The sequence below is a fragment of the Crocodylus siamensis genome, chromosome 1 (assembly GCF_052110815.1).
Source record: "Crocodylus siamensis isolate JL-2025a chromosome 1, ASM5211081v1, whole genome shotgun sequence".
Classification (NCBI taxonomy): domain Eukaryota; kingdom Metazoa; phylum Chordata; order Crocodylia; family Crocodylidae; genus Crocodylus; species Crocodylus siamensis.
In genome coordinates, this window is record NC_143395.1 from 404,376,395 (window position 1) to 404,486,484 (window position 110,090).

Here is a 110,090-nt window from a genome sequence, read left to right on the forward strand (position 1 = left end):
CAACCACACCAAAGGTAATAGATCTTGCCATATCTCGTCCATGTGCCTGCCATAGGGAATACTCTGGATGCTGAGATGACCTATTTTACTACTTCTGTTTGTGAATTTTCCAGTGCAGAAGGTTTTCTTGAGAAAAATCCTATTGTTTTGTAGAACTTTGCTTCAGTGAAAGTCCAATGAAACACTGCTTCTTGCTTTCCCACCTGACAGTTTGCTGAGAAACCCAGATATCCAGGATGTATGGCTTTATGGCACCATTGCCAAAAAGACTGTGTCAAGGCCAAGGGGACCCCAGTGCTTCCGAAGTGTGGGGCTCCGTTGCAGACCTGTTATCTGGATTGCCCTTGGCCCCAAGGTTTCTGGGTTCCTGCTGAAAAGCCAGGAGCTCGACGGCTGGGAATTCTGGCAGTTTGCAGACATCTTCCTTGCCAAAAAGCCCAAACCTTAGGAGTTCATTTCAGCCAAGACTTTAAGCATTTTGCACCCCGTTCATTCACTAGGGCTCCTGAGAGGCAGGTCTTATTCAGAGCCTTTCTCCTTGGGCTCCTAGACTCAAGCCTGAGTTGAAATTTTTGTGCCGTATCTTCTCGCATACCACATGCCCCAGAACATAATGCACACATTTATGAAAGGCAGAATGAAGTAAAATACGTGTTTCCAGAGTTATGGCCACATAGAGCGGGGACGAAGCCAAATCTTTAGCTGATTCACCCTCCCTTTCCTGCTTAACTAAGGCTGACACCTAGCTGTTGCTGAAGACTTGTCTCCATGGGCAGTACAACTATTAAGGGGTAGTGCCAGTACTGCAAGTCCATTTACAGGTAAAATTGGATGATCACTTTGGAATCAGAAAATCTAGGCCCCTGACATATGTTACATTTAAGACATGATTAACAGGTTAATCATGCCTTAAATAGTAACCCAGCCACAATGTCAAACCAATTTAAAGTATGACTATACAGTAAATGAACCACAAAATTATTCCACATATAATGTGTAACAACTTCCTGGCTTGTACCTACCAAGCCTTAAATTGAATGTGTGAACAGCTGGGGCTGGCCTATGCGGGATCCCGGCATCCAGCTGAGTGTCTCATGGGGCACCCCCAGGGTCTGCCATACAGTCCCTGGCAGAACCAATCCCTGGACCCCAGCTGGGCAGCACGCATGGTTTTATAGCTCCCAGCGTACGGAGACCTCAGGGTCAGGCTGCTGCAGCCCAATCCTAGGATCCCCATGTCCTGGGACCTGTAAAAACCATGTGTTCCCCATCTGGGATTTTGACAATCAGCTGACTGTTGACTGGGGCCAGGGACCAGATCGAGCCTAGTTCCAGATCCTGGTTTGATCGCCAGCCCCAGGGTGCATCCAGGGTGCAACTTGCTGATGGAGGGAGAGCCCAGGATCATAATCCCCAGTTCCTCCTGCACTGGCAAGTAAGGTACAATGGGCACATTTACAGAGATGCATTATTAAACACCTGTATTAGCAAGTACTAAATAAATGCACAGTAACTGGAGTTATTGTGCAGTCGCACTGGCAAACATCTTTTAGTTGATGCTACTGTGCAGTAGTGTTAGCACTGTCTGTGCTGTGACATGCTACTGCACAGTATTTTTTGGCTACTGTGCAGTCAGCATCTCACGTAGACATGGCCCACTTTGGATCTAATCCCTGATCCCAAAATTGTGCACGCTGCTATGCATGTGTTGCATGGCAGAAAGTGTGATTGTTGGGAATGAAAATTAGATTCTTCATGCCTTAAAATCAATGTCTTTTAGGGGCCCTAGTGAGATGAAATTTCAGACTAACTTGCAAGACCAGTTTGGAGAGTGACCGTATAAACTACTAATCTCCAGTGAAGACCAGGCTGAACATTGTGCTTATAAAATTTTAAAACAAACCACCTTATAAATGTGCATCCCATGTGGTTTGCTTTGTTTTACATTAATGCCTCGTACCAATAAAATAACCTGGGTTGAACAAAGTACATATTAAATAACCAATATAAGAATGTAAAATCTTATAACTCCGTTATTTTTCCCTCAAGGCAATCACTACAGGAACAGATTGCACAGATTTTTGCATGTATATTTTAATTTATTCCAAGGCCTCAAAACACATCCCTGTACTAGCATCTAGAATCAGCAGTAAGAGGCCCCAAAGAAAGGGAAATTTCTTCTTTATAGATTTAAGTCCTGAATTCAGGAAAACATCATGAACACTTTGAAGACAGTGTGTTAATGCTTTGCTGAACTGAGACATAGGGTGAAGTTACCTATTTTACTTAGATCATGCTAAGGGCACTTAAAATACAAGTGCTTGCACATTAAAGCTTGTTAACTCATAATAAGTGCCCTCTGAGTGTCTCAATATTATGCCACTTAATTTCATAGACATTAGGGGCTGGAAGGGACCTCGTGAGATCATTGAATCCAGCCCCCCCCCACCACCATAGGCAGGAAGTCAGGTGGGATTGAGTGATCCCAGAAAGAAAAATACCCAGATTTTTTTTTGAAAGATCCCAGAGTAGGTGCTTATACCACCTCTGGGGGAAGTTTGTTCCAGACCCTGGACATATACATTAAATAATGTTTTTCTCATGTCTAGGTCAAATCAGCCTTCCTGGAATTTATGGGCAGTATACCTTGTTATCCCTGGGGAGCTCTGGTCCTGATGTACCCCTCTTATATAACTGTAGGCTTCCACGAAGTCTCCTCTGAGCCTTCTCTTTTCCGGACTGAAGAGTCTGAAGTCTCTCAGCCTCTCCTCATATGGCCTGTCCTGCAGGCTTTGGATCATATGAGTGGCTCTCCTCTGGACTTTCTCAAGCTTTTCCACATCCCTCCTGAGGGGCGGGGGGGGGGGGGTGTCCAAAACTGGATGCAGTACTCCAGCTGCGGTCTCACCAGGCCTGAATAAAGCAGGAGGACAACATCCCTAGTTTTGCTTGAGATGCATCAGTAGATATACACCACAGTTTGGTTTGCTTTGCCAGCCACAGCATCACATTCATGACTCATATTCATCTTGTGGTCTATCAGGACTCCCAAGTCTCAGTTGCGGTGCTAGTGAGGGTAGCACTGCTAGCCATCGGACCATAAGATGATCAAGCCCACAGTTCCCCAGCTTAGCCGTCATGGGGAACTAGGTCAAAGGCTTTTTGGAAATCCAGATATATGACATCCACATCACCTCCCTTGTCCAGGGCTCATGTCACCTGGTCACAGAAGATGAGGCTGGTCAGGCAAGACCTGCCAGTCACAAAGCTGTGTGGGCTGGCATTCAGACGCTTGCCTTCTGTTAGCCTGGTGTTGATGGATCCCTTGACAATTTTCTCCAGGATTTTTTCAGGGATGGACATCAGGCGCAACTTCAAGTGAAGGTTTACTCTGGTCTGTGCCACCTAGCTTGTGTAGGGTAAATTCAGTCTCATAAAAGAAGAAATTTGCAGTCCTCCAGGCATTCAGCCTCCACCTGCCTGCTCTCCCCTGCTTGCTATATCTTCCCCACACCAGGGTGAGCTCAGTCCCCCCCCAGAGCCATTTGAGAGGGAAGTGGAGCAATAGGCCAGAGCAGAGCAAAGGAGCAGCCTCTCCTTACTCCCCCACCCCCCAATCCCCGGATTAGGGACCCAGGCCAGGGAGCTGCTGGGGGTTTGCCTTACTATTCCTGTCGCCTCCTGAAGGATCCAGGAGGGGATTAAAGAAGCCACTGCTGTTTTCTCTATATTCTCTTTTCTCTATATTCTTGTATTATCCTCTTTGGTGTCTAAGGATTTCACAGTCACTAATTATTTTGTTTTTTAGTATCTGTGTGATACCATGGTTCTCTATGTGCTGCCACCTGGGAGCTCAAACCTGGAACTTCCAGCACCAGGCAATGCTTATCCCCATTTGAGCTATAATTTCTACACAGCAGAATTTAAATTTGCTGGGACCAGCCACAATACGATGGTATTCTCTGGGCCAGTCTGACCCCAGCCAAGAAGCTGGGAAACAGTTTGGCTCCATATTTGATTGAGAATCAGGACTAACCCATGGGTAAATACGACCTGATGCTCCTAAATGGAGATGTGAATGGAACTATTAACAGCCAATTGGAAATCCTCACCTCCAAAGGTGGTGAAGATATTTTTTATTAGGTTTGTCATGTCAATAGATGTCTCATTTGGTGATATGTTGGTTATCTGTATGAAATATATATTTATCTTAATTTACAGGAGCAAGCTGAAATGGCCAGAGATAGAAAATCTGTAGAGCTCGGTCTTCTAAAAAACTCCAAAGCTCTAGTAAAAGGTTTAGTGGAATATTTTAAAGATGTGAAAAATGGTTTTGAAACATTATGTACATCCTGCTGTCACTGGAATCAAGCAAAGACAAATACTTTCTTATAGGAACCAAGGGGGAAAAAATCTTCCTTAAAACAGCAAAAACAAAAATCTGTCTGGCAGTTACTAGCTGTAATCACAGGAAAAGGGACAATTCTTTCATTAAATGAAAAGCATCAGAAAAACACAGGGTAAATGCATCACTCTTGCAATCAGATATGTATGCTCTTGCACCTAAGTGAACACTAGGAATTCCTTCCTGTGGTTTGAATGCAGGATCAGGCTCTAAATTTATAACAAGTACAAGCAAAATAGCAAATCGCCAAAACCAGGAGCCAAGAAGCTGGGAAACACTTTGGTTCCATCTTTAATTGAGAATAGGGAAATACAAGATATATTCTTAGGGTGCACAATAACATACACTTGGTGTTCGGAGATATTCTATGACAGGCTGATAATACACTACAATACCATGTGTTACAAGTATGATGAACAGCACATCCCACACCTCTTACACAGTGCACCACAGCAAGATATTCTGTAAACTTGTACCAAATAATGCATACGTGCTTTAGGGTTAGCACTTGTCATTCTTGCTGGATTACTGGTGGCCTTTACAAATTGGACTGATAAGACACACTTTGATAATCCTCACTTTCCAAAAGTAGCGGTTGTGTCTCTTCAGAGGTTCTCCTTTTCTTACTACATCCCCGAATAATCAGTCCTGTGATCAGGGCAGCAATTATACCACCCACCACAGCTGCTCCAACTAGCCATGCCCAGATCTGACGGGCTTGCTCGAGGTAGGGCATCAAATAGTCCTGGAAGAAGTTAACTGCAAAAAAAAAAAAAAGAAAGAGAGAAAAGAAAAACACCAAAAAAACCCCAAAAGAAATACTCGTTTTATATTAGGTAATTCCCAGTGTCAGTGTGTAGAGACCAGCAGTTCTATAGTGTTTGCTACTGGAAGTCTCTGACTAATGGAAGACCTTATGTCAGTACAATTTGCTGTTATCTGAAGATCACAAAGAGTATCAGACTGCAGTGGCATGCACAAATACCTGTGCTAGCTTTGAGTGAACTGGTATATCTGCACTGATACTCACTTGGGCTCTAGACCAAGGATAGCTCTGTTTGTGTGGTACTTGAGCTAATTAACACTCCATCTCATTAGCTTGGGCAGAGCACTGCATTGACACAGGTATGCTGTTTTGGGTGTTGGAGTTAGCTTGGGAAATGCTATATAGCGCGGCATTGCTCTGGGTAGATACAGCTGAAGCATTTTAAATTTTTTAATAAATTGGATCCTCCATCATACCTTTGAGGAAGATAAATATGGTCTGTAATATGTAAACAAGAACAGAGGCTACCAGGAAGATTTTCAAGGAGGAGCCACTGGGGAGCCAGCATTTTATTTTTATAATTTTTTTTTTAGTTGATTTCATAGACAATCCTGGATTTCCCGATTTCTGTGAAATCTGCAAAATTGTGAATTGAGTAGACCCCTGCTCATGATGTGTTCTTTATTTTCTGGGTGGCCCAACATGATAATCTTAGCCTCAAAGTTCTGAGCATTCAACATTTCAAATTAGGTCACCAAACATGTAAAATTGACTATATCGTCGTGACAGAGTGGCCTGTGCCCTTAGAAGGAAGCAGCCAGCCTGGCAGAGGATCTGCAACCTGGGTTAAGTTCATGAGGAAGTGGCTCAATGAGAGTTAAAAACCCCAGTAAGAAGGACCAGGAAGGGAGGTGTGGGAAACTGCTGGCCATGGGGAGGGCAAGACTGCTGTGGGAAAGCTGAAGCCACAAGGGGCCCCTCCCCATATCCAGGACAACAAGGTTTCTGTTTTATGTGCTTTATGTCTTTAAAAGTTGTGTTTGTTACTGGGGCTGTCTCAGGAATGGCTTGGGGACCAAAAGTCTAGCTGAGGAAGCAACAACCTACTATAATCATGCCACAGAAAGAAAACACAGGTCACAATTGTGTCTTAAACTGTGCACCCACAATGAATGGACCTAGGTATATCTTTGTGCCTCAACAGCCCATCAGGAAAATGGGCCACTCTCTCACAGGCATGTTTTGAATGCTAATTAATGTCTAGGAAGCACTCCAATTGTTGAGCATTATAGAAAAGCGAGTGGGGACAATGAATAATTTCATATTTAGAGGAGAATTTTACTAATCTACAGTAAATAAGGCATGGGACCAGACAGTGAATAATGAGAAGAAAATGAAACAATGAATAGCTGTTGAATTGCTTATTCTGTGAATGGGGAGGGGTCCTATGGAAAAAGAAATAAGTGTGACCGTACTATTAATGACCATATCATAATGCACATGTACAAGATGACTAAATTAAGATTGCCCAGACAATTTTAATTCTCACATTTACTAACTTGTGACCACTTGACTTTGCAATCTTAATAATGCTCTTTTAATGAAGCCTTTGTTTCTGCAAGTTATATATTACATGCATGGCAGAACTTCAGCTCCTTAAATCTGGAGGAGGAATTTTATCATGGAAACTCTGGTGCCACCTTAATGGCACTGAGAATGAACATTGTCACACATGAGCAGATGTAGGATTTTGAAAAGGGGGTGCACATGGTGAGGTGCATCATCCCCAGGTCCCCAAGTTTTCTGTTTCTCACAGAAGAATGGAAAAAAACATGGATTTTCCTTTCTGCCAGAGGAACCTGCAGATTTCTCATTTTGCTGGAGAAATCCATGGGTTTTGCACTTTTGCAAAGAGCTCTCGGCAGGCTGGCAGGGTTCCAGCCTGCAGGGGTTGGGAGGGAGCAGGCCGAGGGCAGTCAGGCAGGGGGTGCCACATGCATGTGCATGCTTACACATGCACAGGGCTGCCAGGCAGCCTGGAGAGCAGCTCCCACAGGTAAGTGGGAGGGGAAAGGGGAGCAGAGGGAGGGAGTCGGATGGGAGTGGGACTCCTGCCCAGCTGGGCAATACATGGGGCTTGGGGACCTGGGCCATAATGTGTGGCTGCAGGGCCCTGGCAAGGAGTGGGATGGACCCGCAAACAGTTCATCCAGGAGGTTGTGGGAGGTGGGACTGGCTCCCCACTGCTATGCACACTCCCAGAGGCCAGGGGGAACACGTGCCACTCAGGTCTGTGTGCGGGGTGGGGGCAGGCATGAGCATGGGCTGCCTACTGTGGGCTAGGTCTCCGACCCTGCTGCCCTCCCCGCAGGGCCGACGCAGCCAGTGGGTGCGACCTCCGACGCAGCCAGTGGGTGCGACCTGGAACAGCAGGGCAGAGCGGGGCTGCATAGGAAACCTACTTGCCGTTGCAAGCTCCATGCTGCCCTGGCGATGTGTCCCCAGTGCACATAGCAGCAGTGAGAGGCACAACTCTGCACTGCAGCTCCTGCTGCTGCCACGCAGACAGCGGACCCCATGCCAGGGCAGCACAGAGCTCACAGCATCAAGGAGATACCTGCGTGGTCTTGCTGTTCCCTGCAGTACCAGGTTGCACCTGCTGGTCTCCAGAGACCCTGATAGATGGCAGCAGGGCAGGGTGCCCAAGCCTGCAATGGGCAGTTCGCCCTGTCCCCACCCCACGCAGATTAGGGGGCACTGGTGCCTCCTGCCCCACCAGGAGTGTGTGCAGCGGTGGGGAGCCACCCCTGCTCACCTAAGCCTGCAGCAGGGGAGCTGGGCTTTGATATGCTGCCTCCTACTAGGGGCAGGGGGTTGTGCATCCAGGTCCCTGATCCTGTAGCCCCTGACACTGGGGCTGCCTTTCAGCAGGGTTGGAAGGGGGGCAGGGGATGGGGGGGGCGGTAATGGGCTTGAGCGCGGCCAGGAGGCTGTGGGGGCCGGGGAAATGAGGGGCACCAGTAGGCCCAGGGGGCTATGGGAGGGAGTGAGGGGCCTCCCATTTTAATCATGGATTTTGGGGGTATTATCAGGGAATTTACAATTTTTTTTTATCAGGGAAAACCAGGATCCATGCTCATCACATGTAACGCAACACAGTTTTCTCCAAGTGGAAATAAACTAGAAGCTTTACTCACATCCTAGGAGCCTAGGGCTGTATTATTCAGTTTAAGATTGATTCTAAAACAAATATAATTGTATTGGAATGAATTACAAACAGTCTGAAAAGCTGTGAAATAGGAGCTACATGACCGGGGCAGCTAACAGACCGCAGAATTGCAGAACAAAGAAAGTCCTGATTGGTGGAACATCAAGACCATTCAAAAGGAAAGAAGGTCATTAATACCCGTGGCATGAAGAGTTTAGATGGCATCAGGAAGATTTTAAAGAGCCATGAAGTCAGGTGACTCCCTCACTGTTGCCTGAATAGAAATACTGCTGCCACTGTCAGACAGTTGGTTTTAAACTTTGGGGGGAGCAGAAATCAAGGAAGTGCGACTGCATCACACTGGCTCCCTCCCTTCTGCCCCCAGATTTGCCACTGTTGTGACAAAGGCTTCTTCTTTGCAGAATAAGATGGGTAATTTTTTAAGTCCATAAACTATGCTGCAACCATCCCTGCATCGTTCCATCCGGCAGAAAGCAGGGTAGAGCTGCACCTTGGAGATTTAACTGGACTGGAGATGCATCTCTGATTCAGTTTGCTTATAAGAGCCATCTCTACCCTGCCTTCTGCATGACTTTTGATTAACACAGCCAAATTAGTCTTTCCACATCCCATCGGTATTGCCTGGAGGAAAACTGGCAGATCAACATTACCCCTCGGTAAAATGCAATGCGACTTTGAGACCATTCAGTGACAGGTCCTTCTAGAAGGGATTGTGTTATGCATGCCTCTGCCTAGCCTCAACCTCAGCCTGCATGCTTTTTCTCTAATTAGCTAGAAGCCTACAGCCACCTCTTGGCATCTACTGCCGGTTTGCAATTTCTTCTGCTGTACAAAAGATGTTTGGCATCCCTACCACGAAGTTACCATGGCAACTCATGGGTGCCCAGGCACAGAGAACCCTAGGATGCTCTATCATCTGTGGTTCGCGGCAGTCAACCGATGACTGTTCCTGGCATTGTTAATCTGCCCGACTATTGGAACGCTGCGAACTAGAATTGCAAAGGACTAATTACAAGTTGTAATCCACAGCAGTGTGAGGCTGGTGAGTAGTACCGCTAGCTTCTCAAGGACTGTACAGCTGCTAATAATGGGGAAAGTAGCCATTTTCTGGAACCAGCTAGGGACATGCTGGGCTTCAAATTCATCTTGTTTTATTTGTGCATTTTGATTTAATACATATAACGCAATGCGACCTATGAGCTCATAGGTGTCATTGTCATCAATTAAAATGTTCTTCAGCGAGAAAACCAGGGCAAAACAAAACCAGTCAAGCCCTCCTCCTCACAACATGTAACAATTAGCAACAAACAGCAGCAAAGGATCTCAAAGGATCAGGTTTCTAGAGGCAAATGATACCCCCAGCACTGTCTTTGAATTCAGTTCCTAAACTGTCTCTACTGCATTCGTGGAACGATATAGACTCTCCCTGCTGGCTGCTGGTGGAAGAAGAAACACGGCAATACCCCATGGCTGAATTGGCAGTCTTCCTTGAAGTCTGCCCTTAGTGCTTTTATGTACAAAACACGTCAGGGTACTAATGGTACAACTGGCCACCAATAAGACCAGAACCACCTTTTGGCCTTTAAGAGGACTTCAGCACATAGACCTCTTTTAAAACATTCCTTCAATTCCATGCGAGTCTGGGATAAAACTGTTCCACAGTCAGTTCTGAACACTGCAGAAATGCAACTCTTTTGGATGGCAAAAAGAACAAAGAAAACCCTTTATTCATTCACCTACACCCCACTGACATACTGGCAATGACCTGCTATTTCCCATCACATGCTTTTCTATCCCCTAATCTAGTTAGGTATAGAGCACTGGCTTCCAAAGCAAGCTTTTAGACCACAAAAACGATATCCATCTAGCTCAGCCTTGCAGAAGTCTCCTCACCCTGGGCGACTCATTCTGTTTGTTTGTTTTTCTTGTTCTTGATGGACAAAGAGACTATCTCTCTGATTTTTATTATAATCTATTATAATAGGTAAGAGTGGGAAAGGAGATTTTTGGCCACATTTTTAGTATGCTCGGTCCACTATGGGTAGTGGCTGGAGATGGTCCTGCTGGGGACAGGGAATGGCAGAGCACACTGGGATTTCACTATGCCACAGCCCAGTGCTATAAATGACAGCTCTAACGTCCATGAAGGCCAGGTAAAAGAAGAGGTCATGGCTTGCTTCCTGGCATCCTGGTTTCACTGTGTCCAACTCTACTTAGAAACCATGAAAATCAGAATCCGCCCCTTTGTGCATGGGATAGTTAAAAATGTTCTGAGCACTCTTCAAGGCTGACAGTTAGGCTTTTATGCTTTGCTCCAATACCCTTGCAGTAGGCTCCCACCCACAGGCCTATAACTGATGGCACAAACATAAGCACAAAATGGATTGCCTTTGTGTTTAAATGAGCAAAAGTATTCCTCACTGCATCTGGAGTACCACAGAACACATTTTTATGGTTACCTATAATTAATGCCATCAGTGACATGACTGCTTTTTCTTTCTGAAGTTTTCTCATCTGTATTGCAAGAAAGAAGGTTGGATACAGCTATATAACATCTGAGATTCTCCCAGTATATGTTTCCTAATCTTTTTCTAGCTCCCCAATGGGTAGTTTATTACTGTAAAAGTGCTTGAAAGTATGAAGTGGGGGTAACTTTGAGAAACATGTAAGTATTGTTCTTTATTAAATAACTTCAGGGTGAGATTACACATTACAATTAGGCTTTGTTAAGAGCACTTAACATTTGAATGATCACACAGTAAGGCTTGTTAACAAGTGCTAAGTATCCTCTGGCCACCTTAAATTTACATAGCTTTGAGAAAGGATTACCTTTGAGCTGTGCTACTTAGCTTGAGTTAAATTAACTTCTGGGTGTTCATCTGAGATAAAACCACCAATTTGCAGTCCTCCATTTTCCCATGAGGTAATGCTCTCAGGTGGACTAGCTACCATCTAAGACTCCATGGCCCTGGACTGACAGCTGGGGATAGCTTGGCAACAGGTGGGTGGGGATGGGGTGAATGTGAAGAGAGGGAAAAGGGGTGAAGAGGGATGGGGGGCCATGGGGAAGAGGTAAAGGGAGGAGAAAGAGTGAATTGGGAGGGTGGTTGGGTGGGGAGCTGTTGGGCTGCTAACCCCTCTATACCTCTGACTACTGAATTGACCCTTTTACCCCAATTGCCCATTTACTCCCCATTGACTACTCCACCCCTGGATCAGGGCAGCAAGACTCACCCCTGATCAGCCTGAGAGTAGCAGAGGTGCCAATGGGAGAGGGTTCTCTCCCCTTGTCTCCTCCTGGGACCCCTGTAGACAACACTGACCCTGATCACCCAGTGCAGCCCCCACTGGGCCCCACGACTGAAGGCAGGGCAAGGAGGGAGGGTGCAGGGGGAGAAAGAGATACCAAGTAGCTGCAGGGCCCAGTGGGAACTGGATCTGGGTGTGTGGGGGTGGTGTGGGCAACAGAGAGCCCGGGAGCAGGCAGGGAGGGAAAGTCTCTTTACTGCACTTCCTGCCACTACCACTGCTGCTCTTGGGCTGATTGGGATAGCAGGACAGTGATCAGCGGGTGGTGGCCAACCCAGGGGCAGGATGGGGGCAGCAGGGTGGTTTTGGCAGTGGAGGGGGGTGTGCCCTTCCCCACTCCCTCTCCTCCCCAGCCTGTACTGTGGTGAGACAACTGGTGAGTGGGGTAAGCATGGAGCAGCTTTGCAGCCTCTAGCCCCGCAATGGCAGGTCTGAGCAGTGCTCATTAGAGCATTAACTCTGATAGTGTGACTGATCACTAGCACTTGTTAACCTTAACACAGACTAACTTTCCTTAGAATTAGCACCTGTTAACTAACATATAATCTTATCCTTGAGATTATTACAAGGGTGCCACAGGGTGCCATGCAATCTTAGCAGTGTTGGGTGTGCAAACAAGATTCACAAGATAAACACCAAGATTTCATATAGGAATTCATAGTGTGAAAAATATTCTGACCTGCTGTGGTCTTTCTGAGTTCTTTGAAACAAGAATTTCTCTATTATTTTTCTGCAGTCAAAAAATGAGGGGTGTCCTGAGTCTAATGCGGAGTATCCTGAGTCTAATAAGAGTAAAACACACTGCTTTATATAAATCAAATGTCAACTCGCCTGCAGAATTAAAGGAGCCACTGCTCAGGCCACTCCCTGAATTTGGTAGGTCCCTATATACAATCTATAATCTAAACCCTACATAAAACTGCTCTCAACCCTGACACAACACAGACCTAACACCCTAATCTGTCACAGGTAAAGAAGGGGAACCACAGCAGCCAATGTCCTTCTTCTCTGAAATGTTGTCAATATATGCCCAAGAGATCTTGGGTAGAAGTCCACGCTCCTCACTACAGAAGAGGCAAAAACCCCTACAGTCCATACCAATCTGATCATGGGGCAAAATTTCTCCCTCGCCCCAAATATGGCGATCAGTCTAACCCTGCCTTTAATCACAGATCTAGTTCTATTAGAATACATTGCATAGGTTGGGATAATTTAACCTACAATAGTTCTTGAGATCCCCAAGGAGGAAGACCATATGTTTTTCCCTTAATATGAATCTAACACTTCTAAATAAGAAAAAAACTGAGGTCAAAACACACTCAAAGCTTGGGATGTTCAAAATACAAATCTACATTTTGTGGCTCATGACCATTTTTCATTTTAAACCACTATTTCTTTCCAATACATGATGGAACAGACACCTGAGTGGCATATCCAGCTTATATAGATTTTCTGATCGGGAATTAATTCCACTCTTAGTGCTGCTCTTCCTACAGAATTAAAGAATCTCCTTAACTTACCTCTCTCTACTAACTTAATGGACACAAGGATTAGAAACACAAACATCTTTTTTTTTTTAAATACCAGATTATTCCTGTATCTGAATCTTTTATATATATACATTTTTGCCGTGTCAGTGTATTATGCAGTATCTTCAACTCATGATATTTATCAGTTTTAGACTGAACTCCCAGAGCCATGTGATTACAGGACACAACTGTCCTTTAGGCCTCCTAAATTTAAATCTGAATTTAAATCTGAATTAGGTTTAAACCATTCTTATCTCCCCTGCCTGTACCCATTTATGCTGGCCAGATAAGACAGCTACAGGGTTCTGATAATCAGCAGATTATCAGCCCTGGCTCAGACAACTGCCATGGCAGGGTGCCAGACTTGATCTGCTCAGGTCCCTTCCAACCCTACCAACTATGAAACTATGAAACTCGAGGTTCAAAAGTTGTGGCTGTCCAGCTGAGGTCCACAATCAGATCATTGTTTGCTCAGACACCCCTGGGTGAACCAGATCCAGGACTGTCTGGACTTGGGCCCAACAATCAGATGATGGCTGGTCCTGTGTGTGGGGCTGTGGCCCCTGGCTTTCAGTGTGCTGGTGCAGAGGGAGACTAGGATCAAAAGTCTGAGCTCCCTTTGCACTGACAAGTATTAATCGTACAGTTGGAATTGGATCCCAAAATCACTCTTCCTGCCATGCACATGTGGCATGGCACGAGATACAATCGTTGGGATTAGGGATCAGATCCCACAGCGCCATTCAATGATTATGAGCTAGAGGCCTTAAGAGACTTTCCAGCCCTCAGGATTGTGAAGAAAATAAGTCTTGAGACTTAGAAAACAAAAGAAAGAAGATCTCTAACATGATCATTATTTATTTTGGCTTAAAAATCTGTTTTTTATTACTTTGAGGCCTGATTTCATTTTTGAATGGCTGAAATTGGTCCTGCTGATTATAATGGGTTAAGATTAAAACTTACGCTTGCCTCTACACAGTTATATTGAAATGTTTTTTATGCTTACCAAGGACGATAATAGATTCTTTTTCCTACGTGTGAAATTAATTAGCCATAAAAATTTGCTTGCTTGATGGCACTGACGGTATTTAAAAGAATTGAATGAACAAAGTACATGCCTTCTGGGGCTATTTACCAAGCCCCATAGAAGTCATGCACCCCATCGGGAAGCAAAATCTTTCAGGGGGCAGAGTTACCCAATGTAGTATATTATTGTTCATGCAAAGTGAAAAAAGCTATTAGGATAAATGTTAGTCTTGCTAAAATGTCTCTGCTGCCCTTGATATACGATTATCAGACTCCTGGCTCTCAATTGCCTTTTCCACTGAATAGACACATTTACAAAAGGTTTTCCAGCAGAACTAGAAAAAGGGAATATGCGCGTTTCCCTGCTCTCACTTATTTACTGCTTCTCTATAAAGAAAGCTTGGTCCTATCGCATGTATCTCATATTGAAGGCTTGAGTCCTTGATTCAAATGTCACTCAACGTAGCATGGTTCTGAGCAGCCTAATCGTTCCAGTGACCTGCTTTTGTAATGGGTGGAACCAAAGTCCAGAGCACTCTTGAGCACTCCTCAACCCCAGACTTTGACCTCGCTGCAATTAAATTGAAGCCTGCCTTGTTAGTGTGCCAGATCCTTCCAGTCAATGCCATTTCTACGAAGTAGAAAACTATTCTACTTTATGTATAAAACACTAGAACCGTTATTGGTGTTCTGTGCACTGCAAATGGTCTTGTGGTTGTTGCAGTGAAGATGCGTGACTCTGCAGAAACCTAGCCCAGGATCACTGAATCACGCAAGTGCTACTTAGCTTTACTTTGCTTGGGCAGTGCATACGCTTTGTGCTAAGCTGTTGATACAGGGAGACACTTCATCCTTTGGTAAGTAAAAAATCTGATTTATTAAATTTGCAAGTGAAAAATAGAAAAGATTGCTTTCTAACCCTGCACTTTGAAAAGTAGCCTACAACTTGAAAATACAGGTGCTTCCTTTCTTTCTCAACGTTATTATCAGTAGTATTGTTTAAATAATGGATATTTTGAGGGAAGGAGAAGTGGGGTTATTGACTTAACCAAAATCCTGACCAACATGAAACAAGTTGTTCAATCTAAATTATTTCCTCCCCCCCCGACTTGGGTTAATCCTTTTTACACCTTATTTTTAAAATATATATATAGATCCATTTTAAAACTAAAACAAATTGCTTTGAATTTACGAACATTTCCCCTCCTCTCCCCACTTTTATTAAGGCAAAATTTCCACTGTTGCACTTTTGTTTTCCTCAATAGCAGAAAGCATGGTTCTCTTCCTTACATCTCTCAAGCAGATTTTTAAAAAAATTCTCCTGTCCCTTCAGTGTCAGGACACTGTCTCTCTTTGCTTTATCTACAGGAAGCTAAAAGGGGGTTTCTGATATTAGTGGGCTGTGTGCCTGGCAGTTGTGCCAAGAGGGTTGTTCATGCAGTTTTAAGAATAAGTTAGACAAACACTTGTATAGGATGATGAGAACAGTGATGTTCCTGCCTTTGGCAAAAGCTGGAGTAGATCATCTCCTGAGCTTCCTTTCTTCTATTAATTTGACTCAGCTTTGTGAATAGCTTCAGTGCACCTAAAACTTAATTTTTGGGGGTGTTCCAGAGAAATGGGGGAAGGGGTGGAACCGTGACCCTGGTCTCTACTACTAAAGAGCCTGCAGACTGGATTCTGCCTTGAGATATGTCTGTGCCATTACGTGGGGATAGATCCTCGGTTAGTGTACGTTGGTATTGATTGATATTACACCAGCTGAGAATCTAATGGTCTTCAAAACAGACATTCAGTGAAACTTCACTCAGTTCAGCTGCATACACTGGATTTACAGATGTGCAACTGAAGGCAAAACATGGTCTTCATATCAGAACTACTTTGACAACTCTGTTGATAACAACACTTAACAAAGGATCTCAGTCCCAGCTCAGTCTCTTATAGGTAGCAATGCTCTGTAGCAATGACAACAAGCGGATGTGCCTCTGAATACACCTATGGAGCAGATCTGAATCAGCCTGTAACATTTTTGCCTAGTTATTTGTCTATGAAATATTCCATAGGAAGACAACAGATCCAACATTGCTTGGAACATAACATTACCTGGGTCTGCTAGATATTCATAATCATAGCCCAGCTCCCTTGATGGGGTAAAGAATTCTCCATTTCTGTAGAGAGGAATAAATGGGACCATGTAATATTCACGATTGTGTCCAATGGGCGCATTGGCTGCAGGGTAAACTTCTTGGAGGGGTCTGTGTCTTCTAAGCCACTGCTCAAAAATACTGTAAAGGAAAAATGATGGGCATTATTGTGCATATTGCAGATAGACAGTAATTATCCTTGTTCAAAGCAAATTGGAGGTGTGTACCATCCTACCAAGGCAATAGGGTAAGCATTTTCCATTTAGTAGGTGTTCACTTATATCCATAAGTCCCCATACAAAGTACAAGCTAGTGCAGAATCACAGTATGTAATGCTATACAGATACCGGTTATACTTTATAATTCAGGGACTATAATTACACTGCAATCATAGTGTAATTACACTGTGGTTGTGCTTTCTGATCAGTAATTACGACTAATTTGCTGAATGTTAACTATAGGACTGAATTAACTGTTTCATAGTTAATAGATGATGTGTTCTGTAGAATTGAGGCTCATTAGCTACTTTTGATGATGATGTAGGTCTATCTGTCATTTCATTAACCATCCATTTATGATAAGGAGGTGATAAGGTTGTGACTAGCATATTTTTAACAGCGATTTTTTTCTAAGTAATCCCCAGGCTGACTCTGATTGTCTCGAAAATTGCTGAGTCTCACAAGAGCTTGGGGAAGGGTTACTGGTCCAAATAGGAGGTTGTTTCAGGAAGGGAATCTCAGGGGAGCACCTCATTAGAAATCATGGGATGTCAAGAGGTTGTGGTTCTTATAGCTCCCCACCTCCCTGCACACACACATACATACACACCTGCACTCAAATTATGAATCTGATTGTCTCCAAACCAAAGGTAGCCACTGAGGACTGATCTGAGCTACTGTTTGGAACTGCTCGCTCTCCTTGGAAAGCAGTTGTAGTTTGTTTGCTTTTAATATATTCAGGATGAAAGTTGTTTTTCTAATATAGCTACAGCCAGGACATCAGTCCTGCGCATGCAACTGAATACGATCCTAGTGCATGCCTGGGTATTTTCAAGGCAGGCTGAGTCAGTGATAACCTGTAAGCACTGCCTCCAACCAGCACTTATGCCGGTTTGAGTTCAGCCTTTTACATACGTAACAACCACCTCCTCCTTTGCTGCCATCTCCTGCAAGAACTGCATTAAGACTGAAATACCATCTCCTAAACCAGCAGCAATGTATTCTAAAATACCTGTGCTCTGCATGCTCTGATTTCCTTGAGGAACAAGTGGCAGATGAAAACAGTAGGCAGTAATATTGGAATGCTGTAATCATGCTGCGTACTCCTCTTCTGTTGTTGAATAATAGGATTAGAGTAGTACAGTTTTGACTTCCATCAGCATTTACATGATCAAAAAGCTTTTGCACATCAGGAACAGTGCTCATACTAGCTCTTTTCTAAGCACTGGCCTTGTAAAGACCAGTGTGCAGGCAGTCTGGCCTAGTGGGCCACCAAGCAGGGCCAGAGACAAGAGCTGGGGGGAACCCAGAGCTACCCAAACTAAGGTGGAATTGCAGGATCAGAGGCCAATTTACAGGCCAAGTCAGAAAAAATTACCAAATCCAAAGGAGAAATCCAGGGGCAGAGTCCAAGTAACAGGCTCAGTCAGGATTCTGGAGTCAGGGGCTGAGTTTACCAAAGCCAAGTTAGAATTTCCAAAGGCCACAGTCCATAAGGAGAGCTGAGCAGGTTCAGAAATCAGAAAACTAAAAGCCATAGGATGCAGGGAGGCTTACCACAGCAGCCCTTCAAACAGAACTGTTGGCTAGCCTGCAGTCTGCTGCCACAAGTGGATTTAAGTGGGGAGGCTGCTATGCTAAGCAACAAATCGAGAGGCCGTAACAGGGTGAATTGGTTCATCACCTGGGGTGTGGATGCTGGTTAGAGCAGGGGTGGGCAAAATACAGCCCGCGGGCCATATTCTGGCCTGCAAGGCCCCTAAACAATTTAGAAAATTAATATTTATCTGCCCTCAGTTCCTGTAAAAAATGACTGGAACCAAGGGCAGTAGGACCCAGGGGAAGCCCGGTCGGCTTCCACAGCAGCAGGGCACACCCAGCCCTGCCCCCAAAGCTGGAAGCCCCACTGGGGGCTTCTGGACTGGGAGCACATGGGTGCCCTGGCCAAACCACAGGTAAGGGGGAAGGGCAGGGGAGGACCCTGGGCAGGGAAGGAGTCCAGGGAAAAGTGTCCCAGGGAAAAGCTAAGTGCAGGCTGGGGGAAAGTGGCCCCTCACCTGCCCCAAGGCCAGCACCCTGCACTGCAGCTGCTCACAGCCCGTGGGGCTGTCCAGAGCAGGCACAGACAGGCCCAGGCAGGCTGCGAGCAGCTGCAGTGTGGAGCACCGGCCACAGGGTGGGCAAGGGGCCACTTTTTCCCTCCCTGTGCTCAGCACCACCTTGTAACCCAGCCCCACTGCCAGCTTGAGACCTGCACTGGCTCTGGCCTTGTCTGTCAGGGCTGCACATGGTGACAGCAGTTGTGGTCCCCCGCTTGCAGAGCCAGGCAGTGTTTGCCACTGCTGCCTGTGGGCTGCCCAGTGCACAAGCTCCAGCTAGGCAGCAGCAGCCAACACTGCCTGGCACAGCAAATGGGGGTGGAGGGGCAGTAGCTGCTGCTGCTGACAGGTGAGCCCGGAGCCAGCTTGGAGCCCAGGCTGGCAGTGGGGCTGAATTACAAGCTGGTGCTGAGCACAGGGAAAAGCAGCCTCTTGCTCACCCCACGGCCAGCATCCCATACTGTAGCCACTTGCAGCCTGTGGGGGGCTGCCTTTTCCTGCTCCAGACAGCCCCGCATGGGCTGCGAGTGCCTGCAGCAGGGAGCGCCAGCCATGGGGCGGGGGAGGAGCTGCTTTTCTCTGTGCTCAGCACCAGCTTCTTCCCTGCTGGTGAGCAGGGGGTCGGGGCTGTGCTCTGCCCCCTGCCTGTACTGCGGGGCTGGGGGGCACTGGGTGTAAGTGGGCATAGGAGCCAGCAGGAATACAGGGCCCGCACCAGTGTCCTGGGGCCAGTGCCGGTGGGGCCCAGAGCAGGGGGGCAGGAGCGTGGGATCCCAGCCAGCAGGGTCTCTATGGAGATGGGCCAGCTCCCCCCCCCGCTGGTGCAGCCCAGCCCGGCTCCACAGACCCCTGCTAGCCTGTGCCCTGCATTGGGCTCCACTGGTGCTGGCCCTGGGACATTGGTCCCAAGATATTTGGACATTGGTTCCAAGATGGTGACCAGGGTGTGGGGCACATGTCAAGGGGTGGGGCTACCCATGTGGTCCTTGACAGCCTGCTAAAACTGGGTAAGCAGCCCTCCACCCGAAATAATTGCCAGCCCCTGGGTTAGAGCCTCTGGCTGGTTTGGCCAACTGGACAATTAATCCCAGTTAGGCTGCCTGTTAGGGCCCCTGAAAGGCATAAAGTACACTTTGGGCACACCTACATGAGCAGTGGACTACACACTTGTTACTACATAGTCATTTAGTTATTGCTTAAGGAGGTACTAAATGACTGTGAAGTAACTGATGTTACTGATGTGCAGTCCCAACACTGAACAGGTCATTTCTGATGCTGTTGTACAATAGCATTGACATCATGGTTCATGCCCACTGACCCTACATCACCAAAGCAATGAGTGACAGAAACACAGCTCATTGCTACAGTGACATAGCATCTCGTGTAGATGTGCCTACTACATTGTGTCGTGTACGTTGCAATGTCGGGAGAGAAAAAGAAAGCGGTAACTTGCAACGTGAAACATAGATATAGAAACCAATATTCAAGATTCTCTTATAATTCAGGTCAAAACAAGGGATTGTGCTTGCCCATTACACCCTCAAAGTGCTTGGGTAAAGCATCTGAAGGCAAGATTAGATATGGGCATTTCAAAAATAGTCATAGGAAACAGCAAATTATAACCCTCCACATAAAAATTTCTACTGAAAAATTGAGCTGTGCACATGTAAACATTTAAAAATTATGCTCTAACTCCAAAAGCAGAAGAAATTATAACTGCAAAATCTACATGCACAAAGCTAGACACTGGTGTGCTGTATCAGCTGTGGTGGTGTTAACATAGAACCATAGAGAGGTAGGGCTGGAAGGGACCTCCAACGGTTAGTCTAGGGTAGGCAATTATTTCAGCTAGAGGGCTGCTTAGTGACTTTTGTTGAGCTGTTGAAGGCCACAAGGATAGCCCTGCCTCTTGACAGGTGCCCCACCCTGATCATTATTTTGGGAATAGAAGTCCCATCCCTAACCTCTAACATTTGCCACAGAAGTCCTTCTCCTTGCCCTCAAAAGTACTTCTGGAATGGATGTTTGCTATCTTGGAACTGGAAAAAAACCAACAAATAATATACTGAAAATCAAACATCTACTATAACATATTTTAAATTTATTCCAAAAAATATTTTTGTCCTGATTTATGTATGTTTGCATAGTGTATGTGCATGTATGTGTATCTATATAGAGAGATGATTGCATAATAGCTCAAAATAAAGTCTTACTCTTGTATATTGTGTGTGGGGTGTGTGTGGGATTTGTGAGTCGGTGGATGTGGGGTGTGTGGAGTTTGTGAGGGGTCTGTGTATATGGTGGGGTGTGGGGTTTGTGGGTGGTGAGATTTGTGGGGAGCATGGGTAGGTGTGGGGCTTGTGCAGGTGTTTGTGAAGGAGTGTGGAAGGCTGTGGGTGGGTGTGGGGATGTGTAGGGTTTGTGGGAATATGTGGAGTTTGTGGGGAGATCTGTGACTGTGGGAGTATGTTGGGGTGTGGGGTGTGTGTAGGTTTTGTGGTAGGTTTTGTGGTAGGGTTTGTGAGGGGGTGTGGGTTTGGGGGTGGGGTCTGTAGGTGTGTGGGTATGGAGTTTTTGGGGGGTGGGATTTGTGGGGGGATCTTGGAGTGTATGTAGGTGAGTGTGAGGTGGCAGCAACAGCACTAGGGAGCAGACCCTTGGGGTGCTTATGGCCCATGGCAGGTAGAGCCCCCCCAGCAATGCACAGCTCCAGCTGAGTCCTGAGAGATACATGTGGCAGGATGAAGATGACCCGGTCTGCTGGTGCCTTTGAACCAGATTGGGCTGGCTCCATACTAGCATGTGGGGCTTGCAGCACTGTAGGCAGGAGCCATGCACCAGCCAGGCTGGCTCTGTGTCTCCATGTGGGGCTTCAAGCACTCCAACAGAAAGCCTCAAGTGCTGGCATGGAGCCCATCCGTATGACCCCCCATGTCTCCCAGTCCATACACCACAGAGGCTGGAGTTCCTGCTCAGTCCAATGGCGTGTGACCTCTGAAAGTCCACCTTCTGCCGGCTTTCAAAGGGGCATTTGAGGGCTAGTAACAATTGTTTTTTGGAGGGGCCCCACGGACTGGACAGAATGGCCTGGTGAGCCAAATCCAGCCCACAGGCTGTATTTTGCCCATCACTGGGTTAGTCCAGCCTTCTGCCTAAGGCAGGATCATCCCTATCCAAGCCATACCATAAAATCCATCATTTAAACTCTACATAGGACTACTGTCAACCCTGACAAAACACAGACCTAATACCCTAACTTGTCACAAGTAAAGCAGGGGAATCACAACAGCCAATGTCCTTCTATAAAATTTTGGCAATATATGTTCAAGAGATCCTGGGTAGAGGGCCATACCCCATGCCACAGAGGAAGGCAAAACCCCCCACAGTCTGTACCGATTTGACCATGAGGTAAAATTCCTTCCTGACCCAAAATATGGCAGTCAGTCTGACCCTTAGCTGAGGGGCAAAATCTTCTAGCCCAAAACCTCCAGCTTTGTTCACAGCAGGAGCATTGGCACATCCCAGTCAAGCTCCTGAGCCTTGGCTGTAGCCAACACCCAGTGCCTCTGATGAAGGCTTTAAAACATCCTGACACAGGTAACAGAAAGAGGTGATGGGATGGGGGCAGCCAAGAAAGCTCAGAAGCATTGGAATAGCCATAGTCGAACATGGGCAAAGTTACACCTAGGTCATCCCTGACCAATGGCTGTTCCAGTTCTTCTTGAATACCTCCAGTAATTCCACAATTTCCCTAAGCAGTCTATTACACTGCCTCACTATTCTAACAGTGAAGATGCTTTTCCAGATATCCAATTTCAATTTCCTTTGCTGCAATGTCAAGCCACTAGTCCACATCCCCCTGTCTGCACTAAGAGAGAAAAGGTGCTTTTCCTCTTCTTTATTACAGCCCTTCAAGTATAGAATCATAGGTTGGAAGAGATTTGAGGAGGTCATCTAGTCCAACCCCCCGCTCAAAGTAGGACCCAACCCCAACTAGATCATTCCAGTCAGGGCTTTGTCAAGCTGAACCTTAAAAGCCAACAAGGATGGGGATTCCACCACCTCCCTAGGTCACCTGTTCCAGTGCTTCACCACCCTCCTAGTGAGAGTTTTTCCTAATATCCAAGCTAAACTTCCCTTTCTGCAACTTGATAAACTTTTTCCTTGTGCTGTCATCTGCCACCACTGAGAACAGTCTAGCTCCATCCTCTTTGGAACCACCATGCAGGGAGTTGATGGCTGCTATTAAATCCCCTCCCCCCCCATCTTCTCTTCTCCAGACTAAATAAGCCCAGTCCCCATTTTTGTTGCCTTCCACTAGATGCAGGGACAGCTGCTAATGTGACACTGATCTTCATTTCAGTTCCAGTATCATTGCCTATAGGTTTGTAAAGCTGATGCTGTCACTGGGCACCATAAGAAATTTTACATTTTAGTAACTTTGGTCCCAAATCCTACTGTTTGCACAAAACCCACTTTGTCGTACGACCTTCAAACTTACCAAACTCTTTAGTGCAAGTGTCTGCATTGCAACCCCGCAGATTCTAACTCCACCACACTTCACTAGTTCATGGAGGATCAGAGTACAGTTATTTTTTTAACGTTATTACCTAGTTCCTGAATGCTCAGTGTGAAGCATCTTATCAGAAACTCCAATTATCAGAAAGGGCTAAACACCATTCTTCTGAAAAGACATCTTGTTAAGGCATCTTGAATTAAGAAACCCCAAATCAATATTCATTTAGAAAGCTTGTTCTAGCAAAATACAGTTTCATGAACTGGAGCAGAGATTTTCGAAGGCACAAAAGCAGTCAGTTTGTCCCCCCCCATCCTCATATATGTTATCATGGGACTCTTCTGGAAGTTTGGAGACTCAAAATACCCAAATTTAACCTTTTCTGGTAGATATTTTCTCCAAGAAATTATAATTTTTCATTTGATTAAAAGGACTTAATGAATTTCTCTTCCTGAACTATCTGACCCTTCTTGTGCTTTGGACACAGTGTCTACTCTAGGAAGAACTTTTCAACTTTACTCAGTTCTGACTATGAGGGCACTTTAAACATTGGAAAACAATACCTAGAGGAATTGTGGAATCTCCCTCCTTGGATGTTTTAACAGCAGGTTAGACAAATATTTGACAGAAATGGTTTGATCTGAAATGATCCTGGGTTGAGCAAGGGGTTGGACTACACGATCTTCGGAGGTCCCTTCCAACTCTACTTTTTCATGATTCTATGACTATCAACAAGGAGGTTCAGCTTTCACATTGATGCTGCTTTGTAAGCAGTTCAGATGCTCTTCCCAGGATCTTGCATTGCATCCTTTGCATCTTCCCATGTTGCACATAGTGGAAATGTTTTTCAGAAACAGCAAGGTTTCTATGAAGAGCCCATCTTGTATGACAGAAGGGATAGATGCCCAATAGTTCATATTTTATATTCTGAAATATAATTTCTTATTTTGGTTGATACTTTATTTTTATAATCTTGTAAAGAGTTTCAAGAGGCCGTTTTAAGGTAATGTTGTTTTTAACTGTCGTACGACACTGAACACATTCAATGCCCACTGACACAAGCATATGCACCTAGGGGTTCCTGCTTTTTTATTGTCATTGCTACCTTGGATATTTAGTCTTCCATATTACTTTAGTGGCATTGTTGTCCATAACAGCTAATGAGGAAGTAGATTTTTAATTACTGGAATAATTGGCTCCAATGAATGTACAATGAATTCTCCATGAACCTTCATGTCATCCACATACCACAGGTATAGTCACTTGCTCTTCCTGGGAGAGGTGTGTTGCTTCATCTATCATAATGGTATACCACTTCACAGAAATGTTCTATGAAATGATCCCTCGGGATTTAAAAGGCCATAATTTCCTTTATCCCATTTTGAATACATAAACCTGTGAATATGTTGTGACTCTTTTTTAGCTACTTTGGAAAATATGTTAGTGACATATTATGTTTTCAGTATTCTCAGTTAAAAAACCCCCCAGAAAGATCTTAATGAAAATCCTGTATATATACTTTATCGTTGCCAGACAAAGACTCACAGTGAGGCCATTATACTGAAAAAGCTGAATATATGTCCTTAAGTGGAAAGAATGATTGCATCTTTATTCAATTGCTTTGTTTGCAGGGAGAATATGATCACAGTATTTCAGTCTTTTGAAAACATCACCTGCTTTGTGATGACAAGAAACCTGGTGCCTTTCAAATTAACAGTGATATTTTCTGATGTGTTAAACCCACATAAACTCTTAGCAACAAAAAATGTTTGTGGGTGATATCTTTTACTGAACCCATTATATAGTTGGAAGGCATATATGCAAGCTTTTGGATATGAACTATCCTTCCTCAGGTCTCTTCGTATCTGCATGGCGGTCTCTCGTCCTTTTAACTGTACAGCTGGTCCAATAAAAGACTTCACCCACAAATATCCTGACCTTTTATATTTTTCTTGGACCAGCATGGCTATGACATCACCCAACTCTACTACAGGAAATCTTATCTTTATGTGGAGACTGAGGTACCTATTTCAGAATGTAGATCCTCAAAACCACCCACTTAGCTGCCCCATTCAGAGCTACCTTGGGTATCTCTACATGACACTGCACTGTGTCATGCACACCCCAAAAGCCCGGAGTTCCTAGAGCATGTCTCTGTATTAAACACAACACTGGCCACTTTCTTTCTCAAACTGGATGGAGGAAGAGGCAATGGGGTTGCTTGCTTTATTCAGTTGATCAGAGCACTTCCACAAGGTATGGAAGAACCTCCTCCGTTCCCTCCTCTGCCATTAGGAATACAGACCCACAGCTCCCACAAAAGGAAACTAATCACCAAGTGCCAAGTTCCAGTCTCAGGTGGAGAGGTACCCTTGATGCCTCCTGTTGGACCTGTTTCATTTGTCATAGAGATTCATTGACCACAGAAAGAGAGAGAGAGAGACATTAAAACTAAAGGTGACCATGACTCATTATCTTAATGGTTAGGATGGGGCGGGCAATTATTTCAGGTGGAGGACTCCTTACTGAGTTTCAGGAAGCCATACAGGGCTGCATGATAGGCAGCCAGGCACAGATATATATTAATTTCCTAAATTTATTTTACATTGAGTACTCAAGGGATAAAACACAGAAGCAATCCTTAGAGCAGGAATAGACCCGCCCACACTCTGTGTACAAATCTGGAGGGGCATGTGTCCCACATGCCACTTCCATGAGTGCATGCAGCAGCAGAGAGTCAGCTCCCTCCCACCACCCCTGGACAACCCACCTGTGGCTCTGTCCTGCTCCTCTCCTGGGTCCTGTGACCATGTATTCCAGCCCTCAGCCCCAAGCCCCATGCACCACTTAAACCCTACCCAACCTTCCTACCTCCCTCACTTTGGGGCCCCAATCCCATCCTCCTCCCCCTGACACTAGACTTACCTGCAGGGTTCTGCTCTCCAGGCTGCCTGGTGGTTATGTGCCCACATATATGTGCACATGCACATGGTGCCCACTTCCTAACCATCCTTCTTCTGCTCCCCCAGCTCCTTGAAGGCTGGAAATGCCAGCCTGCAAGGGGAAACCCACCTTTTCCCACTTTTTTGTCCTTTAAAGGAGAAAATCTGGGATTTTTTCCTTAAAATAAGAAAATCCAAGTTTTACCATGCTTTTGCATGGTGAACAGAAAACCTGGATTGCTGCTAATGAGTAATGAGTACAGAGCAGGGATGCTCAACTCCCACCCCTGGGGCTCCCTTCAGGTCTGTGGGGAGCCCCACAGGCTGTGACCCTGAGTGCTAGAACCAATAGCATGTAAGGCTGGATGGAGGCAGTGTGGGGGCCCAGGGCCCCAGTCCTGGCACACAGGTCTTTGAGATCTAGATCTGGGCATGTGGGCCCAATCTTGGGGTGTGAGGTTTGATTCAGCCCATGAACCAGCCCTGCACTGCTCATTTAGCCTGCAGGGCCAAAAGGTTAAGCACCAATGGTATAGAACAGATTCATACACCTGAAACAATAGCAAGACACTTTAAATACTTTAAAACACCTCCGGAAGTAATTAAGCAAACTGAAGTGTTAATAGAAGGAGGTAACTGCAGTTTTTCTAAACTTTAAGCAATTTTGACTTCTGTTAAACTACTTGAGACTGATTGTTTTGGTAATAAAGTGTAAGGAAGTGCAAAGGCCATGGGTGGTACTGCTTCCTTAGATGTGGCATATGCAATATTTACTTACAAAATAAGAATTTGAAATGAAAAGAGATTAGGTTGAAAAATAGAAACCAACTTCCAAATGGTCTAATGCAATTAGTATTCCATCATCTCCCAGCAAATGTATTTGGAAGGCATAAGATTTTATTTAAAAAGCATTGGGTAAATTGAAAAAAAAAGCTTAGTTCATGGACAGAGACACTTTCAGTTTAAAGCTCTCTCACATACTTTGAATGAAGTCATGCCTGACCAACTTGATTTCTTTCTATGACAAAATGACAGGCTTTGTGGATGGAGGGAGAACAGTAGATGTGACATACCTTGACCTGGACTTTGACACTGTTTCCCATGACATTCTCAGTGATAAGAAAATACAGACTAAGTGAAAGTAGTGTCAATTAGGTAATTAAGTGGTTGGATCATCATGCTCAACAAGTAGTCACCAATAGCTCCACAGATATTGAGTGGGGTTCCCCAGGGTTTTGTCCTGGATCCAGAATTTTTTAACATATTAATTAATGTTTTGAAGGGATTTAAGAAGAGTCTTTAAATACCTGAAGGATAGTTATAAAGAGTATGAAGACAGGTTATTTTCTATGGCTGTAGGGGACAATAGCAGGAGCAAAGGTATTAAATTGCAGCAGAGGAAATTTAGGCTGGATATTAGGAAGAATTTGATCATAATGTGAGGGTGATTACACATCACAACAATCTATCCAGAGAGGTTGTGAAATCCTTGGATGTTTTCAAGAGGAAGTTAGATAAACACTTGATTGGGATGGTCTAGTCAGGAGACTGGACAAGATGACCTCCTTAGGTCCTTTGCAGACATACTTTTCTATGAGTCCATGATTTTATCAAGTACAGGTTGTCTGCATTTTGATTAAAAAGGAATGTGGGAAAATTGGAAAGGGTTCAAAAACAGGTCCTGGATCGCATTGATTTAAAACAGTCACATAGATCCCAGAGCTCTCAAAATGATTCCTAGATCATTAAAAGATGTCACATCTATCCAAAGATCCTTGCCCCCTAGATCTCAAGTAATGGAAAGTAAAGAAACTCAGCTTGTTCATGCTTTGCTTTCAGACCAGGGTACTGACAAAACTAGCTTTGAATAAAACAAGTATAGTAGTTCAAAGAAGTGACTTGATCGTGGCCCAAAAGAATGTACGTGAGGAAACAAAAACTCTTATAGTAGAAAGATCTTTATCTAGCAGTAAAAGAGGTAATACAAAGCGGCTGAAAAATCAAGCTAGAAAATAAGGTGCAAATTTTTATCATTGTGAGCAGCAAACCACCGGAACAACTTCCTTAGGGACACAAGGGGTTCTTCATCACTGAATATTTTTAACCCAAGGACCTCCAGGATATTCTATAGCTTTGTCAGCAATAACAGGCTTGAAGCAGAAACTACTCTGTGAAGTTTTATGGCTTCTATTATACAAGTGGTCAAAAGACATGGTCGTAACAGACCCTTGTTGCCTTCTTAAAACACTAACGTGTGGTAAATGTTACTCGCCTTATTTTAGTGATGGGAAAACAAGGGAAGATGCCCAAGGTCAAGCAGCAAATTCAACAGCAGAGTAGTGAACAGACTCCCTAACTCAGGAGTGTGTATTGCCCGTGTCATGCTGCTCCCGCCTTGGACTGGGAGGCAGGAATTCTTGGGTTTTTCCAGCTTTGCTGCTCACCCACTCTGTCACTTTTTGCAAGCTCCCCAAACATCCAGATGTGTCAGTGTCACAAGGTGAACACGTATTTTAAATGGTGAAAGATTATACTGACTTGAACCCAGTATGTTGATGCTTGAACTGTTTGAATTCCCACTGTTCGAATGTACCTTGATTTCTGAAGTAGCTTTAATGTAGTGAGGTGCTTTTACTGAGCAAATTAAACCCATCCATAAATGGCATGCACATATCATTTTCATCTGAGTACCTACAAAATGGATTTAAATATTTTCCTTGTACCGCTGTCCAATGCAGACTAGATTACACAAAATTAAAATGAAATGAGTCTTAGAAGAAAATTAATTTTAAAAGCTTAGTTTAAAGAAGTAAAGGGAAGCTAGAGTGATTTTTGAGTGATCTACCAAAACAAACTGATGGATATCTATTGTTCCAGGACTAATATATGCAACACAGATGATGCCTAATAAAAGGATGACTCAAGAAATGGTTAAGTGTATGTTACCAATGAGAAACATCAAGAAACATCAAGAATATAGGAAGCCTCATCTATATAGCAATCATTCATACTGCAGTAGCTAGTGCTATCAGAACATATTATACACAATGAGAGCAAGTGATATAAAACAACAGGAGTACTGTACTTAACCACATACAATATGTCTCAAAATAAAATCTGTACCTTTTCCGGTGTCTTACCTGTCACAGTCTGGGCTCACCATGGCTGAATGCTGGCCACATGGTGAAGGGGTAGAGTGCACTCTTCTGCATCACTCCCCCTCCTTTTGCTGTTCAGCTAAAAGTTAGAGGTGTTACCTTTTCCAGCCATGTGAAAGAGATAGGGTAGGGGGAGCAATGCTGGCAAGTGGACTGTATCCCTCCTGCATGGGGCCAGGAGAAGAGTATGGCTCCTGGCAGCCATTCAATGCCCCCCGCCTCCATTTTAGCACAGAAATCAATTTCCTCAGTAACGATGCATACCCCAGTTTTGGATGGTTGAATTTGGGGAAAGATGCATGTGGCTGCAAATAAATACAGTGTTTATTTTGTGACTGGGGAGCTTTACTTCTGACATAAGTTTCACAACAGCATAGACTGATAAGCAATGGTCCATTCGGTTGGGAATGGAACAACTGGTCTCAGAGAACTGGCAAATACTGGCAATAGAAAGTGAAATTCTTGATAAAGATTCATTCCAGTTACACAAAGAGATATAAACCAATTTGACTGGGTGGTGAATTTAACTCATGACTGCTGTGTGTCACCATAATGTCGTACTTCTAACCTCAAGCATTCAAAATCATAAGTTAGGTTCCATGAATCGTCAAAGTGACTTGAAAAATGATAGGATTTAAATTATTTCTAAAAAAGACTTTAAAATGGGATTCTTTATTTAATCATCTTTTAAGCTACCCACAAGGAACATTTTAAACGTTTTTTCCTATCAGTTTCTGAGGGCTAGAATAATACTTAAATAAAAGATGGCATTCCAATGAAATAGTTTCACTGGAAGAGGTGAGAGTGTAAGAAGACCACTACATATGATGGTTTGAAATCATGAGGCTTGACAACACTAAGCATGCTGCAAGCATCCAGAACATACTGATTCATTTTCATATTGACCGGTTGTCTCCAGTGAATACCCCTAAGGGCTGGAACGCCCATGTTTTGTTATGAAAAATGAATTTTTTTTATTAAATCAATTGGATTTTCCCATTTTCCCATTGTATTTTTCAGATAAAACCCTTTTTAAAAATTATTATATTATTATTTCTTTTCACATAAGCTATATTTATGTTTGGCAGAATTCAATTTTTATTAGTAAATATTGATAAATGTTAATTTTACCTGACCCTCACAGACTGACAAAGAATATCTCCACTGTTAATAATGGAAAGGAAATGTAAGAAAAATTATGGCTGATAGCATAGGTGCTGAGTACGTGGGGGCTCAAGGGCCCTGGTCCCCCTCAGAAAGAGTGCTGTCATCTGAAATGCGTAAAACTTTCCCCATATCCATCATCTTAGCTCCCCCCCCAACAAATATCAAAGTCAGCACCTATGACTGATGGAGTATGTGACAACACAGGAGAACAGTCCTATTGAACCAACCTGACTGTAGTTTGGACTGCAAGTCCCAGAAATACCAGGGGACTGGGAACAAAGAAGAGGAAGTGACAAAGCAGATGGGGGAGCAACAGGTGAGCAGAGCTGGGACTGATGGCAGCTTTGCCACTCAGCTGGCAGCAGTCCTACAGTAGTTACATTTGTCATTAATAAATTGTCTGCCTGCATACCCCTAAATACGTGCAATTCTGAAAATTTGAATAGATAAAAATCAAAATGAATGCTTAAAAAGAAACATCGATATTATCCATCTAAATGACTAAAAAATAAAAATTGAATTCTGCAGTACTCATTATATTGTAACTATTGGCTTATAAAAGGATATCGATACTTATTTTCTATTCTGAATATACATCATCTTAAAATGACATACCTGATTTCATTTGGAAGGGAACATGATTTGAAATGTGTAACTATTCACTTTAGTGCATTTACTCATGATTTACAAATGTGTAAGTAAGTTTAGAATAAGACCTAATACTCTAGCACTCCTATTTAGTGATTTTTTTTTTAAATGTCATCTGTAGAGGAGATTGGACAAATGTGCTCCAATTTTCATTTGGAAGTTACCACTGTTATTCTTTGTAAAAGAGAAAGAAGGAATATGGAGGAGAGTTTAACTTACAATTCAACCACTGAAATCATTTAGTAGTCACCGTTTGAGAAGTTAGCATTTGTCATTAGATTAGTCCCCTCAGGTAATTTTTATGTTAAAGCGTTGGGAGACATGGTGGTTATTGAAGTGTTGCAATCAGTAGTTTGACCAAGGTGGGGGGCGGGTGGGGGATGACCAGGGCATCAGCCCCAGGTGCTGCCTGCGAGGAGACGGGGGGTGGCGGGGTGGGGCAAAAATAGCAGCTGCCAGTACTACCCCATGTCCTGCTGCTGCCCAGACTGCAGAGCTGCCCTGTTATGACTCTGGTTGTAATTGCTGAATATGGCTGATGTTTTAAAGTTGAACCCTTGCACGATGCATGCTAGTTTATGTGGTTGTATTGCAGTATTATTTTTAAATGTGGCTAAAGACACTGTGGGGTCTCTCAGGCTGGTTGTAAATAGAGTACATAGAATGTGAAGCAAGTGTCTGATTAAAAGTAACATTGCCCCTAGTTATTCTGGAGTAACCAGCCAATGACTCCAAGATCCAATGTAAGATTTTTCTTTTAAAACCCTTAGAGTAGAGCTAGACCAAAAGTACCCAGATGAGGTACATCAGCTCACCAGAAGATGTCTCATACACAGTATTATCACCATAAACTCGGTGTTCAGTGCTTATCTCCACTTAGACTGACCAATTTTCCTTTTCCTTTACCAACTCTTCTCTATCAAGAAGGTGTTTTGTAAAGCACAGCAGATTGGTTTGGAAGGAAGGACTTTGACTTTTAACTACTTTATTCAGGGGTTTGGGGTACAAAAATTTGGCCCCTCCAGGGTCCATGTTCAATATACTAAGCAAAGACGAACAAATTACCATCAAACCAAGAGCAACATGTCGTGCTTAACACCAAACCAAAGCCCTGTATAAACAAACGATTCCTTCCCTGCTGTATCCAATCATACATGTGACAACACCTTCAACTTCCCACACAAAGAAAAAAAACGAAAAGCAGCTTGGTGAGGGCCCAGGATGTGGCACAAGCTGGGAGTCGCAGTCCAACACCAAGCTTGCCCGGTTGCCCAAACCGTTCATGACATCAGAGCGTGTATTGAAGACGGCCATCCTCCACATAGCACAGCATTCCCTCAAGGGCCCTGCATGCCTCAAAGGTGGGCACTGCCCACCAGAGTACAGCGTGCTCAAACTCCAGCGAGAGGCATGCCTGCACCAGCAGGCCGAAAAGCCACAGGGCATTGTCTCAGCCGGTTCTAGTAAGCTGGTTGCAGTGGCTCTTGAAGACAGCCATCTTGGCCTGACCCAGTAGAAAGTTGGACAGGTAGACAGCACCCCGCTCAGCAGCCCAGTACAGGTAGGAGCACACATAGGTGATCTCCAAGAGGCTCCTGCCCAGCGCCTGCAGCAGTGGTTCAAGGGTGACAAAGAGTGGCTGCAGGCGGGGACAGTCAAGGAAGGCATCTAAGTGGTTCTCCTTAATGACCCTGGGGCAGACAAGGCAGGCTGTCAAGGCAGCTGGGTCAAAGTGGGATGCAAATGTGCCAGTGGCTAGGATGCCATGCAGCAACCACCACTTCAGGTCACCAGTGTTCTTGGTGGTTGGCGGCTTATACAATGTGTGCCAAGCCAGGTGGGTCGGTGGGGAATCTAGTGGCCAGCACTAGGGCATGGTGAATGTGAACCACCCAGGATATAGGCTTTTACACAACAGAAAAGCCAAGGGGCAACCTGTGTCACTGTCAGGAGGCACAGGGAGCATCAGCAGGGTGCCAGGTTTGCTGGCCAGCTCGCCAGCGTGGCTGGGGTGACTGGCCTCGTGGGAAAATCCTCACTTGGGGCATCTGCGGTGAGGGGGACCTGGTGTGCATTGAGGGTGGTCTGGATGTCATTCAGGAGATGGCCCATGCTGTGGACGGAGAGCATGCCAACCTGGGTGGTCAGGGCCTCGGGCGAGAGCCAGGCCAACTGAGTGAGGTCAAGGAGATGGCTCAGGCAGAGGACACATGGTTGGTTGACCAGCCATGAGGCTGGCAGAATCCAGGTTTGGCATGGGTGCCTTAGGGCTGAGTTGTGCACCAAGGGCTCCCTTAGTAGCTGCGGGAACTGCAGGTGCAAGGCCTGGGACTGGAGGCAGAAGGTGACCTGCCAGGCTTGTACCATGCTGTGGTAGAAATACAGAAGTACTGCCCAGTTCAGGAGCATGGGGTCCAGCAGGAAGAGCTCCTGGTTGAAGCCGAAGGCACCCACCCTCTGCAAGAACCGGCACACCAGTTGTTGCCAGGGTAGGCACTCCTCGCTGTAGAGGAGCCATTGAAGGGCTTGCAGGTGGAAGGCAGCCACCTTGCTTGCCAGGTCAATCAGGCTCTGGTACCCCTTGGTGACAGGTAGGTAAAGGACAGATCATAGGAGACAGTGAGCTGTCCCATGAATAATTCTACCAGAAGGCGCTGGAGCCTCTCAAGGAGGTATTTTGATGGGTTGAGTATGGTGCACCAGTGCCACAGGGTAGCCGCCACCAGGTTGTTTGTGAGAAGGACACGTCTATGGTAGGAGAGGCTGGGTAGGTGACAGCACCACCATTGTAGGTGGGCCTCCACACCTTCCTCAAGGCCATCTTAGCTGTGCACCATGAAAGTTGGTGTCCCCAGGCTCTTGAGGCCCTTCTGGTGCCAGGTGAGGCCCCATGGCAAATCTGGGGGGTTGCGCTGTTCTACACGCCAAGCAGCAGGGTATCACTCTTGGCTCAGATGATACAGGCCGAGGAGGCACACTCATAGGCTTGCTGGCAGTCTGTCAGGGCCCACATATCTTCCTCGGTGTTAAGGAACATGGTCATATTGTTTGTTGTCTACATACGCCAGTAGCGGAAGTGGTGGGACAATGGATGGGCCTGTGGCCGATGGAAAGGCCACACCACTCAGGCAGTGCCACAGCACATGCAGCAGTGACTCAGTGGCCAGGGCATAGAGCATGCCTCATAGGGGAAGCCCTGACAGATGCTCCTGCATGCAAGGAATGGGGCGCAGAGCATGCCGTTCAACTTGAGTAGGCTGGAGGTGTCTTGGTACAAGACCTGGAAGGCCTCGGTGAAGAGGGCCCCAAAGCCAAAGATCTCTAGGGTCTGGAAGAGTTATTCATGGCCTGATTGAAGGCCTTCCTCTGGTCCAGAGAGATGAGGCCAATGTCTAGGCTGAAGAGTTCCCTGTCTGTGAGTAGGTCGTGCAGTGGGAACAAGTTGTCTTGGATGGTCCTGCCTGGCATGCAGTAGCTCTGCTCAGGCCCAGTGATGGAGGCCATGACAACGTGGATGTGGGTTGCCAGCACTTTGGCCAGAACCTTGTAGTCTGTACATCACACGGAGACCGGCCACCAGTTCTTAATGCAAGCAAGATCTCCCTTCTTGGGCAGCAGCATGAGCACCGCTCGGCAGCAGCTGATTGGCAGGAACTTGTCGGCAAGACTCTCTTGGAAAATGTGCAGGAGGCAGGGGCCGAGATGCCAGAAGGTCTTGTAGAACTCGGCAGGTAACTTGTTGAGGCCTGGGACTTTGTGAGGCCAGCCGTGGCAGCTGCCAGCTTCTCCAGAGAGAATTCCTGCTCAAGCTCACTGGCCTCTAGTGCACAGAGACGTGGCAGGCCCTCATGGAGTTCCTGCACGGCCTCGGGGTAGGACAGCTTAGCTGCAAACAGGTCGTGATAGAAGGTGACGGTGTGCTCATGTACTTTGCCTGGGTCCATGATTACCTGGCCATCGGGGATCTTGAGGTGATCTAAGATTTTGCTCACTGCCTGCTGCCACTCCAGGTTGAAGAAGAAGTGGGTTGGGGTGTCGGTTTCTGCCAGCTCTTGGCAGTGGGCGTCTATGCTTGCTCCATAGGCTGCACTCTCTGCCAAGTCATGCAGGCATTTTCTGTGGAATAGGAGGCTCTCGCGCAGCACTGCATCATTGCCAACAGCCAGCAGGGCAGCCTCCAGCTCTGCCACATCCTCCTCCAGCTCTCAGATACAGCAGCACAGTTCATTTTTGGCCAGCTGGGTGTACTGCTGACAAAAGGCCCAAATCTGTACCTTGCCCACATCCCACCATGGCTTCCAGGAGTAGCTCAGTTTTGCCACCTCCCAGCCCCACCAAAAGTGGGTGAAGCAGTCCTGGAAGTAGAATTCTTGAAGCATGCTGACGTTGAAGCAACAATAGGGCACCCACATGCAGGTTCTCCCCGGCAGGCTCAGTTCACAGCAGGACAGGCCATGATCTGACAGGCCCAAGGGAATGATGTGGCCACTGCTCAGGAGTGATAGATGGTGCCTGGTGACATAAAGGTGATCAAGGCAGACCATGGTGAGACCACCAGCACTCATCCTGGCCCAGGTGTACTGGCGCATGCTAGGATGCAGGGCTCACCAGATGTCAACTAGGCCTGCAGTCTCCAGGGCAGACTGTAGCTTGTGGCCTGAGGAAAGGTGAGGCTCAGGCCCCATGCGGTCAAACAAGATGTCAGTAGTGCAATTAATGTCCCCGCCTATGAGGAGCAGGTCATCATGCACTGGTGTGCAAAGGTCATCATGCACTGGTGTGCAAAGGTCTTGAAGAAAGAGGCAGCCATCTTGCTTGCAAGAGGGTGGCTAAGGTCTTGAAGAAAGTGACCCTCTCCTGGCCATCAGTGGATGTGCAGACATTGATGAGTAGCAGGTGGTGTTGTGCTAGGGTGACACAAACAGTCAGCAGGTGGCAAGGGACTACCTCCCGTGCCACCGCCGTATCGTGCTGTAGTTGTGGTGATAGGAGAGTTGTGACCCTGCCACTAAGCTTGGTGCCATGGCTCAGAAACAAGTGACCTCACCAGGCAACAAGCCATCTGGTTGACCTTGTTGGTATGTATCACCTCAAGGTGACAGCCAACTGCTTCTGGTGCAGGAGCTCCACGATGGCCTCCCATTTCACTGATCTTGACAGCCATTGATATTAAAAGTGCCAATGGTCGTGGCTGCCATGGGTGTGGGTATGAGAGAGGAAGAACGAGGTGAGGTGTAGGTGGAAGAGCAAGCACCCAAGAGTAGACCAAAATAGCAAAGACAGGTTAGAGAAGGCGTATCATACCCTACTCTACTCCAGGGACCTCCTCCCCAACCCCGGCCTTACTCATCTCTCATCCACTGTGAGAGCTTCTCCAGATGGTAAGTCATCTGTCAAGTACCTAGATCCTGTTGCATAAGCTTGGCTGCAGCTCTGGCAGCCTTGACAAAGAGTTTAGGTTCTGCGCACCACTGAGTGGTGCACCCCTCTACATTCATCTGTCCTTTGGTCTGCTCCAAAAAGGCCAGGAGACCCTCATAGTTGGGGCCGACTCGAGGGGGTCTGCCAACTTGGGTTGGACATTTCCAACAGAAGCACGGCAAGGCTGCACCTCAGGTGGGAGCTCACCCACAAATGCAGTGTTTACACCCTCAGTGTCTAGACACATCAGCCTCCTCTCATCGTCCAGGTTGAGGACTGGCTACAAGGGAATGATCCCTGCCTTCTTTTGGGGAGAGAGGCTATCCTGCTCTCAAGATCACTTGCAACATTTAGAAAGCTGGATCTCCATCTCATTAGCTTCCTCATCCAATTCGGTAGGCTACAATGTGACCAAGAGATTAGCAGACTCCTCTGCTGCCCCCAGGGTCAGGCCTCCAGAAGAGAGACATTCTGTGTAACTTTTCCTGCCACCCAACTCCAGAAGCTGGGACACAGGCAAGGGGTTGATGATGCCTGCCATCATCTCCCCTGTCTCCAAGTCATCCCCATCCACAGTCACATGCAACAGAGTTGCCAGCATAACAGCTGGAATGGGGTCAGGCTCCCCAGCAGAGGCCCCCCCAGCGGTGTCCGAAGCAGGTTACAGCATGGATAGGGTGTCCTAAGAGGCCCCCTTCACCTTCCTCACTTTGTTCTTCTTCTTCCTAGTGGCAGGTGGCCTACCCTTCGTAGGGGATGGGCCGGACTGCTCCTGGCCTGCCTCCCTGTGGCCAGCCACCTCAGACAAGGCTGCGGTGGAGGGCAGCCAGGAGGAGGCCTGAGCCCCATCTTCTGACAGGGCCTTGCTGCCACACTCACCAGTGCCTTGGCCGGGACAGAGGGCAAGTGGAGGCATCAGCCCTCCGCCTGGTAGGGCCTCTGCACCAGGGTGGGGTGGGCACCACAGGTGGAATGGGTGGGGGAGAGGGCTGGGGAGTAGTCCCAGCCCCTTCCCTGGAAGATGCTCTCACGCCAGAGACCCCAGCCCCCTCAGATGGAACAGGGGTGAAAAGAGGTCAGGAAGAGCCCCTGGCCTCACTGGGTGGGGCCTTTGTCTCAGAAGTGGATGCACCATTTGTTGGCACCGCTGCAGTCTCTGATATTCCAGTCACTTTCCTCCATGGGCTGTTAGGTGGGAAGAGCTACCACACTGAAAACACCTGGCAAGGAAAAATAAATCACAAACCTCCACCCATCAAATATGAGGTTCAAGGAATAAGGCAAGGGTTGCGGGCCCTTCCTGAGGAGCATGAAAAAAGACAGGACTTGCTTTAGTTTTGGGTTCTTGCTTCTGATCGTCAGTTGGCGAACGTTGGGGTAGGAGCCCCAAAGGGCTTGAGTTTCTTGGCCAGCTCCCAGTAGGTCACATGTGGGGGCACATTGGAAATCACCACCCTCACTGCCTGGGTGTCTAGAGGCGTGACAAAATAATGTATGCCTGCAATGTCCAGGCCCTCTGTGCACACCCTGTTGACCATGTTAACACTACCCGTATAATGTATGCTATGCTGTACCAGAAGACCAGCTAGGGCACCTCTGCAGACCTCGATCCCAACACAGGCAGTTGTGTGAACCCCCAAGCCATGGATAAGGGGGAGGTCTTGAGAGGCATCCCCATCCCAGCTGCTGGGTATAGGAGCAGCCATTCCTGCTAGCAGAGGATTACTTTCAAAAGCTAAAGCTAAGGGAATAAAAAAAAAATTGTGTATATTAAACTACAAAGCTAAGTGTCTGGGAATGCAGCCAAAAAGATGAAAAAAAAAAGTTAAGTGTCCAGAGGGGAGGTGACAGGGGAGAAGAAATGAAAGAATCAGGGTGGGGCTTATGGCAGCTAGGAATAAACAGAAACAGAAAAAAAGAAAGGGGTGTGGGATTGAGACCACCCCTTAAAAGGCAAGATATAGAAAAAGATAACTCCCCACAAAAAAGAAAGAAAGAAAAAGAAACAGTAAGAAAAAAAACTGTAAAGTAGCAACTCACAGACAAAAAAATTGGAAGTAGAGGGGGAAGGGACAGACAGCAGAGAAAAAGAAGAAAAAACACAGCAGAAATGCAAGAAAAAAATCAGAAAGGGAGATAAACAGAAGCAAGAGACCTTTAGACAGGTGGAAGTCAGAAAAGAAGAGAGATAGGAAGCCAAGGAGTCTTACGGTCAGGATTGCCCCAGGCAGCTCCAAACAAGCCTAGTCCAAAGTGGAAGGAAGGAAGAAGTTCAGATCAGACAATACTGAAGCATTGTTGTATGCAAGGAGAAAGGTTTTCAGATAATACAGGGCAATTCACCTATCAAGGTGAATGATACTGATAGCCAGCTGCATCCTAAAGGACTGTCCTCTGGTTCTGGCATATAGTCATGTCACCATCTGGACACCTGAATGCCTCCAACTTAGCTCCAACACAGCCACAACCATAGCCATCTGGGGTCTCTGGCTATAGGTCAGTGGTTCTCAAACTTTTTAGACTAAAGGAACCCCTCCATAAGTTTAGTGAATACAGCAGCACTCCATTTAAAAAATAAATGTATTTATTATAGTGCTTACCTCCTTCCAGTGCAGTCAGGCCACTGGGGAAAGGGACACAACCAGGCAGGGACTGAGCCTGAGCTTGTGCTTATCTACTTATTTCCTCACACTTGGCTTATTTCCTCACACATTGTGACATGCTTCAAAGTGTCTTGCAACACCTTGCAGAGAATCACTGCTCTAGCTACTCCTTCAGACTTATTTGTGTAGTCCTCCTGTGCTACAAGCGTCTTTTCTTCTGCTCACTGTGTCTGCATCACAGGTGTGTGCTGTATTAAGGAAACCGTAGAACAGGAAAGGGAGAAAGGTGAGAGTAAGTGGAACAAGGAAAGTATGAGAGTGACTGGGGTAGTAAGAAAGAGAATGTGTGATGGGGAAAATGACTGGGGAGGGAGGGGTGAGGAGGAGAATGGACAGAAGGGAACAGAGAAGTGAGCTACAGGGGAAAAATGGTATCTGAAGCATAGAAAATACTGTGTAGGGAGGAGCAATGAGCACCATCCCATTTCCTATTCCCTGGTACTCAAACTCCTGCGGTTTGTGACTTATTTTTACATAGAAAAATGACATTGGACTCTTGGAGTCCTGAGATGGTTAGTTCTCAATAACTGGGTGCAATATTATCCTGTTTACATGCAAGGCAGAGTGAACTGCTAAGGTGTAGAAAAGGGAAGCAACTAGTGCTCTGAAAAAGACCTGGGTGGTGGTAATGCCAGTGTATCAAGAAAAGGAATGAGTAAGTCCAATGGGTACCATGTTCAACTTTTTGAAATCTCTCTTAACCAAGTTTCCATATAAAATATGTAAATTCATCCCTCCTCCCCAAATAATTCCCTGGTGATTGTTATTAGTTCATCCCACTTCTTATTTTCCTGTTTCCAGTATTTATTAGTAACTGGCACTTTAAATCTTGGGGAGAAAAGTGCCTGCACCTCTAAAATGATCCATTTGTCTCTGGCTGCAGGCTGTGTCCTCCAGTAAGTATTTAATTTTCTTTTATGTTTTCTCTTCTATTCACATTCCTGGAGCATCCTGACATAAAGATTTTTAAGGGATTGTAACATCCTGACTTTTAAATGCAATTTGTGCTGCAGTTTGCTGCAATTTGTGTTTAAATGCAGGAGTGCTCAAACCAATAGCAATTTTCAAACAGCATTTGGCTCAATTGAGCCAGGTTATTATAAGTGAAAAATGGTACTTGGCCTGATTTTTTCCCCATATGTTGTGACGACAGTTAAGTGTAACTCTTTCTGAAGACCTAAGCATTACACCAGTGTGAATATGATCTAAGATAAAGGGAAATCAGATTCCTTTTAGCTGGTTGTGCATGAATTTGAGCAGAAAACAGAATTCAGTTCAAAGAAGAAGGAAAAACCCCAAAAGCTTTTCCGTCCAGCCTTGTTCCTAGGAACTATATCAAATTTAGTATTCCAGTACTACCGTAGCTCTTTCCCATTGTCTGCTATTTTTTTTTCAAATTGTTGTGGCTTCTGGAGCAGATATGAGGAATGCAGGTCTAGCTATTGCACAGTCCATGTCTTGTGTAGATGCAGCCAGTTGTGTTCACCCCACAAACTAAAATAAAGATATATTTTTCTGGACAATATAAAGATAAGCACCACTGGTAGAGTATATCAAATACCATATAGAAACAGGCTAGAAATCTTATGTGCGTATTACTACTGTGTAGTAGTGTTGCATGGCACAAAGCGTGATGTGATGCTACTGCGCAGTGGTAACAAGCTACTGCTCAGTCAGCATCACCTAAAAGCCATTCAGCGATGCTACTGCAAAATAATCCCAGTACTTGTATACACGAGTACTAAATAACTTGTATACACAATTACTTGTATACACTAAACGACTTGTATACACAGTAACAACTGTGCAGTCAGCTTCTTGTGTAGATGTGGCCACTGAGAGTGATATCACTTGTAAGTGTGTGTGTGTATTTGTGTGTGTGTATATGTATACATACATATATATTTTGCTATAGGAATAGGTATTAAAGCCTCCCTTTTCCTGGAGGAAAAGGTGATGCCAGAGCCATATCACACAGGACATGTAGCAAGTGTTAAATGCATTTAATATGCCAGCATGTCTGCATTCAAGCCAGATGTGGAGAGTTAATACAGGGTGTCTGCACAGAGATAATACAGTCAATTGTTGTCCCACAGGCCGGGACCCACAATGCACTGACTGGGGTCCAGCCCCAAGGCCACACAGGATTCTCAAACTGGCTCCGGTGCAGTCCTGGGGCTGAGACCAAAAATCAGGTAATCATCAGTCCCAGACTCCGTGCACTGCACAGGACCCAGTTCACAGCCAGTGCAGTATGTGGGGCAGGGGCTAACAGTCCCGATGACAGCAAGTATTACCATGTATCTACTCAGAACATGTTCAAACTTTTTCATTCCGCACAGAAAGGCCTACTAGGTCTCCAATCAAACATATACTAAGTGTCCCTTGTGACAAGGCCCTCCTGTGTTCAGCTGAAGTGAATGTGTGACAACACCCTTGCGACAGTTGCAGATTACTGGAAAGTTGTTTTAAAGTTAGTACATGTTATGGTCGTTTTACACATTCATTTGCAACAGTCCCAAACCATTGGGATATAGTGACCTCTGTGTTACACATTACTCTTAGATCTTACCAAGGGCTTGTTAAAGACTAGCGCCTGCTTGTTAACGTGGCATGCTATGTACCCTCTGAGAATCTCAGAGATACTTCTTGTTAGGTGAGGAGTATCTCCAGCTCGTGTTATGCAGCTGATACTACAGTGAAGTCAGGCTGTTTTAGGAGCCTAATACCAGCATTTTGCAGTCTCCCGGTATCCCAGGATAGACCACTCCCAGCCCTCTCCCCATGTGGATGGTCTGTCTTCCCAAATTCTTCTACCCTAGAGGGACAGAAATCCAGGTTGCTGTTGGTGAGTGGGAAGCTGTGGCTGGGTGGGAATGGGGGGAGAAGTAGGAGTCAAAGTGGGGGACAGGGGAGCTGCTGGTAGTGTTGTGGGTGAGCAGCCGGGGGTTGCGGATGAGCAGGGAGCAGATGTATGTGTCGGACATTGTGAGCTTAATCCAGCGGGGTGGGGTGGTGTTCATCTGAACTGAGTGGGCAGGGGGTGGCAGGGGCCTGATTCTGGAGCAAAAGAGCCTGTACTCCTGTTAGAGAGCTGGAGAAGTGGGCAGGCATGGAGCAGACCTGTAAGTCCTAGCCATGCCCTTGCTCACTATCTTTCTAGAGGCAAGTCAGAGCTGTGCAAATTAGAGGGTGTTAAACTTTAAGGTGTGACTGCTCCCAGCATGTGTTAACTTTAAAACCACCTACTATTTCTCAAAGTTAGCGTGTGCTGACAGTAAAGTATAACTCTGTGCTAATAGTTGCTATGTGCAGTTAAAACTGAAGAAGGTGCGTGTTCCAAAAATGTAGCAAGTTAAATGCCTTTGAGAAATTGCAAAACTTTTCTTTATAAGGTGAGGGTTATTGCCTATCACAAACACACTTTTTAATACCATATTTACTCGATTCCAAGGCAGGCCCTCACCACCCCAGTGAACTCAGAGTGGGAAACCCTCTTCTCTTGGGATCAAGTCCAGGGTGGAGGACAGGCAGTTGCTGTGGCTCTGGCTCCAACCCACAGCTTCTGCACCCACTGCCTCTCCTCCCATGGCTTCAGGCCCCTTCCCTCCCTACACACACCACTGCTGCTGACCCCATTTTCAAAACAGGCACTTAGTATCAATGGCCAGTTGGCATAAGTTGAAATATTATTCTGCTAACAAATAAAATGATTTGAATTCCTGTGATTAAAGCAAAGGGTGAAGTTACACAATAGAGGTAGCAGTTGCCAATTGTAAGAAATGTGCTAAAGTTAACAAATACTAGTGATCAGTTACAGCAGTTCCCAAATGCTAACAGACTGCGCATCACCAATTTAAAATGATACAACCTTAAATACCACCAGTGCATTTTTAGTTCAACGTTAAGTGCCACCAGCAATTTTTTTATCATATAAAGTAATTATAAAAAATCTGTTAATATGTACCGCTGACAGGTTGTCTGCATACCACTGGTGGTATGCGTGCCCCAGATTGGGAATAGCCAGATGTGGACATCACACTTTTGCCTGTATAAGTGATCAGAAACTAGTTTATAGCTGTATAAACATGCCCAAGCACGGGTACAGTTAAGGACTGCAAGTCTGCTCCATGCCTGCCCTGCCTCCCGGTCCTCTAGCCACAGATCGGAGAGGAAAGGGCCCCACTGTGTAGCTTGGATGTACTCCCCCACGCACACACGCTGAATCACCCTGCCACCTCTCATCAGCTGCCAGATCACCACCCCCACCCTCTGCATTGCTCCCTCTGCCCCTCAGGCCTGAGCCAGGTCCTTCTACCCCATGGCTCCAGAAAGTGCCATCTGGTGTACTAGGCTACAGCAGGACCAGGAACTGACTGAACAGCTAAATCCAAACAGAAGTTTACCCTGCAGCTGCACTTGGAAAGGGCTAGGTTTGGCTTGGGCTTAGTTTAGCTGTGACACATTTGCTAGGCCTGTCAATCACTTTTCCAAGTCTAGACAGCCATTCTCAGGCTGCTGAAAGTCAGCACCAGCTCCACTGAAGTGTAGGAAGAGATTCATGTTCTTTAATACACGCATCAGGGTGGGTTTGTTTCTCTTCCTGTTTTCAACATGGGGTAACTTATTTGTTTATGTTCCAGCAATTACTCCTAACTCTCATTGGTGTTCCTGGCATCAGAATTATGTATTAATTTGCATAAAAGCCTAATTATATATAAAAGACATTGACATTGTGCTTTCCATCAGAGGAACCATCCGGGCTTTGTAAATACAATGCAATGTTCATTACCAAAATTGTTAATTCATGAAACCCCCTCCAAAATGTATTTTCTCTATTTGGTTTATCAAAGCTGCAGTTTGCAGTTAGGAGAATCAAAAAAAAAAAAAAAAAAATCACATGAAGTAAGAGATAGTACAAATGCCAACCGCTACAAAGTTTAATAACTAGTTTTCCATGAAGAGAAAGATAACAAGCAGATTAAAATGGACTGCCATGGAGGTAGCTGGATTGCCTCCATGGATCACACTTCTCTGCTCTGTAATTCGTTTCTTTTGAGATTGAGAGATTGTCATTATCGAGGTCCGCAAGGGCACGTAACATATAAATCACATCTAGGGCAGCAGAGCGATAATTTCTTTTTGATGAATAGAAGCTACCTGCATGTGGGTGAGAAAAGTACCACATTTTCCTGTGATTTTTTACAATTTGAACAATTATGACAGCTATTATTGCAAAGGTGCTGCAGGAAGGAAATTCAATGTCACCCTGGTTGTCTGCATCAAAGTTTGCCTTGCTCAATGGATTATGGAGGAAGTGTCTCCTACTCTCACAGTAAGAATAAAAATGAAGACTAACCAGATTTTTCCTGCCAAATACGTAAGCAAAGTAAACTTTCCTTTTAAAAATCACTCCTCGCCTGTATAATACCTAGCATGTACAGCAATCTTGCTCTGTAATTGCTGCAGCTGTGCTGGGATTTAGACAGGTTTTGTGTGGTAATGTTGTGGAACCTTGTTCCCGTTGAGTGAATGGAACGACTCATGTGAGTAAGTGTTCACAAACGTGTGGATTTTTAAGGCTAGGAGGGACCATTACAATCCTGTAGTCAAACCTCCTGTCTAACTAAGGTTATAGGATTAAACTCTGCCATTATTGCCATGATTTGTGATGAAAAGAAGGTGGTAAAGGTGCTAGTTTATATCCTGCTCTGCTACAGACTTTGCGTGTGCCCTTGGCCAACTTGCTTTGACCCTAGATACTCAAAAGTACTTTGGTACTTTACTCCTACTCATTTTAATACCTGTAAAAACCTGACCTGCTGTCTCTTGAGCTAGGGACAGACATTCAACAAGCACGAGCCTAAATTGATTCAATCCTTGCAAGTTAGTCTAACCTGGCTAGGCTGAACTGGTTTGTAACTGGACAGACATCCCAGAAATGCAGGCACATGTCTGCAGTGGCTCAGGCTAGAAGCTAGGGGGTGCTAGAGCAGCCCTCCCTTCCTTCCACAGTGCTGAGCTGAGGGGGGTGTGGCCAGGCCCTGGCAGGACCCTCTGATTAGGGAGGGCCGCCCCCCCCCCCCACATCCTGAGCACCTCCACAGGGAATTGATAATACAGTGTTTATCACCCCTAACTCAGTGTTTATCACTCCATTAAGATAACAGCAGAGGGACATTACCAGCCACCTGTTGATTCTGCCTTTGTCCCATCTGCCACAGCATGGACTGTAGCCAGCATGTGGTCTGCTAGCTAATACTGAGAGGTGTCTGCGTAAGGCAGAGGGGAGGAGGAGGAGGCAGGGCAGCATCAGAAGAAAGCCAGGCAGATGCCTGTAGTCTCTGCTGAGCTGCAGCCAGGCAGCAGAGGGGAGGGGCCAGTTCCTCTGTGGAGCAGAGATCCCTGCCCAGCCCAGAAAGCATGCCGAGATGCTGGGGGAGTCTGTTTTAACTTAAACCAGCAAGGGGTCTGGGACAGACATTGCACAAACCAGTATGACCCAAATCAGTTACATCTGATACTACATTCAACCAGGTTTATCTCAAACCCAGTTCAGCCATTTTCAGACTGGTTTATGCACACTGAATGTCTGTCCTGTTACAGGTTTAAACCAGTTTCTGATCACTTCAGATGGTTTATGTGTAATGTCTGCCCCTAGCCTTTGTGAAATGGAGGTCATGACCTTTTCCTCCCACAGGGGATGTTGTGAGGTACAACAGTGAACACATTAGGTACATTAAATTATATGAGGTTCACAGGTACTGTAATGATGAGGAGCCTCGTAAGCACCTTGTCTAGACAGATGTAATAGTCCCCAAATCTGAACCTTCAAGTATGGTTTACATCTCAGGAGGGGTCTCTGGGAAGACATCTTGAGGTGCAGTGTCCTCTCCCAGAGTCTCTGCAGTGTGGAGGCCAGCCCCCAAATCAGAACTGTGTTGGAAAAGCACCAGCTCTACCCTCCTGGCTCAACTTGGACCACATACTCAGTTCTCTCTGAGTAACAAAATAAAGACAGCCCCTTCTAAAGTTTGCTGAGCCTGCCCTCCTTAGAACTCCTCTTCAGATGTGGTGTCCTGCACAGTGGGCGTGTTTACATGTTCATTAATGCACTGTAATTACAGCGCTTTAAGTTTAGTACCTGTAATGACAGGTACTAAATTTATATGCCATAATCTGCACTATTACACATTAGTGCAGATGAATGCTTTTTTAGTGACATTAATGCACATTAGACTAAATCTACTGTGCATTAGCACACTTTTTGCACGATGCCCTAATGCAGAGCAGAATTAGTCCAATGTGCACTTAACGTCTTATGTAGATGCACCCAGTAACACCTTTCTACCTGCCCACAGGCTATTTAAAAGCCCATAAATAAACCCTTGCCTGACCCAGCCTCCAATGAGATGCACCAACAGGGCATAGTTTGCTTCCTGTAATGTCCCACCTTGTAAAGTGATGCTGGTTCTGTATCTTGGTGGCTTCCAGCCCAGCAGTAGCTGGTAATAAAGCAATTTTGTTACTCATCTGGGATGTGCTACAGCTGTGCATTGCTGCCTCCCCGCTGCCCAGCACATTTCATTGCGGCAGAGCCTGCAGGCAGGATGTACATTGTCCATGCTTGTCGTGGTGCCCTTCTCAGCATGGTTTTATAATGTATGCAAGGCAGAGAGGAGCAGAACTCTGACAGGCAACTGCCACCAAGGGAGCACTGTGACAAATGTAATTAATTTGCATGTGAGCTTTGAAGATGGGGAAGTATGCTGTGACTGCCTTTCAGCCAGAGGTGTTTGTGTATTGAATCAGGTTTCACTGTGTGTGGTTTTAACTGAGGTTTTAAAAAGATAAGTGGGTTCCAGATCATGCTCCATGGAATCCTTCCTTGTTTTTATTCTGTGGGTACATCTACACACGTGCTTTACTGTGGAATTAACTAATTAGCTCGACAGTAAAGCATCACCATTTACACAGGGTGCAGTAAACTAATTAACTCTGCCACAAGGTAGTACTCCCAGAGACTGTCAGAGTTGGTACTGTCTTACAGCAGTTACTTACTCCACTGAAATACATGTGTAGACGGAGACAGGGGCTCCCTGCCACTTAACCCTGAACTTTAGCACCCTCGTGCCCCAGCCAGCCCCTACACTGTCTGCCACCACCATCCAGAGCCTAGGGCTGAGCCCCCAGCCTTCCTGCCAGCCCAGAGCTGCTGCACCCTGGCTCAAAGTGCTGCAGTCCCGGGCACATGTGTAGATGCTGTTGACTCTGGTGCAAATTGCGCTGGAGGTTATGGCTCCACTTTAATTGCATAAGTACATGCACCCAGTGACTACCTAATGTCAACTACATTACCTAGCTTTGAAGAAAGGGCTAGAACCCTTCCCAGGTATACCCAAGCTGCTAGAGTTGTGCTCTGTCTTACTTCCCTCTGGTCCAATGGATCTGTTCTATTCAATGTGGAACAACTTCAAGAAGGGCCATTGAAAGTGCACCCAGTTCTCTCTCTCCCTTCTCTCCCACCCCCTATAATTCAGAGGTCAGGACTTTAAGTTGGGAAGTGGGATTTGAATTTTCTCAGGTCCAAGGCTCAGGGACCTACATCATGATTTGATCTATCATAGAAAAGAGATGGGAGCCTATCTTGGCTAGCCAGACTTTAAAAAGAAAGGAATATATCTTTCCCAACTCAGCTTTTAAAGTCAGTTTGGATGTCTGTCTTTAGGAGGGGGAAGGTTCACCTCTGCAAATCTTGAAATGGTGGGAGGTGCCTAAGCTCCAGTAAAAGGTAGAATTTAAGGACATGTAACACCCCCCCACACACAAACACTTGGGTTATATATTGTGTCTTTTTGTATTTGTGTGTTTTTATGTAGGCAAGATGGCCCCTATTGTTCTGGCCATGTGCTCAGCACATGGCAAGCTGGGGCGGTATCTGGGGAATACATAAAACCGTGGCTTCATTGGACAGAGGAAGCAGAGGGTGCTTCAGACAGATTGGTTGGGAGAAAGACTGAAAGGTGGCTCTCCCGGATTGGACAAGGCTTGTGTGATGTCACACTAGGTATATAAGAATGAGACACTGAGGTTTGCTGTCTCTCTTTCCCCTGGGGCTGCTGAGAGCTGCACAGCTGCATTGGGAACCAGAAAACCTGCTCCCCATGGAGGGTAGGGGGTCCCCCGCCCCTTCACGGGAGAGGCAAGCAAAAGCTATTTGAAGGGAAAGCCTTAGGTACAAGGAGAGAAAGTCTATCTCAGAGATTGAGACTCCTAACCTATTTCCTTCCTCTTTCCCTTCTTTTTTTTCTTAAGTGGGTTAAAGCCATGAGGGAAACTGCCCAGGAATGGGTGCTGGTACAATTCCCCTGTGTTTGGGAATTGTAGTGTCTCAGCATTGTGGTATAGCTGAGACTGGATGTCCAGGCTGCAGCCATTGGCCTGGGCCCTTTGTTATTGCTGTTTTACAGGTACGGTGTTTCAGCCTAGCTGTGTGGCTGAACCCCAGGTATATGTCTGGCTAGCATGGTTGCAGCCAGGGTGAGACCTGGCACCACTTGTTGTCTATCCCGGCCTCAGTGCAATATTAGCCTGGCCAACATTTTGCTGCCCAATTCAGGCCTGGGCCTCCCTTTGTCCCCTTTTGTAGTTTATGCCCCAATCAAGCAATGTGGTTGGGCGCTAGTTGTAGTTCAGACCCAAGCCGAGATAGATCTGACCTTTCCTCCACGCTGTTTTGCAGCTTTCTGCCCAGCAGAGCTGTGATTGGGACTAGGAATTTTGGGGTGTGGCATGCTGACAAAAGCCACAAAGCCACTGTGCAGAACTGGAGCGCTTTACCACTTCTCCAGGAGCAACGGAGCCCCTTGCAATGCAGAAGGACCCATACTCTCTAGCATGATCCTGTAGTCCAGTGAACCCAAGGAGCAGCTCAAAGGACTCTCTAGTGAAGCCCCCCTCTCCAGCCCTTTGCTGAAAGGCAGGCAGAAGGGTGCAAGCCCCTGGAACTGCCTTTTGGGTGGGCCTCAAGTGCCTGGACTTTCTGGGCATGGGTGAAGCTTCCCCAGAAGGATGCAATCTATGAACTAAGCTTTGTAGTTAGTAGTGCTTTACATCATATTTAGTGTTTTTCTTTGGGGGTTATTTGTGTTTGTTTTCTGTAATAAATTTATCTGTTGCATTCACAGTGCTTCTGAGCTCATGAGGAAGGAGCCTAATTTCCATAAAATAAACTTTTTCACCCAGGGGACCTTGTAAGATCCTTTAATACTCTTGTGCAATATCATGTTTCATTTCTACCTGGGAGAAATTTTACAGTCTTTGCGTTCTCCTTTTTCTGAGGAAAGAGGCCAAAAGTTTTCAAATAAAGAACTTCTTTTGCAACTATCTAGTTGAGTTAATAAAAGATATTGCTTCTACCAAGAATTCTGACTGCTTTTGCCTGTAGACCAACATGGCTACAATCTGTATCCCTATGCCACTAACAGCTCTCAGTGGCACTGCCCGTCAGGACAGCACAGTCTAATGCAGGAAATAGTACTAGTTCAAGGGACTTAATTGTACCAGGCCTTTCTTCTGGGTACACCTAGGAGAGACTTCTTTCTGTTCATTACCTCACTAGTGCATTAATGCAGGGGCTTGGAACAATCTCTTCTTAAGCCTGCCAGACATAGACAGATCAAAACCGTGAGCTGACAAATCCTTGACATGCTGCAGAAAGAGTATGGGTTTATCGTAACCGTGGGTGGAGGTGCATTACTAATGGCTGCCTCCTGACTTGCCTTTGTCTAGTAGATTAATATGGCTCCAAGCTACAGTTCATGAAGTTCCAGAGAATATCGTTTGTAGCATATGTCATCATTTTTTGCCAATTTATCTGAGGAAACAACATGAGATTCGCAGTGTCTATACCGAGTGATAAATGTAATAAAACACACAGCACTTGCACAGGGACTTTTCAACATTGTGATGCTTTATAAGCTACCAAGGGATTCACATAGTAGTGCTTCAGTCCTGGCTTTCCCACTGTCATTAAATGGCACATTCTTTCTGTGCCTCAGGTCCCAACCTGCATAATGTGATTAATACTTCCTTTGCCTCGTCCTTTGCCCATGTAGGTCCTTTAGATCAATGATACTCAGTTCGCAGGTTCTTCAACTGATCACTTGTAGCTATTCCTAGAAAATGTTACATGTGTTTGGTTTTTTACTCCATGCACCGGGGGGGCGGGTTTCTGCAATCATGAGTAATGAAAACAGCTGGCTTTTTTTCAAATTAAGCTTTTTTCCAAATTTTCATCCCAACATTTCCTGTGAGTGATATTTGTTGCTGGAATTAATATTTTTGCACAATATATAATTTTAGACAAACTACTGCCTTCTGGGGTGGGGAGGGGATAGGAGAAGGCACGGGGGAAGCTTCCTTTTACAAAAAATTGAATTCCCTGATTGTGCTTCAGCTGTTCAAATAACATCATAGCTTACTGGTCAAAGTATGAAGTAGTATTTGCTATCTGTCTTTTTATTTCTTTTTCTTTTCCTAGTTAACTTTTCTGTTTAACAGGCTGCTCTATGGAGCTCACCAGATTTAATAATTCATAGGTGACAATCAAGGCCGTGCATCATTTTATCATGTTCTGGAAGCCCTGGAGGCTAAGTTTTGAATAGAGACCCTGATCCAGCCTGCCAGTGTTGCAGAAGGGGATGCCTAAGTGTCCTGAGAAGGCAAGAGAACAGGGCATGATGCAACTTGACTAGGCAGAGTTAGTGGAGGTTATACAGGCCTCAGAGGCTGGTATCTAGGATAGTGTCCCCTGCTATCACAAAGCACTTGCACAAGCAGTAAAAAATTGTGCTGATTTAGATTGTCAGTTTGCATCCATCTCAGCATTTAGCCATTTGCTGCCTCACCCCCTAGAGATAAGGCAGAATGTAGGTAGCAAATAACCACCTACTGGGCATGTCTACATGTTTATTAATGTGCTGAAATTATGGCACGTCAAGTTTAGCACCTGTAATAACAGGGACTAAACTTAATGCATTGCAATTGGTGCTACTAGGCATTAGTGAAGATGAACACTTTTTGTGTGATGCTTAATGCCCATTGGACTAATGTACTGCACATTTGCATATTAGCATGGTTTTTGCATGATGCACTAATGTGCAATAGAAGATTATTCCAATAGCATTAAGCATCTCATGTAGACATACCCACATACCTATTGGCTGGGGAACACCCTTCTCAACAACACAGTGGCTGAAAGGGATCTTGGAGTCATTGTTGACTCCAGAATGAACATGAGCCACCAATGCGAAGAAGCGGTTAGTAAGGCTAACTGGATCTTGTCATGCATCTAGAGATGCATCACAAGCAGGTCCAGGGAGGTGATCCTCCCCCTCTATGTGGTGCTGGTTAGGCGGTGTGGTTGGAGTATTGCATCCAGTTCTGGGCGCCGCACTTCAAGAGGGATGTGGCTAACCTGGAGAGGGTCCAGAGGAGAGCCACTTGCATGGTCAGGAGGCAGCAGGCCAGGCCCTAAAAAGATAGACTTAAGGGCCTGAATCTGTTCAGCCTCCACAAGAGAAGATTGAGAGGGGATCTGGTGGCCATCTATAAATTCACCAGGGGGAACCAGTGGAAAATAGGTGAGACTGTGTTCCCCTGGGCACCACCTGGGATAACAAGGAATAACGGCCACAAATTGATAGAGAGTAGGTTCAGACTTGATATCAGGAGGCATTACTTTATGGTTAGGGCTGCCAGGCTCTGGAATGGGCTCCCAAGAGAGGTGATGCTCTCCCCTAACTTGGGGGTCTTCAAGAGGAGGTTGGATAGATATCTCGCTGGGGTATTATGCACTTGTTCCTGCCCAGGACAGGGGGTTGGACTTGATGATCTGTTCAGGGCCCTTCTGATCCTAGAAACAAAGAAACTATAAAACTGTGTGCTGCTATCCCAGGATAGCTGCTTGTCTGTCTCTTCCTTATCCTGATGTAGTTTGTGTCAGTATACAACATACAGTTATCATCTGTCTGTCATCAGTGGCTGAATCTGAGAGCTTCTCCTCAGATAGTTGTATTATGGATGACTGACCTCTTCAGGCAGAATGGTGCCAGCTAATACCATATACCGGTAGGTCCTGCACCTCTGTGTATGTGTATGTGAGTATACATACAAACGTACAAAGTTTTGCCCCCTAGCACAAGACTCTAGCCTTGCATGGTACTAAACAAAATGATCATTCTGCAGCGAACAACAACATCAGTGTATTGGTTGAAATTACATGAAACTGCAAGTAAGTATTGTCATTGTTTGTTTTGGGCTGTATTGTATTTTATTGTAGCACCTAAGATCTCTACCCATGGACCAGGGCAAGGCCCTATACAAATCAAAGCATGAATACAGCTGCTGCATCAAAGATCTTATATAACCTAAGTTTAAGATGAGACAAGAGAGAGGGGCGGACATGGGCGAGTATAAGCAAGTGATGCGACAAGACAACAATGCTGGTTAGCCTAATAAGCAGAAGTTTCATAGTTTCATAGATGATAGGGTCGGAAGGGACCTGAGCAGGTCATCAAGTCCGACCCCCTGCCATGGCAGGAAAGGATTTTGGGGTCAAATGACCCTGGCTAGGTGATTATCTAGCCTCCTTTTAAAGACCCCCAGCGTAGGAGCCAGCACCACTTCCCTTGGAAATTGGTTCCAGTTCCTAGCTTCCTTGACAGTGAAGTAGCGCCTCCTGATATCTAGCCTGAATCTACCCTCAATCCACTTGTGGCCATTATTCCTAGTTACTCCTGGTAGTGCTCGGGGGAATAGGGACTCTCCCATTCCCCGCTGGTCCACCTGGTAAGTTTATAGATGGCCACCAGATCCCCTCTCAGCCTTCTCTTGTGGAGGCTGAACAGGTTCAGGTCCCGTAGCCTCTCCTCATAGGGCCTGCCCTGCTGCCCCCTGACCATGTGAGTGGCCTCCTCTGGACCCTCTCCATGTTGTCCACATCCCTCTTGAAGTGCAGCGCCCAGAACTGGATGCAGTACTCCAGCTGCGGCCTGACCAGTGCCGCACAGAGGGGAAGGATCACCTCCTTGGCCCTGCTTGAGATGCATCTGTGGATTCATGACAAGGTGTGGTTAGCTTTACTGACCATGTTCTCACATTGTCGGCCCATGTTTATCTTGGAATCAATAATGACTCCAAGATCTTTTTCTGCCTCTGTGCTGACTAAAAGGGAGTTCCACAACCTGTAGGTATGCTGCTGGTTCTTCCTCCCTAGGTGCAGTACCCTGGGCTTGTCAGTATGAAATCCCATGCTATTCTCATTCACCCACCCTGGTAACCTGTCCGGATCCAGTTGTCCCTTCTAGTGTGCCCACCTCTCCCCATATCTTAGTGTCATCTGCGAATTGGAACAAGGTACTTTTCACCCCCTCGTCTAAGTTGCTGATGAAGATGTTGAACAGTGCAGGCCCAAGGACCAAGCCCTGGGGGACTCCACTGCCCACATCCCTCCAAGTCAAAAATGACCCATCCACCACCACTCTGGATGTGACCCTCCAGCCAACTAGTGACCTATTTGACTGTGTAGGTGTCAATGCCACAGTCCCCTAGTTTTTTTAATGAGAACGGGGTGAGAGACAGTGTCAAAGACCTTCCTAAAGTCCAGAAAGACTACATCTACCATGACACCTGCATCCAGGGATTTTGTGACCTGATCATAAAAGGCAACCAGGTTGGTCTGCCAGGACCTGCCTCTAATGAACCCAGGCTGGTTGCCCCTGATCATAATGTCACCTATTGGTCCCTCACAGATATGCTCCTGGATAATTTTCTCAAAGAGCTTCCCCAGGACCAAGGTAAGACTAACGGTCCTATAATTACCTGGGTCCTCCTTTCTCCCTTTTTTGAAAATGGAGACCACATTGGCCTTTTTCCAGTCCTCTGGTACCTCACCAGAGCACCATGAGTGCTCATAAAGCTCTGCCAGGGGTCCCGCAACGACCCCCGCCAATTCCCTAAGCACCCAGGAGTGGAGATCATCTGGACCTGCTGATTTAGATATGTCCAGCCCCACCAGAAGTTCCCTAACTAGGTTGCCCCTGACCCTAGGCCTGGTGGTGCTTCTCCTGAGTCTATCTTGAATCCTAGTGGTGGAGGAGATGTCCCAGTCCCAGCCCAGGAAAATGGAGGCAAAGAATTTGTTAAAGAGGTCAGCTTTATCATCTGCTGCAACCACCAGATTGCCAAGCACGTCCTGGAGGGGCCCCATGTTCCTTCTTTTTACTCCCTATGTATTTAAAAAAGGATTTTTTGTTATCTTTGATCCTGGTCGTTAGTCCCAATTCCATCTCTGCCTTAGCCTTCCTAACAATTCCCCTACAATCTCAGAACATCAGAGGCCTGATGAACGTTTTTGTAGGCACTATGGCAAAGGAGAATTTTAAAGGAGGACTTGAGCTAGAACAATTTGTGACAGTAGGAGAGGAGAGTATCTTCTTTCACATAGGAGGGACAGCATGGGAGACAGCATGAAGGCATTGTCTTAAATATTTATACGTAGCTGGTGGAAGCTGGCATTATAGGACCATCAGAAGCAGGAGTCAGTCTTTTTATATGGAATGAGAAAGACAGGAAGGATATAAGCCCTTTCAAGAACCTTTGTGACCTATGTTGGCTGTGAAGGAGACAGAGATGATAGTAGAGGAATGCAAAGAGAGGGCTGACATGCTCAATGCACTGGTTTAGGGAAAAGATCTTTGTAGCAGCCTTCTGAATTGATAGGATATGGCAAAATTACATTTGTTGAGGCCAGAGAGAAATAAACTAAAGTAAACAATGTGCTTGAGAGTCTGTGTGGTTGTTTATGAAAGGCCATTTCTTACAGATTCTTCTTGAATAACAGATCTAAAACCTGAACACACAGCTTGGATGTGAGGACCAAGCTTGGATGTGGGGACCAAGAGAGAGTTTTAAGATAAAGATGATATCCAGGATATGGGACTGAATGGATAGAAGGGACTGAACAAGAATTAAGGAGAAAGGTCTGGATGAGGGGAATGAGATAAGTTTGGAGTAATGTTTTAATAAGACTCTGACAATAAATCATATAGCCATTGGCAATCTAAGCATGCATCCAAGCTCAAGGACCTTGATTTGATTCAGCTATATTAAAATCTGTTTGTGAAGTGTTTGCACTACCAGAGATGTTTAAATGAGCAGACATCTCCAATCCAAAAAGTGTCAACCAATCAGACCATGAAAAAACTCAGTGAAGACTTCTTTTTGTTTCCATTTTTTGGTTCTTGAAATTTGAAAGGAATCTTTCAAAACAAAAAAATGTGGAGGTTCTAGTTATGAAAAAGGTTGAGATTTTCAGTTTTTCAGCCACTGCCGTACTCTCTTTTTTGGAGAAAAACAGGTATTTATCCATTACATTTTTGCTTCTATTCTGACATGGGAAGACCCCCCCCCCAGGTTTTCAATGGATGATTTTGCTTACCTCTAACAAGGTGAGAGTGAAAAGGTCTCAGGTGTGCTATTGCTTATCTATTACTATCGCCTCACAGCTACACTAAAAGATAAAAACAGATGCCAGTTTTATTTTAATTTGAACTGAATTTGAGTGTTTTTGTCTCAGAGCAAACCCCAGATTTTATAGAAGGATAAGCCCATTGCTCCACATTAAGTACCTGTGAAGTATCTGAATTAGCACTTTGTCACTGAACAATCACTGCTAATTTGAGTTAATTGACATTTCAGCCTTTTGCTTGTTTGGTGTTGCTCTGGTCCTGAGGTGTGGGCAGTAAGAATCTTACCTAGAGCCCAGGCTGCTTGCAGCAGGCACCCACAAGGCTGAAAGCTGCTGCATCATGGCCTGGAGCCCAGGCCCAGCTCATTGCCAGCAGTGGCTGGACAGGGGAGCATGGTGGGGAAGGGGCTTGGGCTGTGCTGCCACAACAAAGATTAGTTTCCTCAAGGCTCCCTGCCATCTGCCTCTGGCACACCAGCCATATTTCATATTGAGGTTGTGGGGGCTTTTAGCACTTTGCCCAAAAACATTGCCAAACTCTGGCCTAGAAAGTAACCTAGAGTGGGGTCCCAAAGGTGGGAATCCTGGGGGTGCTCAATGGCATTTTTAAGTGCAGGATGAAGTGCAACTCTTGGATCTAACTCATGAGGCTTACTGGAAATTGCCATGAGTTAGACTGATCCTCCTGACCCAACAGATGTGAGCTTCAATCTGGAGCTGATCCGGGGACAGAGGCTTCATCTCTGAATTGCCTTTCCCTAGGTCCCCTGCCCCCCGACCCCAGTTCCTGTTCCGTCTCAGGATTTGGTGGGGAGGGGGGAGAGGGAGAAGGCCAGGGAGGGAGCCATGCTGGAGTGGAGAAGGTAGGTGGATTGGTGTTCCCCACCTCAGGGGGTGGCTCCAATCCACCCACCCCACTCTCCAGTGCTGGCTGGGTAACCCCCAGAACGATCTCCCTCCACTCCCTCCTCCCCGCCCCCCATTCTGAAAACAGCACAGGGAGCTGCGTTAGCAAATCCCTGCTTCAGGCATGTGCAGACAGAAGTTAATGAAGGAGCTCTGCTTTGCAGCACCTTTATATGAACCCTTATTACAACCCTTCAGATTATCACAGGATAGTTCTCTTTTAAAGATCTCTGCAGCTCTGCACTTGTGTTTGGTCATGGCTGTAGAGCACTTTCAGGGGCCAGACTGAGCAAAAACTGTCACTTCCGTCTGTGCCTCTAGTTCCATTTCTTTTTTCTTTTTTAGGGCCTTGCAGGGCTTCCAGGGTATTGAATTAGAGGAAATAGGCACACTGTTAAGAGGAAGGAAGGGAGAGGGACAAATAAATCAGAGTGATGGAGGGAGGTGGTGAGGGACAGGTGTATTGCTGAGGGACAGGACGTGAGGGAGTTATGTCAGCCCAAAGGCAAGAATTCCTGTTAAAAATGGAAGGAAATCTTTTCCTGACCTCCTCAGTGTTGTTTGTTTTTGAATTTATGGTGTTAGGCCAAATCAGCCATATCAGTTCTGAACTGTATTTGATTGAGTTCAAGTCCGTGTGGTGCTACCACCAGCAAGTATCCTACCTCCCAGACTCTTCAGCCTGGGGCTTCAGATACTCCCAAATCCATGCCAGGCATCCTACATGCAAGCCCCAAGCCTGAGGGCCTTGGAGTTCAAATGCCCCCTAGTATCACTTGCCCCTAGTCAAAAGGCCAAAGGAGCAAGCTAGGGGAAAAGCCTAAGAGCCATCCTACATCACCACACATTGTGTAGCCAAGATCCTCGTGTTTGGAGGCATTTGTAGACTCTCACATGGGTGCCTGCCAGCAGTGCAATGGACAGGTCTCCACTGTCTAACCACAGCAAGTCATTCAAGGCCAAGAGGAAGGGTATCTCCTCTGCCAGGTAAGTAAAACCACCTAGGCTGAAAACCACCTCATGGTGGCATCTCCATCTGTCTAAAGGCCCGGCTTTGGCTGCATACGCAGCTGCTCCTTGGAGCTTGAGTCCCTGGCTGGCTCCTCCCTCTTTATTCTCTTTTGCTGACTCAAGACTATATTTGAATAGTGAACAGATTAGCAATTAAAAGCACTGCTTTCCAAAGCTAAAACTCCTCAAATTGGCCGAATTTAGTACACTCTGAATGGTTTCCAAGAAGCTCCAATCAACAATTAATATCTATTTTTTTCTTGTTGCAGATTTGGTCTTTGGCGCTTGGCACTGACAAGAAGAGGTGAGGAACTTGATTCTGCACTGATGAGAGGGCTGCATGCTTTGAAGGAAGGGCATGATAATGAGACCCTTGCTCTCTATGAAAGATCATCCCTAGTACTTCACTTGCACCCAGCAGTAGATTTCACAGAGACTTGTGAGAGAGAACAGCAACTGTCCTTCCCTGTGCAGGGTGTGCTTCAATGTAAATTCAGTTAAAATGGTCTATTGCCTTTTGGAAGTCTCTGAATGCTTCAGTTTTTAGTGTATTTATCTGCACAGCATCCCCGTCAGGTAGGTGGCATTATGCTTACAGATGAGGAACAGAAGGGCAGAGACCCAGAGCTTCAGAAACATATTTGAGGATTGATTTTTAACAGTTGCAAGGTATTTAAATACTAGGGAAGTTGAGTGATGTACCCAGCATCCCACAGAGAACTGGTGAGGTAGAATTGAGCAATTAGGCACCTGAATCCTAGAGTGACCATCTGCATTGGGACACTTTCCCTCTCTGAACAATTAAAGACACTGAACAGTGCCCGGCTTTTCTGAGGGTCTGCAAGTCGACATCACAATAGAGATGTATTTGCCTGTATCACAGAGTGTGCACCCCCTCCCCTTGGTGTCAATCATCCCCTGCCTCAGAGGTCTCCAGCTAGTTCCTGAGTCCTGCAGTGGATCCTGTTCTCCTATTGAAATCCCGAGGCAGAGGGGACTAGAAATAGAAGCCCACTGGCTTCAACGCTGTAATTGCAATCAAAGCTCAAATGCACTCTGAGTGAAACACAAAAGTTGAGCCTGAGAAATATTTCCTCTGCAGCAGTTGCTATTGTTCTCCCCTTCTATGCTATTCTTTGTATGCCTGCCTGCCGCTCAGAAAATAAATCCTCCTCAGCCCTTCAGATTTAAAGTCTATGTAGGAGAGAATCAGCTTATTAAATGTACTGTACTTACCTATCAGTCACCTACTTATTAATTATAACTAAAAGCATGATTAATCTGTCACAGATAAGGCTGCTAAGTAACCCTAATCATACTAATGTATTTCTGTCACTTATACAAAAGGCAGCATTCTTACTGGTTTTTACATCAGTGTGTACAAAAACCCATGCACAGAGCAGCTGCAAGGTGATGGTAGCATTTCTTTTGCCATGGATAGACTGAGGTTGTATCATACATTTTGCAACTGTCCTCACAGTTGTGTGGTGATCTACCAGTAGAGTCTAATGACATTACTTTTGTAAAAAGCAAAAACCATTTTCCTTCCTAAAATTTATAAGGATTACAGTTATGGGACATTTTTTCCAGGGGTTCATAATAGCCAGGGATGTAATCCTCTCTCTCTCTCTCTCTCTCACACACACACACACACACACACACACACACACACCCCCCCGGACACACCCCCCACCCCGGACAAGAACCACTTTAGGTCTGTTCTGTGTATGAATTAAGTAGCGTGTAGGTCTCGTGCTGTGGTGAATTTCACTTTGAAAGTAATAAAACCGATGTTCATCTGTTCTTCTTTTTAAATGCCTATATGAATTTGAGGCAAGGATTTTTGTGTGTGGTATCTTTTATTGGCCTAACTGCATGGTAGGGATAGAGTTAGATAAGCTTTTGAGTAGCCAGGTTTCTTTCCCAGAGATCCGAGGAAGGATACCACGAGCACATGAAAGCTTGACTAAGTCTATCCCCATCACGCAGTGAATCCAGTAAAAGGTATCATTGAAAAGATACCACCCACAAAAACTATTTTCTTGCATATTTCATGGATTAGCACAATTACAACATCACTTCAATGCTACCATATATGAATTTCCCTTAGCTATGTATTCTTCCCTGTCAATGACCATTCAAATGATATACATTTAATAGCACAAAAGCTCCTGGAAAGTGAATTTCCAATGTGCATATACAAGTTTCTTAGAAGCCAAATTTTTAGTTTTAAATGTACATCCATACTAGGAATTCTGCCCACTCAAGTTACATGGCAGAATACCACTGGGTACATGTAATCAGTCCCACTCTAGTTGTTTGGATTTTAAATATTCTCAAAATATTTGTGGCAATGAATTCAAAAAAGGTATGTATCGCTTACATATGAGCAAAATGGGGTTGGAATAAGGGTACATACTACAAAGAAAACTCTTTAATGGCACAGTACTGTTGTTAAATATACAAATATGGGGGGGGAGACTTACATTTTGTCTGGTTTTTCTAAATTCTAATAGTCATAGGGTTTATTTGTAGTACTTTTTTAACCTAACTAATATTTTATTATTTCCTGATGTAAACTGTTACAGCCTGAAGTTCTATACTGCAACGCAAAGTTTGAGATTTATTCTACAGTTCCCTTGTGCTGTATGGCTGCATGACCTACATAGAGAGAGCATTTTCTTTTTCTCGTGAATAAGCTCCTTGCTAAAGGAAAGCATGAACTGACTCAGTATGGCTCTAGGCAGGTAATAACTTCTGTAAGAACTGAAAAAGGTAGTATCAGGTAACCCTGTTGCCCTGAGCAATGACAGTGGTCTCATGGCATCCTTTCTGTTCAGTACATAGCAGGGAGTTAGGGGGATCAGTGAGGGGTACATGTTGCAATGACTTTGGCATACAGATGCCTCTTAGGATTGTACTTCAGCCTCTTCCAACCCAGCTAGTTGACTCTGTAAGTCACTGAGCAGGGAGATACGTGGGAAAAGGTCAGGGCTTGAAAAATCCACTCACTCCTGTAAGTAGGAACCTTTCCCTGGTGAGTGACATCAACCTTGGTAGAATCTGAACTTTTAATATTTTTTTTTGTTTCAAATTACGCTGTGTATAACAAGAGCAGATCCTTGGCTCGTACAACTCTGACCTGGTTCCATGGACTTCAGCAAAGCTCTGTCAGTTTATACCAGTAACATTCAGTGAGTAGCTCAGGAGTCAGCAGAACAAGCAGTATTGTCTAAAGAGCTACTAGAACCTAAAAAACCCTGCAGGGAGTTGTGGCAAATGCATTTCAACCCAAAAGAAAACAAAATAGGCCACCTTGTTATCTGTGTGTAGCACGAGAGAATGCTTGTGTTGCATTATTCAGGATTGCAGGAAAAAAAATAACCAATGTATTCAGAGGGGGTGGGGGGAACCTCACCCAAAGCCCTCACTGATAAAATTTTTTGCAAAGAGCCATCGGTAATAAGTGGATGTGTCAGTTGCAGCTGTGGTCTAAGGATCATTGGGCCTGTCTACGTGTGGATTAACGCACTATAGTTAATGTGCATTAAATCTAGTACCTCCATTATTAGCTACTAGGAGAATGCACATTAAGGCACATTAACCTGTGGTTTTTAAGTAATGCTTAATGCACATTAGCCTATTTTAATGCATGTTAACTAAATAGCACAGGCACTTACACATATGTGGGGTGTCTACTGCAATGTGCTGGAAATCCAGCATGTCAGAGCAGGTTTGATTAATCAAGTCTGGTGGAACATGTAAACTGACATGCTCTAGGAGCCTCGCACACACGTGTATCAGCAGTGCAGTGCACCTCCGCTCTGAGAAAATGATGGCGGTGCACTTTGAACTAAAACACATTCAATGTGCTTTAGTTCAAATTGCACCGCCGTCATTTTCTTAGCATGGAGGTGCACTGCGCTGCCGATACATGTGCTCCTAATGCAGCCCTGGGGCTTTCAGTTTCTGTGGCTCACTAATTAAAAGCACCCAGCGTTGCTTTGGGAGCATGTGTAAAAATGTCCATGTTTTTAGTGATGCTTTAATGTAAATGAAAATAGGATAATGCACATTAAAGTGCATGTGACATACGACAGCTCATGCCTTTGTCTTTCTGGAAATAGAACTTTCTGATATTTCTGCTGCTGCTCAGAACTTCCATGAATCCAGCAGAGAGAAATGACCCAAAATATGGCATCCTGATTGTAGTTAGTCAGAGGTGCAGCAGAGCTGGCAAAAGTCTGGAAAATATCAGCTTGTTTTAAAATTCTTGATATTTATGATTTTTCAGTCTTTCCGTTAATGAAGTCTTCTTTTCTTACTGCTTGTGCTTATTTTTTAGTCATTGCAAATGATTTGCAATGCCGTAGTATAATTAGTTATAATCATCTGCACATATTCTAGTGGCAAATAGACTTTTATTTTTTTTTTTATTGCTATCTTGGAAATTCATTTTTTCTTGAGTGCTTTTTGTTTTCTTTTTGCCAAACTGATGGTGGGTTTGTTTGCTTGTTTGTTCTTTCTCCTGTTTCTAATGCATACTTCTTCCTCTCCTTCCCTCTCACATTCCCTCTCTTTCAGCAAATTGTTCTTGTAATTTTGTTTCTCATTTACATTCTGGGTGCTTATACTTTTATTTATGGGTGATGTATTAGAATTTTCTTCATGAAAGGTGAATTAAAATATATATTTGGAATATGGAAGAATTTTTTGATTTCATCATAGCAATGCTGACATAAAGTCACATATTTTGGCCCAAAGTCTTTAACACTACACATATGTGTATTTCTTATTCAGCATGGAATCATTGAATTATTTTATTTTTGGTAATACATATTAACACATTTCTCAGTTTTTAATGCCACATTCCGTCTAGCATAAAAAGGTGATATAATTTATCATTTAAATTTATATTTTTCATGAAGTAATGGCAGAATTGACTGGTTGGTCTGAAAGTAACCTTCATCGAGGCATCAAAACAGCAGATCTGTTAGGGTTCGGACACATGTACATTTGGAACCATTTCAAAAGGGGAACATTTCAAAAAAGAAGAAAAATGGTTAGGTGTGGAAAAGCCAGGAATGATAAAATGTAGCAAAGCTGCTACAAATGAAGACTCCAAATGAACGGCTCCAAATATACATGCATCAAAGAAAAGTAAAAGGAAGAATACCCTTATAAATACCCAGCATTAATCACTTTTACAAAGAGGAGTCGCACTTACCTGTCAACAAAGGCATGATGAAGTATAAAGACGGGATCATTAGCAGATCCTTGCACTTGAGACATTGAGCCATTCATGTAGATGTGAAGTGCATTATGCAAGCTGCTTTGAGAGATATTTGATATTGCAGTCCGTGGATCAGCAAAACCTGTATGTGAATAGTAAATCATATAATGATATGAAGAGGTGCATAATCATTTTTCTGCTATGAAAGCAGATCAATATTTTATGCATATTCTACCCTAGTATAATGCTAACACTTGAAGAATGAGCATTAGTACATTCAAAAGGCATAGCAGAGAGGAAATGAGAAGAAACTATATTACTGTAACACCACTAATGCAGCATGTCACTATATGTACTGCTTAATTGAATTAAAATTGTGATTCTTTGTCCAATGTTTTCTACCGTTAAAAAAATCCTAAGATTCTAGTGTTGTAAATCTTTATTCATGGTTACTTATTCATATAGTTTCAGGTCAGTAGGACATACATATGGCAAACTATTTGAACCCTAATATATGAAAAGGAGATGTCTAACAAATGAACACTAGCTCTAACAAACCCCAGGTAGCTGGTAAAGCACTGAAAATCTGAAGAAAAGTAAATGTATTACCAAAGGTGTAAAAGAGTAATTCTGGGAATTAGTGTTTTTTTGGTCAAACCATAGGTGGTGGAAAGGGGGGCTAACAGGGCTTAGTCCCCCCAAACATGGGGCAGCAGTAGGGCTGTAAGGCAGCGGGCTTCCAGTGGCTGCAGCAGAGGTGGAGAGGGAGTGGGTCTCAGGCTGAAGCAGGCACTGCACAACCAGCAGGTTGCAGGACTGAGCCACAAGCAGCTCATCTGGGAGGGCTTGGCTCCTTCTGGCATAAGCATCCTGGGAGGCATGGGGAGCATGTGCCTTGGACCTGCATGGTGCAGCGTGGACTGCTGCCTGCTGTGGGCTGGGGCCAGGTGGCACCAGGCTCTTTCTGACAGGGCAAAGCTGAGCTAGGCTGTGCTCAAGGCATGCAGCAATGGTGCTGAAAGCAAGGATATGGGAGTGGGGAGAGTTGCAGCCACCCCAGAACTTGCCCTAGCCTCCACTTCCAGTGCCACCACTGCCCACCCCAAGTGCAGCCCTAGCCCAGATCCTCCCTGCTGGGAAGAGCCGAACATCACCCAGCCTGCAGCTGCAGCCTGCCCTGCCCCCTGAAGACTTGGAGGCACATGCCCCACATGCCTCCCGGGGTGCACATATCAGCAGGAGCCATGCCCCTGAGATGAACTGCTTATGTCTCAGTCCCACAGACTGCATGGGTGAGCAACAGCACCAGGGCTCAGAGGTATGGCCATAACCCCACAAGCCTACTCTAGCACACTGCCGCTATTCGCCCAAAACAGTCTGCGGCAGCTTTGCCGCTTTTGCCTCAGGGGGCCATGCCAGCCAATGTCTGGCAATGCTCCCACCCCTGCCACTGCAGCAGTAAGTCGGGAGTGCCAGGCGGACCCTGGCTCAGGTCTCTGCTGGTGGGACAGGGAAGGGGAAATTAAATCCCTCTCTGGCCAGTTCACTTGGGGCTACTGCTGGGGCTGGCCATGCTCCCACCGCTGGAGCAGCAAGCAGAGGAATACCTGGCAGGTCAGTGCTGATGGCACAGAGTGGGGTGGGGATAAATCTCTTACCTACACGCTTAGGGGGACCGGCATCTGGCCATGCCCCCTTCCCTGACCACTCTTCTTGGGCCAGGGAGCAGAGGGGCATGGCCAGATTTGCTCCACTGGAGCAGAGAGCACAGCCCTGTTTAGGGCTGCAGAGCATGCTGGGATGCTGGGGGGTCTCTGGTTTAACTTAAACCAGGAAGGGGTCTGGGACAGAAGTTCCATAAACTGGTTTGACTTCAATCAGTTGAGTCTGATAACACATTCAAGCAGGATTATCTCAAACCCGATTCAACCACTTTGAAACTGGTTTATGTGCACTGAACTTCTGCTCTGTTACAGGTTTAAACCAGTTTCAGCTTACTTAAAACAGTTTATGTATAACTTCTGTCCCTAGCCCAGAGTTTCAGGACCCTTCCTTTGTTGAGTTTCATTCTGTTTTCATAGTTTCATAGTTTCTAGGGTCGGAAGGGACCTGAGCAGTTCATCTAGTCCGACCCCCTGCCATGGCAGGAAAGAATACTGGGGTCAGACAACCCCAGCAAGGTGTTCATCTGACCTCCTCTTAAAACCCCACAGGGTAGGAGCCTGCACCACTTCTCTTGGAAGTTGCTTCCAGATCCTAGCCGCCCTGACCGTGAAGTAGCGCCTCCTGATATCTAACCTAAACCTACCCTCTGTCAGCTTGTGACCGTTATTCCTGGTCACTCCTGGCGGTGCTTGGGGGAACAGTGACTCCCCCAGTGCCTGCTGGTCCCCCCTGACTAGTTTATAACAGGCCACAAGATCCCCCCTCAGCCTTCTCTTGTGGAGGCTGAACAGGTTCAGGTCCCGCAGCCTGTCCTCATAGGGCCTGCCCTGTTGTCCCCTGGTCATACGAGTGGCCTCCTCTGGACCCTCTCCATGCTGTTGACATCCCTCTTGAAGTGCAGCGCCCAGAACTGGACGCAGTACTCCAACTGCAGCCTGACCAGTGCTGCATAGAGGGGGAAGATCACCTCTTTGGACCTGCTCGAGATGTATCTGTGGATGCATGACAAGGTGCAGCTGGCCTTCCTAACTGCCTCCCCACACTGCTGGCCCATGTTCATCTTGGAGTCAATGATGACCCCAAGATCCTTTTCCGCCTCCGTGCTGACAAGAGGGGAGTTCCCTAACCTGTAGGTATGGTGCCGGTTGTTCCTCCCGAGGTGCATCACCTTGCACTTGTCTGTGTTGAAACCCATCCTATTCTCGTCCGCCCACCCTTGGAACCTGTCTAGGTCTGATTGTAGCCTGTTGCATCCTTCCAATGTGCCCATGTTCCCCCACATCTTAGTGTCATCAGCAAATTTGAACAGGGTCCTTTTAACCCCCTCATCCAAATCATTGATGAAGATGTTGAACAGTGCGGGACCGAGGACCGAGCCCTGCAGAACCCCGCTGCCCACGTCCTTCCAGGTTGAGAAGGACCCATCCACTACCACCCTCTGGGTGCGGCCCACCAGCTAGTTGGCGACCCAATTGACTGTGTGGGTATCTACACCACAGCTCCACAGTTTCTTAATGAGAACAGGGTGAGAGACAGTGTCAAAAGCCTTCCAGAAGTCCAGGAAGACTATATCCACTGCTACCCCTGCATCTAATGATCTGGTGATCTGATCGTAAAAGGCCACCCAGTTGGTCTGACAGGACCTGCCACTGATGAACCCGTGTCGGTTGCCCCTAAGCATGCAGTCTCCTGCTGGCCCCTCCTGGATGTGTGCCAGAATAATTTTCTCAAACAGTTTGCCTAGGATCAAGGTAAGACTAACCGGCCTTTAGTTTCCCGGATCCTCCTTCCTGCCTTTTTTGAAGATGGGAACCACATTGGCCCTCTTCCAGTCCTCCGGTACCTCACCAGAGCACCACGAGTGCTCGTAAAGCCGTGCCAGGGGACTTGCAATGACCTCGGCCAGTTTCTTTAGAACTCTGGGGTGGCGATCATCCAGGCCGGCTGACTTGAATACGTCCAGCCCCTCCAGAAGCTCCCTAACTAAATCCTCGCTAACCCGTGGCCCAGGTGTGCCTCCCCCGGGGCCCGAGGGGGGCCCAGCAGGGAGGTGGCTGTTCTGGTCCTTACTTAGGAAGACGGAGGCAAAGAAATCGTTAAACATGTTAGCTTTTCCGTCTGGTGTGACGACCAAATTTCCCAATGCATCCTGGGAGGGCCCCACATTACCTGGGACCTTCTTTTTACCCCCTATGTATTTAAAGAAGGACTTCTTATTGTCCTTAATCTGGGAAGCTAGTCCCAGTTCCATCTCTGCCTTGGCCTTCCTAACTACCCCTCTACATCCCCGAGCAACTACAGAATAGTCCTCTCTGGTGATGACCCCTTCTTTCCATTGGGTGTAAGCCTCCTTTTTAGCAAGGAGACATTCCCGGATACTTTTGGTGAGCCATGAAGGCTTGTGTGCTCTCCTGCTCCCTTTGATCCTCGTTGGGATTACCTTCCTTTGGGCTTGGAGCATCGTCTCCTTAAGGAGTGACCACTGTCCTTGGACACCTGGCTCCCCTCCCCTCCGGGACCTCAGTGCTTCTCCAACTATCCTCCTTAGCTCGTTGAAGTTTGTCCTCCTAAAATCTAGGGCAATCTAGGTTTTCTTAGTGCCCGGCTGTCCAGTATATCAAGACCCTTTTGAATTCTAATCCTATCCTGAAAATCCTTTCAGTTTTGTGTTAAAAGAAAAAAAACAACTTCTTTTGAGTAGGATTGGATGAATTAGGACATGTTTTGCTCTTCATATCACCTCAATTCCAATTAAATACTAGTGTGAATAAACGTGTATTATTGGTTAACTGTTATTAGCAAAAGTTCCACTTAATTGGGACACATTTCAACCAGTATCAAGGAGTTAGGCAATGTTTACTCATGTGTGTAAAAGCTGTGAAACTCTATACTGTCTTTTCAATAGGAAAAACAGACAATAAAAATTAAAGGCAGTGAAGGTCTATTGTTATTGATTTATTTCCACTGTTGTTGTAGGGTAAATTGGTAATCTTGAATTACAGTAAATCTCAATTGTCTTTGGAAGGGAAAGCTTATTGATCATAAAGAGCTAGAAATAACCACTAAGAGACAGCTCTTGCACCACTGAGGTCAATGGGGGTTTTGCCATTGATTTAAATGGAAGCAAAACCAAATGCTTCAGGGACCATGATTCTGACTCCATGGGCACGTCTACAAATGCATATTAATACGATGCAATAAACTCCAGTGCTTATTGCAATAAGCACTGGAGTTTATTGGTCTCAGATGCACATTTATACATACACCCGTGATTGCAGCTTGTTGAGCTGGGTCAAAGAACCCCCAGCTGATGGAGCATCTATCTGGAGGGTCACCTTGCCAGCCCAGAGCTGCTCCCCCCAGCTCAATGTGCTGCAGAGGGGCTGGCTGGGGCATGAGGGTGCTTCAGCATGGGACTAGCTGGCAGGCAGCCCTTGCACTGAAGTACCTTCGTGCCCCTGCCAGCTGGGGCAGTTATCTACACATGAGCTTCTGTGAAGTTTTTCACTCTGCAGCAAGGTAGTTCTTGTATTTACAAGTATTATTGTACAGTGGAGTAAATTAGTTTACTCCAGCCTAACAGGGGCACACATGTAGATGCACAATGGTTACTGCTGGCATCTACATGAGATGCTGACTGCGCAGTAGCCCGTGATTACTGTGTAGTAGCATTGCATGGCAGGAAGCATGATGTAACACTAGTGTGCAGTAGTCATGAGCTACTGTATAGTCAGTGTCACAAAAAAGCTGTTCCTTTGTGTGACTGTTCAGTAACTTTGGTCACTGAGCTGTCATTTAGTACTTGTCACCGAGCTGTCATTTAGACTGCACACTAATGACGTGGCCACTGTGCAGCTAGTCTACTGCACGGTAAACATCTCAGGTAGACACACTCATACCACTGTAAATCAAGGTCCATTTTCAGTGAGGTTGAATTAACTTAACTGGAGCCATGCCAGCATACACTAACTGAGGATCTCGCCCAAAATTCATGGTGGCTGGAGCTGATAGTGCCAGCTAAACTGGCCTGACACATTCTATTATCTTCTATATAATATTTCATCTTCAGAAAACAATCAGTTGCATGAGGCATGTGTCGTTTAGTAAGTGGTATTTAATTACATGAACTACAGGTTCCACAGTCTAGCAGAAGAGCTCACAAAGCTTCATGCAACCAGTCAAGCACAGAGCTTTAAAAATTAAGTGCAAGTCAAGTAGTGTTTTCCTTCACTGCTTTCCATTTGCCACTGAATTGATTGCACCAAGTGTATCTGCTAGATTTCAGGGAGAATTCAGAGTGTTGATAATATTATCAGCATTAATTATTGCAGTACTGGAGCAAATGCCCCATATATCTGGATTATTTTGGTGAATTGTTTAACATCTGTGACATCCTGTCACTTCATGTCAGTAAGCTGTTTCACTGTTTTCTAATGTGGAACTGCAGTTATTAAATAAAATTAACCTCGCACTTTTTTTCGAGTCAAGTGCTATGGATAAGTTAAATGCTGACACTTGAAAGATCAAATGACACGTTTTGTGCTGCATGCCTGTATCTCATTCACTACAATGGGAGCCGCATTCATTCATGTGGTGATGATTTTGGAAGTAAGAAGAATTCCACACGTTAGAGAACCCCACAACCAGATTTTCTTCTTTTTAAATGCATAGGAGTGTAAGTCTGGGTAGGGCCTCCTGAGCCATCAGAACCAGGATCCTGTATTCTCAAGCTATGATTTGTCCCAATAATCCACCTCTTTTTTGCACACTGAAGTCAGAAAACACTGTATGAAGAGGCACCCCATTCCCCGCCCACAGAATATGATAAAATAAATAGATGCACAGAATACATTAGATTAGTCTGCGATCAAATTGTCTGGGAAGAGGATCATATCCTACAGAGGAAGACAAAACAACCCATGGTCCATGCCAATCTACCTGAGGGAAAAAAACTGTCCTTCAATTCTGGCAGTCACATTGACCCTGAGTGTATAAGCAAGAACTTCCAGCCAGGTACCTGAAGGGGTCCTAACATGAATGCCGTGTGCCCCCAAAGGCTGGTGGGACATGGCAAGCTCCTTCACGCAGTGGCAGCACTGTTGGCAGTGGGAGCATGGCAGCGGCAAGCAGGGAGTTCCCCCAGGTGGCCACAGCGCTGTCGGTGGTGGGGGATTGGGGTGGTGAGTGCTGACTGGTGACCACCTGCAGATGTTGCTGGCAGTGTCAGCAGCAACCAATGGCGATTGCAGACCACCATTTTCACAGGGGGTGCACCACCACGCTCAGGGGGTGCACAGGTGGTGCACGTGCTCCTGTGTGCACCCCGTACGCATCACCAACGGGTCCTAAATATGGGTTAGGAGCAGCAGCACGTGCAAGCCACCTCTAACTGTAGCCAAAGAGCACTGCTTCAGACGAATGTAAAACAAAGAAGCAAAGAACTTCCTGCAGATTCCTAGCAGAAGTCCAGGAGACAGGAATTATTGCACAAAATCATAGCAATATCCTTCAAGTCATATTTTCAGCTGGTTATCAAAGTCTATGACTCTATGTGAGTTTCAGTGCCAAATCCTACATCATTTAAAGCTAATACACTATTGCTGGAATGAGAAGCTGCAGCGACCACAGATATATGGAACTATTGTCAAAAAGTCATGGTTGTCTAGCTAACTTCCATAAAACTTCACTGTAAGCCAGCAGTCTCTCTGTAATGTGCTTGAGAGATGACACTCCTGGGTCTGACAACAGGCTGTGACTGTACAGCCTGAATTCATGTCATCATTCTGAATTTGGCCCACCCTTGACCTGGGGAGGAGGCAAGAATGAAGTCTTTGTAAGAGCTGTCCAGAATTTTTTTGTCAGAACAATTACCTGTTGGAGGTTACACTTAATTTTCTATGAAAAATTGTTTTGTTCCAGAAAAATATTGCAAATTCATTTTTGGTGAAATCTGCAATTTGGAATTTTAAAATGTCATGTTTTATTTTCATTACCTTTTTTCTGACACTTGCATACTAGTAATTCATATGATGGCAGGTTAAGTTATGATACAACTTGTTCTACTTTGATACGTTATGTCAGGAAATAATAATACAAAAAGAACACAAGTAATATAAAATGACTTAGTACAAAATAAAACTTTCCATAATGGAATCTTTTTTTGATTTATAATATTGGGGGAAGTTTTAGAAAAAATATTTTTATGAACTGGAATGGTTTCAAAGTGTTTCAGTTTCTCATAAAATGGAAATGTCAAGCTTCAGCGCGCTCTACTATATAAAGTGTTGGATAAAAAGCACAGCAGCATGACCAAAGCCAGCATGTATATTGAACAAAGAGCTTTTAACTCTCATTGAGGTCTCATATGATGCCTAACAGGGAGGTTTTTATTCTATATCCTCTGTGTACAGACTTCTATATCTAGTATAGTCCAGGGTATTTCCTCAGCAGAACCCATGCACACAAAATCTCTTTAAAGCTTGTGCCTGTTTCGAGAGGCACTATGCCAGTGACTGACTGTATTTTTTTAACTCAAATGGAAGGGCATTATGGGGAAAAATTTGTGTTCGTAGGTCCTTTAGGTTGTGGCTTTATTAAAGGTTGACCTTTGTGTGGTTTGTTTCTTTTGTGACCAGTTGGATTAGGCTACTCTTAACTAAAAGAGATTTTTTCTCACAGTCCTGGTAGGTTTGTTTTTTACTTGGTTAATAGAGTGCAGCTTATGGAGATAGTTACTGTGTGGAATATTGAAAATATAGCATATAGCAAATATGCTCTAATATAGCATTTTCCAAAGAAGGGATGTTGGTGTTTTCCTCCCATCTCATAGAAAAGGTAAGTGGAGCATGACAAAGCAAAGAAACTTGCCTAAAGTCGCAATAAAAAGGATAGCAATAGAATTTTGGGCCCCTGTGTCCCAGTCCCATCTACGGTCTATTTGACTACATGAAGACAGGGTTCCTCTACAGCACCATTGGACTGGTATTTATCTCATTTTGCCATAAATCAGGAGTAGTTCCACTGGAGGTCATAAGCTTGACCCTGCACTTCTACTCATATAAACCTAGAGTAACCCCACTGATCTTAACAGATTTATACAAACGCAAATCAGCATCTGGTCCTGTTATCCTGTAATAAATTGTTAAATATATTAAATTGTTATATTTTACAAACATTTAGGATCAGGCTGAAAGCATGTTGGCTCAGGGATGTCAGTAGATGTCACGAAATTAAACATGTATCCTGTAACACGATAGCAGATGTGACTGCTCAGTGTTATACAGACTGGTAATTAGAGATTTGGTATCTGTACCCAACTTAAAATTAATCCAGCCAGATTCTGACTGGGTGCAACAGCTTGCCAAACTCGTGCACATACACAGAGGGTGCATCTACATGTCCACACTTACTGCGCAGTAATTTAGGTTACTGTGGAATACCTGAAAATTACTGCACAATGTGGGTGCATGTCTATATGTGCATGCCTGTACTGTGGCGTGCACAGTAACTATGGTGACTTATGCTGACTTGCGCACAAATTTGCTACCTGCATGATGCAGGTAGTAAATTTATACCCAAGTGGTTACTGTACAAATACCGAGAAAAGAGGAAACCAGTACTAATACCATAATTGCATTTATAGCATATCTGCTCTCAAACCCATGGATCTGATTCAATGTCAACTTCAGCAGTTAGGTGAAGTTAGAGGTTGCTAACTACCTCCCTCTGTTCAACGGCATTTTTAAGCTCTCTTTTTGTAACACAAGTTAAAACATTAAGAAAAATAAATATCAGCAAAATAAAAGGCTGGATTTTTAGAAAAGGGTATACAGTTTGTTAATCAGAAATGCTGCATGCCTTGTACATGCGCATAGGTCATTAGACAGGATTCTTCATGCTTCAAGTTTCTTGACATTCTTGAGGGATACTGTGTAATCATCAGTCTGATCTCTACTATTCTCCAGCACTAAGTCACTAGATCCTATTCTCCTGTGATATCAGTTAACATCACAGTAATTTAGACTACTTCCAATTTATACTCTTGGTGCAAGTTCATGTGCTGGATTCTGTATTCACCCTTGTCCATTTGATCTAAGAAGCTGCTTATGTTTTTGAGAGAGATGGCATCTGTTCTCATATAGCACAGTAGGCATGAAGCTTCACAAAGGATGGGACTTTGGATGCCTTTTGCTGCAACTTCTTCCTTTAATGTATGATAGATATAACTGATCACTGTGCAAGTCTATGGGCATGTCTACATAAGCATTTACTGTGCAGTAAAGTACTGCACAGTGCTTTACTTGAGCAGTAAACAGTTTTTAAGATGGCGTCTACCTGTGTAGGCTTTACAGAGCAGTATGTGGACCAACTTGGGAGTAAAGTTACTCCCAAGTCAGTCCACACACACAGTGTTACTGCACAGTAATGCACCTACATGTGCATTACTACAGTAACCACTTGGGTATAAATTTACTACCTGCATCATGCAGGTAGCAAATTTGTGCGCAAGTCAGCATAAGTAATGCTTATATGTACCCACTATCTCTTCCCTTATACTGGAAGAATAATTGTAATGCATTAAAAATATACATGGAGGTAGCAAAATAATACAAAAATAAAGTCCTGTGGTAATACCGTTGGACTGGTATTTTCCATAAAATGGAACTATGGTATCAGAAATCAGGCAAAAGGAAGGGTAGATATGCACCTGATAGACTAACTAAAGAAGCTATATATAGAGCATAAGCTTTCCTGAACTCAAGCTCACTTCATCAGATGTTGACTGATCTCTGCTTTTTTTCATCAGCTCTGGAACAAATGTGCCTTTCAATTCCTTGAACTGGTTGCTTGGGAGCTCCCATCAACTGTTACAATATAACTGTTACATCTATGTGATCCTGCAGCTATAAAAGTGAGCTATATGCATTAACTTTTAACTCTGAATGAAAAAAAGTTGTAACAGTTTTTTCTGCACTTGTATTGGCACGGAAGACTGTAGATGTAATAGTTGCCATGTAACAGCTTACACTGGTGCCCTATGATAATGATAAAATTGTTTTATCTGTATGTACCCATTTTTAATAAAGTTGTAGTAAGATGATTCTACTTATTCTAGCAAAAAAGTATGACATCATATTGTTTATCAATTCCACTCTAACAAATTGGTAAAAGGTACCCATAGTTTATATGGCTCTAGCCCTATGAAATCTTATTCTCTATATAGAAATTGTCATAGCAGAGTAAAACATGTTACCTTCCAACGTGTTTCTGAAGCTGAAATTGGCCAATTTATCCATGGACCCAGATTCGTACTGAGTCAGGCTTAAACAAAATTCAACTTCAGCCGAAGAAGGGAGCCTAGGAGTCCTTGTTTTATCATGGTTACCAGGATTTCGAAGTATAGGCCCTTCATTGGTGGCATTGCATAAAGCCCGCTGGCTGTTGTACTCTTCTGATTGGCTGCAGATTACCTGTGTAAAATATATGCTATTAGTACTGATGTCTTTGTTACAAAGATAAAATAAAAACTGTTGTACCTTTAAGAATGGGTCCTATGACCTGTTAAAACCAGTGCAGCATAGGCAAATGTGGAACGTCCTGTGTAAGAAAAGATGTTGATGCTAATTTCATAATTGCAGAAATATGACATATATTAATATGACACATGCATTTAACATACTTTGTAGTGATGCACATTTAACAGGTATCCTTATCACATGACTTGGGTAGAGATTCAGTCTTCACTTACCCCCATGCAATTTCAGTAGGCTAAATTCCCCACTATGAAAACAGAGAACCCCAGTCCCTGAGACATGAATAGAGCTTTCTGTGCAAGCCATTCATTTAGATCCTCGGTACTCTGGCAACTCTGTGACCCTTGGCAACTCTGTACAGAGTGGGTGATTGCAGAAACTGGCTTTAATTTGTAAGAGATAAGTGGAAATGACTGGTTTTGTGTTTGGAACAGTTGTTTGGAGGCATCTTCTCTGTGCTTGGAGCCTAAGGCCGCGTCTCTTAGTTCTGACAAGTCCCTACAGCTAAGAGTTGAGAGATCACTACAAGTGGTCTGCAAATAGGGGAAAGAGCACCATCTTTCATCTGAAATGATCTCTGCTTTGGGTTCTGGTACTCATGATGGGGGTCGCATTCTATGCTCACGAAATTGAAATGATGAGTTTTTAATTGAAACTCACCCTTTCAAGTTAGGGGTTTCTGTCACTGTTAGGGTGAGGATGTAGTTTAGTTTGCAACAATGCAAACTCCTTTTAAACTCCCCAACCTCCTGCATTGTGACACTATTAAGCTGCACAAAGTGACATTTTCATCACATGTACACAGTAATGGCATCATATGTACAAGCGTCCTATGTGCCCAAGTGACACATAGCTGCGCAACTGTAAATTTTGGCCTTAAAGAAATCGTTTTGCCCTTCTGGTTATGTCTTTTCTGTCTCCCCTGGTTTTGCGGGAGGGCATCTCTCAGGCATGCCTCACCTTACTTTTACACACCAAACCCTGGAATGCAAAGCTGCTCTGGGGAAACTCCACAGATCTGGGGCTTAGGACATTTAGGTTGGAGATTTGAAAGAACTGTCTGTCTATGAGGATGGTCAAGCATTGGGACAAGCTGCCAATATAGGCTGTGGAATCTCCATCCTCTGAAATTTCAGGAGTAGGTTGGGCAGACACTTGGATGGGATGGTTTAGTCAGGAATGATCCTGTCCTGAGCAGAGGGCTGGACTAGGTGATCACACGAGGTTCCTTCCAGCCCTACTTCAGTGTATTCACTCTGCTATGGCAGGGGAGGTATCCCCAGGGTGCAAGTGCCTGCTATTTTCAGGCTATTCCTTTGCAGTATCTGATGACTACTTGGAACCACAGGGGCGTGGCTGGCAAAGGGGGCTGGGTTGCAAGTAGTGGCCTAGGTACTAATAATTGGGATTTAGAATTTCTTGAGATCTCAGAAAAAATCTGGGCCTTTCAGAGGTAATCAAAGGTGGGATGCAGTAGACAGCAGGGGCTTCTGGTGACCATGAGCATGTTTATACATACAAAAGCGGTATGGTGGGTTTACTCCAAGCAGGTGTCTACATGTTCAGGGATGCAGGAGTAGATTTTCTGCTCATGGCTTACCCTGGACAGCCCTGCACCAGCCCCCTGCCACTGTCAGGGAGAGCTGGAGGCTCTGGCTGCAGCAGCCTGTGGCTGATGGCCATCTTGAAAAGGCAGCCTCACGCAGTACTCCCAGGCCACCTGTTTTCCTGACCCAGAGCAACATGCAGAGCATGGTGGCAGCACACAGTAGCTCTGTTGCCTCAGCCTCTGCCTGCCACAACATGGCTGCTCCAGCCCCAGGCCCCAGCAGCAATGTCCACTGCTCCAGACTCCTGCTTGCCCCCTTGCTCACCCTGATGGCCTGACATGGGAACCGCCACCTGACCCAGGTCAATCTCAGCCCTAGCAACACCCCTGCACAGTGCAGCCACCTGGCCTGGACCATCGCACTGTCCCAGGCCTCCTGGCACCACGCTGCTGCAGCCCAGACCCCATGCTGCCACCTGGACTCCAGCAGGGATGCTGATGATGTGCTCCTAGATGCCACAACTGGGGTCATCTATGTGCTCATGGGCCTCCAGCCCCACTGCCTCTGGGCCTGTTGGGCCACCCAGGACTGGTGGCTGCACATTGTCCAGACCACTTGGGATGATAAGCAGTGTCTGGAGCCCTTTCGCATGACCCAGGCCACCTTCCAGGACCTCCTTGAGCAGCTCTGCCTGCACCTGGAGTGGCACGACACCACCACGCAGCAGCCGCTCCCCACAGACATCTGGCTGGCTATTGCCCTGCTCAAGCTGGCCACGTCCACAAGCTTCCACTATGTCAGCCACCGCTTCAGTGTGGGCAAGGTGACCACTGGGGAGGCCATTCTGGAGGTGTGCAGCGCCCTCCAAGACATGCTGGGGCACACTGTGCATGACCCCCTGGAGGTGGTACAGGGTTTCATGCCCTGGGCTTGTCCCCAGTCATCGAGGCCCTGGATGGAACCCACACTCCCTGACAGGCCCTCATAAATGTGTGCATTGGCGTGTCTGCTCTACTCAAACTGGCTGAGGACCTCAGCCTCTCTTCAGAGCATGATGAGGTCCACAGGCTCCTCCTGGGACCATTTGGGGCCCCAGGAGGCAGTGTGTGGTGTCGGGGAGGACTCCAGTATGGCTCCCTCAACAGCTCACTAGGTCTCAGCATGGTAGTCTTGGTGCTGGAGGGCCTGGGCAGGAGCATACAGCACCCACTGTAGGGGCACAGTGCAGGACAGGCAGATGCATGGTGAAGGTGTTCCAGGCACCAGTAGTAGGGTCTGGGCAGGCTGCTGTGGGTGGCCTGGGGCCAGCTGGAGCAGGACCTGGTGGCCAGAGGCTGGCTGCAGGTGTCCCTGGGTGCTCCCAGGCCTAGCAGACACCTGCAACACCTAGTGCAGTGCAACGGAGCAGGTCTGGCAGTTGTGCAGCGAGGTGGTGCCAAGCAGCAGCACCAGTGTGTGGGTAGGCTGGACTAGCTTGGGGCCTCTCTGGGGACACTCAGTGGCCAGAGGATGGCTGCAGGTGGCCCAGGGCCCCAGCCTCCCTGTTTTTAAGGGCCTGGGCCTGTGGCAGGTAAAGAGCTGGACTGGGCTTCGAGTGGTCCTCTGGTAGTGGAGCTGACCGGGAGCATATTTGTATCTGCATATGTGTTACTGTGCAGTAACTAATAACATGTAAATTTGCTAGTCATTAGAGCAAATTACTGCGAGTAAGCATCTACATGTGTAGATGGTGATAGTTACTGTATAGTAATTTGCTCTAATCATTAGTAAAGTGTCTTGTGTAGATGCGCCCTGTGATAGTGATCAGAATTGAGCAGATCAGAATTGAGGTATGCAGTGAGCAGTGTGGAAAGAAATATGGGCTCATTTCCCAGTATGTACAACCTGGAGAAAGAATTCTCAGCACAAGTTATTCCAAGAATGAGAAGGAACAAGTAAAGCCTTAAAAGAATAAATAAAATAGATATCAGGAGCCACTACAAAAGTCCCCTGCTTTGAAGTGTCTCTTACATATCAGGCCTAGGAGTCTCTGCTTTTTCAATTAGGCAAGGTCCTTTTATTTAGGCTTTTAATCCTTTAGAATATACGAATCTGCTTGACAACAGAAATGTCACATGCTGGTGGACAACAATAACATCTAGTATAGTCAATAAATATAGGGGATGCTAAGAATATCTTCTTGACAAAATATAAAATGTAAAAAAAAAATATTATTTAGGTCTTACCTAAGGAGTGAACAGGACACACAATGTGTCTACACAAGACACTTCTGTACAGTTGCTAGTGTGCATATATTTACTATTTGTATTAGCAGGTACTAAATAGTACTTGTAGTAGCCTAATAATACTGTGCAGTAGAGTATTAGCATTGCCTATGCTGTGATGTGCTACTGTGACATACTTTTGGCTACTGTATAGTCAGTGTCTCATGTAGACGTGACCAGTATATATTATCTTTAAAAAACAATTGCCATCCAAACCTGTTGACCGTTCAGTCTTAATTACTACAATGCAGTCATGCATGATTGTATTTTTTTTCCCACAGGACCCTTGACACACTTTCAGGATACAAGAGGTTTCTAACACAAGCAAACAGGTTTAAGGTTATGTGGTCAACTGTAAAGCAGGTATTTTCTGATGTTTTCAATTGCTTCACTTTGCAGACAAATAACATTGTTTGTAATATAGGGCAGTTGATTTTGGCTTTGGTTTTGGCATTTCATATAAAGTGTATGTATATGCACATGCATGTATACACACAATAAGCCCAGCACATAGAGGTCACCTTCATTTACATCAGCTAAAGACCGAGAAGCAAAATTAGTCTTCAGTTATTCCTATATGAGATCACTAGGCCAAATTCAGTGCTAATAATGAAACTAGTCACAAGTCCATAAATGTGCACAGGATTTACCTTAGATTCTGAGCTCCCACTTTTGCTTCTGGTGTCAAAAATAGGAAGTCCAACAAATAAAATGTGTAAAAAAAACCCCAATAGAAGTGAAGGCCCTGAATCTTCCAGTAAGGGACTGCATTTAATGGGGACTCAAAACCAGGCTGATACACCTTTATACTCCACATCTCAAAATGAGACATCTGGCCCCGGAGGATCCCCGATGGCAAAATACGCAGCTCTTAGACATTAGTGTTGCTGTTACCATTGTATCTAACAGTGCGTTGCACCAATCATGATTTAGGCTCCATTATACAAAACGTTGTACAAATTTGTAATAAAAGTCCTTTACCCAAAGAACTTTCTATTTAAATAGACAGAATAAACAGAAAATGGGACTAACACCATATTCTTCTGATTTTACTAACATGCAGAGAGATTAAAATGCTCTGCCCACATTGAAAAGATGTGTTAAGAACCATGGACATCCTCATTAGTGTTCTTAGTGTTAAGAATACCACCCTGATTTTTTGAGTCCCTATCCATGAACCAAGACCATCCCTGTCTTGTTTTCAGGAAACAGCAAAACTCCTCAAGCAAGAGTTCTTGTGGGTGATATCTTTTACTGGATAAACAAGATATCATCCACAAGACTTCTTGCCTTTCATATATTTCCTGGATCAACATTACTTTAATACTAGCAAAACTCCTCAGACAATTTCATCCTTGCCTGTCCCTTCCATTAATTGCAATTTTGGCTTAGCAGTTTGTTAAGTTTTCTTGGGAGGCTATTGGAGAGAGAGAGATGTATTATCCTGCAATGAGCTCCAAGTAAGCAGAAACCAAGTGTTGGCTAGAATCCCAATGCAGGCAAGAAACTCTGCAGGAGACTGTTTGCACAGAGCATCCTTGAGAACCAAGATGGAGAAAGGTGAGAGAGAAACAGTCAATGAAAAGCAGCGAACACTGAAATGTAGACCATGGACATCTTCATTAGTGTTATCTCTTTTGACTGTTTAGATAAAAAATTGGCCTCTTGCAGGTTGTTCCATTTATGAGGAGAGATTGGTGGTGGAGCCAAGCTTTTGATGCAGTTCTCTTTATTTACAAAGTCCCCATTTCCCCAATAAAGCAGTAATCAAGCAAGCAAAAAATTGTTCCAAGCTCATTTTCTAGTCAAAAGCAAGTTTGCACACTCTCTCTTTATCTCCCTCTCTCTCTGTCTCAAGTGTTCTTAGTGCCACAATGTCAGTGCTCGTTTGGACTATGTCAGTGGGCGCCTCTGCCACTTTTCTGCTTTTCTCACTGCTAGAATTTGCTCTTTTTCGAGTAAAAAAGATTGATACATGCCCTACCCTCTTCCTAGACCTAATACCTACATTTGCTACATTAGTCCTCAGGATGACCTTTAGCTGGCATGTTGTTAGCTTCTGTTTGCCTGGCTGCTTGGGTCTGGGATTTGCACAGAGATCCCTGCTGTTTTATCTCTTACAGAACAAAGGGGTATTTTACTGCTCATTTAGTCTGACTGGATTTAACCCATTTTCAATTATCTATTTGTTAGTATTATAAATAGATAAAGTACCAAGTACTTCAACCTGCCTCTCAACCAAGCCATCATTAATTGTCTGGTGATGTATCTGTATCACTTCAGAGATTAGACGATATAAGAAATTGGATGACTCTAGGTCAGTAAATTCTAATATAAAAGAATGGAATGAAAACGGGCATCAGTTAATCTGGCTGTAATACTACACAGGGGGTGCATCTAGATAAGATGCTAACTGCACGGCAGCTTAATAACACTGCACAGTAGAGTGCCAGGCAAAAACCTGTGCTAATACACTACTGCACAGCAGTATTAGGTTAGTGTGCTGTTAACATCTGAAGAAACCCGTATGCCAATGCTATTGTGCATTAGCACAAATTACTGCACATTGATTTAGTACTTGGTTATACAAGTACTAAATTTAATGTGCAGTAACTATGGCACATTAATGAACGTGTAGACATACCTAGGATGTGTTTTTCAAATGTTAAGCTCTAGCTCAGTGCTATTCAACCCCTTTTTAGAGTACGCAAGCTTTTTAAAAATCTCTGGGATTATCTTGCAAATCATGTGTAGGTGTTGGCACCCCTAGCAGTGCAAATATTGCACAGCACCCCTTGGCACCCTTAAAAAGATCTCATAGCACCCCAAGGTGCTGCAGGAGCCTGGGTGAGAGTCAGTGCTCTAGCCCAAACCAGTTCGTATATCTGATGCAATGTTACTGATTTTCTTCAGCTAACATTATTTAAGAGGTCAAGTCAGACTGACTGATCAGAATGGTTCCTTCTGACCTTAAAGTCCTGTTACCTCCCTCTCTTTTAATTCAGGACATGCCCTCTGTTAGACATCACACTATTAATGTCATTTTTGGAAAAAAAACCCCCAGCAATTTCTTTATAGGTTTTCCTTGAAAAATACTTACTATTAGAAACAATCTGAGGACTTGAACATCAGTGTGTGTAAATCGTGTAGCTCCACTGAAATTCGTCTGTGCGGCAATATTTATATAAGGAGTTTAAAGGTGAGCTGCCAGTAGATGGTGCCCAAGAACATGCAGCCTAGCTCCTGGGTTTCCTGGACCAATAAAACTGTGTGCCCTGTAAATGGGTTCCTTTGCCCAGCTCTTTACAACATCTTTCAACTTAATTCAGTTCAAGTTAGAAAGCACTTTGTAAAAATTCTCAGCTTTCCTGCTGACTCACCTTATTGCAAAGTTAGAAATCTTTGGCTTCTTTATTCTGCAGCTGGGCAGACTGGCCCCTTTACTCAATAGCAGGAGAGGAGCCCTAGGCAAAAATCTGTTTCCTCTTAAGATTTTGCAAATTGCTTATATTCTTAAATGCAACTGTTTCAGTCTTTAATGCCAGCATTCTTCTTAATAATGCCTCCGTATAAAATCAATGTGAGTGGGGAGCATGTTGTGCTTATACAATCTTTGCTTTGATGTTTACGTTAAATGTGATGAATACTTTCTTTACTACTAGAGAAGCTGTCTAACTACATTGTGATCCATATACCAAAGGGACAATAAATTAAAGTCCAAATTATATGTTCAGTGTACAGCTGAGACTCACAGGTCTTTGACTATCCCTCTCTTGTTCCCAGTGGATACTACTGTATTATGCATCTCTATCCAATGTCTATTGCTGCCTCTCCCCTCCAGTCCAGTAGCCATCATGTTAGATGAAGGGAGCCAAGGATTCCATGTATAAAGGACAGCACCAAGGGCAAGCTAAATGGCACTGAGTCATCACCGCATGGATACATTTATATTATTCACAGGCTGGGTGGTACTATATGAAGCTGTGTGGTATGTTTGGTGGAGCTATCAATGGGCACTGTAATTTTGGGTGTTAGACATGGTCTAACACACCAAACTCCCAACTTTACACTCCAAATTTAGGTCCTCCAAACCATCCTCTATAGCCACCTTTAAATCTGAGAAATTCTTCTGGTGGGCATGTGTACAAACACTCAAATCCTGATATCACCCTCTAACATGAAGGCTCTCTTATTTAGTGACTTACATCTTTATGAATCCATACCACTGTTTTACAGCTGTTAACCTAGCAACAGTGGTCCAAACACTGCTTCCCGCTACACCAGTGTAAGTTCAGATTAACTTCAATGAAACCAGTTGAACAACTTTGGGCTAACGACTGTTTAGCCAGGATGAGAATCTGGCTCCCTGTTGGTGCTGTCTTTCTATGCAGTCAACCTTGCACATAGATCCTAATCTCCACAAAAGAATAGACATTGGCTCATTTCTGTATGGCATGTGGATTTTAATGTCTTTGTAACACACAATACTTTAAAACATTTTATTTTCATATTCTAAAATGTTGGTTAAGAAGGTAATAAGGGCATTAATTCTGGTGACCACCTCAATGTCAGATGCTTGCTCACACAGAAAAATTAGCATAATCTTGTCAAGGTTTGTTTTTTTCTTTTTCTTTTGCAAATGAGCCCATAAAGCACATATTGCCAGCAACTAACTCTGAGTTGCAAACTGAAAAGGAAACAATTTTTTGAGAGGTGGGTACCTGTGACCATATGGTGGCTGCTAAAGCTGTGTAGTGGAATGTGGGGCACATCTGATGAATTACCCAAGCCTCAGATGCTAAAGCCCATTATCTTAAATAATTAAACAAATAAAACCAAAAACCCTTTCAACATTTGATGGAAGGGTTCCTCTCTCCTCTCTCTCTCCTGATTTGCATAAGATTGCATAACCTGGTATGGTATTCACAAGTGTCGTTATTTAAGACAGATGAATTTGAATGTTGTACTAAAACCATTATACACAAATGTATTAATGTATAAGAAAGAGTCTAAGAAACAATAATACTGACAGCTTGGGTAGTGACAACAGAAGCAGAAGGCAGAAGTTTCATTAAACGTGAGAAAAACGTGGACAGATAATTCACTCTATTAAGTGGTAAGAGGAGCCTGCTGAAGAAATAAGTAAAGGGGGGAGCTCAGATTTCACCATGTATTCATTGGTATCCATGTTGCCATAGCAACTTCTCAGCAGAATAAAGTATTTTCTCCTTTCTTTAGAAAAATAGATGCTGTGCTACAAATAGGCACTTTGCATTTTTAAAACAAATCCATACCAACCCCTTGAGCTTGCCTCTGTGTCTGAATAGTCCCCGTGTAGCAGTCATTATATTCTATTTTGAAAGAGTATTTGGGATTATAAAATAATAATTAAAAATACACTGTCCTTTTAAAGTAATTTTAAAACTATTTCTCTGATCCTTACTTCCATTTTGATTATCTTTTCCTTGATGGCTCCACTGTGCTCTAGCTATTCTCTCCCCCAGTTCCATGTATTAGTATCTCCTTTGCTATTTAGCTGGCAGTGCTTTGGCAATCAGCACACACTGCAGCAGATGTATAGCTGCCTTCTCACTAAAGCTAAGACTATTGTGGTTACCTTTCAGTATTACAGAACTAGTTTTCAATGTCTTCTTGTATCAGGTAAGTTGACAAAACTCTGTTGACTTCAGAGTTATTCCATTATAGTCAAAAGTGAAATTTAGCTTAGAGGCTACTATAGGAATAACGGGCTGAGCTACACTGTCACCACATACTCCAGAATTGGAAATGGGTTGTAAGGGTATATCCAATAAAGCATTCGAGCATGGAATCCAGAACCCAGACTGAAGTATCCCAGTTCCCTCCACACAGTCTGTAGTCATGTACCTCAGAAATGCAGTCCAAGAAAACTGCACACTGAGTAGAAAGCTGCCAAGAGCTAGCCAAGAGGAAATACTGATGTATCTGATGTGATATGGATGTGTCAGAAGTTCTGTCCTACTCCAGAGTGCCTGTTGCAGGGCTACAAGTGAGGCATGTCCATTCATTTAGAAACCACAGACTGAATTCCTCTCCTGTGGGCAGGTGTCTTGAAAATGTATATTTGTTTTCAAGAATGATACCAGGTTATTCTTTCCCATAAAGAACAGTCAGTTGAAAAAGGACCACGTTTTGGTAGTAGTACCACATTTGGAACAATAGAGTGATCAGGCTATCATTACTCTGAGTATGTGCATTTGTGAAGTCATGCCTCCATAAAGGAAGAGATCCATAGGTTAAGATGCCAGAATCACATAAGGAGGAGGATGACCCTTTAGCTTCTTACCGAGGGCATTCATTTGGGAGAACTAGTCTTACATTGCAATCTCCTAGGACTGTTTCTGTAGTTTGCATTAGACAGTCATTGGATAAAATCCAGAAACAACCTTAGGACAGGGACTACTTCCACCATCTGTGTTGTTTTTTAAAGAATGGTCACAACAGCATCTTGTGGAGACCACATAACTTTGGGTGGGTGGTAGGTATGGAGAACACTTCACGGGTCAGTTTCCTGAGGGGATTAGACATCCATTGCTGAGAGTTTAGATCCAGATCCACCCTAGACCTCAGCAATCATACTAGGACAGTCCTAGACAAGCCCAAGGATAGCATTATAGACAGCTAGTTGACTCCTTAGTCAAAGGGTGAGAAACTTTAGAAGGCACTGACAGACATTCAGCTCCCCACAATAAATCACGGCACTTCCCAGGAAGTGCCATGAGTTACAGCATCCTTCTCTCCCGCAACCCAACAACACTTGCTGTTGGGTCCAGGGGGCTGAGCAATCAAGCTCCAGTTAGCCTTGCCCCTCCCCACCACCCAGTTCCAGTTGTGTCTTCAGAATGGGAGGGGAGGGAGCTCAGTCTGGGGGTGCCAAGCTGGTGCTGGGGGTTGGGGTAGGTGGATTGGAGCTCCCCCACCTCAGGGGGGCTCCAGTCCCACCCTCTAGCAAGGATGGGGCAAACCCCAAATGGAAATCCCTTCCTTCCCTTCTCCCCCTCCCATTCTGAAGACAGCACTGGGGACAGTGCATGCTGACAGAAGTTAATGAAGGCACTGCATTTTGGAGTGCCCTCATCTGAATCCTCATGTAATAAAGGCTCAGATTGTTGCATGATCAGGCACTTTTAAAGTGCTCTGTAGCCATGCTTTTCTGTAAGAGCATGGCTGTAGAGTGTTTTCAAGGGGCCAATTGCACCACAAATGTAACTTCTGTCTGTGTCCTCAGTGTAGGCATGCCTAAAATTAGGCAGCAGGTGAGCAATGCTTTTTGAACTGCAATTTTAGACTTAGCCAATTGAGTCCTGCCTAAGTCCTGTCTTAAGCATGAAAGTCCTTTACTGCATCTAGTCCTAAGTCAAGAGAAAATGTTTTCGATCCGAGCCTTCAAGAGGCCGAGAAGCGAAGAAAAATACAAAAGGAGTATCAGAGTTCAAAGTTATGATTAGAGCTAGTTTGAAAACTGATCAACCACAAACTTTTTCAAAAGCACCTGAATGTCTTAAGTGTTCAAATCAGATTCTCCAAAGTGATTCAAGAGGCTTTTGAGAATGGCATGTCGGTGCTTTTTGAAAATTTTACCCCCAGACTGAACATCTTTTAAACATCCTGCAGTTTTCCAAACTTTTGTGACCTACTCAGGTAAAGACTTTGATTGGCTTCACATAAAGACTTTGATTGGCTTCACTTGCATTGTGAAAGCTTTGCATCATTTACCAAATGGCTGAGTGAAATCCACCCTGAAATCCTGACATAAAATCCCACTGATTTTTAAATATGTTGTACTATCAGAGCACTTTCATCACAGGGAATCTGTGAGAGGCTAGATTGAACAATCATCTCTGATAAGATAAGCAAAGCATAACAAACCTAACTGTTTCCACACCCCACCTCCTTAACACATAGTACCTTATAGGAAACATGCATGCTTGTGAAGAGAAAAAGAAACTTGCTAATGCCCTGTTAATACCTGTACCCTCCTATTATTGACTTGCCATCCAATCTGATAGGTATGAGAGGCCTGATTCTGCCTCACTTACACTAATTTTACCCTGGTATGGTATCTCTACGCTTCTTTCATTGCTCTTCATTTAAACCAGTGTGAAGCCAGAATCAGCCCCACCATATGTTATGCAGTAGCATAACTAGGGCAGGCAAGGGAAGTGCCAAACCTGGGCACTGAGAGGGGCTGCCTGAATTGTGGTCTCCAGGGAGCCCCATCACAGGAGCAGCTACATGCTACAGCAAAAACAGGCAAAGCATGCAGACACTGCACCTCAAAAGCAACAGCTGGGGGCTGTGATACCTCTGGAGTCTCTGCAGCAGGTAAGATGGCAACCATTCCTCTGTCCCCCCCCCCACCCCAGTGTTGTCCAGCTCAGACTGCAAAACTTTCTAGTTATGACTCTGATATTATGGGTGAAATACTGGCTCCACTGAAGTCAACAGCAAAATTCCTATTGATTTCACTGGGGCCAGGATATCATTTCTATGCTTAAATGCCATTTTCATGTATAGATCTTTAGAAATAAGGATCAGATTCTGCAGGGATCTACTAGTCTCATTTTGTCAGAATGAACAAATTGCAGTGTGTAGTAAATACCTTCCTGTTTATGCTTGTTTTGTAGGTGGGACCAATTTTGCACTGAAATGGTGTGCAGCTGGACTTTCACCTAAATCATCAGAGCTACTCTGGTTTTACTCTGCAGCCAATGAAAGGTGCCATAAGCTCCAAATAAAGAGCCAGATGCTACTATCTGGGTACTTTGTGCAGTTCCAGACAATACTAAGGAAACCTGCATTTGCATTCAGCAGCTAGTTAAGTCAGTCTTTGCCTTGTGACACCACAACAACAACAAGCTGCTGAAGCATGTCATTGAGTCTCTCCCAGTCTGCTTAAATCATGAAAACTGGCCAGTCCTCAGGTGGCATAAATCAATGCATCTCTTTGGAGGTCAGTGAAACAAAGACTGTTCACCCCAACTTTTTATAGACCATAAGGACATAGTAATTGTCTACTCTAACTTCCTCCTTAACACTGACCATGGGACTTCCTTGCATTCAATCCTGCTTCAAGTGCACTTAATAGCTTTGCTTAAACTAGAGCATTTATTTTAGAAAAGCACCCACCCCAATTACAACATTTCCAGTGATTTGCCACAGCCCTATCTCTGTTTCTCTATCACTGATAAAAATGGGTAGAGAGAAGTAGTTAGCTGTGTTAGTCAGAAATCAGGCAGAAGGCAGGCCAGACTGGCACTTTAAGAGACAACCTTGTTCAGAGGCATAAGATTTCATTGGTGACAACCTGCTGATGAAATACAAAAGCTCATGCCTCCCTGAATGAGTTAGTCTCTAAGGTGCCCTGCTTTTTTCCCCAATAAAAATTCCCAATAAAAATGTGCACTTTAACTAGTCTGTATTTCCTAGTTTAAATTTTCAAATATTGGCTCTTGTTCTAACTTTATTTGCTAGATTGAAGAACCTCTGTTATCAACTTTTTTCTCCCCTGTGTAGGCATTAATAGATTATAATCGAGTCACAATTAAGCCTTTAAAGTTGTGAACTCCCATAGCGCTCCATCTGAGCCCAGTACGAAAACAATACTTGAGCTAGGCAAAGATGGGGGGAGGTTACTTGCTTTACAGATTAAATTAAACTTTGCTTGAAAAGTCAGAAATATTCAGAATACTAAATTCTTAGCTCAATTTATCAGGGAGATTCGCTGTTATTTGTCCTTCAAAAAAACCCACTGATGTTAACAAGTGATTTGGGCACCGCACTTCAAAAGGGATGTGGACAACATGGAGAGGGTACAGAGGAGGCCACTTGCATGATTGGGGACAGCAGGGCAGACCCTATGAGGACAGGCTCCTCCACAAGAGGAGGCTGAGGGGGATCTAGTGGCCTGTTACAAGCTAGTCAGGGGGGACCAGCAGGCACTGGGGAAGTCACTGTTCCCCCGAGCACCGCCAGGAGTGACAAGAAATAACGGTCACAAGCTGGCAGAGGGTAAATTCAGATTAGACATCAGAAGGCGCTACTTCACGGTCAGGGCGGCTAGGACCTGGAACCAACTTCCAAGAGAAGTGGTGCTGGCTCCTACCCTGGGGGTGTTTAAGGTAAGGTTTGACAATCACCTTGCTGGGGTTGTTTTACCCCAGTACTCTTTCCTGCCATGGCAGGGGATCGGACTTGATGATCTGCTCGTGTCTCTTCTGATCCTACTAACTATGAAACTATGAAACAACACAGCCAGTCCTTCTGGGTGCACTGAAGACTTTTGCATTAAAGTAGATAAGCTTAATTGGATGGTTTTAAAATTTGGACAAAAAGGGGAGGAGAAAGCCTTCCAATTTGTAGCTTGCAGAGTAAATTCAGGACAACTGCATACTTTGGCTTCCATTCCTCAGATACAAACACTTCTGTGGAATGGCTGCATGCTGGCAAGTTGCATACAAATGCCCTGTTTTCTCTCAGCTAGATGTATATATTCAGCATTACCACAAAGCTGTTTGCACACCTTGCCTTGAGTCACACTGAAGGTGATTTAGGAAGAGAATGAGACACTTGGGGAAACTAGATTTCCCACTCACCAAAAACCAGTATACATGGCATACCTCTGCACAGAGCAACTCTCCCTCTCCCCACCACTCCCCCACCTGCCAGTCCCTACCTGCCAGGAGGAGAAAAAAGATGCTGGGCTCAGTAAATTAGGGTTGGTGGGGTGCCTGCCTCCCATGTATTCATCAGTGCAGATATCGCAGCCCTCGGCATCTCGCCAGTCCCAGTAGGGGATGGTGAAGTTTTCATCACCCGTTAATTTCTGAATCTCATTTTCCCACATCAGTAAGAACAGTCGATGCCAAGGCAGAAAACCTGGAGCTTCATGGGCAAAATCAATATCCCTCCATATGCTCGACCCACCTAGCAAGGTGTCACGAGAGACATAATAATGCATCCATACAAAGAGGTCGTATACGTTGATATTGCTGAACATAGGGTTTGAGCCATTGTTCATCTGAGCATAAGTGCCAGTGGCAATGACATAGTCCCGGCTGGGAGTGCGCTTAGCCAAGTTGAGGTAGGCAAGAAACTTATTTTTCTCCCTGGCAGTTATCTGGAAGATGTTTCTTCTCACTCGCAGTCTCCTCTCATTACAGCTGGGCCCCGAGAAACCAAACTTGCATTCTCCACAGTTGAATCCCATGAAATTGGCATTGCACTGGCATGTCCTATTGTAAAACACAGAAGGCCAGTCCTCCCTGTCGTCCACCCCTGAAAAGGGGAACTGTGGTCCTAGAGGAGCATGGGAGAGAAGGATGTCTTGGCAGGACCCTCGGTTGGACAACTCCCCACAGAGAGACCCATCTCCATCCCATAGCGGGCAACACTCCTTCTTCAGCAAACTTTCTGAAGTAGCACAGACTCGAGGGAACTGTGCAGAGGAAGGCTGCAGGATTCCCAGCAGGAAAGTCATGGCAAAGAGAGACATCCTAACACAGCAGCAGGCGACGTTCAGTGCTACGGTTCAGTGCATGAAGAGCTCTCTCCCCTTCTGCAGCCCAGAGAATGAAAGAAATTGTTTCCCTCCAGTGGGAAAGTTTCACTCCTGACTTTTTTACTATGCAAGTCTTCAATATCTTTCACCTTTCCTACTCCAGACATAGAAACACACACAGAGTACCCTGTTAATCTGATTATCACATGTTCTGGGTTACATCCAAGTGACTTTTCCCGTCCTCCCCCTGCAGCCTCAAAATACAGAGACTTATTATAAGCTTTCATCTTCTGCTTAGCACATGATTGCTTTCCTCTGGCAATTGTAGAGGAAGTAAAACTTGGGCACAGAAACACCAGTGACAATTCTAAATCCTTATTTATGCATTTAAGAAATCAGACCAAATAAAATGTGTTGACTTAAATAATCAGAGCTAATCTAGAAAAGGGGAGAGTGCGGGGGGAGGGGAAGAGGAACCTGGTTGATGTTTTTTTCTCATAGATTCATAGATTATAGAGTAGGAAGGGACCCTGACGGATCGCCATGTCCGACCCCCTGCCCCAGGCAGGAAAAGGACCAAGAGCAGATGACCCCAGCCAGGTGCCTATCTAGCCTCCTCTTGAGGACCTCCAAGTTAGGTGATAGTACCACCTCTCTTGGCAGCCCGTTCCAGATTAAAACCTGTGTCAACTAAGGTCACATAAAGTGTGAATGTAGGGCCCAGAAAAAAAGTTAAGGGTGTGCTTTTTGATATCATTGTGTTGGAGTGGTGAAACTGCTTCTTGTCTGTAGATAGCCCACAGCAAAGTAACTTCATGGCATCCCTTGCCTGACATTAAACTTTTGGAGGTAAGTTGTCCCCTGATGCAAACTGTCATTGTTCTATTAACATCAAAGGAGCTATGAGAGTTTATGTCAGAGCAAGCCTGTATCACCAGAGCCCTCCAAGGGATGACAAGATTGAATGGTAACAAACTCCACTGTGAAAGATTCAGCCTGGACATAAGCAAGGATTTCTTCACTGTCCGAGCCCCCAAGGCTTGGAACAGACTACCACTGGAGGTGGTTCAAGCACCCACTTTGAACACCTTCAAGACACATTTGGATGCTTATCTTGCTGGGATCCTATGATCCCTGCTGACTTCCTGCCCCTGGGGCAGGGGGCTGGACTCAATGATCCTCCAGGGTCCCTTCCAGCCTAAATGTCTATGAAATGTATGAAATGTATGAAATCTTACTCTCCTCCACTGGTAGATTGCACAATGTACATTTCATATAGGATTGTGACCTCTAACCTCAGGGCACATACCCACAACTATTCATCGCCTCAGCTAGAAAAGGTTCTGTGACACTATGATGCTGTAATCAACATCCATTGACTACAGCCCTAAACCACCCATGCTCCTATTTCTTTGTCTACAGAGACTTACACAGACTCCAGCTGTGCTGTTTACAGGGCACTAGAGTCCTCCATCAAGCCTGAGAAATTATTTCAGTCTTTTATTCCCTGAAACTGAGTTACTGCTACTCAAGAGAATATTGTTCCAAAAGCTAAGAAATGGGAAAATCGCTCAGGGATGTGGAGAAGTTCAGTGGCACCTGGAGTATCCTACAGCCAAAAGAAGTGAGAACTTAATTGGGAAATGTTGCCTTTTGCTGGGATCAGCAGGTCATCACATGATCACACCGAGGAGCACGAGGATCCTTAATCCTGTTGGCTTCTATGCTTCAGAAATTCAGGAGATTATCACAGGGTCTTGGGGCATTGTGGGGGGGGGTGCGGTTTGTGGTTCTGGTTGCTTTTTAATTGCTTGCACCCACAGGCTGACATTAAATGTGCTGTTTCGGTTATTTGCCTGTTTCTCATGGTAGGCTTGTGAAATGAGTATCATGACAGAGCTTCCCCCTGCTTAGCTTTTTTGTGTGTCAGATCCTTAGGAAACCTTTGCAGTCTATGTCTCTTTCTCCTTCTCCCATATCAATAGACTGATGCTGGTATAAAACTGCTATGCATAACAAAAGATCCAGGGACCATGTTTGAGGATATGTGTCCTGTTGCTTTAATCTGCCCTCAGGCAGGAGGCTGCCCAGGGATGGCTCTGGGTATAAATTTCACAGTGAAGCAGTGAGTGTGCACGTATGCATGTTTTAAGGGTAACACTGTTTTCCTCTGATTGTCCTTGTTCAGGGTCTGGTGTAAATTCAGATCCCTTTTTTCCCCCAACGTACCATAATGCTGCATTTCTGAAACAATTAATTTACACTTGAGTATGTTGGACAGAGTTCAAGTGCCAGTGAGAAGCAAACCATTTGAACTGTGACTGAAAAGCAGTGCACATTCTTAAAGGGACTTTTGCTGTTTCCACCTTAACGATGTCCTATGTTTTCATTCGGGCAATTAGCACTGGTATGGATGATACTGGGACCATGCCTGACCATTCCTGGACCACGGGTTCCATTTGTCCCTGGCCATAGAAGTGCCAAGCAAGGAAATGTGTGCATGCCCTCATAGCCTGCATGACAGCAGACTTCCCCAGGTGCAATTCAGTCACTCCTGACCCAATTATGAAACATGTTCATGTCACAGTAGCAATCAAACTCTTTATTGGAGAGGTCTTAGGTGCAATAGCTTTTCTAACTTCCACCCCTGCCCTCCTGAGGAATGCTTGTGCTTTATTTTAACATTCTTTCTTCCACTCTTCATCCTACATAATCATTACATGGGTTTGCTCTTTCTTGGCTGAGAACAGTTTGTAACCAGCATGCTAAAATGTAGATGCTCCCACTTTCTAGAAAATGTGTGGCTCAAATCTCACATAGTATGCCTCACTTAAAATATTGTGTTCTGCCTCTGAGTATTCAAATGAAGACTTGCCCATTTTAGGCTCCTGTCTAAGCTTGCAAATGGGTCAGGTACTATTAAAGAAGCAATTTAAATATAGAAGAGGAACAGAATAGTAGGAATATACATAAGTGTTCATGCCATGATCTCAAGGTGCTTTGCAAAGGTAAATACTATTATTATTCTCATTTTACAGATGGAAACAAAAAACCCAAAGGCACAGGGAGGTGATGTGACTTCCCCGCAGTTCAAACACTGAAGCAGTAGCAGAATCAGGACTAGCATACAGATTTCTTGTTTTCTAGTCCCATGATATAACCTCTGTTGCCTCTCTGCTGCTCACATGTTGCTTTGACATGATTATGCTCAAAAGCAAATTGCACAGTCAAAATTAAGAGCTGTAGAAGTTGTACAAGAGGTCACAATGACTCACAGAGATAACTCTCACTACTCACTGATCTCCAAATTGGACCAACCTGCTCCATCCTCTTCCATGTCTTTTGAGTAGGGGAGCAGAAATATATTTAAAAAACAAGTCTCTTCATCTGAAGAGGTCAAAGAAACTAATTTCAATCCTGAACTGCTGGTGGTGGAGCAGCTCTTTCCTCAGTCTGAATATTCAGAATAAAATTAATATTCTTTTTCTAAAAGCCTTTTAACCCCAGTGGTGCTTGATCATCAGCTCTCTAAACCTGTTTTTAAAGTTTTTAGAAGTTTCTGTGCTTTTAAAGTTTTAATCATCTACTTTTGACCATTAAAAAAAGAATCTGGGATGACAAAAAGATTGGATCAGTCTTACAAGGTTAAATATAATTTATAAGATACCAACATACTGCTAGATAATGGGTTTGGGGAAGAATGCAAAGGATGGACAGAAAAGAGAGCGTACAATGGAAAAAAGAATCACGTTAGGGGAGAGAGATGAAAATTCTCAGTGGTTCTCAACTCTTCTAGACTCAGGGCTCCCCATCATAACTTTTCTGAGTTTAGCAGCACCCCATTTCAAAAATGAATTTATTTCTTAAAGTGCATCAAAAATAATACATATTAGATAACAAACCAATCCATTTTGTCAGCAATTGACCAAGCCATGAAGAGGATAAGCAAGTACAGCGGGCAAGAGGCATCTCCTTCACCTGACCTGGCCCAGATCTCACAGCTTTGACTTCAGGGTTTCCATGGGAATCTTGAGAGATGGGGAAATAGCATTGCTGAGCCGCAGAGCTGGGAAAGCAAGGGAAGAGGGGCCATGGTGCTGCCTCAGCTAGTGGCCAGCCCAGTGCTCCCTGACCTATGACAAGTATGGTGGGCTCACCTCTTTTGCCTGGTAAGCCCGGCTTGGAGAAGAACACTTTGGATTGGTGGACATTTCTACCAATCAGGTAACAGCTAGGAGTGGCTTACCTTGCCCCTGCTCAGTTGGGGAGGGGGCAGGGATGAGGAACACAAGGACCTGATTGAAGACTGAGCTTTGCAGGTCTGGCAGACTTCAAGGGTGGGGCCTCTGGTGTAGATAAAAGCCCAGTGTGCACAGTGGGCCCGACATGGTGTGCAGACCAGCACATGGAGAACCTGCCCTGGCAGCAGCTCAAGGCTGCTCGGGTTAGCCCCAGCATAAGCAAGATAACTGGAGTCCTGCAGTGTGGCCCGACCAAAGAACTAAAAGAGCCCTGGAGCCTAGAGCAGGGCCCATGAAAGGGGAGGCCTAGGCATAAGGCTAGGTAAACTCAGCCAGTGGTGAATAGGTTTCCCCCCGCCACCCGAGAGCTGGAAGAACCCTTGGTGCCCAAAGCAGACAACACTGGTGTGGCCTCTGATTGAGCAAAGGGCTCTGAGTCCCTGTTAACAGCTCCTCAGAGAAAGCTGTAAGTAGCTGGTGGAATCGGGTCCCACAGGGGAGGCATTTCTGAAATAAAGCAGTCTCCCTCGCCCCCCCAGAAGGGAAGTCTCAGGTAATTTTCCCTCCCTTCCCACCCCTTGCTAGCTGGGATCTAGGGGTAAACCACCTTATATCATGTAAAACTGCATTTCATGTGTTGTATAATTGTTATCATAAATATGAATATGTTGTACAAAATGTTGTGGAATTGGGTTAATTTGGTATAATGGGTTTTTGGCTTATCATATTGTAAATATTTATCTGTATACCTTTGGTGTTAAAAGATATTGCTAAGAATATTTTTGGAAAGTTTTCTCTTGTTACCTAGTAGAATGTTTATCTCTATATATTGAATAAGAAATATAGGTATATTATAATTCTGTACATTGTAAATAGTTAAGAACATTGGCATGGAGTTGACTCTATAGAGGAAAGAGGGACCTGCCCTCAACTCACTGGTGTCCCTCTCACAGCACTGTTGCCTGCCTCATCTATCCCTTCCAACTGAGGATGGGCACACCCTTGGGTGTTCCCAGGTTATACAAAGGCTACTCTTATGACCCTCTACTACAGCCTCAAATTTCTGCAGGGAACAGCAGTGCTTAGCAAGCAGCAGGAGCAGGCAGAGGGGTCTCATAGGGGGCATGTGAGTGTCCACTGGCTTTGGTATAAAGACAGGTCCAGGGCACAAACCAGCAGGTAGAAGGGTCCTGGGGGCACCACCTTTAAGTTGGTACCTAGGGTTTGTGCCTCTCTTGCTCCCCCTAAGTATGCCACTGGGATATCCCTTTAGGCCATGCTAGAGCTGGGTATCCCCTCCTAAAGCAGCCACTTCCCAGTCCAGCCCTAAATAGTAACTCCCAGAAACAGAGGCTCAGGGTCAGCAATAGCAGCACAACACCTCAGCTGAGAACTGCAGAGATGACAGCACCATCAGAGGCATAATAAGTAAAAGGAACATTCAATAAGTATAAATAGGAGACAGGAGAGTCTGTTAAAGAGTGGGTAAGGACTGTCTGAGGTCCTCCAAACAGGACCAGACTTTGGTAGAATTATCCTTCACAGCAGAAGAACACCACTTTCCCAAATGGGCTGCCTCCTAAATCTGCTTGATGCACCTTCTCAGCCCTTCAGGTGAGCTAGTTAGCTTGGGGGCCAGCTAAACTGGCTTTAGCAGTCAGCAGTGCTAATTAGCACCCCTAATGTGCTGTCTGGACTTGGCTATGCTGTTTCTCATTTGTGCAGACAAGCACAGTAAGCCTGAGGGTACCACAGTCATGGATTGTAAGTTAGTGCTGGCTTTGTTGCCTGCCTACTACTCCTTATTGTTCAGTATCTGTGCCCTCTATGTATGCTGAATAACTTATTTAAAACAGTGGGGTCACTTGCAGAGTAAGCTACTACTCAGCAGTGCCTTGGGCAGCAGAAAAGAAAGCAGTCTGAGCCACAAGAAAGAAAATATAGGTACATTTGGAATAATATTTATGCCAGCCAGAGATGACTAATGGACCCTGGCTTTTGGTTTAAATGGAGATGAGGTAACTTGAATCAATGGAACAGAAGACTAGACTAGTAAATTCTGACTATTTTTGACCAGCAAGAGTTCCAAACTATTATATTTACTTGTTTCTAAGAAAAGGCCCCCATTTAATGTGAGGGCAAAAGTCTCTCAGTTTAGAATCAAGTACAAGGGCAGGGGCTGCTGTGGCCCAGGCTCCAGATCCTGCCTGGGGTCAGAGCCACAGCTGCAGGTGTTGCCTCTTCACCTTGTCATGTCTCCCCGTGCATGTCTAGCAAGATGTGGGACGGTCAGGGTGAGGGCATATTTATACCCAGCCTTGGTGTTGACCTAGTAAAGGATCACCTTGACTGACTGGACACCTTCAAGTCAGTTGGTCCTGACAGATTATACCCTAGAGTACTCAAGGAGCTGGCAGGTGTCATAGCCAACCATTGGTAAAAATATTTGAAAACACATGGCGATCAGGTGAAGTACCTGAAGACTGGAAGAAAGCCAGTGTGGTACCCATCTTCAAGAAAGGGAGGAAAGTAGATCCCAGCAATTACAGGCTAATCAGCTTGACCTCAATCCCCGGTAAGATTCTGGAGAAAATTATCATGGCAACCCTTCTAGATAAACTGGCTGAGGGCAACTGGCTGAGGGAAACCCAGCATGGGTTTGTCATGCGTAGGTCTTGTTTGACCAATCTCATCTCCTTCTATGGCCAGGTGACATATCTTCTGGACAAGGGAGAAGAGATTGATGTCACATACCTGAACTTCAAAAAAGCCTTTGATCTGGTGTCCCATGAACTCCTCATGGAAAATTTGGTCAGCTGTGGCCTTGGCTACACCACAGTCCGATGGCTGGGAAATTGGCTCTGAGGTCAGACCCAGAGAGTAGTGGTCGATAGTAGCAAATCATTATGGTGCTCCATGACCAGTGGTGTCCCCCAAGGCTCTGTCCTTGGACCGATTCTCTTTAACATCTTTAGCAATGATGTGGACATTGGTATCAGAAGCGCATTGGCTAAGTTTGCTGATGACACTAAACTTTGGGGCATAGCGTCCACAGCTGAGGACAGGCTAGTGATCCAGGCTGACTTGGATAAACTTGGTAAATGGGCGGATACAAATCTGATGACGTTCAATACCGATAAATGTAAGGAACTCCACCTCAGGGAAGAAAACCCACAGCATACTTATAGGCTCAGCAGTGCTACGCTTGCTAGCACCACTGCTGAAAGAGACTTGGGGGTCATGATTGACCACAAGATGAACATGAGACACCAATGCGATGTCACAGCTGGTAAAGCAAACAAAACTCTGGCTTGCATCCATAGATGTTTCCCAAGTAAATCTCAGGATGTCATCCTCCCACTGTACTCGGCCTTGGTGAGGCCACAGCTGGAGTACTGCATCCAGTGCTGGGCTCCACAGTTCAGGAAGGATGTCAAGAAGCTTGAGGAAGTCCAGAGGAGAGCCACACACATGATCAGAGGGAACAAGAATAGGCCTTATGAAGAGAGGCTGAGAGCCATGGGACTCTTCAGCCTGGAAAAGCGCAGGCTCAGGGGGGACCTAGTGGCTGCCTATAAGTACATGAGGGGTGTACATCAGGACTTGGGAGAACATCTGTTCACCAGAGCACCCCAAGGAAAAACAAGGACCAATGGTCATAAACTCCTCCAAGGCTGTTTTAGGCTGGACATAAGAAAAAAAATTCTTTACTGTCTGAGCCCCCGGGAGCTGGAATAGACTCCCTCCAGAAGTGGTGCAGGCACCACTCGGGACTCATTCATGAAACATTTGGATGCTTATGTTGCTGGGATCCTTTGATCCTAGCTGACTTCCTGGCCCTGGGGCAGGGGCCTGGACTTGATGATCTTTGAGGTCTCTTCCAGCCCCAAAGTTTATGAACTCTATGAAATCCTCTTCCCTCTCATCCTTCCCCTCCACGTAGCCTCTGATGTCCCACCCATCCCTCTCCTTCCCACCTTACCTTTGCTCTGTGCCAGCAGGCTTCATCCACACTGCAGCCTACGGCAATGAGCACAGCCCCGGCTCGGCCCTATAGCAGTGGTGCCCAGCTTGACTCAGTGCCACAAACTAGAATTGGGATGGAGTCTGCTGGCATGGAGCAAAGGGAAGGGAAAGATTGGGGGGTGCAGAGGCAGAGAGGGAGGGGTGGAGGCTGAATCTTTGGCAGGGAGGCAGAGGGCAGAGGTGGCAGGGAGCATGCAGAAGCAGGGGGCAAGCTTCTTGATCTCCCTAGACTACCTGCCTCCCCCCCTGCAGCAATGACGGAGGTAAATTAAAGATGACCATCCAATAATTTGCTTCTATACATGGAAAATTGAAAAAAATATATAATTTTTTCATGTATAGAATTTAATTATCAGGGGGATCGTCTGAAATTCAGGGTTGTCTTAAATTCAAGTAAATACAGTATTATTAAGCCACGTCTAAGAAGCCCATTATTTTAACAGTATACACTATTAGGTATACTATTGGATATCTGGTTAATTAGAATGTAATCTTAAAATTAAGTGTGACAAGAAATTAAGCCTCTGGTGAACATCTTATTCAGCTACCAATATCACTGCTACTCAGCAGGGGTCTTTGCTAAGAAGCAGATCATATATTACCAGAAGCAATCTTTTTAGCCTTAAACAAATACCTATAGGCCTTCTGGAATAATACTGAGGAGACAAAGCTTAAGTGTACCAGTTTGAATATATGAAAGGGCCACAACTCTTAGCTGAGAAGTGAGTCTGACAGTTATAAGTGATCAAGTTTTGCCTCAAGAGCTGCATACCTAATAACCTGCAAGAGCAACTGATGACCTGATAGAGTGCACCTGCAGACACATCAATCATGACTGGAGTGATGGCCCATGCTCTAAAATTCAAGGCTGGCAGAATTGTATTAAAACCTGGGTAATGCTGTCATTGAAATAAATCCACCTACCTAGGCAGAAAAGAATCCCACGTCTGGTTGTCATCTGAGGAGGTACAAGGTATCACTTACTGCCTTCAGACCCAGGCTAAATATTGCAGGAGTCCTCTAGGATTAAAGAAGTTTGAATAAAAAGCGAGTGATATATTGAGAGTCACTGGTGCCACAGAATTGTTATGATAATCCAAAAACAGGAAGAAAAGGAGTGGATGCAGTTAGAGCAATAAGAGTGTAACAGAGACAAAGGCTGTAAGGGCTGTTTTTTGTGCTATCTGGGGAGTAGGTTAGGGTAGCTGATGACCTATTGTACATCAAAGGTAACCATAAGTCTGTTCAGTCTCTGTCAGACCAATTCAGACCTACTAAGGATAAATGTTACAGGGTTGCACTCCATATTTACTACACCTCAGCTTAACCCTTTACTGAAACAGGCCCGCATTCTGGCTTTTGGCAGTTTTCAGGAAGATTTCAGCATTCAACTTCAGGCATATTGCATATAATACCTGGATGAGTAAGTACTAATGGGGTCCTATAGATTTTCAAGGTGAGAATGCAATACAATTTTATTGCAAGACAAATATTTAATGCACACAGAAACCGTATAAAATGTATAAATTCAGATATACAGCAGTATTTGGAATACTATAGGTAACATATACACAAAGTCTCTTCGGCAGTAAATCTACTGGTTTTCCTTAATTTAATTTCCGCACTTCATTGCTGTTATCTGTATTCAACCACTTAGAATCATAGAAACTTAGGGTTGGAAGGTCATCTAATCTCCTCAGAAGTCATTTAGTCCAACTGCCTGTTCAAAACAGGACTGTCCCCAATTAGATCATCTCAGCCAAGGCTCTGTCTAGTCAGGTTTAGCCAGGTCTTAAATGTTCAGGGATGGAGCTTCCACCACCTCTTTGGCTAACCTGTTCCAGTGTTTTACTACCCTTCTCATGAGAAAATTCTTCCTAATATCTAACCTAAACTTCCCTTGCTGCAACTTGAGACCATTGCTCCTTCTTCTGTCATCTCTTACCACTGAGAACACTTTAGCTACATCCTTTTTGGAACCCCCTGCAGGTAGTTGAAGGCTAATACTAAATCCCTCTTAAGTCTTCTTTTTTGCAGACTAAATAAAACCAGATCCCTCAGCCTCTCCTCAAAAGCCATGTGCCCCATCCCCTAGCCACCGAACCATTTGCCCTCCACTGGATTCTGTCCAGGTCTTCTACTTCCCTGCTTACCTCAGGGCTTTGGTCTCCATCCCCTGGCAAATCTAGTTTAAAGCCATCCTCACTAGGTTAGTAAGCCTGTCTGTGAAGATGCTCTCTCTCTTTGTCAAGTGGATCCCATCTCTTCCTAGATATCCTTATTTTTGAAGCAACATCCCATGGTTGAAGAAGCCAAAGCTATGCTGGCGACACCATCTATGCAGCTATGCATTGATTTGTGGTATGCATCTGCTCCTGCCTGGGCCCTTTGACTGGAAGGATCGAGGAGAATACTGCTTGAGCCCCTGCCCCCTTCATCCTTCCACCCAGAGCTCTGTAGTCCCTTTTGATCTGCTCAGTGTCTCCCTTGGCAGTATCATTGGTGCCCACATGGATGAGCAGCATGGGGTAGTAGTCAGAGGGCCAGATAAGTTTCGGTAATCCCTCTGTGACATCTCGGATTCTGAACTTAGGGCAAGCCACAGACCTCCTGAGACAACAGGTCAGGTCAACAGATGGATGCCTCCATTAAAATCTGGGTAATGCCATCATTGAAATAAATCCCTACCCTACATAGGCAGAAACAAATCCCAGAATGCTACAATAGTTCTACAATATGTTCTTCATAGATTTCATCGATTACATAGACATTAGGGCTGGAAGGGACCTTGGAAGATCAAGTCCAGCCCCCTGCCCGAAGGGTAGGAAGTCAGCTGGGTTCATAGGATCCCGGCAAGAAAAGCATCCAATTTACTCTTGAAGGTGTTCAATGTAGGTGATTGAACTACCTCCACTGGCAGGCTGTTCCAGACCTTGGGGGCTTGGACAGTAAAATTCTTCCTTATATCCAGCCTGAAATGGTCTTGCAGTAGTTTATGACCGTGCGACCTCATCATCCCTTGGGGTGCTCTGGTGAACAAATGTTCCCCCAGATACTGGTGGTCATCCCGATAAACTTATGGGTGGCCATCAGATCACCCTAGAGCCTACTCTTTTCCAGGATAAAGAGTCCCATGGCTCTCAGCCTGTCGTCGTAAGGTCTGTTTTCCTGACCTCTGATCATGTGTGTGGCTCTTCTCTGGACTCTCTCAAGCTTCTCCACATCCTTTTTGAATTGTGGAGCCCAAACCTGGACGCAGTACTCCAGCTGCAGCCTCACCAAAGCTGAGTACAAGGGGAGAATGACATCCCAGGATTTGCTTGAAAAGTATCTATGGATGCAAGCCAGTGTTTTGGTCACTTTACTAGCCGCAGCATCGCATTGGAGGCTCACGTTCATCTTGTGGTCAATGATGACCCCCAATTCTCTTTCTTCCGTAGTGCTAGCCACTGTAGCACTGCTAAGCCTACAAGGATGCTGCAGGTTTTTCTTCCCAAGGTGGAGAACCTTGTATTTTTCAGTGTTAAACACCATCATGTTCTCATCCGCCCATTTGCTGAGCTTATCCAGGTCAGCCTGGATCACCCGCCTGTCTTCTGGTGTGGATGCTTTGCCCTAAAGTTTGGTGTCATCGGCGAACTTGGCTAGTCTGCTCTTGACTCCAATGTCCACATCATTAATGAAAATGTTGAACAATATGGGTCCAAGGACAGAGCCTTGGGGTACTCCACTGGTCACAGGGCACCACAATGATTGACTTCCATCACTTACTACCTGGATAGTATCAATTACTACTTATACTACTGTCCATTAGCCTGATTCTGTAGTGACACAGGTCTGGAGACCTGATTAAGCAGATCGTCCATTTTCTGGATCTGTGTAGGACATTTTCTTGTCCCCACAAGCTCACCTGAATCAGGCAAGAACATACAACTGAGATCTGCCTTCACTGAGATCTACCCTGTTCTCTCTCTGAGACAGAATGTCAAACCAGTGAGCTAATAGCTCAAATATAAGTGTCCTATACTAAAGGTGTAGGTTGTAGCCATGTTGGTCTAAGGACATAGGTAAACAAAGTTCTTCTGATAAATGTGATCTCTTTTATTAGACCAACTAAGTAGTTGGAAAAATTCTTTGAAAGCTTTTGGGGACAAACATGCTTCCCCCTATGCCCGAAGAAGGGTGCTTGTGCCCGAAGTGCAATATACCATAGCTTCTAGTGGTGATTACTGCTCCAAGTCCATATGGGACACAGTAGGGGACTAACTATTACCATAATGGAGGGGGCCCTTGGTAGTAATGCTAGAATAAGTTGTCTGTGTCCATAGTTATACAGAAATTGGGACTCAGCCCTCACAGTTGTCATGCCTCAATCTTAACATCAATCAGGTGCTAAATCCACTGGGCTGCCTTTAACTCCTATATTTATAACCTCCCTTTCTCCCTCATTATCCCTCCTCTGGTTCTAATTAGTTTAGTTCACAGAAGGACTAGGTGTGATTCAGCAGGTGGTTTCCTCTCAGTGCAAACTTCCTATGCAGTTTCAGGGAGACATACTGAGCATGTCTAGTAATTGCAAACCCCTTATTTCTGGTTGTGTCACGGTCCTTATTGAGCTGTTCTTTTTTCTCTGCATGTGCATAGAGATAATACTAAAACTCATGTCTTTTCCCTGCTGCTTTTTTCCTTTCCTTTGTGCTTAAGAAAATCTAATGCTACAGCATAAAGCATGTAAGTTGCATTTAGCCCATAGAAAACCTCAGCACCTCACAGCAGCAATGAAGTTTTGCAGCCAAAAATATAACATTTCCAAAATGAAAACTAAAATCAGTTGCAATGTGTATAAACATTTCAAGACAGTTGGTAACCTCTGAAACTGAAATGTATAATTTGACCTTTGGGGTGTAATAATTGATTGAAATTGTGTGAAGCCTTGGCATACCCAAAGCTTTAATAAACTGCATGCTAACTGTGGATATAATAAATTGTGAACATGTACGTGCTTATTTCAGGCTGTATCTGAGCACACACGACATTTTACTCTTCATCTGTGCATTTCCTTTCATATGTTCCCTAAAGCTCCGTGCCATACCACTTATTAGGTAAGAGAATGCTACAATACATATGAGAAAAGCAAATTTAAGAAGTGACTTTCTCCATAAGCTGGGTCCCAGGTGCACAGCTTCATAGCTATACTCTTGCAGCAATCTCTGCTGCTCCTGTGTTTTAGTAGATCTAGGAGAAAAGGAAGTATATATATACACAATACACATATGTCTATTGTGTGTGTGTGCTGCATACGTGTGTGCTGCAACAACACACAAATACTGATACACACACGTCTAGGTCTATGCTTCAGAGGCTGCAGAAAAGGTACTTAAGAGGGAACATCATAACAGTCTTCAAATACCTGAAAAGCCGCCATAGAAAGAAGGAAAGTACCTTTTCTCTCTTGCTGCAGAGAATAGGATGTGCATGAATGGACTGAAGTTGCAGCAAAGTAGGTTTAGACTGGATATCAGGAAAAAACGTTCAGCGTTAGAGCAGTGAGGCAGCGGATTAGACTGTCTGTGGAAGTTGTGGACTCTCCATCACTAGGGATGCTCAAGCTGGGGTTGGACTGCCACTGGCCAGGGATGATCTAGGTATAGTTACACTTATGTTCTACTGTGGGTATTTCCCAGGTTTCTGGCCTCTGCTGGTTGCCTCCCATCCCTTTTTGCTATATGTGTCTGGGTCTTTTTAAGCCTTCATAAGAGGCATTGTGTTGGCTGTGGCCAAGGCTGGGGATTTTGACTGGGGTTCCTGCCAGTGTTCCTGCTAAGACTTAAAGCTGGAGGATCCTGGGTAGAGGGTCTTGCTCTTTTCTCAAGGTCAAACTGATCAGCATATTTAGTGTCAGGAAGGTTTTTAACCCCATAGTCAGATAGGTATGGGCTCTGGATGTTTTTGCTTTTCTTTGTAGTGGGGGGCATAGCCCTTTATCACAGACCCCTTGAGCATTTATTAGCAATATTTTACAAAAAAGACATTGGTTGCCATGGTCCCCCTGCTTGTGACAGGTTATAGTGTTATGCCTTAAGTTATGTCAGGGTTGACAGTAGTTTTCCAAAGAGTTTAGATTATGAATTTGTATAGGATGGTTTGGATAGGGATGATCATGCCTCAGGCAGGGGGTTGGACTAGATAACCCCTAAAGGTCCTTTCTAGCCTTACTTCTCTGTGAGTCTACGACTCTATTTCCTATGTGCCTATGGTGGAGCAGTAACATGTTGGAGAATGAGTGCTCCTTGTATTCAGAGGCCACCACCTGCAACTCTGCTGACTGCTATACAATTTTTAAAAGATTTCTGTGGTATCTGGGATAAGGAACCACCAGGTTACATGGGCAAAAGCATGTGTTGGTAGAATAGTTGGGGCCTTCCTCACTCCAACTTGCTTCCTTCAGTTCAGCGTATGAGGGGGGATCACACGTGTCTTCATTCTTAGATCAAAACAAGGACAGTATGCAATGCAAAATGCAAGTAATTTTAATAGCTTCACTCATCTCTATTAATTTAAACCTCTCTATCACATATGGTAGAGAAGAAATTATTTACCATTAGCAAAAGCTTATTAACCTTCCATAACGGTCTAACAAATACTCAAAGGATCAATCTGACTAAAGACTCAGAAATATTAGATGCATTTTCTCATTTCTCCCTTCCAAATTATCATCTTAATGAAGAATCAAATTTAACTTTCTCTGTAGAAACTCACTAATTAGTCCACAGCAAAATAAATATATAAATATGACCCTGAATTTGCTTTCAGCTTTTATCCAAATGCCAAACAAAGAAGCTTGTTTCATCAGTATTAAAATTCCTCTCTCTGAAGGAAAGATTGACATCTAGCCTGGTTATGTCAGCAAACATGTGGGAAATAGAAAAAATAAGTTTTTTTATTTCAAACTAATTCTTTTCTGCTTGGTTGACATAGCCACAAGGCCCAGGATTAAATCCTGCTCTCTTAAAGCCATTGTGAGTTGGACACTGATTTCATTGGGGCAGGATTTTCCTCCCATTCTTGTGTGTAAGACACTACAAGGATGAACTACTTCTGCAGCTTCTGATACAGAAGTTCCCCCATGCATATAATTTCTCAGGGGAGCTCTAAAGAACTTCTCCAGCTATTCAGGATGCACCCTGGGTTTGTCTTTTGAAATAAAGAAAGCTGTCCTGTTTTCTGCCCCCTCAGAGCAAAGATGAAAAATAAATATGATTTCATTTATCTCAGGAATAATTTGAAACCTGTCCTATGTCTGAAGCAAAAGATGAGAGAATCCAGAAGATACTGAAGGTAAAGAAAGTGATGAAGGTTAAGAAAGTGTTACAGTTGCTGGTCTTGGTTTTGTGGTACCTTAGTATACCTGCTTTTATAAAGAGGACTTTTTAGGGGTCTGTTGGCCGCTCTCTCAATACAAAACCAATCTCCCAAGGGACAGACATGATAGAATAGCGAGGAGGCCTTTAAACCAATCAGCAAGAAGAGTGTGATAATGGGACAATCATGGTACAAATTAGGGCTGTGTGAGACAACACTGTACTGCTTTGACTTCCATTTCAATGTTTTGACGGAACGGTGTTTCGTTTCGAGTTTCATTTCATTCTGAAAGCACCATTACATTTAGTTTTGTTGAAACTGTTTTGCTGTTTCGATGCTATTTTGATGTTTTGCCCATGGGCTGTTCCACAGCCAGTACCTAGAAGATCAGTGCTGCTGCTGGCCTCAGCCAGCAGCATCAGCCTCCTGTGATCTGGCAGGCGGATCTGGGGCCTGCACCCCCCAGGGCAGTCTGGCACAGTCCCTACAGCCCTTCCAGGGGTGTGGGCAAGCCCCCTATCTGCCTGCTGGATGACAGGAGGCTGGTGCTGCCAGCTGGGCGCAGCCCATGCTGGGAAGATCAGTGCTGCTGCTGGCCCCAACCAGCAACACCAGCCTCCTGTCATCCAGCAGGCGGATCGGGGGCATGTGCACACCCTGGGAGGGTTGCGGGGCTGTGCCAGACTGCTCTTGGGGGTGCAGGCCCCCGACCTGCCTGCCAGATCACAGGAGGCTGGTGTGGCTGGCTGGAGCCAGCAGCAGCACCAATCTTCCTGGCATTTGGTGTGGGCTCCCAGGTGGCAGCGCCAGCCTCCTGTCATCCGGGAGAGAGATTGGGGGCCCGCACCCGCAGGAGCAGTCCAGCACATCCCCTGCAGCCCTGCCGGGGGTGCGGGCAGGCCCCTGAACTGCCTGCTAGATATCAGGAGGCTGGTGCTGCTGGCTGGGACAGGCACTGAAGCCAAGTAAGCCTGGTTTCAAAACTGGAAACATTTTGAAGCTTTCGAAATGTTTTGAGTGCCCTTGTTTCATTTTGAAGCTGCTTTGAGGGCTTTTGTTTCATTTTGATTTTGCTGTTTTGAGCTTGAAATGCATCAAAACAGCTTGAAAACAAAATACCAGGCAAGATTTCGCACAGCCTAGTACAATGCTCAGCTAAGCAAACATGCTCAAAAATGTCAAGTATATAATGGAAAGTCTGATTACATTGGTAGTGACTTTTTGTTTTGCTTTACAGCTATTTATGGGAGGCACCACTTGAAGGTAGTCACTATATGCCCTAGCAAAAAGGGGAATGTAATGAGTACATTATAAAATCTTTATATCCTAATTCCAGGAGCCTAGGTAATAAACACAAAAAAATGGAGATATTGTTTTAAGGGAAGAACTATGATGTGGTTGTATTTTAAAGAAACCTTACGGAGGGTGCAGGAATGAACCATCCAGATGCACAGGAAGACTAGCAAGTATGGCAGAAGACCAGCTTGGCTTATCAGGGAACTCTTCAGTGAGCTAAAACACAAAAAAGGGAAGCTTACAAGAAGTGGAAACTTGCACAAATGACTAGAGGGGAGTATATTGGACCTGCAGGGATGAAATCAGGGAGGCCAAAGTGTAACTGGAGTTGCAGCTAGGAAGGGATATGGGGGGATTCTAGAAGTATGTCAGCAACAAGAGGAAGATCAGGGAAAGTGTGGGTCCTTAACTAAATAGGGGAAGCAAACTAGTGACAGGTGATGTAGAAAAGGATGAAGTACTCAATGCCTTTTACACATCAGTTTTTTTGGGCAAGGTCAGCTCCCAGAGTACTGTACCTAGCAGCGCAGTTTGGGGAGGGAGGTGAACAGCCCTCAGTGGTGAAAGAACAGGTTAGGGACTACTTAGAAAAGCTGAGAGTGTACAAGTCTGTGGAACAGGACACAATGCCCCCAAGGGTGCTGGGGAAGTTGGCCAATCTTACTGCAGAGCTGCTGTTCATAGTATTCAAACACTTTTGTCAATTGGCAGAAGTCCCAGATGCTAGGAAAAGGGCAAATATGGTGCCTATCTTTAAGAAAGGGAAGAAAGAGGATCTAGAGAACTACAGACCAATTAGCCTCACCTCAGTCCCTGGAAAAATCATGAAGCAGGTCCTCAAGGAATCCATTTCTAAGCCCGTGGAGGTGACGAAGGTGATTAGGAACAGTCAGCATGAATTCACCAAGGGCAAGTCAAGCCTGACAAACCTGACTGCCTCCATGATGAGATGACTGAGTCTGTGGATGCAGGAAGAGTGGTGGACATGATACACTTTGAATTCAGCAAGACTTTTGATATGGTCTCCCACAACGTTCTTACAATCAAACTAAGGAATTGCAGGTTGGATGAATGGACTATAAGGTGGATGGAAAACTGGCTGAAGTATTAGGCTCAGTAGTCAATGGCTTGATGTCCCAGCTAGTACCCAGTGGAGTGCCCCATGGGTTGGTTCTGGGGCTCATTTTGTTCAATATCTTTATCAACAAACTTGCAGATGGGATGATGTGTATCCTCAGAAAGTTTTCAGATGACATAAAGTGGGGAGAGGGGTGGGGGCTGGGGGCTGGAGCAGGGTAAGTATACTGTAGTGTAGGGATGGGATTCAGAGACCTTGATGAATTGGAGGATTGGAACAAAAGAAATGTCATGAGATTCAATAAAAAGAACAGTCCCATGTACCAGTGCAGGTTGGGGACCAACTGGCTAAGTAGCAGCTCTGCCGAATAGGACCTGGGGGGTACAGCGGACAATAAGCTGAATATAAGTCAACAGTGTGCCCTTGTTGCAAAGGCGGCAAATGGTATCCTGGGCTGCATTAGTAGAAGCATTGCCAGCAAACTAAGGAAAGTGACTGTTTCCCTCTGTTCTGCACTGGTGAGGCCACATCTGGAGTACTGTGTCCAGTTTTGGGGCCCCACAACAGAAAGAATGTGGATAAATTGGACAGAGTCCAGTGGAGGGCTATGAAAATGGTTAGGAGGATGGGATACATGATTTATGGGGAGAGGCTTAGGAAACTGGGCTTATTTAGTCTGGAGAAGAGCAGACTGAGGGGGATTTGATAGCAACTTTCAACTGCCTGAATCATGGTTCCAAAGAGCATGGAGCTGGACTGTTATCAGTGGTGGAAGATGACAGGGCAAGGAGCAGTTGTCACAAGTTGCATGAAGGGATGTTTAGGTTGGATATTAGGAAGAACTTTCTCATGAGGAGGATCACAAAACCCTGGCACAGGTTGCCCAGAGAAGTTTCTGACTCAGCATCCCTGGAGAGTTTTAAGACGCAGCTAGACAAAGCCTTGCCTGGGATGATCAAGTTGAGGATGCTCCTACTCTGAGCAGGAGGTTGGTCTAGATGACCTTTTGAGGTTCCTTCCAACTGTAATTTTCTATGATTCTATGAATTATGGTTGGATAAGTCACATGATCATTAAAAACCAACAGTTACAACTTGTTCCATAAAGATAGGATAAAAAATAGAGGAAGTGTTGGCCCTTTTTCATCAAAGACACCACTATCTGTTAATCAGACATGATGCAGGATCACAGGACCTCAAATATTTGTGGAATAAAATTCCATCAATCATACTCTAATAGCTAAAAGGAGATATTTATACCTGCTCTTTAACCAGGTCTTTGTAAAATGCAGGAAGAAAAACTGCATTATGAAGGGTGACCTCAGCTGGGGAAATTTTACTGGACATCTAATGCAGCCAGTTGCCAAAGTCATTAGAATTTCTTATAAGAATTGGCAATACTTTCAGACCACAGAAAGTGCTGTACCTACCATGAAAACTCAGTCTTTGGCTTCATTTTGGTGGGAAAAGAATACTTAAAAACTGACCTGAATAACTAGATACATCTGATCACACTTTGACTACCCTTACTGGCTTTGCCATATCCTGTTTGTTTTGCACAAAGAAAATGTTTTACGCTTTTACAGTTCCAAACAATCTTCCAGTACTTATCATTGCCATAGCAGATTGGGGCTATAATTGTAAATTGTTAGAGGCCTGAAGTTCCTTAGGGGCATGGAGTCATAGAATCATAGATAAAAGGGCTGGGAGGGATTTCTGGAAGTCATCTAGTCCAACCCTCCATTTGAGGTAGGATTGTCCCTGTCCAAACCATCTGAATAAAATCCTTAGCAAACCAGTTATTAAAGCTATAAATGAAAATACAAGGCATATTGCCCAAAGACTCCTAAACCACCCTAACCTAACACAGGTAAAGCAGGGGGACAGCTGTGGTCAGTGTCCTGTTACTTGCTGGATAGGCTATTAAAATGCCATCAAGCGATCTAAGGAAGAGGGCCATGCTCCCCTCCCTCCCCCTTCCCAACTACAGAGGAAGGGAAAAACTTCCAAAGTCTATAGCAGTACATACCAGTGAGCATGGGGTAAAATTCCCTCCAATCCCAAATACAGTAATTGGCATAACCCAGTCAAAATCCCTCAAGCAACACTCAATGCACATGAGGAAGGCAAAAAAAAAAAAAAAAACTTTTGATACCTCTACCAACAGGTGGGAAAAAAAATTCGTTCCTGGCTCCATGTGGCAATTAACAAAGCAGAGAAGCATGGGAAAAGCTGGTCACACTCAATTTTGCTCTAGAACCAGGGAACAACAAGCATAACTCCTTGTATCAAAATCTCTTGTTGGCCAGAATGCCCCTTTCTGTATCCCTTTCATAAACATATTCCAGCTTCTTTAATCTTCTTTCATAACTAAGCTAGTTGTGGAGTTCTGCTTCAATCTCCTGCTGCTGAATACGGTTCTCTACAATATCTACTTGCTTGAAGCTACAGAGCTCCTCTCATTTTCTCCCTGAAGAATACTCTAGACATCATGATTCTTAGATAATGCCAAAGGAATGCTTGTCCGATCTCTTCTTGAAAACCTCCAATGATGAAGACTCTCCAACTCCCCTACACAGTCTATTCCACTGTCTCAGCTATTATAACTATGAATAT

At 44.9% G+C, this 110,090-nt stretch overlaps 1 protein-coding gene across 1 annotated transcript; it reads right to left on the reverse strand.

The window, feature by feature from the left end:
- Positions 1 to 4,700: 4,700 nt before the first annotated feature.
- Positions 4,701 to 89,488, reverse strand: TYR (tyrosinase). The gene is made up of 5 exons (XM_090031770.1): positions 88,648 to 89,488; positions 73,840 to 74,056; positions 62,916 to 63,063; positions 16,368 to 16,549; positions 4,701 to 5,164 (listed from the first exon to the last, which is right to left on the reverse strand). Exons 1-5 carry the CDS (start codon positions 89,464 to 89,466, stop codon positions 4,944 to 4,946), a joined length of 1,587 nt encoding a protein of 528 aa, XP_089887896.1. The 5' UTR covers positions 89,467 to 89,488; the 3' UTR covers positions 4,701 to 4,943.
- Positions 89,489 to 110,090: the final 20,602 nt, after the last annotated feature.

Bases quoted from the DNA above. Each gene is read 5' to 3' on its own strand.
- TYR (XM_090031770.1), bottom strand. From the start codon at position 89,466: ATGTCTCTCTTTGCCATGACTTTCCTGCTGGGAATCCTGCAGCCTTCC. The intron at 16,550-62,915 runs GTAAGTGCGACT...TTTCCTTTACAG, and splicing joins CATCATGCCTTTGTTGACAG to TATTTTTGAGCAGTGGCTTA. The intron at 5,165-16,367 runs GTAATGTTATGT...TTTTTTTTGCAG, and splicing joins TGAATATCTAGCAGACCCAG to TTAACTTCTTCCAGGACTAT.